At 51.1% G+C, this 144,179-nt stretch overlaps 1 protein-coding gene across 3 annotated transcripts; it reads right to left on the bottom strand.

Moving 5' to 3' along the window:
- Nucleotides 1-70,684: 70,684 nt before the first annotated feature.
- Nucleotides 70,685-136,270, bottom strand: chst6 (carbohydrate sulfotransferase 6). Of its 3 annotated transcripts, none has more exons than XM_072517975.1 (2): nucleotides 136,137-136,270; nucleotides 70,685-73,198 (listed from the first exon to the last, which is right to left on the bottom strand). In XM_072517975.1, exon 2 carries the CDS (start codon nucleotides 73,169-73,171, stop codon nucleotides 71,978-71,980), a length of 1,194 nt encoding a protein of 397 aa, XP_072374076.1. In that variant the 5' UTR covers nucleotides 73,172-73,198; nucleotides 136,137-136,270; the 3' UTR covers nucleotides 70,685-71,977. The 3 variants fall into 3 exon arrangements, with proteins under 3 accessions (XP_072374076.1, XP_072374074.1, XP_072374075.1); XM_072517973.1 differs by lacking the exon at nucleotides 136,137-136,270 and adding an exon at nucleotides 135,573-136,102; XM_072517974.1 differs by lacking the exon at nucleotides 136,137-136,270 and adding an exon at nucleotides 99,365-99,677.
- Nucleotides 136,271-144,179: the final 7,909 nt, after the last annotated feature.

Here is a 144,179-nt window from a genome sequence, read left to right as displayed (position 1 = left end):
TAATTCCACTGAATGTCAAGGGGTAATGGTTAGATCCTCTCTTGTAGGAGATGGTTATTGCCTGGCACTTGTGTGGTGCAAATGTAACTTATCACAGAATTGAATCAGAACCGTACAGTGCAGAAGGAGGCCTTTTGGCCCATCGAGTCTGCACCGACACTCTGACAGAGCACCTTACCTAGGCCTATGCCCCACCCTACTCCTGTAACCCAGTAGCTCCACCTAACCTTTTTTTGGATACTATGGGGCAATTTAGCGTGGCCAATCCACGTAATCTGCACAATTTTGGACTGTGGGAGGAAACTGCAGCACTCGGAGGAAATCCACGCAGACATGGGGAGAACATACAAGCTCCACACAGACAGTCACCCAAGGCTGGAATTGAATCCAGGTCCCTGGCACAGTGAGGCAGCAGTGCTAACCACTGTGCCACCGTGCTGCCCACTTGTCACCTGTCAGCCCAGGACTGGATATTGTACATTTGGACATGCACTGCTTCATTATCTGAGGAGTCGCAAATAGTGCTGAACATTGTGCAGTCATCTGCAAACATCCCCACTTCTGACCTTATGGTGGAAGGGAGGTCATTAATGAAGCAGCTGAAGGTGGTTGGGCCCTGGACACTACCCTGAGGAACTCCTGCAGTGAGATGATTGACCTCCAAACACCACAACCAGCTTCCTTTGTGCCAGGTATGACTCCAATCAGGGGAGAGTTTTCCCCGATTCCCATTGACTCCAGTTTTGATGCAATGCTCAGTCAAATGCTGCCTTGATGTCAAGGGCTGTCACTCTCACATCACCTCTGGCATTCAGCTCTTTTGTCCATGTTTGAACCAAGGTTGTAATGGGGTCAGGAGCTGAGTGACCCTGGCAGAACCCAAACTGAGCATCTTTGAGCAGGTTATTGCTGAGTAAGAGCCGCTTGATAGCACTGTTGGTAATTCCTTCCATCACTTTGTTAATGATGGAGAGTAGACTGATAGGGTAATTGGCTTGGCTGGATTTGTCCTGTTTCTTATGTATACCTGGGCAATATTCCACATTGCCGGGTAGTTGCCAGTGCTGTAGCTGTACTGGAACAGCTTGGCTAGGGGTGCGGGAAGTTCTGGAGCACAAGTCTTCAGTACTATTGCTGGGATATTGTCAGGGTCCGTAGCCTTTGCAGTATCCAGTGCCTTCAGCCGTTTCTTGATATCACGTGGAGTGAATCGTATTGGCGGAAGACTGTCAATCTGTGATGCTGGGGACCTCTGGAGGAGACTGAGATGGATCATCCACTTGGCACTTCTGGCTGAAGATTGTTGTAAATGCCTCAGCCTTGTCTTTTGCACATACATGCTGGGCTCCTCCAACATTGAGGATGGGGATATTTGTGGAGCCTCCTTGTCCAGTGAGTTGTTTAATTGTCCATCACCATTCACTGCTGGATGTGACAGGACTTTAGAGCTTATGCGTTCATTGTGGAATTGCCTATTACTTGCTGCTAATGCTGTTTGGCACACACGTAGTCCTGTGCTGTAGCTTCACCAGGTTGACACCTCATTTTTAGGTATGCCTGCTGTTACTCCTGGCATGTTGTCCTGCGCTCTTCATTGAACCAGGGTTGATCCCCTGGCTTGGTGGAAATAGTAGAGTGGGGGATATACTGGGCCATGTGGTTGCAGATTGTGGTTGAGTACAATTCTGCTGCTGCTGATGGCCCACAGCGCCTCATTGATGCCCAGTCTTGAGTTGCCAGACCTGTTCGAAGTCTATCCCATTTAGCACGGTGGTGGTGCCACACAAGACGATGGAAGGTATCCTCAATGTGAAGACGGGACTTTGTCTCCACAAGAACTGTACGGTGGTCACTTCTACCGATACTGTCATGCACAGATGTACCTGCAGCAGGCAGGGTAGTGAGGATGAGGTCAAGTACGTTTTTCCCTCTTGTTGGTTCCCCCACCACCTGCTGCAGTCCCAGTCTAGCAGCTCTGTCCTTTAGGACCCGGCCAGCCCAGTCTGTGGTGGTACTACTGAGCCACTCTTGGTGATGAACATAGAGTATATTCTGAGCCCTTGCCACCCTCAGTGCCATGATTAGCCAATAATTTAAAGTATGCAGCCTTGAAAGGAGTAACTATTGGGCAGCATGGTGGTGCAGTCGTTAGCCTGCTGGCTCACGGAACCGAGAACCCGGGTTCGATCCCGGCCCTGGGTCACTGTCCGTGTGGAATTTGCACATTCTCTCCGTGTCTGCATGGATCCCCCCCCCCCCCTCCCCCCCCCCCCCCCGACAACCCAAAGATGTGCAGGGTAGGTGGATTGGCCACGCTAAATTGCCCCTTAATTGGAAAAAAGAAACTATATTTTAAAAATGGTTTTAAATAAATAAAAAGAATTTTAAAAAAGAAAGATGTAACTATTATCAGAAGTATGGCATTTCATCCCAAAATGTGTCCAGCACTTTTGCTTTGTGCAGTGTAAGCTGGAAGACATGAAAAGTTTGAAAGAAACCAGTTTACCTTAAACAGCAACCTGTGTAATCCAAACCAGTTCATGCAACATAATCAATTCGAAACTAACCTAACCCTGAATAACATACTATCAAAGGGGAAGGTCATGAGATTGGCATTCTGATAACTTCTCGATTTACACAACTTTTATTCTGTTGAAATATTAGAAGGATTAGGAGTCTGTGCATGTTGATGTAATATTGGTATGCCAAATATTTTGGTTGTACCCAGTGCCCTCCTGAACTGGTACCAATGCTTCGCTATTGCTGAAAAGAGAAACATGTTGTCAAAGCTCTTCAACTTGCATTCATCAGGACAAAGACAAGAATATCACACTTTCAATGATCACAACAGTTTATATTACAGAAGGAAAGGGTGCTGATTATATGTCAAGTCAATAACAGGGAGGGTATGCCTGGCCAGGAGGGGGGGCCGGGTTGGGGGGGAGGGGTGGGGGGGAACTAGAAAATGGAGGGAAACGGGGGAAAGACCAGAGGTGGGCAAAAGGGGGGGTGGCCATAGGGGTAAGGAGAGGGGAATACAAGAGGGCATGACAAACCCAAGAATGGTTAGGGCAGCACGGTAGCACAAGTAGCTAGCATTATGGCTTCACAGCGCCAGGGTGCCAGGTTCGATTCTCCGCTGGGTCACTGTCTGTGCGGAGTTTGCACGTTCTCCCCGTACCTGCGTGGGTTTCCTCCGGGTGCTCCGGTTTCTTCCCACAGTCCAAAGACCTGCAGGTTGGGTGGATTGGCCATGATAAATTGCCCTTAGTGTCCAAAAAGAGTAGGGGAGGGTTGTTGGGTTACGGGGATAGGGTGGAAATGAGCGTTTAGGTGGGTCGGTGCAGACTCGATGGGTCAAATGTCCTCCTCCTGCACTGTATATTCTATGTTCTAATTGTAACCAGGGGGAGGGGGAGGGGGGGTGGGTTAAATTCTGGCTACAACATGGTGTACATGGTGGCAGAGAAAACAGCGACACCAAGACCTCCAGAGGTGGAGCTCACTCCCACTCTCCCTTTCAGGGAGAATGCAGACAATCACAATCGTGCTGCCCAGGTTCCTCTTCCTGTTTAGATCCCTCCAATCAACATCCCCAAGGCCTTTAGCAACACAGTCGACAAACTGATCATGGCGTTTGTGTGTGGGATGAGGTGGGATGGGGGGAGTGCCTGAGGATTCAAACAAAGGTTCTGCAAAGGAGGATAAATGTGGGAGGCCTGGCCCTCCCGAACCTCCAGTTCTACGTGGGCAGCCACCGCAGAAAGAGTACGTGGATGGGTCAAGGAACTGGGAGCGGAGTGGGTAAGGATGGAGAAGAGTTGCTGCACTGGGACATCCCTCTAGTCACATCCCCCCACCAGCCAAAAACCTTGAGGTGCCCAGCGGTAATAGCCACGCTCTGAACGTGGTGCCAATTGAGGCAACACTTTGGCCTAACCGAAATATCCACCATAGCCCCCATCTGCAACAACCATTGCTTCATTCCCGCAATAATGGACACCATCTTCAAAAAGATGAGACAGGACATGGGGATTCTGATGGTTAGGGACAGGTACATGGACAATAGAGTACTGACCTTGGGTAACTCATGGAGAGGTTTCAGTTACCAAAAGGGAATGATCGGAGATACATTCAAGTGAAACACTTCTTCCGCAAAGAAACAACGACGTGCCCCCACATACCAGGACACTCACTAGTAGAAAGACTGCTGAACATGGGTGATCCAGGGGAGGGGAACTGTGGGGACATGTATGGGCGACTGCTGGAAGAGGTACACTCCTCCCCTGAATGAGACAAGGAAAAAAATGTGAGAAGGAAGGAGGCATGGAGATAGGGGAGGACTCTGGGTTGAAGGACTGCAGAGGGCGAACTTCACCTCCAAGTGCACAGGGCTTCCTATTAATCAGAGACACGGCCTCATACGAAGAGGCGGTTGCACTGTTGAAAGGACAGTTCATGAGGCCGGTGAATGAGGTGTTCGCTCGACATCTTCTTACCACACGGCGTCAGCGTCCTGGTGAATCGCGCGCAGAATTCATGCGTGACCTCAGGGTACGCGCCAGGAATTGTAACTGCCAGGCAGTTACGGCAGTGCAACACACGGAACTCATGATCCGGGACACCAACGTGGCCGGAGTCCGGTCCAGTTATATCCGGCAACGATGCTCCAAAGGGGTGCCCTCGGCCTCAAGGACACGGTACCGCTATCTACCTCGTTAGAGGTAGCATTCCAGAGTTTGGATGCCTTCACGCCTGACCACGGGGCATCCTCGTGGACGTTGGAGGCGCGGCCATCACCCGACCCAGGCGTGTCCCATGCCTGTGCCGTGCGGCTGCCCACCAACACCGGGGGGCTGTTCTGCTACTTCTGTGGCCAGGACCAGCACCCCAGGCAGCGTTGTCCAGCTTGGAACGCGACCTGCAACGAGTGCAGTAAGAAGGGGCATTTTGCCAAAGTCTGCCTGGCCCGACCTAAAGTTCCCAAATCGAAAGCCTGCCGGGCCCGACCTGAAGCTCACAGATCCCGCAGTGTGGCATCGTGCCTGCCGATACCGCCCCCTTCTGATGCGTCACCCCCTTGTGCAGTCCTTGGGGGCCGCCATTTTGTCCACCATCTTTAACGCCGCCCGCCACGTGCGACCCATGGGGGCCGCCATCTTGGCCGCCATCTTCGACGCCGCCCATCACGTGCAACTCATGGAGGCTGCCATTTTGGGACCATCCCGCTACCGCCGACCGGACCAGTCATCCACAGCTCGGCTCTGTTACACTCGACCAGTCCTGGCCCCATCACCTCAAGAAATCTATGATGGCGGTCCGGGTCAATGGGCATGAGACGTCCTGCCTCTCCGACTCCGGGAGCGCGGATACCTTCGTCCATCCGGATACGGTAAGGCGCTGCCGCCTCCTGATTTTCCTGTGTCCCAAACAATCTCTCTTGCTTGCGGATCTCATTCCGTGCTGATCCGGGGGTACTGTGTCGCAAACCTTGTGATACAGGGCGTTGAGTACGCCAACTTTAAACTTTACGCCTCCCCATCTCTGCGCTCCCCTCTTATTAGGACTGGATTTCCTGTGTAACCTCCAAAGCCTGACCTTGAAGTTCGGTGGACCCCTGCCCCCTCTCACCGCCTGTAGCCTCACGACCCTTAAGGTCGCCGCTCCCTCGCTCTTTGCGAACCTCACCCCCCGACTGTAAGCCCGTCGCCACCAGGAGCAGACGATACAGTGCTCAGGACAAGGCCTTTATCAGGTCGGAGGTCCAGCGACTCTTGCGGGAAGGGATCATTGAGGCCAGTAGTAGCCCCTGGAGATCCCAAGTGGTGGTCGTCAGGACCGGGGAGCAGAACCGGATGGTCGTGCATACGTGGCACACCACGACGGACGGCAGGACACAGTCTCCCTCCGGGATTTGGCACCATCACTCGAACGCGGCAGGACTTGGCACCAGCAGCCCTCCCTGGGGCCGTTACCCCCGCCCCTACACCGTCTCCCTCCCCGTCAACACATCGCAATGAAGCTGCAGATGACACGCTCCCGGAGTCGAAGGTCCCGACACCCGTGCCCACACCGCAGCCGGGGCTGAGGCGATCACCGCGGAAGATCAAGGCTCCCGTCAGACTCAACCTGTGAGTCCACTTCACCCCCACTGGACTTTGTTTAACTGGGGGTGAATGTGGTGACCATGTATTGCCACTATATATATATTTACTGTTATTCGTCCTACTGTTATCCACAATTGTATATATGTTCACTGTTGTTCTTATTCACTGTTACTTACTGTTGTTGTGTTGAAGCTTCTGTTGACTCCGCCTGTGGCTCCGCCCCTCGGGGGAGGTATATAATTGGCAGACCTGTGCCAGCTCTCATTGCGGGAGCAGCAGCAGACTGGCATACTTCTTAGCTTATTAAAACCACTGTTCTCTTCTACAATTCGACTCATGTGAATTGATGGTCCATCAATCGGGTCTTGGACATTCTTCTTCGAGGCCATGTCCAGGGTTGTGGGAGTGAGGGTGGAGCCATGCCCAAAAGTGGTGGTCTTCGGGGTTTCAGATCAGCCAGAGCTCTTCATCGGGAGGGGGGCTAATGCCCGAGCCTGTTCGGCTGGCGATCGACAGCACCACACAAGGCTGCAGACTGGATGTCCGACCTGGCGGAATTTGTCAGGCTGGAGAAAATAAAATTTGCCATCGTCTTCCATAGGACGTGGAAGCGGTCATCAACTTGTTTCAAGACCTGTTCGCAGCCAGCAACCAGTAGAGCAAGGGGGAGGGGGGGGCAGACACTGGCGAGCCACAGGCAGAGAGGAAAAAGAAAAGGGGAATGGGAGCAGCGTGGTTTGGGGCTGAAGGCAAACAAAAAGGAACACGAGGTGCGAGCAGGAGGGGCAAAACCACAAGGGACCGGTCCGATGGCAAGTTAAGGACCAAACCAAATTCAATGTTGAACCCTCGGACTCGCAGAAGCTCCAAGTCCTCTATTCACGGGTGAGCCCTGACATTTTTCCCCTCATCCGGGATGCGCCCACATACTCCGAAGCGATGGAGCTCCTGAAGGGAAATTACGTTCGACCAGTCAATCAAGTATACGCCAGACACCTCCTGGCCACGAGACAGCAACTCCCCGGGGAGTCTCTGGACGATTTCTGGTGTGCCCTGCACATCCTAGGTAGGAACTGTGACTGCCAGGCAGTTTCGGCAGTCCAGCGCACCGAACCTTTAATTTGAGACGCTTACGTTACGGGCATGAAGTCTGTGTACGTCCGCCAGCGGTTACTGGAAGGTGGCAGGTTTGATCTTGCGGGAACTAGCCAGCTCGCTAATTCATTAGAAGTGGCCTCCCGTAACGTTCAATCCTACGCCCTCGACCGCGCGGCACCCTCGTGGGCATCGTGGGCCCCACCAGCTGCCGACTCCAGCTCACCGCAAGCCTGCGCCATGCGGCAGCCAGCCAACTCTGGGGGGCCCAAGTACTATTTTTGCGGGCAAAACAAATACCCCAGGCAGCGCTGCCCGGCGTGGAGCGCGACCTGCAATGGGTGTGGGAAGAAGGGACACTTTGTTTCTGTTTGCCAGGCCCGGTTGGTTGCCGCTGTTTCCAGGCCCGGGGTTCCTACACCCCCCACGTGCGAACCAGGGGCGCCGCCATTTTCCCCTTCGCAAGACACGTGCGGCTCGTGGGCGCCACCATCTTTGATGCTGCCCACCATGTGCGCCCCGTGGGTGCCGCCATCTTCGGCGGCATTTTGGACGACGCCTCAGGACCCCTGATCGTCTGGCCGTTCATCGCCTGCTGCTACCTCCACCAGCGCTGACCAGCCCGGGACCTCCCAGCATCTGCCGCAGCTCGCCTCTATCACCCTGGATCAGTTCCAACCCTGCGACCGCGACACCGACAGTGAAGGTCGATGGGCACGAGACGACCTGCCTTTTTGACTCTAGGAGCACGGAGAGCTTCATCCACCCCACTACGGTAAGGCACTGCTCCCTCCCGGTACACCCCGTCACCCAGAAAATCTCCCTGGCTTCCGGATCCCATTCCGTGAAAATCCGGGGGTACTGCATCGCGACCCTCCCCGTCCAAGGTGTAGAGTTCAGCAACCTCCGGCTCTACGTCCTCCCCCACCTTTGCGCTGCCCTGTTACTCGGCCTGGACTTTCAGTGCCATCTCCAAAGCCTAACCTTAACATTTGGTGGTCCCTTACCCCCCCTCACCGTCTGTGGCCTCAAGACCCTTAAGGTCGATCCACCTTCCCTGTTTGCGAACCTCACCCCGAATTGCAAACACGTCGCCACTAGGAGCAGACGGTACAGTGCCCAGAACAGGACCTTCATCAGGTCGGAGGTCCAACGGCTTCTGCGGGAGGGGGTCATCAAGGCCAGCAACAGCCCCTGGAGACCTCAAGTGGTAGTAGTGAAGACTGGAGAGAAGCACAGGATGGTCATTGACTACAGCCAGACCATCAATCGGTACACGCAGCTCGATGCGTACCCGCTCCCACACATATCTGACATAGTCAATCAGATTGCACAGTATCGTGTCTTTTCCACAGTGGACCTGAAGTCCGCCTACCACCAGCTCCCCATCCGCCCGGAGGACCGGCAATACACTGCTTTTGAAGCAGATGGCCGCCTCGATCACTTCCTTAGGGTTCCCTTCGGTGTCACTAATGGGGTGTCGGTCTTCCAGCGAGAGATGGACTGAATGGTTGACCGGTACGGGCTGCGGGCCACCTTCCCGTATCTAAATAACGTCACCATCTGCGGCCACGATCAGCAGGGCCACGACGCAAACCTCCAAAAATTCCTCCAGACCGCCAAACTCCTTAACCTCACATACAATAAGGAGAAATGCGTGTTCCGCAGCAACCGCTTAGCCATTCTTGGAAAATGGAGTCCTAGGGCCCGATCCTGACAGCATGTGCCCCCTCGTGGAACTCCCACTCCCCCACTGCCCCAAGGTCCTGATACGATGCCTGGGGTTTTTCTTCTATTACGCCCAGTGGGTCCCTAATTATGTGGACAAGGCCCGCCCACTCATTAAGTCCACAGTTTTCCCCCTTGCGGCTGAGGATCACCAGGTCTTCAACCGCATCAAGGCGGACATCGCCAAGGCCACGATGCACGCGGTCGACGAGTCCCTCCCTTTCCAGGTGGAGAGCGTTGCATCGGACGTATCTCTGGCCGCCACCCTCAACCAGGCGGACAGGCCCGTGGCCTTCTTTTCCCGCACCCTCCATGCCTCCGAAATTCGGCACTCTTCTGTCGAAAAGGAGACCCAAGCCATTGTGGAAGCTGTGAGACATTGGAGGCATTACCTGGCCGGCAGGAGGTTCACTCTCCTCACTGACCAACGGTCGGTTGCCTTCATGTTTAATAATACACAGCGGGGCAAGGTCAAAAATGACAAGATCTTGAGGTGGAGGATCGAGCTCTTCACCTATAATTACGAGATGTTGTATCGCTTGGGGAAGCTCAACGAGCCCCCTGATGCCCTATCCCGAGGTACATGTGCCAGCGCACAAGTGGACCGACTCCGGGCTCTCCACTATGACCTCTGCCACCCGGGGGTCACACGGTTCTTCCATTTCATCAAGGCCCGCAACCTGCCCTACTCCATTGAGGAGGTCAGGATCGTCACCAGAGACTGCCAGGTCTGCGCAGAGTGCAAGCTGCACTTCTACCGGCCAGATCGAGCGCACCTGATGAAGGCCTTCCGCCCTTTTGAACGCCTCAGTGTGGACTTCAAAGGGCCCCTCCCCTCCACCGACCGCAACACGTACTTCCTCAGCATAATTGACGAGTACTCCCGATTCCCTTTCGCCATCCCATGCCCCGATATGACTTCTGCCACAGTAATCAAAGCCCTGCACAGCATCTTCACCCTGTTCGGTTTCCCCACCTACATCCACAGCGATCGGGGATCCGCTTTTATGAGCGATGAGCTGCGTCAGTTCCTGCTCAGCAAGGGCATCGCCTCGAGCAGGACGACCAGCTACAACCCCCGGGGAAACGGGCAGGTGGAGAGGGAGAAGACCGTCTGGAAGACCGTCCTGCTGGCCCTACGGTCTAAAAATCTCCCGATCTCCCGCTGGCAGGAGGTCCTCCCCGACGCGCTCCACTCCATCCGATTGCTCCTCTGCACCGCAACTAACGAGGCCCCTCATGAACGGGTGTTTGCCTTCGCCAGGAGGTCCACCTCCGGGGTCTCGCTCCCAACGTGGCTGACAGTTCCTGGACCCGTCCTCCTTCGGAAGCATGGGCGAACCCATAAGTCGGACACCTTGGTCAAAAAAGTCCACCTCTTACATGCTAACCCGCAGTACGCCTACGTGGCACACCCCGACAGGCGCCAGGACACAGTCTCCCTCCGGGACCTTGCAGCCGCTGGATTCCCCCCCCACAACCCCCGATCTGACACCGCTCCCCCCTCCCTCTGGTTGCTTCTTTCACCCCTGCTCCACTCACCCTCCCTCCAGCGAACCTCACCGCAGCCCCCACCCCAGCAGGATCCGTCCTCCCACTGGTTCCACTCAGGGGCGACGAAGACGAGGACAACACGGTCCCGGAGTCGTAGGTGTCCAAGTCGGCGCCCACATCACCACCAGGACTGAGGCGATCGCAAAGGAGGGTCAAGGCCCCCGACAGACTTAACTTGTAATATTTTCCACCATTCCCGCCGGACTCTTTTTTTAACAGGGGGTGAATGTGGTAGTCTCCACCAGTAGTATATTACATGGATTACGGCACTGCCCGTATATTAGAGGTACAAGGGTAAATCTCTGCCTGCTGGCTCCGCCCAGTAGGCGGCGTATAAATATGTGTGCTCTCCTGTGCTGCAGCCATTCTGGTTCCAGCTACAGGAGTGATGCACGATCAACTTCACAGAGACGACAGTTGAATACAACTGAGGCTTTATTACTCTAAGATGTGTGGCCTCCTACAGCAGCTGGCAAAATAGCTGCTGTATAGGGAGCACACATATTTATATTCTGCCTACTGGGTGGAGCCAGCCTGTAGTACAGGGCCTTACCACGCATCTCCTAATATATACAACAGTGGTGATTACCACAGGGAGGCACAACATCTTTGCTCAATAAAGCCTCGATTCTTCCACTACTCTCGTCTTTGTGGTAATTGATAGTGCATCAATGTAAATGCCTGTAAAGATGTATCTCGGCCATATTGGGGAATGTGAAATATGTATGCTGGTTAAAGGGGGGGGGGGGGTCACAGCCACAGTTGTTGTTATGAAGATGCTCACTTATAAATATACGTATTGGTTTTTGCATGTTTTTTCTGATAATGTATAATTTATCATTTGTTGGATATAAAATATGAAAACTCATTTTAAAAAATTTCCCCCCAAATTTCATGATTTGGACAAGGGAACAAAATGTATTATCTCCAAATTTGCAGATGATACAAAGTTGGGTGGGAGGGTGAGCTGTGAGGAGGATGCAGAGATGCTTCAGCAGGATTTGGGCAGGCTGAGTGAGTGGGCCTAGACATAGCAGATGCAGTATAATGTGGATAAATGTGATTTTATCTGCTTTGATAGCAAAAATGGGAAGGCAAATTATTATTTGAATAGATGTAAATTGAGAGAGGTGGATACTCAGCAAGACCTTGGTGTCAAACAAAGAACAAAGAAAAGTACAGCACAGGAACAGGCCCTTCGGCCCTCCAAGCCTGTGCCGATCATACTGCCTGTCTAAAGTACAATCTTCTACACTTCCTGGGTCCGTATCTCTCTATTCCCATCCTATTCATGTATTTGTCAAGATGTCCCTTAAATGTCACTATCGCCCTGCTTCCACACCTCCTCCGGTAGCGAGTTCCAGGCACCCACTACCCTCTGTGTAAAAAAACTTGCCTCGTACATCTCCTCTAAACCTTGCCCCTCGCACCTTAAACCTATGCCCCCTAGTAATTGCCCCCTCTACCTTGGGAAAAAGCCTCTGACTATCCACTCTGTCTATGCCCCTCATAATTTTGTAGACCTCTATCAGGTCGCCCCTCAACCTCCGTCGTTCCAGTGAGAACAAAGCGAGTTTATTCAACCGCTCCTCATAGCTCATGCCCTCCATACCAGGCAACACCCTGGTAAATCTCTTCTGCACCCTCTCTAAAGCCTCCACATCCTTCTGGTAGTGTGGCGACCAGAATTGAACATATACTCCAAGTGTGGCCTAACTAAGGTTCGATACAGCTGCAACATATACAGTGTCCTCGTGCATCAGTCACTGAAAGTTAGAAATTAACAAAGGAGAATAGGCTGGAAGGCAGGATGAACTTAAATGACAGTAGGGATGATGGGATGAGGCCAAAGTGGATGGGAACAGGGCAAGTTAAGTAACAAAAAGGGCTGGATTCTCCATCGGCGGAATCCTCCACTTCACCGGCAGCGCATTGACACCCGTGGATTTCCCATCGGCGCGGGGGTGCCCACAATGGGAAACCCCATTAGCTGCCTGCCGAGAAGGAGGATCCCGCTGCCGGCGGGGGCACACCAACACCAGAAAGCGGGAGCAGCGGGACAGAGAATCCCGTCCCAGGTGTGTCGAGAAGAGCTGTAAATCACAACAGCAGAATCAATAGCAGCTCCTGCTGCAGGAAAAAATGGGAGCAGCGGTTACAATTTTAATTTGGTGGCGTGTGTGTGTGGAAGACTGCACAGCACCTAAAATAATAGCGAGATGCTGTTCATCCAATTTAATCCCAGCTTCGTTGGAACAATGTATGAAGCCAAGGATAGAGAGGTTAGAGTCGGACTGAGACTGAAAATGACAGTCAAATAGAAGGTTAGGGTCATAATTGTAGATTGGGCAAAGCGATTGTCTAATCTACATTTGGTCTCTTCCATGTTGCATAAGCAGAAAATACGGTAATACTAAACTGAAAGACTTACAAGCAAATTGCTATGTCAGATTTATACTGTAGTGGGACGGCGCGTGGAGCGGTGGGGCTGGATAGGGGGCCAGCGATACGCAGAGATTGACAAGGATGTCATGGACAGAAAGACAAAGGGAATGTAAACGGGGTGATTAAAGCTAAGAAGGATGCTGATAGTGGCACATAAAGAGATTAAAATGTGTGACTGGCAGAACAAAGGTGAGCAATGTGTCAAAGAGCAACTAGGAACAGGGAACAGGAGGAAGTGGTATAGGGGAGGGGGGGAATCGTGGTAAACCACTGTATTGTATTGTACTGTTGTATTGTTACATGCCTGGGCTTGTCCCTGCTGGCTCCGAACCACTGTAGTTTATAATATGTGTATTGTGGTAAACTGCCCCTGTATTATATGTAATGTGGTAAACCACTGCCTGCTGGCTCCGCCTCCCCTCGGGCTCGGTATAAAGGTGGCTATAGTCCGCCGCTGCCCCAGTTCGGGATCAGAGGCCAGGAGGCTTTCTGTTTAGTTTATTAAAGCCTCAGTTACGTTCACTACTCGTCTCGTGTTCGTTGATGGCACATCAATTTAATAAACTAAACATCTAAGATGAATTCATCGCTCAAGCCGGATCGCCTGGTGCTGGACCCACAGGCAGCCGATGCCACTGCAGCATTCGAGCACTGGCTAAGCTGCTTCGAAGTGTACCTCGGATCCTCCACCGAAGACTTCACCGACCTCCAAAAGCAGCAGATCCTCAACGCACAGGTGAGCCTGCAAGTTTTCCTTCCCATCAGGGACGCCCCCTCGTATATGGAGGCAATAATGCTGCTGAAGGGACAGTATATAAAGTCTGTAAATGAGGTGTATGCTAGGCACCTTCATGCCACGAGGCGACAACGCCCTGGAGAATCACTAGCCGAATTCCTGCATGCCTTGCGGGTACTGTGCTTTCCAGGCGGTATCGGCAACCCAACACACAGAGCTGTTGATCAGGGACGCCTATGTCGCAGGCATGAAATCGAATTACATCCACCAGCGATTGCTAGAAGGGGGTACACTCGGCCTCCCAGAAACAGTACAGCTCTCAAACCCGCTGGAGGTGGCCTTCCAGAACATGGAGGCCTACACATCCGACCACGCGGCACCCTCATGGACCTCGTGGGCGCCGCCATCATCCGACTCGAGTGTGGCGCAGGCCTGTGCTGCGCAGCAGCCCGCCAACGCCAGAGGCCCGCAGTACTACTTTTGCGGCCAGGGTAAGCATCCCAGACAACGCTGCCCTGCACAGAACGCGACTTGCAACAGATGTGGGAGGAAGGGCCACTTTGCAAAAGCCTGCCAGGCCTGATCTCTCCCTAAAACTCCTACGCCCAGCAGCGCTGCCTGCTGCCTGTCGGGGCTGCCCCCAGCTGCTGCGCCATCCGCCACGTGTGACCCGTGGGCGCCGCCATCTTCGCCACCATCTTCGATTTTGCCTGCCACGCGCGAGCCATGGGGGCCACCATCTTTGACGCCATCTTGTACTCCACCCGCCACGTGTGACCCATGGGGGCCGCCATCTTTGCCGCCATCTCCGATGCCATCCGCCACACGCGACCCATGGGGGCCACTATCTTGGGACCACTCTGCAGCCTCCCGGGAGCCCTGCTCACCCGGTCGTACGCTGGCCGCCGCTACCTCCGACCGGCCCACCCATCACCTTCCGAAGCTCGCCTCCATTACGCTCGACCAGTCCCGGCCTCATCACCTCTCAAAATCTACGATGACCGTCTGGATCAACGGGCACGAGACAGCCTGCCTTTTCAACTCCGGGAGCACAGACAGCTTCATAAACCCAGATATGGTAAGGCGCTACTCCCTCCCAATTTTACCCGCGACCCAGGAAATCTCCCTGGCTTCCAGAGCACATTCAGTAGAAATCCGGGGGTACTGTGTCGTGAACCTTACTGTTCAAGGCGTAGGGTACACTAACTTCAAGCTCTACGTCCTTCCCCATCTCTGCGCTGCTCTATTACTGGGGCTCGACTTCCAGTGTCACCTCCAAAGCCTTAATTTAAAGTTCGGTGGATCCCTGCCCCCCCCTCACCGTCTGTAGCCTCGCGACCCTTAAGGTCGCCCCACCCTCGCTCTTCGCTAACCTCCTCCCGGACTGTAAGCACGTCGCCACTAGGAGCAGACAATACAGTGCCCGGGACAGTGCCTTTATCAGGTCGGAGGTCCAGCGACTCCTACGAGAGGGGATCATTGAGGCTAGTACCAGCCCCTGGAGAGCCCAAGTGGTGCTCGTCAAGACTGGGGAGACGCACCAGATGGTCATAGACTACAGTCAGACCATCAACCGGTACACGCAGCTCGATGCGTACCCCCTCCCCCGCATATCTGACATGGTCAACCAGATTGCGCAGTATCGAGTCTTCTCCACAGTTGACTCGAAGTCCGCGTACCACCAGCTCCCTATCCGCCCGGAGGGCCGCCAATACACTGCCTTCGAGGCAGACGGCTGCCTCTACCACTTCCTCAGGGTTCCCTTCGGCGTCATCAATGGGGTCTTGGTCTTCCAACGAGAAATGGACCGAATGGTCGACCAGTACGAGCTGCGGGCCACATTCCCGTACCTCGACAACGTCACCATCTGCGGCCATGACCAGCAGGACCATGACGAAAACCCCCGGCACTTCCTCCACACCGCTAAACTCCTGAACCTCGCCTACAATAAGGAAAAATGTGTTTTCTGCACAACCCGCCTAGCCATCCTTGGCTACGTTGTGGAAAATGGAGTCCTAGAGCCCGACCCCGACAGCATGCGCTCCCTCCTGGAACTCCCCCTCCCCCACTGCCCCAAAGCCCTGAAGAGATGCCTGGGGTTCTTCTATTACTGTGCCCAGTGTGTCCCCAATTATGCGGACAAGGCCCGTCCACTTATTAAATCCACCCTTTTCCCCTGACGGCTGAGGCCCGCCTGGCCTTCAACCGCATCAAGGCAGATATTGCCAAAGCCACGATGCCGCTGTGGACGAGTCCATTCTGTTCCAGGTGGAGAGCGATGCGCCAGACTTTGCTCTGGCCGCTAACCTCAACCAGACGGGCAGGCCCGTGGCTTTCTTCCCCGTACCCTCCATGCCTCCGAAATTCGATACTCCTCCGTCAAAAAGGAAGCCCAAGCCATAATAGAAGCTGTACGACATTGGAGACATTACCTGGCCGGCAGGCGATTCACTCTCCTCACTGACCAACGGTCAGTTGCCTTCATGTTCAATAACACACAGCGGGGCAAAATCAAGAACGACAAGATTCTGAGGTGGAGGAACGAGCTCTCCACCTACAACTACGAGATCTTGTAGCGTTCCAGAGCCTTAACGCGTTCCCGGCTGACCACGCGACCCCCTCGTGGACCAAAGACAACCCCAGGCCTGTGCCGCGCGGCCGCCCGCCCACCATGGGGGGCAACCCTGCTATTTCTGCGGCCAGTCCCAACACTCCCGGCAGCACTGCCCGGCCCGTAACGCGAACTGCAGCAGCTGCGGGAGAAAAGGACATTTAGCCAAAGTTTGCCTGGCCAGGTCCAAGAACTCTAACTCACAGGCCCAATCCTCAGACTCACAGGCCCGCAGACCCCGCAGGGTGGCAGCGTGTCTGCCGACTCCGCTCCCTGTAGACGCGTCATCAGCCTTGTGCTATCCGTGGGGGCAGCCATCTTCCAGCCCGCACAGCACGTGCGACTCACGGGGGCCGCCATCTTGACCATCCTCCCCCGCGCGGCCGGCCACGTGCGATCCATGGGGGCCACCACCTTGGACGCCATCTTCCTCACCGCCCGCCACGCTCAACCAACGGGGGCCGCCATCTTGGCCGTCATCTGCTATGCCGCCCGACGCGTACGATCAACAAGGACAGCCATTGTGGAACCGCCTCAGCACCTCCGACCACGCCGGCTACCCGCAACTCAGCGCGGTCACCCTGGACCAGTCGCGGCCCAAGCACCTCCGGTGCTCCATGAAGACCGTCCGGGTAAACGGGCACGAGACGCCTTGCCTTTTCGACTCCGGGAGCACAGAGAGCTTCATTCACCCGGACATGGTAAGATGCTGCTCGCTCCCAATTTTCCCAGCGCACCAAACCGTCTCCCTCGCCTCTGGGTCGCACTCGGTGCAAATCCGAGACTGCACTACCGCAACCCTAGCGATACAGGGTGCTGAGTACGCGTACTCCCAGACCTCTGCGCTCCTCTCCTATTGGGACTAGATTTCCAATGCAATCTCAGGAGCCTAACCCTGACATTTGGTGGGCCCCTACCCCTACTCACCATATGCAGCCTCGCGACCCTAAAAGTCGACCCTCCCCCACTCTTCGCAAATCTCACCGCCGACTGCAAACCAGTCGCCACCAGAAGCAGGCGATATAGCAAACAGGACAGGACCTTCATCAGGTCCGAGGTCCAGCGACTCTTGCGGGAGGGAGTCATCGAGGCCAGCAATAGCCCCTGGAGAGCTCAGGTGGTGGTCGTCAAGACCGGGGAAAAGAACCGGATGGTTGTAGATTACAGCCAAACCATAAACCGGTCCACGCAACTCGATGCGTACCCCCTTCCCCAGATCGCACACTACCGGGTGTTCTCCACGGTGGATCTGAAGTCTGCATACCACCAGCTCCCAATCCGCCCGGAGGACCACCACTACACGGCTTTTGAGGCAGACGGCCGCCTTTTCCACTTCCTCCGGGTCCCCTTTGGCGTCACGAACGGAGTTTTGGTGTTCCAAAGAACAATGGACCGAATGGTGGACCGGTACGGGCTGCGGGCCACATTTCCGTACTTGGACAATGTCACCATCTGCGGCCATTATAAGCAATGATGTGGAGATGCTGGCGTTGGACTGGGGTGAGCACAGTAAGAAGTCTTACAACACCAGGTTAAAGTCCAACAGGTTTGTTTCGATGTCACTCGCTTTCAGAGCGCTGCTCCTTCCTCAGGTGAATGAAGAGGTATGTTCCAGAAACACATATATAGACAAATTCAAAGATGCCAAACAATGCTAGGAATGCGACCATTAGCAGGTGATTAAATCTTTACAGATCCAGAGATGGGGTAACCCCAGGTTAAAGAGGTGTGAATTGTATCAAGCCAGGACAGTTGGTAGGATTTTGCACACCATCTGTTCTAATTTGCCACATGGGCTGATTTTTGTTGAATGCGTTAAAATATTGATACTTTGACTGGTGTTACAAATCTCAGATCTGGGAAAGATTTGGCAGCTTTATCAAAGTGGAATTTGGCTTTCTGTTATTTTACATTGATCATGACACTCACGTCTGTTATCACTTCTGGCTTTGGTAATTTTACAGCTTTTGGTAGAGTAGTCTGTGTGTGACGTGACATTAGTTGCTGGTCTGCATTACTTTTCATGCCAGCAGTAAGTGTATTGCTTCCCTATAAGTTTGTCTTGAATGCATCTGTGCTGGATCTCATCAATTTTCTGATGATCCCTTAGACAATTTTCACTGCTACCTCAGCCTTTCAATTTGACTGTGGACAGTTTGGGATGATGTATAGTGCTGATTTTCCGAAACTGAATTTACAAAGGTCTGAATTCTTTACTCATGAACTGAGGGCCATTGTCGCTCATCACAATGTTTGGAATGCCATGACGACTGACTATGCATCTAGGCATTCTACAGTCTTACTGGTAGTCATTGACGTCAGATGGTCTAATCCCAGTCGTTTCAATAGTAGTTGACTGTGACAGGTTGATTGTTTTGGATGGTCTCCTGATCTGTGGACTCCTGGCGAAGGTCTTGGTTCTTGGGTACATGTGACCTGTCTTCTCTTGGACGGTAGTCATACTCTGGTACTTGCTTAACACTTGTTTATTATTACTACATCTAAACAGATTATACGGTAGGCATGTTGTTCTTCAGTATATTGTTCCAACTGCCTTCTCAAGGGCCTAACGGAGGCTTGCATAACCTTTTTGCTCAAGGACTGTGTTTGCATTTTTTCTCACTCAAGGGACCAGTGAGCAAATTTCAGACCGATAAGGGACGGGATTCTCTGATGCCGGAATCGGGAATCGGTTTTGACACCAAAATTGTGACGGGCGCTGGTTTCACGCCAAATCGCAATTCTCTGGTGTCAATGCATTCCACTCCGCACGTACAGTAAAACCTATTTGCATATCATTCGCGGGCCTGACCCGGCATTCTGTGATTCTCTGCTTCCACCGGGGCAAATTCCCGACGGAGAGGTTTACTTGTGATTTTAAAAATCAGGAAGTAATTGCCCTGGCTGATGAGGGAGAGAGAGGAGGTAGGACACGGAGAGGCACGACCGTGGGCTGCTGGTCCTGACACGGATCAGGCTGGCTGTTGGAGGGGGGGAGGGCCGTGGAGCCGGGGTGACCCCCCCACATGACGACAGGCATGGCCTACCATTGCCGTGGTCTGCAAGGCAGCCATCTTACTGTGCACTCCACTGACCACCCACCATGGCCCATGGCTCTGTAGAGTGCCACTGGCCGTATAGGTGCTCCCACCCGTGCACCCCATCCCCTTCTTCCACTCCACCACCCGCGTACCCTACCCTCCGCTATAGCCCCCCAGCCGGCTGCCGCCTGAGAGCGGGGCATCATGCGGCCCGCCCAAGAGCAACACCCACAGTATTCCCAACAGGGTGGCGCCGGACAGGGGGCATGGCGCCGGTGCTGATGCCAGTTTTGCTGTCAACATGGTGAAGTCCACGAATCCTGTCCCGGAGTCAACACTTTGGGTGGGATTCTGCGGCCGCGCCCGTCCGGCAACCGGAAATCACTGCCCGAGGTCAATGGACCTTCACAGGGTCCGTGTCATTTAGCCTTACCCAGCAGGTGTGGGTGTGCGCGTATGATTGGGTGGTGGGAAAATGAGTGAGAAAACTAAGACTAGGAGTGAGATAGGCAGACACTCACACTCCCCCCACACACTCCTCGCTTTCCCCCACACATTCCCTCACTCGCCCCCCCTACACTTTCACCTATTCTTGCCCACAATCTCCCACACTTTCTCCGCACTGGCACGCACACATACTCTCACCTCTCAAACATACACACACTCTCCTCACAGACACACACACTCTCTCCCGGCACACACACTCCCCCCACACACACACTCTCTCCACACACATATACACACACCCTCCCCCAGACACAAACACTTCCTCCCATACACACACTTCCCCCTCGCATACGCACTCTCTTCCCACACAGACACACTCCCCCCCCCGCCCCCCCCCCCCATACACACACACACACACTCACTCCCCTCAGACATAAACACTTTCTCCCTGAGGCATGATCAATTTGACTGGAGACGAAGTTGAATCCAAACTGAGGCTTTATTAGTATCAGATGTGTGGCCTCCCACAGCAACTGGCGAAATGGCTGCGAGCTGGAGGCCACGCATATTTATACCCCGCCTCCTGGGCGGAGCTAGCATGCAGGGGCCACATGTGAACCTGTAGTGCAGGTTCTACCGTACAACCTCTAATATCAGAACACAGTGGTTTACCACACTCCCATACAGACACTCTCTTCCCCAAGCACACACACTGTCTCCCCACACGTCCCCACACATATACACACACACTCCACCCACGCACACACACTCCCCCAGACACAAACACTTTCTACCATTCACACACCAATTGTGTGACCACAATTCAGTAAGTTTTAAAGTGCTGGTGGACAAGGATAAGAGTGGTCCTAGGATGAATGTGCTAAATTGGGGGAAGGCTAATTATAACAATATTAGGCGGGAACTGAAGAACATAGATTGGGGGCGGATGTTTGAGGGCAAATCAACATCTGACATGTGGGAGGCTTTCAAGTGGCAGTTGAAAGGGATTCAGGACCGGCATGTTCCTGTGAGGAAGAAGGATAAATACGGCAATTTTCGGGAACCTTGGATGACGAGAGATATTGTAGGCCTCGTCAAAAAGAAAAAGGAGGCATTTGACAGGGCTAAAAGGCTGGGAACAGACGAAGCCTGTGTGGAATATAAGGAAAGTAGGAAGGAACTTAAGCAAGGAGTCAGGAGGGCTAGAAGGGGTCATGAAAAGTCATTGGCAAATAGGGTTAAGGAAAATCCCAAGGCTTTTTACACGTACATAAAAAGCAAAAGGGTAGCCAGGGAAAGGATTGGCCCACTGAAGGATAGGCAAGGGAATCTATGTGTGGAGCTAGAGGAAATGGGCGAGGTACTAAATGAATACTTTGCATCAGTATTCACCAAAGAGAAGGAATTGGTAGATGTTGAGTCTGGAGAAGGGTGTGTAGATAGCCTGGGTCACATTGAGATCCAAAAAGAAGAGGTGTTGGGTGTCTTAAAAAATATTAAGGTAGATAAGTCCCCAGGGCCTGATGGGATCTACCCCAGAATACTGAAGGAGGCTGGAGAGGAAATTGCTGAGGCCTTGACGGAAATCTTTGGATCCTCGCTGTCTTCGGGGGATGTCCCGGAGGACTGGAGAATAGCCAATGTTGTTCCTCTGTTTAAGAAGGGTAGCAAGGATAATCCCGGGAACTACAGGCCGGTGAGCCTTACTTCAGTGGTAGGGAAATTACTGGAGAGAATTCTTCGAGACAGGATCTACTCCCATTTGGAAGCAAATGGACGTATTAGTGAGAGGCAGCACGGTTTTGTGAAGGGGAGGTCGTGTCTCACTAACTTGATAGAGTTTTTCGAGGAGGTCACTAAGATGATTGATGCAGGTAGGGCAGTAGATGTTGTCTATATGGACTTCAGTAAGGCCTTTGACAAAGTCCCTCATGGTAGACTAGTACAAAAGGTGAAGTCACACGGGATCAGGGGTGAGCTGGCAAGGTGGATACAGAACTGGCTAGGCCATAGAAGGCAGAGAGTAGCAATGGAAGGATGCTTTTCTAATTGGAGGGCTGTGACCAGTGGTGTTCCACAGGGATCAGTGCTGGGGCCTTTGCTCTTTGTAGTATATATAAATGATTTGGAGGAAAATGTAACTGGTCTGATTAGTAAGTTTGCAGACGACACAAAGGTTGGTGGAATTGCGGATAGCGATGAGGACTGTCGGAGGATACAGCAGGATTTAGATTGTTTGGAGACTTGGGCGGAGAGATGGCAGATGGCGTTTAATCCGGACAAATGTGAGGTAATGCATTTTGGAAGGTCTAATGCAGGTAGGGAATATACGGTGAATGGTAGAACCCTCAAGAGTATTGAAAGTCAAAGAGATCTAGGAGTACAGGTCCACAGGTCACTGAAAGGGGCAACACAGGTGGAGAAGGTAGTCAAGAAGGCATATGGCATGCTTGCCTTCATTGGCCGGGGCATTGAGTATAAGAATTGGCAAGTCATGTTGCAGCTGTAAAGAACCTTAGTTAGGCCACACTTGGAGTATAGTGTTCAATTCTGGTCGCCACACTACCAGAAGGATGTGGAGGCTTTAGAGAGGGTGCAGAAGAGATTTACCAGAATGTTGCCTGGTATGGAGGGCATTAGCTATGAGGAGCGGTTGAATAAACTCGGTTTGTTCTCACTGGAACGAAGGAGGTTGAGGGGAGACCTGATAGAGGTATACAAAATTATGAGGGGCATAGACAGAGTGGATAGTCAGAGGCTTTTCTCCAGGGTAGAGGGGTCAATTACTAGGGGGCATAGGTTTAAGGTGAGAGAGGCAAGGTTTAGAGTAGATGTACGAGGCAAGTTTTTTACGCAGAGGGTAGTGGGTGCCTGGAACTCGCTACCGGACGAGGTGGTGGAAGCAGGGACGATAGTGACATTTAAGGGGCATCTTGACAAATACATGAATAGGATGGGAATAGAGGGATACGGACCCAGGAAGTGTAGAAGATTGTAGTTTAGTCGGGCAGCATGGTCGGCACGGGCTTGGAGGGCCGAAGGGCCTGTTCCTGTGCTGTACATTTCTTTGTTCTTTGTTCACACTCCCCACGCACATATGCACTCTCTCCCCACAGACTCCTACACTCATTCCCATACACACACACACTCCCCCCAGACACACTCTCCCCACACATACACACACACACTCCCCCCAGACACAAACTCCTTCTCCCATACAGACACTCTTGCCCCACGCGCACACACTTTCTCCCCACACGTATGCACACACCCCCTCATACACACACTCCCCCCACGCACACACACTTTCTCCCCACACGTATGCACGCACCCCCTCATACACACACTCCCCCCACGCACACACACTATCTCCCCACACATACACACATACTTCCCCAGGCACACTCTCCACATACTCACACAAACTTCCCCCCCACCTCACACAGTCTCCCCCATGCACACACTTTCTCCCCACATACGCACACACTTTCTCCCCACATACGCACACACACTCCCCCAGACACACTCTCCCCACACACACACTCCCCCCAGACACAATCACTCTGCATATGCACACAAATTTCCCCAGACACACGCTCCCCACATAGGCACCTACACTTAGCCCCCCCCGCCCCCACACACACACACAGTCTCCCCACACATACACAGATGCTCCCCCTCGCCCCACAAGCTTTTCTTCTTTATGCCTCTTTTGAATGTCTGAAGCACCCTTTCAGCCAGGTCGTTAGATGAGGGACAGTATGGGGCGGTCCTGATGTGACAGATCCCATTCAGCTTAGTCAATGCAGCAAACTCCTGGCTCATGAACGCCATTCCGTTGTCCGTCACTAGGATTTCAGGGATCCCGTGACTACTGAACAAGGACCTCAGCTTCTCGGCGGTGACTCTTGACGTCGTCGAGGTCTTTTTATAAATATCAAGCCATTTTGAATGGCCGTCCACGATGATGAGGAACATGGACCCCATGAAAGGCTCAGCGAAAGCGGCATGCAACTTCACCCAGGGACATCCTGGCCATTCCCAGGAATGAAGGTAGGCCACCGGCAGGAGCTTGTGGTGCTCCTGACAAGCCGGCAACTACGTACTATTTGCTCCATGTCCCCATCAACACCAGGCCACCAGACATAGTTCCAATCCAACATCTTCATTTTTGAGGCGCCCGGGTGATCACTGTGTAGATTCTTCAGGAGTCCTGACCTGCGGTGGGATGAGTTTCCAGAAATTTCTGGACCGCCGCCACTTCATCCGCCTCTGATGGCGACGGGGAACTCGTGGGCAGCGGGAAACAACAGTGTGGGTTATCTGTGTACCAGGACGGTGTTAGAACAAGTACTCATATGCAGCGGGGAGAGGCGCCTAATGCTGAATCTGGGCCGATGCAATGGGAAGAATCCCCTTGTCCTCTTTAAAGAGGATCGGCAGAACCTTGTGATCGAACACAATGGAGATGTGCCGCCCGTAGACGTACTGACGGAACTTCTTGACCCCAAATATCACCGCAAGCCTTCCTTCTCTATTTGGGCATAGCATAGTTCCACGCCTGCCATAGGGTGTTCCGTGCTGTCGTCCCACCTGTGGACCAACACCACACTGATGCCATAGGGGGAGGCATCGCACGTTAGGATTAGCAGTCGAGCAGGATCATAATCGGTGAGGAGCTGCAAGGACGACAGACATTTCTTCACCCAGGTGAATGCTTCTTCCTGTAAGGCCCTCCAAACCCACTGCTGGTCCTTCTTTAGCAGTCTGTGGAACGGTGCCAACAGGGTGGCCAAATGTGAGATGAATTTCCCATAATAAATCACCAGGCCCAAAAATGACCATAGTTCAGTGGCATGCCTCGGATTTGGGGCCTCTTTTCTGGTCTGAACTTTCTCCTCCACAGGGTGTAGGCCATCTGTCTACCCTGCACCACAAGTACATCACTGCCTTTGCTCTGCATTCTCTCCTCATCAGCCGGGCGCCAACTTGGGAGAACCATCTGAGCACCTCCCTCGGGATGTCCATGTGCTCCTTATCAGTAGTACCTGTGATGAGCACACCATCCAAGTATATAGCTATATTTGGCACCCCGTCCATCACTGTTTGGAAGTTTGCCAGAGATGACAAGACCCCAAAGGGAAGGTGAGTGTGTTCACATAACCCTCTATTAGTGTTTATTGTTGCATATTTCCTGAATATGGAATTCAGTACCACCTGTAATAGGCATGGCTCATATCGGGTTTTGGAGGAACACCCTTGTGGTAGTCTGTGTAGAGGTATGACGGTATCTGGTAATGCTGGAACGCCATTGGTAGATATTGTATGTTTCCTATTGGTCAAGCTGTATGGTAGCTCTGCCCTGCAAGGCGGGGTATAAGAACCCGTGCCACCCCAGCAGCCCTCATTCTGTACCTGAGCTGCTGGGGAAACATTTAGCTTATTAAAGCCTTCAGTTGGACTACAACCTCGCTTTAGTGGTCATTGATCGTGCATCATCCTTCCAGCTAGTTTCATGTACAAATCTTGCACCCTGGACACAACAGTCCAGGCACAAAGCCCTGGTCACTGTGAGTTCGTAATCTCTTTTTTTTTTAAAGTATGTTTATTCAAAGTTTTTCCAACAAAAAGTTTCAACCAATTAACCCCCCCCCCCCCCCGCCCCCGTAACAGAAAAGAAAAAGAGAAGGAACAGAGCAAAACATAAACATATCAATCCAACATAATACAGAACTTGTACAATGGGTTCCTCCCGCACATATTGACTTTCCCATATGTTTATGTTTTTCCTTTTTCAAGTGCCCCTAGGAAAACCCCCTTCCCCGCCCACCCATATACCCCCCCCCCGAAAGAGACACCCCCCTCCCCTCCCCTCCCCGCACCCCCTCTCCCCCCCCCCCTCTCCCTGGGTTGCTGCTGCTGCTGACCGACCTCCTCCTAACGCTCCGCGAGATAGTCTAGGAACGGTTGCCACCGCCTGAGGAAACCCTGCGCAGACCCTCTCAAGGCAAACTCAATCCTCTCCAGCTTTATGAACCCTGCCATGTCATTTATCCAGGCTTCCACATTGGGGGGCTTCGCGTCTTTCCATAATAGCAAGATCCTCCGCCGGGCTACCAGGGACGCAAAGGCCAGAATACCGGCCTCTTTCGCCTCCTGCTCTCCCGGCTCGTCCGATACCCCAAATAATGCTAATCCCCAGCTCGGCTTGACCCGGGTGTTAACCACCTGAGACACAGTCCTCGCAAAGCCCCTCCAGAACCCATCCAGTGCCGGGCATGACCAGAACATGTGGGCGTGATTCGCCGGGCTTCCTGAGCACCTCCCACATCTGTCCTCCACCCCAAAGAACCTACTCAGCCTCGCCCCTGTCATATGCGCTCTGTATCAGGCTAAGCCTGGCACATGAGGAAGAGGAATTAACCCTACTCAGGGCATCAGCCCACAGACCCTCTTCAATCTCCTCCCCCAACTCCAGCTCCCATTTGCCCTTCAGCTCCTCTACCGCGGCCTCCTCCTCTTCTTTCATCTCCTGATATATCGCCGAAACCTTGCCTTCTCCGACCCATACACCCGAAATCACCCTGTCCTGAGTCCCTGTGCCGGGAGCAGCGGGAATTCCCTCACCTGCCGCCTCACAAACGCCCTCACCTGCATGTACCTGAAAGCATTTCCCGGGGGTATCCCAAACTCCTCCTCCAGCGCCCCTAGGCTCGCAAACGTCCCATCTATAAACAGGTCCCACATCATTCTAATCCCTGCCCGATGCCAGCTCTGAAACCCCCCGTCCATCCTTCCTGGGACAAACCAATGGTTATTTCTGATCGGGGACCACATCGAGGCTCCCATCTCACCCCTGTGTCGTCTCCACTGCCCCCAGATCTTTAGCGTTGCCGCCACCACCGGACCTTGTCGGCGAGAGCGGCAGCGGTGCCGTCACCAGCGCCCTCAGGCTCGTTCCTTTGCAGGACGCCATCTCCAATCTCTTCCATGCCGCCCCCTCTCCCTCTATTACCCACTTACGGATCATCACCACGTTGGCTGACCAATAGTAGCCACCCAGATTCGGCAACGCCAGCCCTCCTCTGTCCCTACTATGCTCCAGAAACCCCCTCCTTACCCTCGGAGTCTTGTTTGCCCACACAAAACCCATGATGCTCCTACCTACCTGCTTAAAAAAGGCCTTGGTGATCATAATAGGAAGGCACTGGAACACAAAAAGAAACCTCAGGAGGACCAACATTTTAATCGACTGTACCCTGCCCGCTACCGAGAGTGGCAACACATCCCATCGTTTGAAGTCCTCCTCCATCTGCTCCACCAGCCGCGTCAAATTAAGTTTGTGCAGGGCCCCCCAACTCCTAGCTACCTGGATCCCCAAGTACCGAAAGCTCCTTTCCGCCCTCCTCAACGGTAGGTCGTCTATCCCTCTTCCCTGGTCCCCTGGATGCACCACGAAGAGCTCACTTTTCCCTACATTGAGCTTATAGCCCGAGAAGTCCCCAAACTCCCTTAGGATCTGCATGACCTCCACCATCCCCTCCACTGGATCTGCCACATACAGCAACAGGTCGTCCGCATACAGCGACACCCGATGTTCCTCTCCCTCTCGGACCAACTTCCTCCATTTCCTGGACTCCCTTAGTGCCATGGCCAAAGGCTCGATTGCCAATGCAAACAACAAGGGGAACAGGGGGCACCCCTGCCTCGTCCCTCGGTACAGCCGAAAGTACTCCGACCTCCGCCGATTCGTAGTCACACTCGCCACCGGGGCTCTATATAGGAGCCTGACCCACCTAATAAACCCCTCCCCGAACCCAAATCTTCGCAACACTTCCCAAAGATACTCCCACTCCACCCGGTCGAAGGCCTTCTCCGCGTCCATAGCTGCCACTACCTCCGCCTCTCCCTCCACCGATGGCATCATAATCACGTTGAGGAGCCTCCGCACATTGGTGTTTAGCTGCCTGCCCTTTACAAATCCCGTCTGGTCCTCGTGAACCACCCCCGGGACACAGTCCTCAATCCTCGTAGCCAGCACTTTTGCCAGCAACTTAGCATCCACATTAAGGAGCAAAATCGGCCTATACGACCCACATTGCAGTCCCGCTTCAGGACCAGAGAGATCAGCGCCCCGGACATTGTCGGGGGCAGGGTCCCCCCCTCCCTTGCCTCATTGAAAGTCCTCACTGGCAACGGGGCTAACAGGTCCGCATGCTTCCTGTAAAACTCAACCGGGAACCCATCTGGCCCCGGGGCCTTCCCTGCCTGCATGCTCCCCAGTCCTTTAATCAGCTCCTCCAACCCAATTGGCGCCCCCAAACCAGCCACCTCCTGCTCCTCCACCCTCGGGAACCTCAGTTGATCCAGAAATCGTCGCATCCCCTCTTCCCCCGCGGGGGGCTGAGATCTGTACAGCTCCTCATAAAAGGCCTTAAATGCCTCATTTACTTTCACCGCACTCCGCACAGTAGTGCCCTTGCCATCCTTGACTCCACCTATCTCCCTCGCTGCCATCCTCTTACGGAGCTGATGTGCCAGCATCCGGTTCGCCTTCTCCTCATACTCGTACGTCGCCCCCTGTGCTTTCCTCCACTGTGCCTCTGCCTTCCCTGTGGTCAACAGGTCAAATTCCGTCTGGAGACTTCGCCGCTCCCTAAGTAGTCCCTCTTCAGGGGCCTCTGCCTATCTCCTGTCCACCCTCAGGATCTCCCTCACTAACCTCTCCCTTTCCCTGCCCTCTCTTTTCTCCCTATGAGCCCTAATGGAGATTAACTCTCCCCTGACCACCGCCTTCAGCGCCTCCCATACTACCCCCACCTGCACCTCCCCGTTGTCGTTGGCCTCCAAATACCTTTCAATGCACCCCCGTACCCTCCCGCACACCTCCTCATCCACCAGTAATCCCACATCCAGACGCCACAGCGGCCGCTGGTCCCTCTCCTCTCCCAACTCCAGCTCCACCCAGTGCGGGGCGTGGTCTGAGATGGCTATGGCCGAGTACTCCATTCCCTCCACTTTCGGGATCAGCGCCCTGCTCAAAACAAAAAAATCTATCCGGGAGTAGGCTTTGTGTACATGGGGAAAAAAAAGAAAATTCCCTGGCCAGGGGCCTAGCAAATCTCCATGGATCTACTCCCCCCATCTGGTCCATAAACCCCCTAAGCACCTTGGCCGCGGCCGGCCTCTTTCCCGTCCTAGATCTGGAACGATCTAATGCTGGGTCCAACACCGTGTTAAATCCCCCCCCATTATCAAGCTTCCTACCTCCAGGTCTGGAATGCGCCCCAACATACGCTTCATAAATCCAGCATCGTCCCAGTTCGGGGCGTATACGTTTACCAATGCCACCCATGCCCCCTGCAGCCTACCGCTCACCATCACATATCGACCTCCATTGTCCACTACAATATTCTTGGCCTCAAACGACACCCGCTTCCCCACCAGTATTGCCACCCCTCTATTCTTCGCATCCAGCCCCGAATGGAATACCTGTCCTACCCATCCCTTTCTTAACCTGACCTGGTCTGCCACCTTCAAATGTGTCTCCTGAAGCATGACCACGTCTGCATTCAGTCCCTTTAGGTGCGCGAACACTCGGGCCCTCTTAACCGGCACATTCAGGCCCCTCACATTCCACGTTATCAGCCGGATTCAGGGGCTTGCCACCCCCCCCCCCCCCCCCCAGCCCCCCCGCCACCCCCGCCAACTAGCCATCTCCTTTTCTAGGCCAGTCCCATGCCCGCACCTCCCGCACCCTCCAGCCCCCCAGACGGGGGACCCCCGCCCCGACCACCTCGTCTGTTTCCAGTTCCCTCTCGGCCAATGCAGCCGCAACCCTATTTCCCCCCCCCTCCCCCTTCCCCCTCCCCCCCGCTAGATCCATATCTAGCTCTTTTGCTCCCCCCATAACACTCCCGTAAGTCAGCTGACACCTGCTGACCCCGGCCTCCCCCGCCATCCCATTGCCCCCCCCCCGTGTGGGAATCCCCCCATCTCCTCTCCCCAGCAATCAGTGTGCGCTCCTCCATTCCCCCCCCCCTCCGTCCTTCCCTAGCGTGGGAAAAAGCCCGCACTTTCCTGAGCCAGCCCCGCCCCCTCTGGCGCATCTCCTGTTGCGGCCTTATCCCAATTCCCCCATCCCCGGGCCTCCCCACCCTCCAGCACTGGCGCCCACATTCTCTCACAGTCTCCCCATCAGATCTCTTCCCCCATCCCCATCAATCACCCAACTCGTGGAACATTCCCTACGCATAGTTAAAACCCTGTATACAACCGACAACCCCCCCACAACCACAGACCCTCAGTTTGAGTCCAACTTTTCAGTTTGTATAATGGTCCAAACCTCTTCAGACGTTTCAAAGTAGTGGTGTCGATTCTGATATGTGACCCACAGTCACGCTGGCTGCAGCATTCCGAATCTCACCCTCTTTATATGCAGCACCGCCTTGGCCCGATTAAAACCAGCTCTCTTCTTTGCCACCTCCGCACTCCAGCCCTGATAGATTCGGATCTCCGTATTCTCCCACCTGCTGCTTCGCTCTTTCTTGGCCCATCTCAAGACACACTCTCTGTCCACGAAACGGTGAAACCTCACCACTACCGCCCTTGGCGGCTCGTTGGCCTTCGGTCTCCTCGCCAGGACCCAATGAGCCCCATCTAGCTCAAGGGGACTCGGAGAGGCCCCCGCACCCATCAGGGAATTGAGCATCGTGCTCACATATGCCCCGGCATCAGCCCACTCCACCCCTTCAGGGAGCCCCAGAATCCGAAGATTCTTCCTCCTCGACCTGTTCTCCAGGTCCTCAAATCTTTCCGCCCACCTCGTGTGCAGCGCCTCGTGCGCCTCCATCTTCACCGCCAGGCCCAAGATCTCGTCCTCGTTCTCTACGGCTTTTTCCCGCACCTCCCGGACCTCCACCCAGTGGGCCTTCTGGGTCTCCTTTAGCCCCTCAATCGTCGTCAGCAGTGGTGCCAGCACCTCTTTCTTAAGCTCCTCCACGCAGCGCCTGAGAAACTCCTGCTGCTCCGGCCCCCATGTCGCTCGATCTCCGCCCTCCGCCATTTTGTTTTTTCTCCCTCGCTTCTTTCGCTGCTCCAAAACCGCTTTTTTGACCGCTCCACTTCTGGTCCACTCCATATACTATGGAGGGGGGACCTTGCTCTCACCTTCCCTCACGGGAAGTCGTCGAAAAATTGCCGTTGGGGCTCCTCTGGAGAGCCCAAAAGTCCGTTCTAGCGGGAGCCGCCAAAATGTGCAGCTTAGCTCCGCATTGCCGCAACCGGAAGTCGTGAGTTTGTAATCTCTGCAGAGTCAGACAGACTTGTCTAGTTTCAGAACAAGTATGGGTGTGGCCAATCTGAACACTAATGGGTGTATGATTTTAGACACTGCAGTTCTGCACCAACTTTGGTGGCAAGGCATAGGGAACAGTCCTTGCCCTAAAATATTTGTACTAAGTCTTACAACACCAGATTAAAGTCCAACAGGTTTGTTTCGATGTCACTAGCTTTCGGAGCGCTGCTCCTTCCTCAGGTGAATGAAGAGGTATGTTCCAGAAACATATAGACAAATTCAAAGATGCCAAACAATGCTTGGAATGCGAGCATTAGCAGGTGATTAAATCTTTACAGATCCAGAGGTGGGGTAACCCCAGGTTAAAGAGGTGTGAATTGTGTCAAGCCAGGACAGTTGGTAGGATTTCGCAGGCCAGATGGTGGGGGATGAATGTAATGCGACATGAATCCCAGGTCCCGGTTGAGGCCGCACTCATGTGTGCGGAACTTGGCTATAAGTTTCTGCTCGGCGATTCTGCGTTGTCGCGGGTCCTGAAGGCCGCCTTGGAGAACGCTTACCCGGAGATCAGAGGCTGAATGCCCTTGACTGCTGAAGTGTTCCCCGACTGGAAGGGAACATTCCTGCCTGGTGATTGTTGCGCGATGTCCGTTCATTCGTTGTCGCAGCGTCTGCATGGTCTCGCCAATGTACCGCGCTTCGGGACATCCTTTCCTGCAGCGTATGAGGTAGACAACGTTGGTCGAGTCGCACGAGTATGTACCGCGTACCTGGTGGGTGGTGATCTCACGTGTAATAGTGGTATCCATGTCGATGATCGGGCACGTCTTGCAGAGATTGCCATGGCAGGGTTGTGTGGTGCCGTGGTCACTGTTCTGAAGACTGGGTAGTTTGCTGCAAACAATGGTTTGTTTGAGGTTGCGCGGTTGTTTGAAGGCAAGTAGTGGGGGTGTGGGGATGACCTTGGCAAGATGTTCATCGTCATCAATGACGTGTTGAAGGCTGTGAAGAAGATGACGTAGTTTCTCCGCTCCGGGGAAGTACTGGACGACGAAGGGTATTCTGTCGGTTGTGTCCCATGTTTGTCTTCTGAGGAGGTCAGTGCGGTTTTTCGCTGTGGCGCGTTGGAACTGTCGATCGATGAATCCAGAGATGGGGTAACCCCAGGTTAAAGAGGTGTGAATTGTACCAAGCCAGGACAGTTGGTAGGATTTCGTCTACCTCCTCGTCTGAGCAGATCCTGTGTGTACGGAGAGCTTGTCCATAGGGGATGGCTTCTTTAATGTGTTTAGGGTGGAAGCTGGAGAAGTGGAGCATCGTGAGGTTATCCGTGGGTTTGCGGTAAAGCAAAGTGCTGAGGTGACCGTCCTTGATGGAGACGAGCGTGTCCAAGAATGCAACTGATTTGGAGAGTAGTCCATGGTGAGTCTGATGGTTGGATGGAACTTATTAATGTCATCGTGTAGTCGTTTCAGTGATTCTTCGCCGTGGGTCCAAAGGAAAAAAATGTCATCGATGTATCAGGTGTATAACGTCGGTTGAAGGTCCTGTGCGGTGAGTAGGTCCTGTTCAAACTTGTGCATGAAGATGTTGGCGTATTGGGGTGCGAATTTGGTCCCCATGGCTGATCCGTATCTGTAAAGATTTAATCACCTGCTAATGGTCGCATTCCAAGCACTGTTTGGCATCTTTGAATTTGTCTATATATATGTTTCTGGAACATACCTCTTCATTCACCTGAGGAAGGAGCAGCGCTCCGAAAGCTAGTGATTCGAAACAAACCTGTTGGACTTTAACCTGGTGTTGTAAGACTTTGTCCTGTGCTCACCCCAGTCCAACGCCTGCATCTCCACATCTAAAATATCTGGGTTGAGCTGCTGAGTCCATGTAAAAACGAGCCTTGGCCCCCTGTATTCTGCCCAGACCATCCTGAAATATTTCTTCAGGGTACTTGCCCAGGACTTCATATAAGATTCCGGTGCCCATCTGGAAAATTTGTTGCCAATCAAAACGGAGGATTCGTAACCAGTCACGCCCCAGCAGATTGGGTCCCTGTACCACGACCAAGGGTAGCCTGATTGATTGTTGGTTGCGTGTCACCGGGGTTACTGTGGTCCTACCACAATGCTCAGCGGTTCGTCTGAAAAGGTTGTCAACCTGGCCTTGGAGTCTCGCAGTGAAACCAGTGAAAGGTCTGTTGGCCCACAATGGAGACATCGGCTCCCATGTCCATCTCCATCACCTGAGGATGCCCGTTCACTTGCCATGTGACCCGGATCAGCACCACCTTCAGCTCAGCTGCATCATACATTCACCTTCAGGTGGGGCCACGTGCAAGACCCTGTTTCGTGGTGACCTCATTGGCTGCCCTGGGCAGCTTTTTCTCCACCGGTTCTGGCAGCTCTGACCACTGCATGTTCTCCACCCACACATCTGGCAATGTGGGCGGCCCTCCCCTTTGTCTTGCGGGAGGTATCCCGCAGATCTGCAATGGCTCCTGAGTACTGGGCCCATCTGCGGAATTGCGCTGCATATTGCCTCTTAGGAGATGATCTGACTGCTTTGGCACTACCCTGTGATGTTGCGGGAGTCCAATAGAGAGGGCACATCAAACAAGGATTGCATCGCCCATGGACCCCTGAAGCTCCTGTAGCCCTTTCTCTGCATTTCTGCGGGATAGTGACAACTCAATGACCCATTTCAGGTCTAACATGGGATCCACCAGCAGCTTCCTTTGCGTGGCTGGATTATTTATTCCTGTGATAAACGGTTACTGCCTTATCATCATGTAAGGTGATGCCCCCTTTAAGACCGGGCTTGGAACCCTGGGGACTCCGCCTCTGGCTCCGCCCATCTGTGAGCCATATATAAAGGGCTGCCTCATGGGCTGTGCAGCAGTCAGCACATGTCTCAGCTCGAGCATAGTTCTTAGTCTAATAAAGCCTTCTTTACCGTTTACACTCTAAGCGTCGTTATTGAGGGTACCGAGTACCTCAATTTTTTAGACTAAACTAGATTCAGGATGGACGCAGGCCTAAAACCAGAGAAGCTCAATCTGGAAGCACGGACACCGGAGGCGAAGGAAATTTTTAAATACTGGCTGCGGTGCTTCGAGGCCTACCTGGACTCCGCAGAGATTCCCATCCTGGGGCCACGCAAGCTGTGCCTACTCCACGCCCGGGTGAGTCACAGAATCTCCGCCACGCTCGAAAAGGCAACAACTTATGAAGAGGCGGTCGAGTTACTCCGCAAGCGGTTTGTCAAACCCATCAACGAGGTACACGCCAGGCATTTGCTCTCTACCTGCCGGCAGCGCTCGGGGCAATCGCTAGACGAATTCGTCGAGAAACTCACCGCGCTTGCCAGGGACTGTGACCATCAGGATGTGACAGGGGAAGTCCATATGAACCTGCACATCAGAGACGCTTTCGTGTCCGGCATCCGCTCGACCTACATCCGGCAGCGGCTGCTCGAAAATGGGGCAAAAGACCTCCAGGACACGCTAACGCTCGCCTCCTCGCTGGAGGTGGCCCGACATAACTTGGGTACGTACCCCGCGGACTCTGCGAGCCCCCCCCCGGACTTCCTCAGACTCAGCCGTATTACAGGCCTGCACCACACGGCGACCCGCTCAGCATGGGGGCACACCATGCTACTTCTGTGGGCAGGGCCAGCACCCACGCCCACGCTGCCCAGCCCGCTCCGCGATCTGCAGCGAGTGCGGGAAGAAAGGGCATTTTGCGAGGGTCTGCCTGGCCAGACCCAGGGGCCAGGAAAACAAAGAACAGCCGGCCCAAAAATCAGGCTCTCAGGCCCGCAGGCCTCGCAATGCTGCTGCGCACCGACCCGACACGCCCCCTTCTGACGCGTCATCAGCCTCGTGCGAATCATGGGAGCGGCCATCTTGTCGGTGGCCATCTTCTCAACCCGACATGTGCGACCGACGGTGGCGGCCATTTTACGAGTCCGACTCGGCTGAGGACTCCGATACCCGCAAGTGGGTGCGATCACCCTCGACCAAACTCGGCCAAAACACCTGCAGAACTCTATGATGCAGGTCCAGGTCAACGGGCACGACACAGCATGCCTCTTCGACTCCGGGAGTACGGAGAGCTTCATCCATCCCGAAACGGTAAGGCGCTGCTCCCTACGCACCCATCCCGCATCCCAATCCATAGCCCTCGCACCCGGGTCCCACTCGGTACAAATCAAGGGGTACTGTATTGCGGATCTCTCGATCCAGGGCGCCAAATCCACCCGTTTCAAATTTTATATCTGTAGCGCACAAAGACTCCGAGAGACGAATAGAGTGAAGTCGATGAGGCTTTATTAAGCGTGACTGTTCCCCCGCAGTTCAGTAGTAGACTGGCCTGCGGGGGAGGACTCCTGGTTCTTATACTCCGCCTTCAGGGCGGAGCTAGAGGTCAACGGCCAACCAGGACCCGGGATCTGTCAGCCAATTACATCACGGCTTCACAGTCCCACATGACCCCTAATGCATACTACCACAATATCCTCCCTCACCTCTGTGCCCCCATGCTGCTCGGACTGGATTTCTAGTGCGGACCACCAAAACCTGACACTGAAGTTCGGCGGACCCTTGTCCCCCCTCACGGTATGCAGCCTTGCGTCAATGAAAGGCGCACCCCCCTCGCTATTCGCGAACCTCACTCCCGACTGTGAGCCCGTCGCCACCAGGAGCCGGCGGTACAGTGCCCAAAATATGGCTTTTATCAAGTCAGAGGTCCAGCGTTTACTGGGAGAGGGGGTCATCGAGGCTAGCAACAGCCCCTGGAGAGCACAAGTGGTGGTAGTCCGGTCCGGGGAGAAGAAACGGATGGTCGTGGATTATAGCCAGACCATAAACCGATTCACGCAGCTTGATGCGTACCCCCTTCCTCGCATCGCGGAAATGGTAAATCGGATCGTCCAATACCGAGTCTTTTCCACGGTCGACCTCAAATCCGCCTACCACCAGCTCCCCATCCGACCAAAAGACTGCCCCTATACTGCCTTCGAAGCAGCCGGCCGGCTCTTCCACTTCCTCAGGGTCCGCTTCGGTGTCACAAATGGGGTCTCCGTCTTTCAAAGGGCGATGGACCAAATGGTGGACTTGTACGTTTGCGGGCTACATACCCGTACTTGGACAATGTCACCATCTGCGGCCATGACCAGCAGGACCATGACGTTAACCTCGAAAAGTTCCTCCAGACCGCTCGAGACCTTAACCTGACCTATAACGAGGGCAAATGCGTTTTCCACACCACCCAGCTAGCCATCCTCGGCTATGCCATGGAAGACGGGGTCCTAGGTCCCGACCCCGACCGCATGCGCCCCCTTAAGGAACTCCCTCTCCCCCACAGCCTCAAGGCCCTCAAACGGTGCTTGGGGCTTTTCTCTCATTACGCCCAGAGGGTCCCCAAGTATGCGGACAAAGCCCGCCCACTCAGAAAGACCACCATTTTTCCACTCTCGGCTGAGGCTCAATTGGCCTTCAACTGCATCAAGGCCGACATCATCAAGGCCGCTATGCACGCGGTGGACGAAACCATCCCTTTCCAGGCAGAGAGCGATGCATCAGACATCGCCCTGGCTGCTACCCTCAATCAGGAAGGCAGACCAGTAGCGTTCTTCTCCCGAACCCTCACCGCCTCCGAGGTTCGACACTCTGCAGTTGAAAAGGATGCACAAGCCATTGTGGAGGCTGTGCGGCGCTGGAGACACTACCTCGCCAGTAGGACGTTTACCCTCGTCACCGACCAACGGTCAGTCGCCTATATGTTCGATAACATGCAACGGGGCAAAATAAAAAACGATAAAATTTTGAGGTGGAGGATCGAACTCTCCACCTACTCGTACGATATCAAGTATCGTCCAGGGGAGCTCAACGAGCCCCCAGATGCACTGTCCCGCGGCACATGGGCCAACGCGCAGGAGGACCGCCTGCAAGCCATCCACAATGACCTCTGCCACCCAGGGGTTACCCGACTCGTCCATTTTATCATGTCCCGCAACCTACTTTACTCAACCAAGGAGGTCAAGGCCATGGTCAGGGCCTGCCAAGTCTGTGCGGAGTGCAAACCGCACTTCTACCGGCCAGACAAGGTTCGGCTCGTGAAGGCCTCGGGTCCCTTTGAGCGACTGAGCGTGGACTTCAAGGGGCCCCTCCCGTCCACCAATCGTTATGCCTATTTCCTCACCGTGATCGATGAGTTCTCCCGTTTCCCATTCGCCATTCCCTGCCCCGACATGACCTCAGCCACTGTGATTAAGGCCCTGCACAGCATCTTCACCCTGTTCGGTTTCCCCACTTATATCCACAGCGACCGGGGTGCATCGTTCATGAGCGATGAACTGCGTCAGTATCTGCTCAGCAAAGGCATCGCCTCGAGCAGAACGACCAGTTATAACCCGCGGGCAAACAGGCAGGTGGAGAGGGAGAACACGACAGTGTGGAAGGCTGTCCTTCTGGCCCTGCGGTCGAGAAGTCTCCCAACCACCCGCTGGCAGGAGGTCCTACCCGATGCCCTACACTCCATTAGGTCACTCCTCTGCACGGCCACGAATGAGACCCCTCACAACCGATTGTTTGTCTTCCCCAGGAAGTCTACCTCCGGGGTCTCGCTTCCACCTTGGCTGATGGCTCCGGGACCTGTTCTTCTCCGGAGGCATGCGAGGAGCCATAAAACGGACCCCCTGGTCGAAAAGGTCCGACTGCTCCATGCCAACCCCAGTTACGCCTACGTTGAGTACCCCGACGGCAGGCAAGATACGGTTTCCCTCCGGGATCTGGTACCCACTGGATCCCCCACCACAGACGCCCCTTCCCGCGCCGCTCCCCTGCAGGACCCGGTGCCCCCTACAACACACCCACTTCCGGCCCCACCACCCCTTGGTGAGCATCTACCACACGCCCCCCCTTGCGCCCCCCCTTTACACACCCCGCCGGCGCCGGCACCGCTATCCCCGGCCCTGCCTAGTTCCTCTGCCCCGACCCGGACCGAAGCTCCGACCGCTGTGCTCCCGGATGTGCCCTCAACCGGGATGTCCGTGCCCGCCGCACCACCGCCCGAATTGAGGAGGTCGATGAGGATGATCCGGCCACCGAGACGGATGGACCTATGATGGCACTTCACCCCCGCCGGACTCTTTTTAAACAGGGGGTGAATGTGATGAACGGTTACTGCCTTATCATCATGTAAGGTGATGTCCCCTTTAAGACTGGGCTTGGAACCCTGGGGACTCCGCCTCTGGCTCCGCCCATCTGTGAGCCATATAAAGGGCTGCCTCATGGGCTGTGCAGCAGTCAGCACATGTCTCAGCTCTAGCATAGTTCTTAGTCTAATAAAGCCTTCTTTACCGTTTACACTCTAAGCGTCGTTATTGAGCGTACCTCAATTCCACAAACAAGCCTATCCCTCAAAGTCTCCGAGAGGGGCAACCCAAACTCGCAGTGCTCCATCTGCCGCCTAAGACGGGTCAATAAGTCAGTTACCGACTCACCTGGAGACCACACAGCCTTGTTGAACCTATAATGTTGCATCATGATGGAAGGTTTTGGATCATAATGTTCAGCCACTAGTGCAACCAACTCACTGAACGATTTGGAGTTCGGTGCAGCTGGGTAAGTAAGATTCCAATTCCAAAATTCCAACCCGCAGGTTGCCAAGAGGATTATGTTTTGACGGTCTTCCCCCAATATACCATTGGCCTGAAAGAAGTACTTCATAAGTTCTGTGCATTGGTCCCAATCTTCCAGGCCCACATCGAAGGCCTCTAACTTACCAAACTTTATATCCTCACGTTTCTGTACAGTAGCTGTCTGGTGTGGCTGGATGTTTTAAAAAGCAAATCTGGAGTCTCTTTTTTTCCTCATTGCCAGTTTAATGACCAAGGAAGCCATTGGTAGGAAGGAAAAGATTTATTTTACTTTTAACAATACTCTGCTCACTGCAGTAACTACCTACAACCATAATCCACGTTGGGAAAATCAACATGCCAGTCCCTGCTCGGGCCGGCTTTAATGCTCGGTTCTAACGAGCCCCAGCTGGGTGGTTTCTGCCCCCTACCAGGGAAGCTCGTACTCCACGGGGAGATCAAGAATGGTTTCCCCACAGCCAGCCCCGATTTCTGCGCGGAAATCCATTCTCCGCTCAATCGCCGAATACGATTTTGACGTCGGGCTAAGGTGAATCCAGCCCACAATCTCACTCTCTCTCTCCTCTCTCTCACTCTCTCGCTCTATCTCCTTCCCTCTCTCTCTCTCGCCCTCTCACATGTACATAGAGTCACTAGTGAAACTATGCAAGCAAATGCAGAACAGGGAAGGGCTGCGATTGGAGAAACAATCGCTTGCCAATATTATTCTTTATGCCTGACTCCAAAAGAACAAAGAAAATTCAAAATATTTTCTCATGAAAAGTAACAGGAATTGCTGGGAAAGCTCAACAGGTTTGGCAACAGTTGTGCCGGCACCGCGCTCGCCAGCCCTCGGTTAGTGCACTTGCTCAGCCAACCCCAGCCAGCTCGCAACAATGTCGCCCAGGAGTCCAGCCCCAAGATTCGGGGATGCTGACCTGGGGAGGCTCATAGAAGCAGTGTAGGCCAGGCGAGATGCCTGTACCCCCGAGGGTCCAGGAGAGACAGCCACAGGGCAGCCAGTGATGCCTTGGACAAGGTGGCTGTAAGCTCGAGGAATGTGACCAAGAGGACTGGCCTCTAGTGCCATAAAAAGGTCAATGACCTACACCGGGCAGAATGAGTGAGTGACACCCCCCCCCCACCCCCCCCCCCCCCCAGACCCACGCAAGCATCCACCCCACCCAACTCTCCATGCGACCCCATCCCTCCCTTCAACCTTCCCTTCATCCCCCTCGCTTCAACCCCCAAACCCTTCCTTCACCCCCCCCCCCCGCCGCCCCCCCCACCACCACTGTGAAGCACGCATGTGGTTAACGATGCCCTCTCTGTGTCTCCTCAGGAAAAGCTCTCCCAAAATCGCCCAGAGTGGCGGTGGGATGCCAGATTTAAGAATCCTCACCACCTTCGAGGAGCGGGCCCTGAAGGTGACTGGGGTGGCCGAGGACAGGGCGGTCACCCACACAGTGGTTGGTGGATGCCACAGAGGTTAGAAGCCACCGGGCTCCACCTGGAGGGCCTATCAATCGTGAGTTGTTGCTGCCTTACAGACTGACCCATTCCTCCCACTGGACACATGGTCATTCTCCCGCAGGTCCTCCAGCCGACGGCACCGGCCCATCCTGGGTGGCCCCCTCTCCTGACTCCCAGAAGACCACCTCAGAGGAGAGTTCCAAGGAAGACGCGACCGAGGCGTCACAGCTGCCAATCCCACCCTCCACCAGCGCACATAAACGCATCTTGGTGGGAAATGTTAATGATCAGGCTTCTGGGGTACAATCTGGTGAGCACCACCCTGATGCTGATGTACATCAGGTGGAGGCAGAAAGCCCAGGCGAGACAGCAGTCAGAGCTGATGGAGACATTAGGGTGTGGTCAGGACATTCAGAGGGAGATGTCCGCGTCACTCCAGCAAATCCATGGCCGATTGGAGGAGTCCCAGAGGCTACGGGCACAGGAGACGTCGCTGGCAATGCGTGGCACCGAGGCCAACACTGCTAGGGTGGCAACCGCAGTGGACAACCTGGTGCATGACGTCAGCATCATTAGTGGAGGTGTTCAGGGCACTGGACAGTCGGTGACAGCCATGGCTGAAGGTCTCGGCAGAATGTCCACCTCGCTGGGGGATATCACCCAGTGCCAGGCTGACCTTGATGAGATTCTGCGGGACATGTCAGATGGGAATGGCTGAGGCGTGGCAGAGCATGTCCCAGTCCCTGAGGAGCATCGCTGAGGGAGTTGGAGCAGGCAGGGTTGGCAGAGCCACATGATGAAGGCACGGCCGGGGCTCGAACTAGCTGCCCCTCCGTCCCAAGGTGAACCCCAGGCCCCATGGGCACCGACTGGGAGGAGGCGGTGCTGGGTGCCAAACCAAACGCGTCCTGGGTTCCACCCCCTAATGAGGCTGCGTCTCATAGTCAGCATCCGGAACAGGCTGGCACGAATGTGCATGTGCCGCCGACAAGTGCTCCAGGGCCCCGTGACCCCAGAGCCCCCAGAGGATGCCCGTCAGGGGCATCAAAGACCACGGGACAAGGTAAGCAGCTGGCTGCCTCCACCTCTGATGTGCCTCCTGGGGACACACCTGGACACACCTTGAGCTAAGAAAGCACCTCGAGGATCACTGAGGACACTGGGGAGGGGGAGGGGGGGGAGGTGCGGGGCGAGTGGACGGGGGGTGGAGGGGGGGGGGGCACCATCAGGAGAATGGGGAATTGTATTGCACATTAAACACCCTCATGCCAGTATGATGCCTCTCACTTTCTTCCACCATGCGGGCCGACCTCCGAACCCTAGGCCCATCTATCCCTCACCCCGGGCACACCGCGTGCTGGTGATGGGTGTCAGCGAGCATTCAGCAGACGGGCAGGGGTCAGATTAAGGCATAGACACCCCTCGATAGTGGCCCGCTGACGGTGCGACACAGTCCCGGCAACCTGGAGTGATGTTACACATACCCTGGGAGGGTGGGAGATGGGAATGAGGGGGGATGGGAATGAGGGGTGATGGACCAGGCCACGTCCTAAATGAATCCAGTGAGTATGAGGGGCACCCTGGCTCTCCGGGCTTGCCGGGCCCTCACCGCTGCCGCCTGCCCTGCAGCCTCCAGCTGGTCCTCCAGTTCCTTCCTGCGCTCGTCGTCTCACCCCTGCTGGGCCGGCGCCATCTCATCATCCTCATCCTCATTCTGCTGCTCATCCTCCTCCTCCTCCTCAGAGGTGGCCACATGTTCCTCATCCCTAACCTCCAGCTCATCGCCCCGCTGCTGAGCCAGGTTGTGGAGGACACAGCAAACCACCACAAAGCAATGAATGAAATGAAATGAAAATTGCTTATTGTCACAAGTAGGCTTCAACGAAGTTACTGTGAAAAGCCCCTAGTCGCCACATTCCGGCGCCTGTTCGAGCAGGTGACCCTCTGGGGGGGTGTACTGGAGGGCACCCCCGTAGCAGTCGAGGCACCAGAACTGCATCTTGAGGACTCCGTTGCACCGCTCAATGACAGCCCGGGTGGCTGCATGGGCCTCGTTGTACTGTCTCTCTGGTTTGGTCCCTAGCCTCCGTATTGGCGCCATTAGCCAGGTCCTCAGCGGATACCCCTTATCCCCCAAGAGCCAGCCACCCATCCTGGGGTGGTCTGTGAAGAGGCTGGGGATAACCGACTGCTCCAGGATGTAGCTGTCGTGCACACTCCCTGGGAAGCGTGCACACACGTGCATTAGCTTCATGTGGTGATCGCATACGAGCTGGATGTTCAGGGAGTGGATCCCCTTTCTGTTAATGTAGGGCACTCCCAGATGGGCCGGTGAGCGCAGGGCAACGTGCACACCATTCACTACCCAATGAACCTGCGGCATCGCGGCAATGGCAGAGATCCTGCTGCCCGGGCAGCCTGCTGGGCTTGGTCCATGGCAAATTTGATGTCATCTTCTGCCCGGGCAAACAGGGCGCCATGGCCTGTTGGATGCACCTGTGGGCTGTGGCACGTGAGAGACACAGGTCCCAGTTCGAGCCCTGGAATGATCCTGAGGTGTAAAGGTTCAGGGCTGCAGAGTAGTAAGGGCGTGGAATGCCCCGTCTGCAACAGTAGTGGACTCGCCAACACTAAGGGCATTCAAATGGTCATTGGATAGACATATGGACGATAAGGGAATAGTGTAGATGGGCTTTAGAGTGGTTTCACAGGTCGGCGCAACATCGAGGGCCGAAGGGCCTGTACTGCGCTGTAATGTTCTATGTTCTGTGTTCTATGTTCTATGTTCCATGGTTTATGTTCTATGATCTTAACGGCCACCAGGAGTGGGTGTCCTCCTCCTCCATGTGGTGCCAGGTCCACGAGGACATGGCACAGGTGCCGCACCGTCTCCGTGTTGAGGCGGGGTCTCCTGTGGCACGTGCTGTCCATCATCTATTCGAATGACCAGCGATCACTGTACACCTTGGGCCGTCGCAGGACTCCCCCTCTGGGTCCCTCCCTGGCTTGATGAGTGGCCGGGACCTCAGGGTGTGGGGCGGGGTCCGGCACCTAGGCCGCCGCCTCGAACATCTGCAGACGCTTTGCTGCCGCCGTCTCCGCCTCCAACCACCACAACCATCTTCCTTTGTGCCGGGTATGGGCTGAGTGATCATGACGGAACCCAAACTGAGCGTCCATCAGCAGGTCATTGCTGAGTAAGTGCCACTTGATAGTACTGTTAATGACTCCTTTCATCACTTTGATTATGATTGATAGTACACTGATAGGGCAGTAACTGAGCAGGTCAGATTTGTCCTGTTTCTTGTGTACTGGACACACCTAGGCAAATTGCCACTGTCGGGTAGATGCCAGTGCTGTAGCTGTTCTGGAACAGCTATAGTGCCTTCAGCAGTTTCTTGATATCACGTGGAGTGAATCAAATTGACTAAAGACTGACACCTGTGATGCTGGGGACCTCTGGAGGAGACCGAGATGGATCAGCCACTCGGCACTTCTGGCTGAAGATTGTTGCGAATGCTTCAGCCTTGTCTTTTGCACTGATGTGCTGGGCTCCTCCATCATTGAGGATGGGATATTTGTGGAGCCTCCTCCTCCAGTGAGTTGTTTAATTGTCCACCGCCTTTAACAGCTGGATGTGGTTTAATTCCCCGTGTCTGCATGAGTTTCCTCCGGGTGTTCCGGTTTCGTGTCACAGTCCAAAGATGGATTGGCCATGATAAAATTCCCCTTTAGTGTTCAAAGGTGTGCAGGTTATGTGGATTGGCCATGCTAAATTGACCCTCTATGTTGAAAGGTTGGGTGGGGTTACGGGGCTAGAATGGGAGAATGGATCTGGTTGGGGTATTCTTTCAGAGGGTCTGTGCAGACCCGCTGGGCCGAATGGCCTCTATCCGCACTGGAGGGATTCTATGACTGCAGAATTTAGATGTGATGATGATTTTAGATGACCCAGATGATTTGGAGTTGGGGACCAAGAGCAATGTGTCCAAGTTTGCAGATGACACTAAGATAAGTGGTAAAGCAAAAGGTGCAGAGGACACTGGAAGTCTGCAGAGGGATTTGGATAGGTTAAGTGAATGGGCAGATGGCAGATGGCAGATGGAATTCAATGTTGACAAATATGAGGTTATCCATTTTGGTAGGAATAGCAGCAAAAGGGATTATTATTTAAATGATAAAATATTAAAACATGCTGCTGTGCAGAGAGACCTGGGTGTGATAGTGCATGAGTCACAAAAAGTTGATTTACAGGTGCAACAGGTGATTAAGAAGGCGAATGGAATGTTGTCCTTCGTTGCTAGAGGGATGGAGTTTAAGACTAGGGAGGTTATGCTGCAATTGTATAAGGTGTTAGTGAGTATTGTGTTCAGTTTTGGTCTCCTTACTTGAGAAAGGACGTACTGGCACTGGAGGGTGTGCAGAGGAGATTCACTAGGTTAATCCCAGAGCTGAAGGGGTTGGATTATGAGGAGAGGTTGAGTAGACTGGGACTGTACTCGTTGGAATTTAGGAGGATGAGGGGGGGTATCTTATAGAAACATATAAGATTATGAAGGGAATAGATAGGATAGATGCGGGCAGGTTGTTTCCACTGGCGGGTGAAAGCAGAACTAGGGGGCATAGCCTCAAAATAAGGGGAAGTAGATTTAGGATTGAGTTTAGAAGGAACTTCTTCACCCAAAGGGTTGTGAATCTATGGAATTCCTTGCCCAGTGAAGCAGTAGAGGCTCCTTCATTAAATATTTTTAAGATAAAGATAGTTTTTTGAAGAATAAAGGGATTAAGGGTTATGGTGTTCGGGCCGGAAGGTGGAGCTGAGTCCACAAAAGATCAGCCATGATCTCACTGAATGGTGGAGCAGGCTCGAGGGGCCAGATGGCCTACTCCTGCTCCTAGTTCTTAAGTTCTTATGTGATCCGTTGGTTGTGGGATCGTTTAACTGTCTATTACTTGCTGCTTATACTGTTTGGCACACAAGTAGTCCTGTTTTGTACCTTCACCAGGTTGACACCTCATTTTTAGTTATGCCTGGTGTTGCTCCTGGCATGTCGTCCTTTGAACCAGTGTTGATCCCCTAGGTTGGTGGAGATTGGGAGATACCCAGGCCATGAGGTTACAGATTGTGGTTGAACACAATTCTGCTGTTGCTGATGGTTCACAGCGCCTCATGGATGCCCAGTTCTGAGTTGCTAGATCTGTTTGAAGTCTATCCCATTTAGCACGGTGGTAGTGCCACACAACACAATGGAGGCTGTTCTCAATGTGAAGACGTGACTTCATCTCCACAAGGGCTGTGAGGTGGTCAGCTCCACCGATATTATCATGGACAGGAGCATCTGCAGCAGGCAGGTTGGTGAGGATGAGGTCAAGATGAGGACAGCACGGTAGCATTGTGGATAGCACAATTGCTTCACAGCTCCAGGGTCCCAGGTTCGATTCCGGCTTGGGTCACTGTCTGTGCGGAGTCTGCACATCCTCCCCGTGTGTGCGTGGGTTTCCTCCGGGTGCTCCCACAGTCCAAAGATGTGCAGGTTAGGTGGATTGGCCATGATAAATTGCCCTTAGTGTCCAAAATTGTCCTTAGTGTTGGGTGGGGTTACTGGGTTATGATGGAGATGTTGACCTTGGGTAGGGTGCTCTTTCCAAGAGCTGGTGCAGACTCGATGGGCCGAATGCTACCGTGCTGCCCTAATAAGGAGGTAAGAAGGTAAGAATGGCACGTTTCCTTCCCTAAAGGGCATTAATAATAATATAATTATCTTTACTAGTGTCACAAGTAGGCTGACATTAACACTGCAATGAAGTTACTGTGTGTTAGTGAATCAATTGGTTTCATGTCCATTATTAGGATTTTAATTCCAGATATTTTATTGAGATTTCTAAATTCCACCATCTGCCATGGTGGGATTCGAACCCTGGACTTCCGGTTACTAGTTAGGCAACAATACTACTGTGCCGCCACCACCCCTGATTCCTCCCATTTTGTTTGTAACTACTGTCCAAAAGGAAAAAGCATTGTGACAGCATATTATCCAGAATCTAACTCAACTCATAATTTCCTGGGTGCCAGAAGCTAAAACAGTACATAACAATCAGGTTAAAAGTGAGGATGGATGTGCATCTATTTGTTTTTACCATGTAATGAAACTTCCCTTACAAGTTGCATTTCATTATGTGCAGTGGCCAGTGTGCGGGTGTATTAATGTCAAATATTTAAATTCAGTTTCATCTGCTGGACTCACCTATGGAACTTTTTTTTAAGAAGGCAAAAACAAACAAAGGCACGGACTTAAGATGGCCGGCACAGGTCACCTGACATTGGAGGCTGCAAATTGGTCAAGCTTCTGGAGGTTTCACAAAGATGGATTACAATGAACAAGCCTAGACCATATTTTTGTGGAATGGCACACCTAACTTTGTTAAGACTTGCCCAAAACAGCAAGGACAATAAAGCCTCAGACTTTCTGTCTCCAGGACTACCAGGTAACAAAGGAGAACTAACAAAACCAATTGTGCTAATGACCCCTATCTGACTCTATTGTATTTCAATGATTTTGAGCATGGGATGTGGAAACTCCTTCATTAACATGAATAGACTATTGATTATTTTCCATCACATATCAATGGTCAGTCATCACATGACCAAAAAACAAGTGTCTTATTACAAAAACCCTGCTGTTCTTGCAGCAGTCTGGAGAAAGAATTTCTGAAGGTAGCAAAATAGCGGCTTGCCTCTCTCTCCCTCAAGTAAAGTGAGCCTCACTTGCTTATAAAATACTTTGGACAGCAGACAGAGAAACTTTGAAGAAGATTTCAAACTCCAAAGCAGCATTTCCAGAAGGAAAAAACAAGACCCGCACCTTTAAGAACTATCTCAGTCATGAAGAATATCAGAGGATTCATAATGTGGAGATGCCGGCGTTGGACTGGGGTGAGCACAGTACAAAGTCTTACAACACCAGGTTAAAGTCCAACAGGTTTGTTTCGATGTCACTAGCTTTCGGAGCGCTGCTCCTTCCTCAGGTGAATGAAGAGGTCTGTTCATGGGTGGACACACATCACGAGTGGACACACTCGTCTCCATCAAGGACGGTCACCTCAGCACTTCGCTTTACCGCAAACCCACGAAGCGTGGTACATTGGCGAGACCATGCAGACGCTGCAACAACGAATGAACGGACATCGCGCAACAATCACCAGGCAGGAATGTTCCCTTCCAGTCGGGGAACACTTCAGCAGTCAAGGGCATTCAGCCTCTGATCTCCGGGTAAGCGTTCTCCAAGGCGGCCTTCAGGACCCGCGACAACGCAGAATCGCCGAGCAGAAACTTATAGCCAAGTTCCGCACACATGAGTGCGGCCTCAACCGGGACCTGGGATTCATGTCGCATTACATTCATCCCCCACCATCTGGCCTGCGAAATCCTACCAACTGTCCTGGCTTGGTACAATTCACACCTCTTTAACCTGGGGTTACCCCATCTCTGGATCTGTAAAGATTTAATCACCTGCTAATGCTCGCATTCCAAGCATTGTTTGGCATCTTTGAATTTGTCTATATATGTGTTTCTGGAACAGACCTCTTCATTCACCTGAGGAAGGAGCAGCGCTCCGAAAGCTAGTGACATCGAAACAAACCTGTTGGACTTTAACCTAGAGGATTCATAATCAGCGAACTCTTTATATCTTTGCCTTTTATCGTGTAATCTTAATTTGGCCAAATGTTAACCTTCTCTGATTTGTAACTTGTATTTTTGCGAGTATGTGTATGTTGCAACAGTCTGGACTTTTGTGTTTATTATTTTAAATATTTTCATATCTTTACCTGGGTGTTTTTTCAGCAAATTAAAACTAACCCCCTTCTCATTTGAACTCAAGAAAACCTGCGAGATTGAGGTCTTGCAATCAGCAAATAAATATTTAAGTACATACACTGAATTGGTACATTCATCCTTGGGGGAAAAAAAATCCTTATACTTGCCCTTGTAGTAGTAGGGTCTGGTACATGCAGGATTAATGCGGGACTCAATACAGTACCACTCGCACAGTGATGTAAGAAGACACATGAGACAGAGCATGGACAGAGGTGCATTAATATCTAATATGCTGTCAGGTCCACTTGTACCCTCTACTGTATATAGTTATGAGTTGCTAATAAGGACTTGCTGATAATATACTTAAAACTATGAATCCGACTTCACGGTGCCTGAAGCAGGGTTCTACATCCTCATCTTGTCATAACAAGCTGCAGAAGCAAAATAAATGACTGGCAACATTACTTTCTGTTGTATCCATTCTGTCTTGGGCTGCTCGCTGGCACTGCCAATGCTATCAGCCACTCTGATCTGATAATCATCCTTTATTGTGAGTGCAGCCTTTCAGGCAAGGCCGCAGAGATGTTTCTCTATGTCCCTCGCTGGCACTGCCAATGCTATCAGCCACTCTGATCTGATAATCATCCTTTATGTGAGTACATCCTTTCAGACAGGGCACCGCAGAGATGTCCCTCGATGAATATGGTTGCACAATGACTCAAAGCTTCACCCAAGCACAATACACTGTATTGGAAATCTAGGATGTGCCAAGTTATTCACAACTCCATCGTTGATCACTGTGCCGTTCTAAGCCCCATGCTATGTAACTAGTGAACCTCAAGTTGGAGGATTTCAATTCCAAGACTCATAAGGAAATTATGTTAAGCACGTGTAAAATACTGGTCCGTCCTCAACGAGGGTATTGAATACAGTTCTGGGAACTACTTTGAAGGAAGGTTGTGAAGGCATTAGAGAGGCGCGCGATTCAACCAAAACAGTTCTATGTCTGGTTTTGGGTGTGGGGTGCTTCTCATTGCCTGTGGCGCTAAGAAAGAGCCGGCTATCCAACAACGACTTTGCCATTCTTTTTGGCCCTGGCGAGGAATGCCCCACTTATGTCGCTGCAGGAAGACTACCCACAAATCAGGGCGGATCTTTTGACCCCACCACGGTCTCCGTACTCCCACTTCACCCAACTTACCTCCTCTGGGGTCCTCGAGCCTCCCCTCACCCTACCTCTAATGGGCAAGGCACCCCAGGTACTGACCCCTGGCATGGGCAACCTGACACCTGGGCACCTTGGCACTGCTACCCTGGCACCTTGACTCTGCCAGGCTGGCAGTGCCAATATGTCCAGGTGCCAGCGGGAGTGCCAGGGTACCATCCTGCCCAATACCTGACCACCCTGGGGTCTCCAGTGGCCTGAGAGACCCCCCAGGTGCTGTTACGACTAGTCCATGTGGACCAGTATTAAATGGCGCCCAAGTGAGGTCTCCGAGGTGTGGCTGGTGAATCCCAGACACCAAGAGAATCTGGCAAATGCCTAATGGATCATTTAAATATGCATATCTGGATCTCGCCCAGTGAGAGCGAGATCCAAATTACGACATATCACGAGACTCCGCTAAATCTCATTAGACGTTTCGAGCATCATGAATCTCGCGAGAGGCTCCTTGCGAGATTCAACGGCCTTGTCCCGACACCAAGTCACGCGCGATGGGGCCATTGAAACACGCCAGGGTTTGGAAAGATTCGCGAGAATGGTTCTAGTGATGAAGAAGTTCAGTTACGTAAGTAGACTGGTTTCCTGGGTGAAGAGAAGATTGGGAGGAAATTTGGTCGAGATGTTGAAAGTCATGGGGGATCCAGACAGAATTGCTGGGAAGAAACTATTCCCATTAGTGGAAGGATCAAGAACCAGAGGGTACGGATTTAAGGTAATCGACAAAAGAAGCAACGGCAGCATGAGAAGAAGCCTTTTCATGCAGTGAGTGCTTCGGATCTGGAATGCACTGCCTGAGAATGTGGTGGATGCAGGGTCAATGGGACATTCAAGAGGGAATGGGATAATTATCTGATAAGGAAAAATGTGCAGGACTACGGGGAGAAGGCAGAGGATTGGAACTAGGTGAATTGCTCCTTCAGAGAACCAGCACTGACACTAGGAGCTGAAGGGCCCTCCTTATTTACTGTAACCAATGATTCTATTCAATATAGCATGCCACGTTCTATGACATAACATTGACGACACTCTAATGTACACTAGCTAGTCAAAAACCTTTCATAGAAGACCCTCCCGAGTGATAAGAAGACGTTGAATTTCCTCAACATCAGCTATTTCCTGGTTTTCTTCTTTTAAACTGGAAAATTGCATTATTCATTAGTAACTCTGGTGCAACGTGAGTGCAGAATATGTTGCTAAGCGACCCCATGGAAACATCTGTTCAACAACTGTTAAGGGATTCCGCAGAATCTCAAGAGTAGCAGAACGTTGTCCAAGGGTAAAGTATAAGCAGCTGGCAATTGGTTTCACAAGCAATTTCCACCGAATCAGGCCTATAATTGCCCCTTCAAGTTTAGTGATCAAATACCTGGCAATCAATCATCGACCTGTGTACTGCTGTGACCCAGACGTACACCACTGACAATGCGTGGCCTTGTCCTCTAGCACCATCATTCTGTGACTGAGGACTGAGCCCTGATATCTGGGGCTCCTAAAAATTTACCGTTTTGTACACTGGGGTCTGACTTTATGCAGGAGGGACAGGGGAGGGGGGGGGGGGGTGACACACAAAAGCTGCCACCAAATTTATCCATTTATATATTTTTTGAATTTTCACTTTGCTGTCTGTGGCACAGTAAGGATATTTCTGAGTAGGACAAAATCATAAATATGACAGGTCTCTCAAAGGCAAAGCTCAAAATACCTGGACATTAATCAAACAGAAGGGACTTCCATGGATCGGGTATGTATGCTGTATGAAAGATGGTCACATTCCCAAAGACATAACCAGAGATAACCAGAGCCAGACGACCAGTGGGGTGCCTAATGCTCCATTTGAAGGATGTTTACAAAGGGGCAGCACGGTGACACAGTGGTTAGCACTGCTACCTCACAGCACCAGGGATCTGGGTTTGATTCCGACCTCGGGTGACTGTCTGTGTGGAGTCTGCACATTCTCCCCGTGTCTGTGTGGGTTTCCTCTGGGTGCTGCGGTTTCCTCCCACAGTCCAAAGATGTGCAGGTTAGCTGGATTGGCCATTATAAATTGTCCCTTAGTGCCTAAAGGCTGGGGGAGGACACAGGGCTAGAATGGGGTTTGCGCCTAGGTCGGGAGCTCTTTTGAAGAGCCGGAGCAGACTCGATGGGCCAAATGGCCTCCTTCTACACTGCAGGGATTCTATGATGTGAAAGACCTAGACATCAACTCTTGCATCTGGAATTCACTAGCTGGTGAAAGAGGGAAATAATGATGCCTCCTGTGGACTGGGATGTACCAGCGCCCTGGTCCCCGCCAGCGCCCTGGACCCCGCCAGACGCAACCACCTACCTTCCACAAGAGCTGACATCTGCCATCGGATCCCAGGATCATCCAGCAGCAGCCGCCGACCGAGGAAGCGAGGGAAACGCGGCGGTCTGCAGGTTAGACTGAAACAACGTGTTTCAAGGCCCCTCTCCCCAGAATACTCCTGGCAAACGTCCAAGCGATCGAAAACAAGCTGGATGAACTTAACGCTAGACTTACACAGAGTTTCAAAGAGACATGGCTCACACCCACCTCACCGGACTGTGCCATACAACCTGAAGGCTTCTCAATTCACCGGGCAGACCGCACGGCATCATCAGGCAAAGCGAAGGGTGGAGGGGCGTGCCTCCTCATCAACTCCTCCTGGTGCTTGGATGTAGTGACCCTGGCGATCTACTGCTCCCCAGAGCTGGAATACCTGACCATGAAGTGCCGCCCATACTATCTTTCACGTGAGTTCACTTCAGCCATTATCACAGCGGTCTACATCTCACCCTAGGCAGAAGTGAGGAAGGCGCTGGACGAACTATACACAGCTATAAACAACGAAACAGAACACCTGGAGGCCTTGTTCATCGTGGCCGGAGACTTCAACAAGGCCAACCTCAAGAGTGTACTGCCAAAATTCCACCAGCACATCTCCTGTCCCACCAGGGGCGACAACACTCTTGACCACTGCTACTCAAAAATCAAAGGCGCCTACCGTTCCATCCCCCGACCGCACTTTGGGAAATCAGACCTTTTCCCGGCATACAAGCAGAAACTCAAGCGGGAGAATCCAGCTAAGAAGGTTGTGCAGTGCTGGTTCGAGGAGACAGAAGAGCTCTTATGTGACTGCTTAGAGACAGTGGACTGGTCCATATTTAAGAACTCAGCGACCAACTTAAATGAGTATGCCACCACCGTCACAGACTTCATCAGCAAATGTGTGGACGACTGCGTGCCAAAGAAAGCAGTACGTACGTTCCCCAACCGGAAACCATGGCTCAATCGTGAGATTGACTCCCTACTGCAGAACAGATCTGAGGCGTTCAAGACAGACGATCCTGACCTATACAAGAAATCCAGGTACGACCTCCGCAAAGCCATCCGAGATGCCAAGAGAGAATATCAAACCAATCTAGAGTCACAGACAAACTCTCGGCGGTTGTGGCAAGGACTAAACAACATAACGGGCTACAAAGCGAAGTCAAACAGTATCTCTGGCAGCAGTGCACCCCTCCCCGATGAACTCAATTCATTCTATGCTCGGTTCGAGAAGGTAACCAACAATCTGCTGGCGAGTGCCCCAGCAGCCCATAATTCACCCATACCCACCATCACAGCTTCTGAAGTCAGAATGGCCTTCCTGAAAGTGAACCCTCGGAAGGCGACGGGCCCAGACGGGATCCCTGGTCGTGCACTCAGAGCCTGCGCGGACCAGCTGGCAGAGGTATTCGCGGCCATCTTTAACCTGTCCCTACTCCACTCCGAGGTCCCCAGCTGCTTCAAGAAGACCACCATCTTACTGGTACCAAAGAAGAACCAGGCAACGTGCCTCAATGACTACCGTCCAGTGGCCCTGACTTCAGTCGTAATGAAGTGCTTCGAGAGGTTTATCATGAAGCGCATCACCTCCATACTCCCAGAACGCCTTGATCCACTGCAATTCGCATACCGCTGCAACCGGTCCACATCAGACGTCATTTCCCTGGCCCTACACTCATCCCTAGAGCATCTCGAAAACAAGGACTCCTACATCAGACTACTATTTATTGCCTGCAGCTCCGCCTTCAACACCATAATCCCAGCCAAGCTCATATCAAAGCTCCAAAACCTAGGACTTGGCTCCCCACTCTGCAACTGGATCCTCGATTTTCTGACCAACAGACCACAATCAGTAAGAATGAACAACAACACCTCCTCAACACCGGGGCCCCGCAAGGCTGCGTACGTAGCCCCCTACTCTACTCCCTGTTGTAGCCACCAGGGTTGGCCAACTCCCGATGTAAAATGGAGAACAGCAAAGGCTGCAGGGAAATTCAGCCAACACAGGCAGAAACCAGCAAGTGCAAGTTTACTGTGTATTAAACTCTGCAAAAGCTCAGACAGCATCGATACAAGCAGCCATCTGCATAATAATGTAGCAGCCATCTACATACTAATAAGCAATCCCCGGGAACAATCGCAACATTTGGGACAAACAAAGCTAAGCCAGCAGGAGCCAACACAAAAGAGGTTAACGGACACCTCAAGACCACCCATCGATCAGGGAACCGTTCCAGTATTGGAGAAATGGAACCAAGCGATTGGAACGAAGTCCAATCACTTGGAACCAGGTACGGGGTCCGTCCCGAAAGGCGGGAAGCCCCTGGTGACTATAAAGTTAAGCCCCCCAAGCTCAAATCGTTCTTCTTGACCGGGTCACACAGCAACGCGAACCAACCTTGACCGTGACCGGTTCAACTGCCGCCGAGATCCAGTAAGTCTTAAGTCAACGCTCGCTACGAGATAGGCGCTCCTAGCTACCAATCCGTACCAACTTCGAATCTCGCAGACTCAGAACCCGAACGAAAGGCCATTTGTTCCCCTGATCTGGTGGGCCAGTCCGAAGCTAAGTATAGGCCTATTAGTTGTAGAAGTAGCTTAGAAGTAGAATTTGTGCATGAGTAGCGATTACTGTGTATAATAAATGTGCTTTGATTTGAATCTTACTAATCGGTGTATTGAGTTATTGATCATTACTTGGACTTGAACCTCGTGGTGGTATCATAAAGATACCTGGCGACTCAAGAGCAACAGTTATAAAACAGAGCCAATTGAACCAACCAAAAGTTAGCAACATATTACTGGCGACATTCTGACGGGACTCGAACTAGCAGTGGCTTCACCACTCCGGGAGAACCCAAAAATTTGAATTAGAGATCCAATTGGGAACGGAAAACCACAAGTGTTCAAGCAGTTCTGATCAATCCTCATAATTCGGAAGTGTGTTAAATGCATGCGTAACTAACAGGGCTATAAGGTAAACTGATAGATTTTTTTGTTGCGACAAAACTGTCGGGAGTTTGTACTTCGGAAATTAGTGAAAGCCGTACCCGTAACTAGAGCACCGCCTTAATCCCCTGTTCCAAATTTAAAAGAAGCATTCGGACAAGAAAGATGGCAATGCAGCACCTCAGGAACCGAGAGGAATTTGCGGTCGCAGCGACCAGCAGCAGTAGAGTAGGACAATGTCCCGTATGGGAGGAAGAAATTAGGAAGTACCTCAAAGGGAAAGGATGGCCCCTTTGGAGCGAATTCTGTAGCAATGAAGAACCAGGTCCCGGGAGTACAGGACATACTTGGTGGGAGAACCAGAGCGAGATTCACAAGAAGAGCTTAGGGAAAGCTCGCATGCCGATGGCAATCATGTCCTGCTTGGCACAGTTGCGAGGCACAGAGGAGGTCGTTAGGACGCTCCGGAACGAGGTAGAAGGCATACATCGAATGAGCAAAGTCGATGTAAGTGAGGTAGAACGAGAGAACTTAGAGTTAAGGAGGAATTTGGCAGCAAAAGACGGAGAGGTGGATGATGCCAAGTGGACTCACCAGTCTTGTCTGGCGCACTTAAGCAGCTTCCAGTCCCAGTATGAAAAGGCCTATCAGGACACGCAATGTGCAGTCCCGGTACGTGAAGAAACCGAGAAGCAGGTAGAAGCATTGCAGAGGCAGTGTAGTGACCTGAAGGCAGCATTAAGAGCACTCCATGCTGCCACCACGGAGCAAAGACAAAGCTCATTAGATCACGCAAAGTGCCGGAAGCAGATTGCAGAGCTGCAATCGCTACTTTCAGTCCAAAGAGGATTCCAGGAAACTTTTGGAGCAAAATTACTGAGGAAGACGGCCCTGATTGGGAAGAGTTAAATTAAACAGCGCAGAGATATGTTCAGGAAACATGTGCACAGGGAAAGCCCCAAAAGAGAAAAGTGCCCGACCTCCCACAGAGCAGATAGTTCAGGCTCCAATGAACCCAGTAACCACCCACCGCACAGCCACATCGGCGACACAGAGTTTTTGTATACCACCCCCTTAACAGTGACCCAATTACGGGACGCGTGCGATAAAATCAAACCGTTCCTCCCCACCTCAGACCCCCACCATTTCTTTGCCATAGTAAAGCAGCAGGCGACCATGTACGGCTTGGATGAGTGAGAGCATGTAAAGCTCACAGTTTTGAGTTTGGACTCTTCGATTGTAGCAGCCCTTCCCGACCCACAGAATGTAGGAGGAGGCACCCTTGCAGAAATGCATACCGCGGTCCTAGACGCGATCGGGTATAACCGGGGTGACCCCGTAGATGGCCTCAATAAATGCAGGCAAAAGAAAACCGAGCACCCCACAGCGTTTGCTGGACGCCTGTGGATCCACTTTGCAGCAGTTTTTGGAGACTTAGACCGCGCCCATTTGTCCCCAGACAATATGGCCAAATGGACCCGCACCCTTATCTCCCATGTCACAGAAACAGGACAAAAAGCTTGCGCGAATTATGATCCCTCAGAGGAGGCTCAGAATGAGAAATGGGTAGTAAAAAGATTGTCCCGCGCCTGGGAGCAGTCTGTACAAAACAAACCCGCAGTTAAAAATCCCGAAGAAAAGCTGGCCGACACAGATATACAGGCAGTTAATACACACCAGAACCCCGCATGGGTAAATGAAGGAAAGAACAACCCCCACAAAAGTCACAGGAGTGTTACAACTGTGGACAGTTGGGACACTTTGCAAGGGAATGCAATGCCCCACGAAAGCCACAGAGAGCCCAGCAGACGGGCACTCTAAGTAAGAATAAGACAGAGCCCATACATAGTGTGAGCACCCGTTCAGATCAGACGGACTGGAACAGAACGGACTGACGGTGTTCGGGCTCCCCCAGTTGGGTCTGCGACATCCTTTGGGATAGGTCCGGACAACCGGTAGTTGCAGCGAAAATACGGGGACAGCCCATTGAGTTTCTCTGGGACACAGGAGGGTCCCGCACCACAGTAAATTCCTCCACCATGTTCCAAAAGGACATGTGGCCCACTACAGCCACTATCACCCTCAGCGGCTTTACAGGCCACTCACAGCAGGGACACATCACAGCCCCTGTACCCATTCAAATCGGCACCATCATCACCAAGCACCCCGTGGTTTTAGTTGACCTGCCCCACACAGCAGAACACATTCTGGGAATAGACTTCATGAATTCCCACAACCTATCATTTGATCCAGTCAACCAGTGTGTCTGGAAAATGGCAAAGTCCACAAGAGCCCCCGCAACGGTCAACATAGGTGAATACGCCAACAAAATTAGCGCAGTAGGCAAATTTTGGTTTAACCCGACCACGCTTAGCACAGACAAGCAGGTTAGGGCAGTTTTACAGAAAAACAGGACAGCATTCGCGACCCACAAACACGACTGTGGCCGGATGACTGGCTCCGTACAAATCACAGGACCTGACCCTAGACCCCAAAAGCAATATGGATTCCCCCAAGAGGCAGAGGGCGAAATCGCAAAAGTAATCAAAAGCTTATTAGAGCAGGGCGTACTTAGATCAGTAGCCTCAACTAATAATGCCCCGATTTGGCCAGTGAGAAAGCCCGATGGATCATGGCGACTGACCATCGATTACCGGGAACTCAACAAAGTCACCCCCGCAGCAGCCCCCACGGTAGCCACAAGTCCCGAGACCATGCTCAAGCAGGGACTCAGTTCCCGATTCTTTACGGTTTTGGGCATCAGTAATGGATTCTGGTCCATTCCATTGGCAAAGGCGTGCCAGTACAAATTTGCCTTCACCTTTAAAAACCAACAGTACACGTGGACATGCCTTCCACAAGGATTCCACAACTCCCCCTCCATTTTCCACCGACAGCTGGCAAATGGTTTAGCCAAATTCTCTCGCCCCGAATGTCTGGTCCAGTATGTAGACGACCTACTACTGCAGACAGACACCAAGGAAGAGCACATTGAGCTTCTGTCCAAACTCCTGGAACTCTTACATTCAATCGGTTGTAAAGTTAACCCCAAAAAGGCCCAGATTTTGGAAGATAAGGTGATATATTTGGGTACAATTATCACACATGGTAAACGTGAGATCGAGCATAAAAGGATTGACTCGTTTGCTAAATTGCCCCTTCCCCAGAACGTTTCAGCCCTCCGGTCGTTTTTAGGACTGGTTGGCTACTGCCGAAACCACATTGACGGTTTTGCCAGCAAGGCAGCATCCCTCTCAGACCTCCTAAAGAAAGGAGCCCCCTGGGAATGGCTTCCACAGCATACGGATGCTGTGGATGTGTTGAAGCAAGCACTCATAGCAGCCCCCGCACTCCAGGTTCCAGACCCGCTTTCCCCTTACGCGATAGAGGTAGCAGGCACAGACCGCACCCTTTTGGCCGTGCTCCTTCAGGAACGACACAAACAGTTTAGGCCCATGGCTTATGCCTCCAGAGTTTTAGATGCTGTGGAGCAGGGATTTTCAGCCTGTGAGAGGCACCTGCTCACAGTATTCTGGGCAGTCCAGTATTTTTTGTACATTACCGGACTGAACCCCATCACCATCCTCACGGAACACACCCCCACCCAACTTTTACTGGACAGACGACTCAAGGACGGTACAGTTAGTCAGATAAGAGCAGCCAGATGGACCTTTCTTTTGCAGGGACGGGACATCACTGTTAAAAGGACAAAGACCCACACTTTTTTAGCTGACAACTTACAGTACCCCAGAACTCCCCATGAATGTGAAATTATATCTCCACACCACAACACAGGCCCCTTTACTGCTAAAACACCCCCCAGAAAGATAGGTAGTTCACCCCAGAGCCCCAAGCACACAGACACGTGCGAACCCATAAAGATATATGTGGATGGATCTTCCACAATACTAGAAGGGAAGCGCATAACAGGATGCGGTATTTAAGTCGAGGACGCGCAGGGACGCGCCCTAGAAGAAATCGCAATAAAACTTCCAGGACACTTAGGCGCAGAACTCGTGGCCATCGCACACATAGTGGAACACCCAGATTCCTTCCCCAGCCCAGCAGACATGTACTCGGACAGCCTCCATGTCTGCAACAGCCTTACGGAATTCATACCGCTGTGGAAAGCAAGAGGATTTGTTTCCGCAGACGGAAAACCCCTCCCTTCAGCCCCATTGCTCTGTCACATTTTAGAGCAAGCACAGAACAGGACTTTTGGGATAGTCAAAGCCCGCAGCCACCATCGTTCCTCCCCCCCTGGAAATGTGAAAGCCGACGCACTGGCTAAAGCAGGTTCCAGACATGGATATTTTTGGACACCCCCCGAAAACGCACCAGTGAGTGCAGTTCAGGTCTCGCAGACTAATATCGAGGATTTAGTGCAGGCCCAGAAGCAGGATAGGAATCTCAGGGAGATTTTAAAAGGAAACTATCCAGCACCCTATGAGAGGTTTAAAAATGCTCTGACCACACATGACGGTGTGGTGTTAAAAGACACCCTTTATGTGGTTCCTGAACAGGACAGGAATCAACTGATTTGTTTGTTCCATGACGATCATGGACATCAGGGAATCGATCCCACTACAGCCCACCTCAGGCAGCTCTGTTGCTGGCCGAGTTTAAAGGACGATGTAAATCACTACATTGAGAATTGCCTTATCTGTGCCCAGAACAACCCGGACAGATACACCAAGAAAGCTCAGCTCAGTCACACCCAACCCGTTAATGGCCCCTGGACTAACCTCCAGATTGATTATATAGGACCATTGCCCCCTTTGCAGGAATGGTTATAAATATGTACTCGTGGTGATAGACACGTTTACAAAATGGGTGGAAGCATTCCCATCCAGAACAAACACGGCAATGACCACAGCCAAGATCCTCACCCACCACATCTTAACGAGATGGGGACTCCCCCACAGCATTGAATCCGATCAAGGCTCCCATTTTACGGGACGTGTCATGAAGAACGTCCTCACGATATTTGGCATTACCCAAAAATTCCACATTGCATACCACCCCCAGTCAAGTGGTATCGTGGAGCGCATGAATCGGACCCTAAAATCAACGCTCAGAAAAATGGTCCAGCAAAACAACACCACTTGGGACTCGGTCCTCCCTTTTGCGCTGATGTTTTTGCGAAATACGGTTTCCACATCCACAGGTTGCACCCCACACACCCTCATGACCAGACACCCCATGAAAGGCGCAGAATTTTTATTTGGAATAGATTTGACCAGCCCCGAAGTGACGGCCCTCACACACGAGAACGCAGTCAAACAATTAGTGGAAAAGGTAAAAACTGCTCAGTTAGCAGCCACAGTGAAATTGGGCCCAAGAAAGAAACAGAGCAAGGCCTGTTTCGATAAGACAGTGCATGCGACTGAGGTCAGTGTAGGACAGCAAGTCATGCTCTCCGTATACAACCCCAGCACATTCCTGTCACCAAAGTATTCGGGTCCGTACTCCATTGCGGACAAAGTCAGCCCTTCCGTCTACAAAATAAAGTATCCCAACGGAAAGACTGCGTGGTTCCATATCAACCAGCTGAAGGCATATGGAACACAGTCTAACCACGCACACCACGTCATGCTTGACGCAGCAGACCACGCCCCGCCCACAGCCAACGTAACCCTCCCCTCCCCCAACACGTCCAGCCCAGCCACGGACTCAACCTCGACTCCACCCCCGAAATGTACACTCCGCCCCGGAACGGCCACAGACAGCAGCAGCAGAGACAGCGACTGTGACTCGGACAATAACCACAGACAATCTCCCTACTATCCCCATGCAACAGGACCCACACCCAGCGAATACGACCACGATTCGAGTGATCTCTTCACGATCACTTTCCCAAACAAACCCCACCACCGGCCACCGACCTACAATGACCACCCCGATTCCGTCCCCACAGAACTAGACACCACCACCTTACACTCGAGTGTTTGGCATCCGGGAGAAGATGACGACTTGAAGTCTGACTCCCAAAACGAGAACCCCTTTGCGACCCTGTTCGCAACTGATAACTGAGGTGTCCAGATGATGTTTTAAAGGGAACCGCTTGGGAGAAAACGGTGTCCTTTCTGATGGAACCTGCAGCATGTTTGATGTTGTTTGTACTTGTACTGTTAAATGTTGTATGTCAGACCGGAAAAAAAAATTTCCACGGCACCACCCTTCTGACGCCCACTGGCAGTCAGAGAAACTAGTTTGGCCAGACGCTAGTTCAGACTTGTTAATGTCCCAGACGCCAGTTCAGAGGAACTCGTCTGTCGACTGAAACACAGACTCCCGTTCGTAACTGCTCTTCTGGTTCGAAGGTAGAACCAATACGGCAGCCCCCCACGATGACTACATTTCTTGCCCGTTCTTGTCGGTTGCTCAGGCAGTGGAGAAACGGCATTAGACCCGCCCTGCCTGAGAACCCCCCCTCTGGTCAGCTACGCTCGGGTCGAGCACACACGGCATTGGTCGCCGTCCTACCCGGGGACTCCATCCAAATCGTACCCGTCGCGGCCCATACGCACCTCATTTCGGCAAAGTTTTGTTCAAAAAGTTTTCTTTTGTTTTCAGGTGACCCTTAGGTTGCCAGCCCTCTGCTATTTACATCCTCAAACATTTGGATGATAAATCGCACAGTCTGCGAGACGGCTCGCACTGGTTCAGTATTTGTAAGTGTGTCTTGTCCTGAAATTCGGTTTTTGGAAAAAAATGAGGGCATCACACATAGTGACCAATTATAAAGGGAGTAATTGGCACTAAAGGACAGACAGGCTATCATACGAGATATTAAACCAAGATAGTAACAGACACTGTGCCTGATCCCACAGAACTCCAGAAGCTCCAGGACCAGAGAAGAGAAGAGAAGAAAAGAAAGAGAGAAGAAGAACCATGAGGACATCCTCCGCATTGCTCATAACCCTAATGGACATTTTGTTGCGTGCGAACGCGAACCCCCTGACCTCAACTCCCCCAGCCGTTAATGATTCACTTCCCCACAGTACCCAGAGCCCAGTCACAAGCGACACCACACCATCTTGGTGCGACAGGTTTATTATCTGGTACTCCCTGTCCTACGTGATAGAATCCCTACTGGTATTGGCGATACTCTGCTGCATCGTGCAGACTATTCGTCTGAGAAAATGGAGAAGGAGAGCCTACCGCGCTCGCACCCCGGTATATAGGATAAGATCCCCTATTTTCAGATACGACCAGACCCCCCACACCCGCGATCTATAATAAAGAGCATTCGTTGAGATTTGTTGTAAATAAAGAAATGTTCATGAGCAATTGTACAATCCTGAGCTTGACTGCCAAGCCAGAAAATGTGTATAAAACTGCTATGATTTTGTTTGTATGGTTTAGGAAGTTAGTGTGATGAAATGTTTGAGTAAGTGTAGTATATTAAGGATAGTTAGAGGATCCCATTTTCTTGTTTTGTAATGCATGTCCCTGTTTGACATAGTGCCCCTCAGAATTGTCAGTTAACAATTTTTTTGCATAGTTATGGTCAGTGTCGAGGCCATAGAAGAGTGCTCGCCGGGTCAGGGAATGAAAACCAACACAGTTATGTGATCCTTCATGCTTCGCGTTAGGATCACAAGGAGGGATGGTAGCCACCTGGGTTGGCCAACTCCCGATGTAAAATGGAGAACAGCAAAGGCTGCAGGGAAATTCAGCCAACACAGGCCGAAACCAGCGGCTGCAAGTTTACTGTGTATTAAACTCTACAAAAGCTCAGACCGCATAGATACAAGCAGCCATCTGCATAATAAAATGTAGCAGCCATCTACATACTAATAAGCAATCCCCGGAACAATCGCAACATTTGGGACATACAAAGCTAAGCCAGACTCCCTGGCGCCAGCAGGAGCCAACACAAAAGAGGTTAACGGACACCTCAAGACCGCCCATCGATCAGGGAACCGTTCCAGTATTGGAGAAATCGAACCAAGCGATTGGAACGAAGTCCAATCACTTGGAACCAGGTACAGGGTCCGCCCCGAAAGGCGGGAAGCCCCTGGTGACTATAAAGTTAAGCCCCCAAGCTTAAATCGTTCTTCTTGACCGGGTCACCCAGCAACGCGAACCAACCTTGACCGTGACCGGTTCAACTGCCGCCGAGATCCAGTAAGTCTTAAGTCAATGCTCACTACGAGATAGTTGCTCCTAGCTACCAATCCGTACCAACTTCGAATCCCGCAGACTCCGAACCCGAACGAAAGGCCATTTGTTCCCCTGACCTGGTGAGCCAGTCCGAAGCTAAGTATAGGCCTGTTAGTTGTAGAAGTAGCTTAGAAGTAGAATTTGTGCATGAGTAGCGATTACTGTGTATAATAAATGTGCTTTGATTTGAATCTTACTAATCGGTGTATTGAGTTATTGATCATTACTTGGACTTGAACCTCGTGGCGGTATCATAAAGATGCCTGGCGACTTGTGAGCAACGGTTATAAAACAGAGCCAATTGAACCAACCAAAAGTTAGCAACGCTGTACACACACAACTGCGTGGCAAAATTTGGTTCCAACTCCATCTACAAGTTTGCTGACGATACGACAATAGTGGGCCAGATCTCAAATAACGATGAGTCAGATTACAGGCGGGAGATAGAGAATCTAGTGGAGTGTTGTAGCGACAACAATCTCTCCCTCGGACTTCCGGGTGCGGCGATGACCAGCTAAGTCGCACGTTACGGCAGCTCCCGGTGGAACGGACTTTTGAGCTCTTAATAGGAGCCCCAACGGTAATTTAAACGGCCAAAAACACTGTGCGGTAAACCAGAAGGGAATCCCCCCGGACATGTATGGATAAGGGAGAGGATAGCGGCCGGATTGCGGAGGATCCTCTGGAGCAGCGGCAAGGAAGGCAAGCACAAAGCAAGGTGGCGTCGGAAGGTGGCCGTTTGTTATGGGGCCCGGACCAACAAGAGTTCCTGCGGCGCTGTGTGGAAGAACTGAAAAAGGAGTTGAAGAAGGAGCTGTTGGCCCCGATATTACAGGCGATTGATGGGCTAAAGGAGGAGCAGAAGACCCAAGAGCAGGAGCTTCGGGTTGTGAAGGCAAAGGCTGTTGAAAATTAAGACGAAATACAGGGCCTGGTGGTGAAGACAGAGACGCACGGGGCACAGCACAAAAGGTGTGTGGAAAGGCTGGAAGTACTGGAGAATAATTCGAGGAGGAAGAATTTAAGGGTTCTGGGTCTTCCCGAAGGTGCAGAAGGGGCGGACGTCGGGACATATGTGAGCACGATGCTTCACTCGCTAATGGGATCGGAGGCCCCGACGGGCCCTTTGGAGGTGGAGGGAGCTTATCGAGTTTTGGCGCGAAGACCGAGGGCTGGAGAAATACCTCGAGCTATAGTGGTGAGGTTTCTCCGCTATAATGACAGAGAGACGGTCCTCAGATGGGCGAAGAAAACTCGGAGCTGTAGGTGGGAGAACGCGGTGATCCGCGTATACCAGGATTGGAGTGCGGAGGTGGCGAGAAGGAGGGCAAGTTTTAATCGGGCTAAGGCGGTGCTTCACAAAAAGAAGATCCAGTTTGGAATGTTACAACCGGCGAGATTGTGGGTCACACACCAAGGGAAGCACCACTACTTTGAGACGGCAGAAGAGGCGTGGACATTCATTGTGGATGAGAAGCTGGAATAGTCTGGCGAGGGAAAGAGCTTCTGGGACAAAGTGGTGGGGTGATTATGTGGGACGAGAAAAGGGGGGGGATGATTTTTCAATTTGTTAATCTTGCGATCCTGTAACTTTTCTCTCTTCCCCATGTTGGGGGGGGGGGGGAGTATGAGGAACTGTGGGCGCCGGTCATTAGGGGCGGGGCCGAGTGGGAAACGCGGGCTTTGTTCCCGCGCTATGGTAATTATGGCGGGAACAGGGACGCAGGAAGGAGGGGGCCTCGCACAGTGGGGGCCGAGGACAAGGGGGGAAGCCGAGGTCAGCCAGAGTTCGCTGACTTCTGGGAGCAACATGGGGGGTGCAACTACGCTAGAAAGGGATCTAGCGGAGGGGGGGGAGGGGGGCGAGGGGGGGTTAACTGGGTTGCTGCTGCTAAGGAGAAGGGGGAGCTGTTATGGGATGGGGTGGTCGAGGCGGGAGGGCGCCGTCGGGGGGATACACGGGTGCGTGGGAACCGGGTGAGGAGCTGGGTTAACTAAGGGGATGGCTAGTCGACAAGGGGGGGGGGTAAAGAGCCCCTCAACCCGGCTGATCACGTGGAACGTGAGAGGGCTGAACGGGCCGATTAAAAGGGCACGGGTACTCGCACACCTAAAGAAATTAAAGGCAGATGTGGTTATCTTGCAGGAGACGCATCTGAAACTGATAGACCAGGTCAGACTACGTAAAGGATGGGTGGGGCAGGTGTTTCATTCGGGTTTGGATGCGAGGAACAGGGGGGTGGCTATCTTAGTGGGGAAACGGGTACTGTTTGAGGCAAAGACCATAGTGGCGGATAGTGGGGGTAGATATGTGATGGTGAGTGGCAGATTGCAAGGGGAGGCGGTGGTTCTGGTGAACGTATATGCCCCGAACTGGGATGATGCAAATTTTATGAGGTGTATGTTGGGACGTATCCCGGACCTGGAGGCGGGAAAGTTGGTAATGGGGGGAGACTTCAATACGGTGCTTGATCCAGGGCTGGACCGATCGAGGTTCAGGACCAGGAGGAGGCCGGCAGCGGCCAGGGTGCTCAAGGACTTCATGGAGCAGATGGGAGGGGTAGACCCCTGAAGATTTAGTAGGCCTAGGAGTAAGGAGTTCTCATTTTTCTCCCATGTCCACAAAGTATACTCACGGATAGACTTTTTTGTCTTGGGAAGGGCACTGATTCCGAAGGTGACAGGGACGGAATATACGGCCATAGCTATTTCGGACCACGCTCCACATTGGGTGGACCTGGAGGTAGGAGAGGAAAAAGAACAGCACCCACTTTGGAGAATGGATATGGGCTTATTGGCGGATGAGGGGGTATGTTTAAGGGTGAGGGGGTGCATCGAAAGGTACTTGGAGCTTAATGACAATGGAGAGGTTCAGGTGGGAGTGGTCTGGGAGGCGTTGAAGGCGGTGGTTAGAGGGGAACTGATATCCATAAGGGCACATAAAGGGAAGCAAGAGGGTAAAGAAAGGGAGCGATTGCTGAAAGAACTTTTGAGGGTGGACAGGCAATATGCGGAGGCACCGGAGGAGGGACTGTACAGGGAAAGACAAAGGCTACATGTGGAATTTGACCTGCTGACCACGGGTAAGGCAGAGGCACAGTGGAGGAGGGCACATGTGTACAGTATGAGTATGGAGAGAAGGCGAGTCGGCTACTGGCCCACCAATTGAGGAAGAGGGGAGCAGCGAGGGAGATAGGTGGGGTGAGAGATGAGGAGTGCGAGATGGAACGGGGAGCGGAGAGAGTGAACGGGGTGTTCAAGGCATTTTATGAGAGGTTATATAAGGCTCAGCCCCCCGGAAGGGAAGGAGGGAATGATGTGTTTCTTGGATCAGCTGGAATTCCCTAAGGTGGAGGAGCAGGAGAGGGCGGGACTGGGAGCACAGATTGAGATGGAGGAGGTGGTAAAAGGGATTGGGAGCATGCAGGCGGGGAAGGCCCTGGGACCGGACGGATTCCCGGTGGAGTTTTATAGGAAGTATATGGACTTACTGGCCCCGCTTTTGACGAGAACCTTTAATGAGGCTAGGGAAAGAGGGCAGCTGCCCCCGACTATGTCGGAGGCAACGATATCGCTCCTTTTGAAGAAGCAAAAAGACCCGCTGCAGTGTGGGTCCTACAGGCCCATTTCCCTTATAAATGTAGATGCTAAGCTCCTGGCCAAGGTGATGGCGACGAGGATAGAGGACTGTGTCCCGGGGGTGGTCCACGAGGATCAAACTGGGTTCGTTAAGGGGAGACAGCTGAACACGAACATACGGAGGTTGCTAGGGGTAATGATGATGCCCCCACCAGAGGGGGAGGCGGAGATAGTGGTGGCGATGGACGCCGAGAAAGCATTCAACAGAGTGGAGTGGGATTATCTGTGGGAGGTGCTGAGGAGATTTGGTTTTGGAGACGGGTATATCGGATGGGTACAGCTGCTGTATAGGGCCCCGGTGGCGAGCGTGGTCACGAACAGACAGAGGTCTGATTACTTCCGTCTTCATAGAGGGACGAGGCAGGGGTGTCCCCTGTCTCCGTTACTGTTTGCATTGGCGATTGAGCCCCTGGCCATAGCACTGAGGGGCTCCAGGAAGTGGAGGGGTGTGCTCAGGGGAGGAGAAGAACACGGGGTATCCTTGTATGCAGATGATTTATTGTTGTATGTTGCGGACCCAGTGGAGGGGATGCCTGAGATAATGCAGACACTCAGTGAGTTTGGGGAATTTTCGGGGGTACAAATTGAATATGGGTAAGAGTGAGTTGTTTGTGGTGCATCCGGGGGAGCAGAGCAGGGGAATAGATGACTTACCGCTGAGGAAGGTAACAAGAGATTTCCGGTACTTAGGGATTCAGATAGCCAGGAGTTGGGGAACCTTACACCGGCTTAATTTAACAAGATTGGTGGAACAGATGGAGGAGGATTTCAAGAGATGGGACATGGTGCCCCTGTCACTGGTGGGTAGGGTGCAGGCGGTCAAAATGGTAGTCCTCCCGAGATTCCTCTTTGTGTTTCAGTGCCTTCCGGTGATGGTCACGAAGGCTTTTTTCAAGAGAATTGAGAAAAGTGTCATGAGTTTTGTGTGGGCCAGGAAGACCCCGAGAGTGAGGAGGGGGTTCTTGCAGCATAGCAGGGATGGGGGGGGGCTGGCACTACCGAGCCTAAGTGAATACTACTGGGCCGCCAATATCTCAATGGTGTGTAAGTGGATGGGAGAAGGGGAGGGAGCGGCGTGGAAGAGATTGGAGATGGCATCCTGCAAGGGAACCAGCCTACAAGGAATGGTGACGGCGCCGTTGCCGTTCTCCCCGAGGAACTACACCACAAGTCCAGTGGTGGTGGCAACACTAAAAATTTGGGGGCAGTGGAGACGACATAGGGGAAGGACGGGAGCCTCGGTGCGGTCCCCGATAAGAAATAACCATAGGTTTGTCCCGGGGAGAATGGATGGGGGATTTGGAGCATGGCAGAGAGCTGGGGTAGTACAATTGAGAGATCTGTTCGTAGACGGGACGTTTGCGAGTCTGGGAGCGCTGACGGAAAAATATGGGTTGCCCCAAGGGAATGCATTTCGGTACATGCAACTGAGGGCTTTTGCGAGGCAACAGGTGAGGGAATTCCCGCAGCTCCCGACGCAGGAGGTTCAGGATAGAGTGATCTCAGGGACATGGGTGGGGGATGGTAGGGTGTCGGATATATACAGGGAAATGAGGGACGAGGGGGAGATCATGGTGGATGAGCTGAAGGGGAAATGGGAAGAAGAGCTGGGGGAAGAGATTGAGGAGGGGCTGTGGGCTGATGCCCTACGTAGGGTAAACTCGTCGTCCTCGTGCGCCAGGCTAAGCCTGATACAATTCGAGGTTTTACACAGGGCGCATATGACCGGAGCATGGCTCAGTAAATTTTTCGGGGTAGAGGATAGGTGTGGGAGATGCTCGAGAAGCCCAGCAAACCACACCCACATGTTCTAGTCATGTCCGGCACTACAGGGGTTCTGGGTGGGGGTGGCAAAGGTGCTTTCGAAGGTGGTGGGGGTCCGGGTCGAGCCAGGCTGGGGGTTGGCTATATTCGGGGTTGCAGAAGAGCCGGGAGTGCAGGAGGCAAAAGAGGCTGATGTCTTGGCCTTTGCGTCCCTAGTAGCCCGGCGAAGGATATTGCTTATGTGGAAGGAAGCCAAACCCCCGGGCGTGGAGACCTGGATAAATGACATGGCAGGGTTTATAAAACTAGAACGGATAAAGTTCGCACTAAGGGGTTCGGCTCAAGGGTTCACCAGGCGGTGGCAACCGTTCATTGACTACCTCGCAGAACGATAAAGGAAATGGGAAGGTAACAGCAGCAACCCAGGGGGGAGGGGGGGGTAGGGTGGGGGGGTGGGGGGGGGGGGGAGGGCCCGGGCGGGTCCTCAGGGGTGTTTTTGTATAGATATTTGTATTAGGCTATGTATATTGGATTGTTTGATTTTATTTTTGGAGAGTTATTATTTTTGATATGACAGTTGCCATTTAGTTTATATATTATTTATTTATTTGTTAAAAACGGCCACTGTTATTTATACTGCTTTACTGTTGTAAAAAGGAAAACCTTTGTATTGTTTTGTTTGGCCAAAAAATTTGAATAAAATATATATTTTTTTTAAAAAACAATCTCTCCCTCAATGCCAGCAAAACTAAAGAGCTGGTCATTGACTTCAGGAAGCAAAGTACTGTACACACCCCTGTCAGCATCAACGGGGCCGAGGTGGAGATGGTTAGCAGTTTCAAATTCCTCGGGGTGCACATCTCCAAAAATCTGTCCTGGTCCACCCACGTCGACGCTACCACCAAGAAAGCACAACAGCGCCTATACTTCCTCAGGAAATTTGGCATGTCCACATGAACCCTTACCAACTTTTACAGACGCACCATAGAAAGCATCCTATCGGGCTGCATCACAGCCTGGTATGGCAACTGCTCGGCCCAGGACCGCAAGAAACTTCAGAGTCATGAACACCGCCCAGTCCATCACACAAACCTGCCTCCCATCCATTGACTCCATCTACACCTCCCGCTGCCTGGGGAAAGCGGGCAGTATAATCAAAGATCCCCCCCCACGCGGCTTACTCACTCTTCCAACTTCTTCCATCGGGCAGGAGATACAGAAGTCTGAGAACACGCACGAACAGATTCAAAAACAGCTTCTTCCCCACTGTCACCAGACTCCTAAATGACCCTCTTATGGACTGACCTCATTAACACTACACCCTGTATGCTCCATCCGATGCCAGTGCTTATGTAGTTACATTGTGTATGTTGTGTTGCCCTATTGTGTATTTTCTTTTATTTCCGTTTCATGTATTTAATGATCTGTTGAGCTGCTCGCAGAACAATACTTTTCACTGTACCTCGGTACACGTGACAATAAACAAATCCAATCCAATGCTTTCTGCAGATCTCTGCTGACTACAACAGCTTGACAATATGCTCCATTGTTGAAAGTAGCTTGACAGCTTCATGTGCAGAGCCTGTGGTAGAACCTGCCTCGCAAGAATTGGCTTTCACAGCCATCAGCAAATGAAGACATTCCACCTGAATCGATTGAACATAGAACATAGAACATAGAGTGCAGAAGGAGGCCATTCGGCCCATCAAGTCTGCACCGACCCACTTAAGCCTTCACTTCCTCCCTAAACCCTCCTAACCTTTTTGGACACTAAGGGGCAATTTATCATGGCCAATCCATCTAACCTGCACGTCTTTGGACTGTGGGAAGAAACCTAAGCACCCGGAGGAAACCCAGATATCACGGGGAGAACGTGCAGACTCCACACAGACAGTGACCCAGCGGGGAATCAAACCTGTGACCCTGGAGCTGTGAGGCAACTGTGCTAACCACTATTCTACCGTGCTGCCCTAACTTGCTTGCTATGTGTGTCATCTCTCACAGATAAAATGTAAATGTCGCCACAGTCTGTTCTCCTCTTTGAGAGCTGGCTGGTGGCAATTTAACCTGAGGGTCACCTCATCAAAGGCAAGGGGCAAGGTTACAAAAGTGGGGTCTTCATGAATAACCTCAGCCAGTACGGGAATTGAACCTGCACTGTTGGCATTGCCCCACATCTCAAACCAGCCATCCAGCCTTCTGAGTCAATGGTGTCCCAATCTCTCGCTACAATGGGGAGTGCCAGCTCCCCACAAAGTGGGGCTATGATCGGCCTCAGCCACGCATTCCCCGTTCAGGCCCTTTATTCAATGCGAGTTGCGTTGAAAAGCCACGTGTTTCTCGCCACTGCGAGCGCCGGGAAACATGCGGCTAAACGCGCTCACTCGGGGATTTGGTTCCCTTTTGAGAGAATCACGCCCAAGATTTCAAAAACAGATGAGCTAAGGCAGAGTGGAGACAGGTGATATTACAGACGTGAAAATAAGAGGATTTAACAAGTTTTATGCACATTATGGTTCGTTGCTGCAATTCATAACAGAGTCAGAGGAATAATGCATATTGTGTCGGACAGAATGTCCACTGTCTTGCCCACAAACAACATCACATACAAACACACAAAAATTAGTTTTCCCAACTTTTTTAATAACCCATAATTTATGTCTGAATAACAAATCAAAAGGAATTGATAGCCTTGGAATTCTGATTGTGTACATTGGAAAAACACCTGGTGCCAAATGACTACAATAGTCATAAATCAAGAACTCAACAATTTGCCCATTGTGTGAGTGAGCGTTCCTGTGTAAGGGTGTGTGACTTGGGGGGGGGGGGGGTCAATTGGTTGAAGAATTTGCACTAATTAGGTCTGAACTAATTTGCCAAGTGTAGCCAAGGGAGAGGAAGGTCCCCAAACTTTCTGTTGTGTTTAATTTGGATAGCCAACAAGTATGACTGGTATGGAAAAGAGAAATAAAAACCATAAAGGCATTGGTGTAGTACGAGATTTTCTTCCTAAACTGGATTAAAGCACATTTTTGGGCAGAGTAGAGAGAGCCTTACTCTCTCTGTGGCTATGTTGTGGTGATGTGGAAGCCTATTCTATGAGCATTGGGTACCCAAGGTATAAATTACCCTATTGTTCTAAACTCAGTACTTTGCTGTGATTAGAACAAAAAGAAAATCATCAAATAATAACTTAACAATGGTTTTTTCCCCCGGAACTGTTACCCTGCAATCCTTCTGACGATTCGGCAAACACACTCTTCAGAGTGAAACTCTTTTAATTGTACATTTTCAATTGAAGCAGATAATTAACTGAATGACCTTTGCCAGCTGCAGGTGAACAATGGGAACCCACTCGTGCATTTCTCACAATGTTATGCCCATTCATTTTATGCATAGAGCATTCCGGCAAAGTTCCAGTGATTTGCAAGTATGAGTTCTTTTCAGAAATGCGATTATGTAAAGTCAGTTCTAAGCAGTCCACGCAAGTGCAGTGGACATTCTTTCTGCCTCACATCAAGGTCCAAATTCACCGATATTGAACTGAAATAAAAATTGAATTAACAGAGAATTTATCATAGAGCCACAGTCCTCCCAAAAATGAAATATTCCAACTGCAAAATTAACTGCTAAATATAGCATAAATGACATCTTTCAATGTGCATATCTTGTAATTGTAGTGCTATGTCTGAAACCACTGTAATATATCACAAGTGACAACATCAGGGAAACATTTGGCTTATTTTTGAAGCCAGTGACAACTTTTGCAATGTGACAGCTCAATAGTGTTTGTGCAAGGATCTTGCAATCCTTCTGCACTTCATACACATTTCAGAAGACTTTATTAAATCAAAAAAACAGCAGATGAACAAAATATGAAATAAGTTCCTGTACGTCCAAAAAGACATTCATGATTTAAACTGGATTCTCATCCGGACTCAACCAGCTGAACTTGTATTTTCTCCGCGGTACGACAAGATCCAGGGATAATAGTTTCTGCTCACGTTCAGACTCGACGAGTCGATATCCAAGTATATTCATGGCTCCCATACAGGCTTCCTGTATTTTTAAAATCTTTGCAAATGGCACCTCAGTCCTCCATGCCTGAGATATGGTTCTAGCATTCCTAGATGTTATTTTGAAAGCTGATCCAGTTCCTTCTCCATGTGTGATGTTATATATCCAAGACTTAAGTTTTGGAGTCAAAGTTAAATCAGCAAATTTATACATTGCTGATATTTCATGAAGTGGATCTCTTACTACATCTTCATACCGCACCATCATGTAGTGTCGTTTCAGAAGATCTGGAGCATGCTTGGTTGCTGTCTCATGGATCTGGACGTGACTTCTGCAAACCTCTTTCATGACTTCAAGGTTTGATGTTTCAGCTTTCTCTCTTTCAATAGTTTTACCATGAGAATCCAAAACAATGCCACTGTCTCGCATTAGTGCCTGGAAGGATTTACTACGAGACTTCACGACAGCCCGAGGGTCTCTAACGAGGTGGATGATTTTGAGGTTGAGTGAGGGATCAGTGAGGAGAGGAAACAATGACATTAACTCAAAGAATCTCACTTCTTTTATCACAATATGATTGTATGTTTTGCATGCTTCCTCCATTTTAAAAAATTTGGACGTGTTGCAATGTTTCTTGCATGTTTCTTCATTGCTGAGGTCCGTTCTTTCATAATAATCACACGTGGGTGGTGAGCAGAGGGCTCTGCTGACCTCCCATTGGAACAGGTCAGACACCAGTCTGTTTTCATGCATGTAGGCATCAAATACTGACATGTCACACATGAATGTAGATCGTATAAGGTCTCTCACAGCCATTTGCAAGACCTTCGCACTGTTTTGATACATGCTGACCCACACATGCCAGGCAGGTTCCATTAAGTAAAATACATCAGGGTGTTGACTGAACATTTGTCCCACAAAGGAAGAACCTGATCTCCAGGATGAAAGAATAAGGATGTGTACCTTCTTATTCTGTTCTTCAGATATATCAGATATATCAATCTTTTGTCTAGAATAGATGACGATCAAAGCAAAACTTTGAATAGCCACAAATACAGCAATGCTTGTAGCTACAAAGGTTAGCCTCACCATAGCGATGGTTACTAATGTGGTAATGATCTGTAAAATAAAACACAGACATTAGAGATTGCTTCAAAACTATACGGCCACACATCTAACCAATGATTTGCAATTGGCAAGATATAAAAACGGAGGGCTGGATTCTCCGGTCGCCGACGCCTGAATCACGTTCGGTGATTGCCAAAGAATCAAATGTTCCTGACAAAATCGGGGGCTGCACCGCTTTCACGATGCTCCGCCCCCCTCCAAAGCAGCATACTCGGAGACTACGCCGCGCGACGTATCGACGGCCTCAGGACATTGCCTGAGGCCTGTTCCCCGATGCTCCGTCCCTGACCGGCCGAGATCACTGCGGTGTCGGTCGCGTGTGGTCTCACCCATCGGGAACTTAGCGTGGCAGCTACGGACTCAGTCCAGCGCCGCCATAGTCAGGGGAGGGCCGATCCGTGGGCAAGGGGGGGAGACTTTATTAGGGGCTGGGGCATTGTGGGAGGGGGTGGTTTGAGGCACGCGAGGCGGCCAAAGGATAGGACTATTTCGCCGGCCGGGTCCGCGAGCGGCCGGCATCATGGAGCACGGCGCGGCCACTGATCCGGCAATTCTCCGGGCTGTATCGGCAGCTAGTGCCGGGTGCTCTACGCTGCCAACATGCTAGCCACTGGTCAAACGGAGGATCGGTAGCTGTTTTACGCCATTTTGTCTGTTGTAACACGCCACCGTTCCCATTCCAGCATGGGGACTTAGCCTCAAAGTCGGAAAATCCAGCCCAGGAAGTTTCACAAAATAAAACAGTCAAATATTATATTCAGAATCTTCTCCTTGGTGTCACATTGTTGAATTTGCATCCAGCTGGGCTGGAAATTCTAAGCTAGAGTTGGAAGTGGATGGAAATCCTGGATGCAAACCGTGGAAGTTTAACTCTGAAGCGAGCATGCCTTTTTCCTCAGCAGGGTTCCTGCCTGGAAGCCAGCAGGTTTGACTCTGTCAGACAAAGAATGCTGTAGCAGGGGCTACGTGGGGAATGAGGCAAGTAATAGGCAGAGCTAAGCTATTTCACAACCAATGCATCAGACCTAAGCTCTGCAGTCCTGCCACACTTTTTAAAAATTAATTTACGGGATGTGGGCATCACTGTCTTGGCCAGCATTTATTGCCCATCCCTAGTTGCCTTCCAGAGGGTGGTGGTGATCTGCCTTCTTAAATCGTTGCAGTCCCTGAGGTGTAGGTCCATCCACAGTGTGAGCTAGGGTGGGAGTTCCAGGATTATTACAGTGGGAAATTTTGAGACTAGTCAAAAAGAAAAATGAAGCATACATAAGCCCACTCAAAGACAAAGGAGGGAAGTTATGCGTGGAGTCAAAGGAAGTGGGTGAGGTCTTTAATGAGAACTTTGCATCGGTATTCACCAAGGAGAGAGACATGATAGATATTGAGGTTAGGGATGGATGTGTGAATACTCTAGGACATGTCAGTATAATGAAGGAGTGCTGGATATCTTAAATTGCATTACAGTAGACAAGTCCCCTGAGCTGGATGGGATATATCCCAGGTGACTGTGAGAGGCAAGAGAGAAAATAGCTGGGGCCTTAACAGATATCTTTGCATCATCTTTGCCACAGACGAGGGACGGGATTCTCCCAACCCCCGCCGGGTCGGAGAATCGGCGGGGGGGGTGGGGGGGCGGCGGGAATCCCGCCTAGCCGCCCCGACGCCGGCTGCCGAATTCTCCAGCGCCAGTGTTTTGGCGGGGGTGGAAATCGCGCCGCGCCAGTCGGGGGCCGTTGGCAGCGGCCCTCCCAGCGATTCTCCGCGATGGGCCGAGCGGCTGCCCGTTTTTGGCCAGTCCCACCGGTGTAAATTACACAAGGTTCTTACCGGCAGGACGTGACTCAGGGGGGCGTGGGGGAATCTGGCCCTGGGGGGCCCCCCATGGTGGCCTGGCCCACGATCGGGGCCCACCGATCTGCGGGCGGGCCTGTGCCGTGGGGGCACTCTTTCCCTCTGCGCCAGCCTCTGTAAAGCTCCGCCATGGCCGGCGTGGAGAAGAAACCCCCTGCACATGCACTGGGATCACGCCAGCGGTTCTGCGCATGCGCTGACTCGCGCCAGCCGGCGGAGGCCCTTCGCCCAACCCCGCCGGCGCTGGCCGAGCCCCCGAAGGTGCAGAGGATTCCGCACCTTCTGGGCGGCCTGACGCCGGAGTGATTCTCGCCACACCTCGGCACCGGTCCAGGCCGCCCGCCGGTTACCGGAGAACCCCGGCCAAGGTTCCAGAGGACTGGAGAATAGCCAATGTCATCCCTTTGTTTAAGAAGGAAAGCAGGGATAATCCAGGTAATTATAGGCCGGTGAGCCTGACATCAGTGGTGGGGAAGCTATTGAAGAAGATCCTGTGGGACAGAATTTATACACATTTGGAAGCTAATGGACTAGTGATAGGCCACATGGTTTTGGGCGGGGAAGGTCATGTCTTACCAACTGAATTTTTTGAGGAGGTGACAAAATGCCAGGAAAGGCCTTTGGCGCCATGCCAGCCGGGGCCGAAGGGATTCCGCCGGCCAGCGGAAGTCGGCGCATGCATGGGAGCGTCAGCGGCTGCTGACGTCCTCCCCGCGCATGCGCGGGGGGGGGGTCACTTCTGCATCGGCCATCGCGGAGGCTAAGGCCGAGGCGGAGGGAAATGTGTGCCCCCACGGCACAGGCCCGCCCGCAGATCGGTGGGCCCCGATCACGGGCCAAGCCACCGTGGGGCCACCCCCCGGGGCCAGATTGCCCCGCGCCCCCCCAGGATCCCGGAGCCCACCCGCACCTCCAGTCTCGCCGGTAAGGTAGGTGGTTTAATCTACGCCGGCGGGACAAGCATTTTAGCGGCGGGACTTTGGCCCATTCGGGCCGGAGAACCGCCGGGGGGGGGGGGTGCCGGAGACTTCGGCAACCGGCGGGGACGGGATTCACGCCAGCCCCCGGCGATTCTCCGACCCGGCGGGGGGTCGGAGAATCTCGCCCCTGATTCACATCGTCGCCAAAAAACTAATCAGTTCTTGTTGCCTGGGATGAAACAATTAAGTTACGAAGAGAGCTTGGATAGGCAAGGATTGTTTTCACTGGAGCAGAGAAGACTGAGGGATGACCCTGAGGTGAGGGGAATGGGCATGGTGGATAGGGAACAGCTGTTCCCCCTTGTTGAAGGGTCAGTCACAAGGGGACACAAGTTCAAGGTGAGGGGCAGGAGGTTTAGGGGGGATTTGAGGAAAATCTTTTTTACCCAGAGGGTGGTACCAGTCTGGAATGCACTGCCTGGGAGAGTCGGGTTGCCTCACATCCTTCAAAAAGTACTTGGATGAGCACTTGGCACATCATACATTCAAGGCTATGGGCCAAGTGCTGGGAAATGGGGTTAGGTAGGTAGGTCAGGTGTTTTTCCTGTGGTGTTGCAGACTTCTGCACTGTATTTTACTGTGATACTTCCTCCAGCCATACCCTAGCCACGTCCCACGTTTTGTTCAAATTCATCCAATAGTTTTTGAGATATATTGGCCGGGACTCTCTGTTGTGAGTTGGCCTCGCTACCGCTACTAGCGAGAATGAAGAATTTGGGTGCTCAGCCAAATCTCCATTCACTGCAGTAGCACCAGAGAATCCCGCCGGTGAGTAGGGACGGAGAATCCCGCCGGAGTGAAGGGACAGAGAATCCCACTGGTGTGAAGGGACGGAGAATCCCGCTGGTGTGAAGGGACGGAGAATCCCGCTGGTGTGAAGGGACGGAGAATCCCGCTGGTGTGAAGGGACGGAGAATCCCGCCGGTGTGAAGGGACGGAGAATCCCGCTGGTGTGAAGGGACGGAGAATCCCGCCGGTGTGAAGGGACGGAGAATCCCGCTGGTGTGAAGGGACGGAGAATCCCGCCGGTGTGAAGGGTCGGAGAATCCCGCTGGTGTGAAGGGACGGAGAATCTCGCCGGTGTGAAGGGACGGAGAATCCCGCCGGTGTGAAGGGACGGAGAATCCCGCCGGTGTGAAGGGACAGAGAATCCCGCTGGTGTGAAGGGACGGAGAATCCCGCTGGTGTGAAGGGACGGAGAATCCCGCCCATTGTTAATGGACAAACAGATAAACAAATAGGAGCACTCACCTTCAGTGACAAAGGAATAAGGATAAAATGCATTATGTTATATGGGGACTAAATTATGTCTTTACACCCTCGGCTAATTAATCTTTGCTCTGTGTCTCCACTTCACCCGACAGCTACACTTTACTTCCGATGTGCAACTTCATGAGCAATCAAGCAGTAAAACACATGCAGATGCATATACACACACAAGGAAGCTGGTGTTCATCCTCATGACTCAGAGGAAATGCTGTTTTAACTCATGTAACATTCAATATGTTAGCAAACCATGGATTTAAGATTTTTGAATATGTCAAATTTCTGACTACTTTTATATTTCCTTTCAGCGAATGGCAAAGTAACACTGGTTATGCAGCACTAATCCTTTGTTTGAATGCGTTTTTATCGTGGTGGGTTTCCATTGCATGCTTATCTGAGCAGCAGCCACACAACAATCGGGAATGGGCAGCACAGAGGACAAGCAGACAGGGGTCCCCTAATGTTGCAGGCAGTACAACAAACAGGCCACACACATCAAAGAGAAATTGGACGGACCTTTGCTAATACCATGCACCACATTAGAGTCCGAAGCCTCAGAAAGTGGTAGAATGGGTATTACTAGAAAAGACAATGCTTGCTGAAGATTGGTATGATGGACCTTTTACTAGTGTGGAGTTCAAAAAAGTACACGTTGTCGTAAAAGCTTTAACACAAAACACAAGATATCACTGCAAAAGATTTAGTTCTCAGTCAGACACCTTGGTGACATTTTATGAACAACATAATTTTTTTGCAGACTCACTTTCTTCAGTAAATATGAGCTTTGTGAGGTTCACAATATGCATCAACAAGAGCACAATAGTGAAGGGGGGTTGATACCTTATCTTGGCCAATCCTTTTAGCTAGGTGGTAAGTCAATTGGTTTTTTTTCCAGTTGGAAGCACAATAATCCAACCCTTCAATGCCTCTCCTCTGATATCCATGGAAGACTGCCCTTGCGGTGTTCCATTCTTACTGATTGCAATCATTGCATCTCTAGAAGTGGCTTCGTTCCCCTGTTTTGCACACCATTACGGCTAGAGTTCCCCAAGGATCTGTCCTTGACCCTCATCTACGATCTGCCTCTGCAGATACATGGGGCAGAATTTTACGGCCCTGTCATGTCTGTAAAATATGCCAAGTCATTCAAAGCTCCATTGACTTTGGTGAGAATGGAAGATCCTGGCAGCCTGAGAGGATGTAAATCTCCACCCATTGCCAGTTTCATATATGCTAACTGCATTCAGCTCTACCCAATTACCATCTGGTTTGACCTCTCTCCTACCTCTGTGTTGTTCAGCATTCACTCCTGCAATTCCCTCAAGTCAAACATTGAAAAGACTGGATGCGTTGTCTGTGGCCCACTTACAAACTCCATTCCCTTTACATTGATTCCATCGTCCTCTCTGACCACTATCCCAGATTGAATTGAACTGTTTACAGCCTTGAAGCCCTATCTGACCCACAACTAAACTTCTGACGCTACAGACTCTACCCACCATGAAGACTGCTTACTTCCAACCTTGTAACTTCACTCTGCCACTTGTTACTGAAACCCTCACCCATTCTTTGTCACCTCTGGGTCCAACTATCCGAGTGCTCTTGAGAGAAACCTCCAATTCTTTACATTCAGTAAATCTTAATTCACCCAAAAACCTGCCTTTAACTTATTCCATTCAACCAAAATAGCCCTGAACTACACTGACAATGCTTCAAATGAAAGTTATCATCTTATTCTTTAAATACTTCCATGGTTTCATCTACCCTGACCTCTAACTCGCCGATCACTTTGCAGTTCTCCAACTCTGGATTCTTCTGCACCCGATTCCCTTTCCCCACCTGTGATGAATGGGTAATGTAATGTGCCTTTAAGATCATGCATGTAATGTCCCTTTAAGACCGGGTTTGGAACCCTGGGGAACTCCGCCTCCGGCTCCACCTCCCAGGGGCTGGATATAAGGTGACGTTCTGTGGGCGGCGCTCAGTGAGCACTCATCTCTCCGGCTGGCGAAGTTCTCTGTTTATTAAAGCCTTTGTTTTACGAGTACACTCTCTCGTGTCATAATTGAGGGTATATCAATTTAATAAACAGATTACGATAGGATGGATAGCGGTCTCAAGCCAGAAAAACTCGACCTGGACGCACGCACGCCGCAAGTCAAAGAAATTTTTGAAGACTGGCTTTGGTGTTTTAAGGCCTACCTGGACTCCTCGGCAGACCCTGTCGCCAAGCCTCGCAAGCTGCGCCTACTCCACACCCGGCAGGCCACAGAATCTCCGGCCTGATCGAGAAGGCGGCCAACTACAGCGCGGCGATCGAGATTGTGAGGAAGCGTTTCGTAAAACCCATCAATGAGGTACATGCACGGCATCTGCTCTCTACTCGCCGGCAGCGCTCAGGGGAATCGCTGGACGAGTACTTGGAAAAGCTCACCATTCTCGCTAGAAACTGTAACCATCAAGATGTGACCACGGAGGTCCACATGAAACTACACGGGCGGGATTCTCTGCAATCGGCGCGATGTCCACCGACCGGCGCCAAAAATGGCGTGAATCAGTCCAGCATTGCGCCGTCCCAAAGGTGCGGAATTCTCCGCATCTTGAGGGGCCGAGCCCTCACCTTGGGCGAAATTCTCCGGAAACGGCGCGATGTCCGCCGACTGGCGCCCAAAACGGCGCATATCAGTCGGGCATCGCGCCGCCCAAAGGTGCGGAATGCTCCGCATTTTGGGGGCCGAGCCCCAACCTTAAGGGGCTAGGTCGGCGCCGGACGAATTTCCGCCACGCCAGCTGGCGGAAAAGGCCTTTGGTGCCCCGCCAGCTGGCGCAGAAATGACATCTCCGGGCGGCGCATGCACGGGAGCGTCAGCGGCCGTTCACAGCATCCCCACGCATGCGCATTGGAGGGAGTCTCTTCCGCCTCCGCCATGGTGGAGACCGTGGCGAAGGTGGAAGGGAAAGAGTGCCCTCACGGCACAGGCCCGCCTGCGGATCGGTGGGCCCCCATCACGGGCCAGGCCACCGTGGGGGCACCCCCCCAGGGGCCAGATCGCCCCGCGCCCCCCCCCCCCAGGACCCCGGAGCCAGCCCGCGCCGCCTTGTTCCGCCGTTCGAAAGGTGGTTCAATCCACGCCAGCTGGCGTGGGTTGACAACGGCGGAACTTCGGCCCATCGCGGACTGGAGAATCGCCGGGGCTGGGCCCGCCGACCGGCGCGATTTCCGCCGACCGGCGCGGCGCGATTCCCGCCCCCGCCGAATCTCCGGTGGCGGCGGATTTGGGACACGGCGGGGGCGGGATTCACGCTGGCCCCCGGCGATTCTCCGACCCGGTGGGGGGTCGGAGATTCGCGCCCCACATCCGCGACGCCTATGTGTCTGGAATCCAAACGAACTATATTAGGCAGCGACTCCTGGAAAACGGGGCGAAAGGTCTGCAGGAAACGATAACGCTCGTCTCCTCTCTGGAGGTGGCCTACCAGAACCTCGGCATGTATCCCACGGATCCTGCGAGCCCCTCTCAGCCTTCCCAAGACTCGGCCACGCCACGGGCCTGCGCCGCGCCGCGACCGAGACCGCCGACACAATGTGCTTTTTCTGTGGGCAGGGCCAGCATCCACGACAGCGCTGCCCAGCCCGTTCCACGACCTGTAGCGACTGCGGAAAGAAGATGCATTTCGTGAAGGTCTGCCTGACCAGGCCCAAGGCACAGAAACAAATAGCCCAACAGGCCCAAAAATCGAGCTCACAGGCCCGCAGGCCCCGCAACGCGGCTGCGCGCTGGCCGGACACGCCCCTTTCTGATGCGTCATCGGCCTCGTGTGAGTCATGGGGGCGGCCATCTTCTAAACCTGACACGTGCGACCGATGGGGGTGGCCATTTTGTGACTCCGACTCAGCAGAAGACTCAGGCTACCCACAGCTGGGAGCAATCACCCTCGACCAGTCGCGGCCAAACCACCTGCGAAACTCCATGATGCTCGTCCAGATCAACGGGTTCGACACTCCCTGCCTTTTCGACTCCGGGAGCATGGAGAGTTTCGTACACACAGAAACGGTAAGGCGCTGCTCCCTGCACACCTATCCCGCATCCCAAACCATCGCGCTTGCCTCTGGGTCCCATTCGGTCCATATCAAGGGGTACTGTATTGCGAATCACGTGATCCAGGGCGCCGAAGGTTTGCACTGAGTGCTGAATTTGGTGCTTTTTGAGTGCGATAGTGAGAGTTTGGTGACCGAGGGAGTATAAGGCTTCATTTTTATCTAAAGTTTAGTCTTTCTTTTATTTAGTTAATTAACTTAAAAGTTGCCGTTTGGTTTAGAAGAAGGTGAATTTTCAATCAGCTTTAAACAGGCTTCTACTTCTAGGCACTTGCAGCTGGAGCTTGTTAATTAGTTAATTGGATTAGGCCAGTTTTTCAGAGGCTAGATTCACAGTATAAAAGTGATCCCCTACAGTGCAGACTTTGTTTGCACTGAGTGCTGAATTTGGTGCTTTTTGAGTGCAATAGTGAGAGTTTGGTGACCGAGGGAGTGCTGAATTTGGTGCATTTGAGTGCGATAGTGAGAGTTTGGTGACCGAGGGAGTGCTGAATTTGGTGCTTTTTGAGTGCGATAGTGAGAGTTTGGTGACCGAGGGAGTTAGGTGAAGAGGGAGTAAGGTGCTCCTTTCATTTTGTTTCCGACATTTCCGCAAAGAGTGCGAAGAGAGCCAGGAGTTTACAGGAAGTGTAGCTGACTGGGAGCAGAGTCGAAGGGCGGAGATCTAGTTAGTCCATACAGCAGCTATATTCTTTAAGGTAAGAGGGGATGGAGGCTAGGCCAGTTACATGCTCCTCCTGTAGGATGTGGGTGGTGAGGGATACCACCGGTGTCCCCACTGACTATACCTGCGGGAAGTGCACCCAACTTCAGCTCCTCAAAGACCGTGTTAGGGAACTGGAGCTGAAGCTGGATGAACTTCGGATCATCCGGGAGGCAGAGGGGGTGATTGAGAAGAGTTACAGGGAGGTAACCACACCCAAGGTACAGGACAAGAATAGCTGGGTTACAGTCAGGGGGAAAAAAACAAACAGGCAGACAGTGCAGGGATCCCTCGTGGCCGTTCCCCTTCAAAACAAGTATACCGTTTTGGATGCTGTTGGGGGGGATGACCTACCGGGGGAAGGCCCTAGCGGTCAGGTCTCTGGCGCGGAGTCTGGCTCTGGGGCTCAGAAGGGAAGGGGGGAGAATAGAAAAGCAATAGTTGTAGGAGATTCAATGGTTAGGGGAATAGATAGGAGATTCTGTGGTCGCGAGCGAGACTCCCGGAAGGTATGTTGCCTCCCGGGTGCCAGGGCCAGGGATGTCTCGGATCGTGTCTTCAGGATCCTTAAGGGGGAGGGTGAGCAGCCAGAAGTCGTGGTGCACATTGGTACCAACGACATAGGTAGGAAAAGGGGTGTGGAGGTAATAAACAAGTTTAGGGAGTTAGGCTGGAAGTTGAAAGCCAGGACAGACAGAGTTGTCATCTCTGGTTTGTTGCCGGTGCCACGTGATAGCGAGGCTAGGAATAGGGAGAGAGTGCAGTTGAACACGTGGCTGCAGGAATGGTGTAGGAGGGAGGGCTTCAGGCATTTGGATAATTGGAGCGCATTCTGGGGAAGGTGGGACCTGTACAAGCAGGACGGGTTGCATCTGAACCAGAGGGGCACCAATATCCTGGGAGGGAGGTTTGCTAGTACTCTTCGGGAGGGTTTAAACTAATTTGGCAGGGGAATGGGAACCGGATTTGTAGTCCAGCAACTAAGGTAGCCGATATTCAGGACGCCAAAGCATGTAATGAGGCAGTGGGGAAGGGAACACTGACAAAGGAGAGTATTTGCAGGCACGGAGATGGGTTGAAGTGTGTATACTTCAACGCAAGAAGCATCAGGAATAAGGTGGGTGAACTTAAGGCATGGATCGGTACTTGGGACTACGATGTGGTGGCCATCACGGAAACTTGGATAGAAGAGGGGCAGAAATGGTTGTTGCAGGTCCCTGGTTATAGATGTTTCAATAAGATTAGGGAGGGTGGTAAAAGAGGTGGGGGGGTGGCATTATTAATTAGAGATAGTATAACAGCTGCAGAAAGGCAGTTCGAGGAGTATCACCCTATTGAGGTAGTATGGGTTGAAGTCAGAAATAGGAAAGGAGCAGTCACCTTGTTAGGAGTTTTCTATAGGCCCCCCAATAGTAACAGAGATGTGGAGGAACAGATTGGGAAACAGATTTTGGAAAGGTGCAGAAGTCATAGGGTAGTAGTCATGGGCGACTTTAACTTCCCAAATATTGAGTGGAAACTCTTTAGATCAAATAGTTTGGATGGGGTGGTGTTTGTGCAGTGTGTCCAGGAAGCTTTTCTAACACAGTATGTAGATTGTCCGACCAGAGGAGGGGCAATATTGGATTTAGTACTGGGTAATGAACCAGGGCAAGTGATAGATTTGTTAGTGGAGGAGCATTTTGGAGATAGTGACCACAATTCTGTGACTTTCACTTTAGTAATGGAGAGGGATAGGTACGTGCAACAGGGCAAGGTTTACAATTGGGGGAAGGGTAAATATGATGTTGTCAGACAAGAATTGAAGTGCATAAGTTGGGAACATAGGCTGGCAGGGAAGGACACAAGTGAAATGTGGAACTTGTTCAAGGAACAGGTGCTACGTGTCCTTGATATGTATGTCCCTGTCAGGCAGGGAAGAGATGGTCGAGTGAGGGAACCATGGTTGACAAGAGAGGTTGAATGTCTTGTTAAGAGGAAAAAGGTGACTTATGTGAGGCTGAGGAAACAAGGTTCAGACAGGGCATTGGAGGGATACAAGATAGCCAGGAGGGAACTGAAGAAAGGGATTAGGAGAGCTAAGAGAGGGCATGAACAATCTTTGGCGGGTAGGATCAAGGAAAACCCCAAGGCCTTTTACACATATGTGAGAAATATGAGAATGACTAGAGCGAGGGTAGGTCCGATCAAGGACAGTAGCGGGAGATTGTGTATTGAGTCTGAAGAGATAGGAGAGGTCTTGAATGAGTATTTTTCTTCTGTATTTACAAATGAGAGGGGCGATATTGTTGGAGAGGACAGTGTGAAACAGATTGGTAAGCTCGAGGAAATACTTGTCAGGAAGGAAGATGTGTTGGGCATTTTGAAAAACTTGAGGATAGACAAGTCCCCCGGGCCTGACGGGATATATCCAAGGATTCTATGGGAAGCAAGAGATGAAATTGCAGAGCCGTTGGCAATGATCTTTTCGTCCTCACTGTCAACAGGGGTGGTACCAGGGGATTGGAGAGTGGCGAATGTCGTGCCCCTGTTCAAAAAAGGAACTAGGGATAACCCTGGGAATTACAGGCCAGTTAGTCTTACTTCGGTGGTAGGCAAAGTAATGGAAAGGGTACTGAAGGATAGGATTTCTGAGCATCTGGAAAGACACTGCTTGATTAGGGATAGTCAGCACGGATTTGTGAGGGGTAGGTCTTGCCTTACAAATCTTATTGAATTCTTTGAGGAGGTGACCAAGCATGTGGATGAAGGTAAAGCAGTGGATGTAGTGTACATGGATTTTAGTAAGGCATTTGATAAAGTTCCCCATGGTAGGCTTATGCAGAAAGTAAGGAGGCATGGGATAGTGGGAAATTTGGCCAGTTGGATAACGAACTGGCTAACCGATAGAAGTCAGAGAGTGGTGGTGGATGGCAAATATTCAGCCTGGATCCCAGTTACCAGTGGCGTACCGCAGGGATCAGTTCTGGGTCCTCTGCTGTTTGTGATTTTCATTAATGACTTGGATGAGGGAGTTGAAGGGTGGGTCAGTAAATTTGCAGACGATACGAAGATTGGTGGAGTTGTGGATAGTAAGGAGGGCTGTTGTCGGCTGCAAAGAGACATAGATAGGATGCAGAGCTGGGCTGAGAAGTGGCAGATGGAGTTTAACCCTGAAAAGTGTGAGGTTGTCCATTTTGGAAGGACAAATATGAATGCGGAATATAGGGTTAACGGTAGAGTTCTTGGCAATGTGGAGGAGCAGAGAGATCTTGGGGTCTATGTTCATACATCTTTGAAAGTTGCCACTCAAGTGGATAGAGCTGTGAAGAAGACCTATGGTGTGCTCGCGTTCATTAACAGAGGGATTGAATTTAAGAGCCGTGAGGTTATGATGCAGCTGTACAAAACTTTGGTAAGGCCACATTTGGAGTACTGTGTACAGTTCTGGTCGCCTCATTTTAGTAAGGATGTGGAAGCTCTGGAAAAGGTGCAAAGAAGATTTATCAGGATGTTGCCTGGAATGGAGAGTAGGTCTTACGAGGAAAGGTTGAGGGTACTAGGCCTTTTCTCATTAGAGCGGAGAAGGATGAGGGGCGACTTGATAGAGGTTTATAAGATGATCAGGGGAATAGATAGAGTAGACAGTCAGAGACTTTTTCCCCGGGTGGAACACACCATTACAAGGGGACATAAATTTAAGGTGAAAGGTGGAAGATATAGGAGGGATATCAGAGGTAGGTTCTTTACCCAGAGAGTAGTGGGGGCATGGAATGCACTGCCTGTGGAAGTAGTTGAGTCGGAAACATTAGGGACCTTCAAGCAGCTATTGGATAGGTACATGGATGATGGTAAAATGATATAGTGTAGATTTATTTGTTCTTAAGGGCAGCACGGTAGCATTGTGGATAGCGCAATTGCTTCACAGCTCCATGGTCCCAGGTTCGATTCCGGCTTGGGTCATTGTCTGTGCGGAGTCTGCACGTCCTCCCTGTGTCTGCGTGGGTTTCCTCTGGGTGCTCCGGTTTCCTCCCACAGTCCAAAGATGTGCGGGTTAGGTGAATTGGCCAATGATAAATTGCCCTTAATGTCCAAATTGCCCTTGGTGTTGGGTGGAGGTGTTGAGTTTGGGTATGGGGCTCTTTCCAAGAGCCGGTGCAGACTCAAAGGGCCGAATGGCCTCCTTCTGCACTGTAAATTCAATGATAATCTATGATTAATCTAGGACAAAGGTTCGGCACAACATCGTGGGCCGAAGGGCCTGTTCTGTGCTGTATTTTCTATGTTCTATGAATACGCACGTTTTAAGCTGTACATCCTCCCTCACCTCTGCGCCCCCCTGCTGCTCGGCCTGGATTTCTAATGTAGCCACCGAAGCCTGACCCTGAAGTTCAGCGGACCCTTGCCCCCCCCTTACGGTATGCAGCCTCGCAACACTGAAAGTTGCACCCCCCTCACTATTCGCGAACCTCACCCCCGACTGCAAGCCCGTCACCACCAGGAGCCGGCGGTACAGTGCCCAAGATATGACTTTCATCAAATCAGAGGTCCAGCGTTTACTGAAAGAGGGGGTCATCGAGGCCATCAACAGCCCCTGGAGGGCACAAGTGGTGGTAGTCCGGTCCGGGGAAAAGAAACGGATGGTCCTGGACTACAGCCAGACCATAAACTGCTTCATGCAGCTCGATGCGTACCCCCTCCCCCGCATAACAGAGATGGTCAACCGGATCGCGCAATAACGGATATTCTCCACGGCCGACTTGAAATCTGCCTACCACCAGCTCCCTATCCGCCCGGAATACCTCCTCTATACTGCTTTTGAAGCAGCCGGCCGGCTTTTCCACTTCCTTAGGGTCCCCTTCGGCGTTACTAATGGGGTCTCCGTCTTCCAGAGGACGATGGACCAAATGGTGGACCAGTACGGGCTGCGGGGTACTTACCCGTACTTGGACAATGTCACCATCTGCGGCCACGATCAGCAGGACCATGACGCAAACCTTGAAAAATGTCTCCAGACCGCCCGGGCCCTCAACCTGACCTACAACAAAGAAAAATGCGTTTTCCACACAACCCGACTAGCCATCCTCGGCTACGTCGTGGACACTGACCAACGGTCAGTCGCCTTCATGTTCGATTATGCGCAGCGGGGCAAGATCAAAATTGACAAGATCTTGAGGTGGAGAATCGAGCTCTCCACCTACACGTATGATATTAAGTATCGTGCAGGGGAGCTCAACAAAAGCCCTGACCACCGCGCTCCCGGATGTACCCTCATCGAAGACGTCTGTGTCCGCCGCACCACCGCCCGAGCTGAGAAGGTCGACAAGGACGATCAGGCCTCCAAAGTGAATGGACATGTAATTCCACTTCACCCCTGACGGACTCTGTGTTTTTCTTAAACAGGGGGTGAATGTGATGAATGGGTAATGTGCCTTTATTAAGATCATGCATGTAATGTCTCTTTAAGACCGGGCTTGGAACCCCGGGGGACTCCGCCTCCGGCTCCACCTCCCAGGGACTGGATATAAGGTGACGTTCTGTGGGCGGCGCTCAGTGAGCACTCATCTCTCCGGCTGGCGAAGTTCTCTGTTTATTAAAGCCTTTGTTTTACGAGTACACTCTCTCGTGTCATAATTGAGGGTATATCACCACCACTGACAATCATGGCTTAAGCCCAACTCTGGACACTACATTCTGGAATTCCGTCCCGAAGTCCCTCTGCCTCTCCAGTTACCTCTATTCCATCAATACATTCCTTAAAACCTGTCCCAGGGCTTGGGACGGGGGTTTCGGTGATATCTGGGGCCTAAGGGTTCTGGAGCTCCTTGCTCCAAACGGAGTTCCTTCTTGTCCCCAGTCTGAGCAGACAGAGAAAAAGGTGAAGACCTAAAAAAGCTGCTTTTAAAAAAATCAGAGCATTCATGATGAGAGTTAAAATTTTTAAGAAGTCTGTATTTCATGACAATTTCACCAGTTGCTGTGCTGCTGGAGGGGTGGGGAAGGCTGGAGGTATTGGAGGGGGAGGGGAGGTTGGGGGTTGTTGGTGGAGTGGGTGGTTGGGGTGATAGAGGGATGGAGAGATGTTAGGGGTATTGGTAGGAGTTTGTGGGTGTTGGAGGGGTGGGGGGGAGTTTGGGGGATGTTGGATTCTGGGGAGAAGTTGGGTTGGAGGGTTGGGAGTGAAGGGTAGCAAGGGTCACATGGGGGAAAGTGGGGATGGCATGAAGTGGGGGTGTCATTCTTTTTTGTTGTTGAACTTTATTTATGAATTACATGTTTCCAATTTAAGCTGTAAATTCACACCATCCAGTTTTGCTTGTGCTCCTTGATAACATATTTGAACAATTTCTGCCTTGATGTCAAGAGCATTCACTCTCATCTCACCTCTGGAGTTCAGTTTTTTTTGTCCATGTTTGAACCAAGTCCGTAATGAGGTCAGGATCTGAGAGACCCTGTGGAGCTCAAACTGAGTGTCAGTGAGCAGGTTATTGCTAAGTAAGTGCTGCTTGATAGCACTGTTGAAGATCCCTTCCATCACTGTAATGATGGTTGAGAGTAGACTGATAGGGTGGTAATTGGCTAGGTATGATTTGTCCTGCTTTTTGTGCACAGGGCATACCTGAGCAATTTCCCACATTGCTGGGTAGATGCCCATGTTATAGCTGTAATAGAACAGCTTGACTTGGGGTGTGGCAAGTTCTGGATCACTAGTGCTGGAATATTGTCAGGGCGCTGTCATGTGAGAGTACCTTTAAGAAATGGGTGTTTATCAAATAACTGCAGTGATGTCAGAGTGTGGGTGGAGCTGGGCTGTCTGACTTTCACTTTTGTTTTTGAGCAGGCAACTACAGTGTGTTTTAGTTTTGTTTTCAGAGCTGGATAGCGGCAGGCAAAGCAAGCAGCTGTATATTGATTTCTCTCTGCAATCTAAAGACTATCTCCAGATCATTTGAGGATTTCAAAGTAATACCTGTTTCTGTGGAGAATTTAAACCTGCTGTCTTTCTGTAAAATGGGTCTTTTGTCTTATGGATGTTGTTAGGAAAGTTATGAAGGGTTACTTATAGAATATTGTATCTGTGGGGATTATTGGTGTTGATAGTTGTTGAGATGTTTACTGTGGGTTTATAAAGTGTTAACTGGATTCATAAATAAACATGGTTTTGTTTTAAAAGTACTTTAGATCTCTGTTGCATCACACCTGTAGAGTGGGCCAGTGTGCTCCCCATAACCACAATCTAGTAAAAGTTGTGGGTCAGGTGAACTCCATGATACACTTTGGTGTTCTCTAAACCCTGGCCCAAAACAGCGCATACCCTTTACAGTATCCAGTGCCTTCAGCCATTTCTTGATATCACATGAAGTGAATCGTATTGGCTTAAGGCTGGCATCTGTGATGCTGGGGACCTCTGGAGGAGACTGAGTTGGATCATCTACTCGGCACTTCTGGCTGAAGATTATTATGAATGCTTCAGTGTTGTCTTTTGCACTGATGTGCTGGGCTCCATTTGAAATTAAATATCATGATAAAGTTGCGTTGCAGAGCAGATTTTGAAAATATACTGTGGTGAGAAGCACCAATCAGCAGAGTCTTCAGACTTGCTGATGAAGAAAACATAGATACAGGGGCAGCACGGTAGCATTGTCGATAGCACAATTGCTTCACAGCTCCAGGGTCCCAGGTTCGATTCCGGCTTGGGACACTGTCTGTGCGGAGTCTGCACATCCTCCCCGTGTGTGCGTGGGTTTCCTCCGGGTGCTCCGGTTTCCTCCCACAGTCCAAAGATGTGCAGGTTAGGTGGATTGGCCATGATAAATTGCCCTTAGTGTCCAAAATTGCCCTTAGTGTTGGGTGGGGTTGGGTGAGGTTACTGGGTTATGGGGATAGGGTGGAGGTGTTGACCTTGGGTAGGGTGCTCTTTCCAAGAGCCGGTGCAGACTCGATGGGCCGAATGGCCTCCTTCTGCACTGTAAATTCTATGTAAAAATATGTTTTTAAAAAATTGTGAACCAGCCATTGTCCACTGGCCTCTTCCAGATTATGTCGCACAGAGGACACTAATGCTTCTCACTGGCAGTGAAAACCCATGTTGTTCAATTATTCTACATTTTTCCTCACGAGTCATTTGATCTTCCTATCCAGTGAGATTACTGCCAAAATAGAATTTAATTACTCCCCATATTGAACAATATCTTGCACTTAAACTGGACAAAGTCTTATAATTCTTAAAATCCTGTGCAGATATCTAGGTTGCAAATATTGAATCTTTCCACCAATTATGAATTTACTATCACCATGTCCATATGGTGCAATGTGCAGTACAAGTTAATGAGGGCTGAGGCAATCGCCAAAGATACGTATTGTCTGCACAGTGCTATAAATAAGTACTGGGAGATTTTTCCCTCAAATTAACGATATTGCACAATGCTAATAAAGTAAAATCTGCGGCAGCACGTGGCGCAGTGGTTAGCACTGCTGCTTCACGGCGCCGAGGTCCTAGGTTCGATCCCGACCTTGGGTCACTGACCGTGTGAAGCTTGCACATCCTCCCCGTGTCTGCGTGCGGTTCACCCCCACAACCCAAAAATGTGCATGGTAGGTGAATTGGCCATGCTAAATTGCCCTTAATTGGAAAATAAATAATTGGATACTCTAAATTTATATTTAAAAAAATAAAGTAAAATTTTTTCTGTCTGGTTTGTTAAATAGGGCACACACAAACTAGCACTCTACTATATCATTGCTGCTCTTAACATGAATGACCCATGCTACATATACGGCAGATGATATTTTGAACCTGATGCCAACAATGAACTAATGTCACCAGGACTTCTCTGTGATTAGTGAATTGATAGGTGAATGTTGAAAGGGAGAAAAATATCATAAACTATTGAGGGGGAGTTAAGTGGGGGGAAAGGAGGCTGGAGAAAGAAGCACTGGGCCCTTGATTTCTCTCCCCAGTCCCTTCTTTGTGCCATTAGTTCAAATTTTCCATCTTTAATTTGGCATAATGGTTTTTATTATTATTATTTAACAGGGTGTGGCCATTGCTGGCTAGATGAGCATATTGCTTATCCATAATTACCCTGGAGTAAGTGGTGGTGCTCCATCTCCTGGAGCTGGTGCATTCCTTGTTGTGTGGATCCATTTACACTTATTTAGGAATGTGATGATGCTGCTGTGAAGCCCTGCAGCAGATATATACACAGAACAGCACAGTACAGGCCCTTCGGCCCACGATATTGTGCCAACCATTTATCCTAATCTAAGATCAACCTAACCTACAGCCCTTCAATTTACTGCTGTCCATGTGCCTGTCTAAGGGTCACTTAAATGTCCCTAATGGCTCTGACTCCACCACCTCTGCTGGCAGTGCATTCCATGCAACCATCACTCTGGTAAAGAACCTACCTCTGACATCTCCCCTATACCTTCCTCCAATCGCCTTAAAATTATGTCCCCTCGTGACAGCCATTTCTGCCCTGGGGAAAAGTCACTGACTATCCACTCTATCCATGCCTCTAATCACCGTGTACACCTCTATCAAGTCACTTCTCTTCCTTCTTTGGATGTTTTACAATAAAAACAACCTTTTATTGTCACAAGTATGAAGCTACTGTGAAAAGCCCCTAGTCGCCACATTCCGGCGCCTTTTCGGGTAAGCTGGTATGGGAATTGAACCCGCGCTGCTGGCCTTGTTCTGCATCACAAACCTGGGGTGAGATTCGCCGACCCCCCGCCGGGTCGGAGAATCGCCGGGGGCTGGCGTGAATCCCGCCCCCGCTGGTTGCCAAATTCTCCGGCACCGGAGATTCGGCGGGGGCGGGAATCGGGCCGCGCCGGTTGGCGGGCCCCCCCCCCGGCGATTCTCCGGCCCGGATGGGCCGAAGTCCCGCTGCTAGAATGCCTGTCCCGCCGGCGTGGATTAAACCGCCTCGCTTACCGGCGGGACAAGGCGGCGTGGGCGGGCTCCGGGGTCCTGGGGGGGGGGCGCGGGGCAATCTAGCCCCAGGGGGTGCCCCCACGGTGGCCTGGCCCGCGATCGGGGCCCACCGATCTGCGGGCGAGCCTGTGCCGTGGGGGCACGCTTTTCCTTCCGACTTCGCCATGGTCTCCACCATGGCGGAGGCGGAAGAGACCCCCTCCACTGCGCATGCGTGGGGATGCTGTGAGCGGCCGCTGACGCTCCCACGCATGCGCCGCCCGGCAATGTCATTTCCGCGCCAGCTGGCGGGGCACCAAAGGCCTTTCCCGCCAGCTGGCGGGGCGGAAATCAGTCCGGCTCGGGCCTAGCCCCTCAAGGTTAGGGCTCGGCCACTCAAGATGCGGAGGATTCCTCACCTTTGGGGCGGCGCGATGCCGGACTGATTTGCACCGTTTTGGGCGCCGGTCGGCGGACATCGCGCCGAGTATGGAGAATTTCGCCCCTGCTGTCTAGCCCACTGAGCTAAACCAGCCCTGAGCTAAACCAGCCCTTGGGCATTTCTTGTGTAGCTTTGAGTTGCTTTGAGCGAAAGGGCAGCGCTGAGATATAACTGCAAGCTCTTGATCGAAAAAGCACTGATATTATTAGCATGTGTGTCATTACCAGTCAGTATTGTCAAATATTTTGCACTTCATGTCAAAAGTACTGATCTTCCAGCAATATGTCGAGAAGTGAAATTTCATGAGAGCAAACTTGGAATGTATTCACTGGATGTAAAAGTTCCGAACAGATTATTATTTTAATTAGCTGTGCTTTACAGATTTATTTTCACCCCTTAGATGTTTATGTGTGTGACATACTCAGTAAAATTAATTTTGCTATCAGGGTCCTAAAAATTCTCATTAACTTTACCAGTCTTGACCAAGGGTTCACACCCTAAGTGTTAATCCTGTGAACAGTTAGATCTTACTTGATTGCATTTTGGAAGGTCTAATTCAGGTGGGAAATATACAGTAAATGCAGAGCCCTTAAGAGTATTGACAGGCAAAGGGATCTGGGTGTACAGGTCCACAGGTCACTGAAAGTGGCAATGCACGGTAGCATAGTGGTTAGCACCGTGGCTTCACAGCGCCAGGGTCCCAGGTTCTATTCCCTGCTGGGTCACTGTCTGTGCGGAGTCTGCACATTCTCCCCGTGTCTGTGTTGGTTTCCTCCGGGTGCTCTGGTTTCCTCCCACAGTCCAAAGATGTGCAGGTTAGGTGGATAGGTAGATTCGGCCATGCTAAATTACCCTCAGTGTCCAAAAAGGTTAGGAGGGGTTATTGGGATAGGTTGGAAGTGAGGGCTTAAATGGGTTGGTGCAGACTCGATGGGCCGAATGGCCTCCTTCTGCACTGTATGTTCTATGTCTAGGTGGAGAAGGTAATCAGGAAGGCATACGGCATGCATGCCTTCATCAGCCAGTGCATCAAGTATAAAATTTGGCAAGTCATGCTGCAGCTGTATAGAATCTTAGTTAGGCCACACTTGGAGTATAGTGTTCAATTCTGGTCACCACACTACCAGAAGGATGTGGAGGCTTTGGAGAGTGTACAGAAGAGGTTTCCAGGATGTTGCCTGGTATGGAGGATATTAACTATGAGGAGAGGTTGGATAAAATCGGTTTGTTCTCACTGGAATGACAGAGCTTGAGGGGCGACCTGATAGAAGTCTACAAAATTATGAATGACAGAGTAGATAGTCAGAAGCTTTTTCCCAGGGTGAAAGAGTCAATTACTAGGGGACATAGGTTTAAAGTGCGAGGGGCAAAGTTTAAAGGAGTTGTGGGAGGGAAGTATTTTTACACAGTGGGTAGTGGGTGTCTGGAATACGCTGCCGGAGGAGGTGGCGATGGAAGCAGGTACATTTCAGGGACATCTTGACAAATACGTGAATAGGATGGGAACAGAGGGATACGGGCCTTGGAAGTGTAGAAGGTTTCAGGTTACACGGGTAGCATGGTCGACGCAGGCTTGGAGGGCCGAAGGGTCTGTTCCTGTGCTGTACTGTTCTTTGTTCCTCACATTTTCTCTTTTTGTCCTGGTCATTAATTGTGTTTCTCAACATTTTTGAATATTTAACCTAAAACATTAGGTGCAGATAGAATTCAGAGAACCAATTTCAAAAAATTTTTTTCAATTCAATGCAAATACATATAAATAAAAAAATCTTTCTCCTTCCCTTTTTCTTGAAAGGCATTTCAAACAATTGTGTTATGTTCCCATGGTGACAGCTGTCCTGGTACCTCATCCAGTTGTTAATTATTCAAGTTTAACTGTGACTGTGAGTGTCATTCAAATGCTCAACCATCAGGGAGAACAAATCTAGCTAAGTCCAGTCTCGTCTTTAACTAATTTGTGTATGCTTCGTAAACACAATACAATTTCCACATGTATGCTGATGAAATCCAGCTCCACCACAACCACAATTTTATTAAACGCATTTTATTACAAACTTGTATCGAAGTAGGTTACACCAAATAAACACCCCGGGAAACATACTTCCCAACAATCAGCTACACAGTTTGTACAGATTTTTCTCCTCTTTCACCCCCCTCCCCTCTCCCCATCACCCACGCTCTCTCTCCCCCCCCCCCCCCCACCCCCACCCCACCCCCACCCCGCCTAACCCCCTGCGACGAACAGCTCCTCAAACATGGTCACAGACATCTCCCACCTTTTCTCAAACTCCCTTGCTGGGCCCCTTAACTCATACTTTATCTTCTATAACCGCTGGAAGTCGTACAGGTCACCCAACCATGCTGCTACCCCTGGTGGCGATGCCGACCGCCACTCCAGCAAAATTTGTCGCTGTGCAATCAGAGAGGCGAAGGCCAAGACATCGGCCTTCCTCCTCTCCATGAGCTCCGGCTTCTCTGAAACCTGAAATATCGCCACCAAAGGGTCCGGGTCCACCTCCTCCTCCACTGTCCTGACTAAGACCGCAAACGCTCCCGCCCAGAATCTTCCCAATTTATCGCAACCCCAAAACATGTGCGCGTGATTTGCTGGTCCCCGCCCACACCTCTCACACTCATCTGCTACCCCCTGAAAGAACCCACTCATTCTCACCATGTGCACCATCTTAAATTGTATCAGGCTCATCCTTGCACAAGAGGAGGTCCCGTTTACCCTACACAGTGCCTCACTCCATACTCCCCAATTGATCTCCATTCCCAACTCCGCTTCCCATTTCTCCTTGATCTTCACCACCCGCTCACCTCCCTGCTCTCCCAGACACTTCTATATATCCCCAATTCTTCCCACCCTTCCACATCCAGAAGTAGCAGTTGCTCCAGCAGGATGTATTCTGGCAATCTAGGGAACCACTTCCAGACCTTTCGTGCAAAGTCCCTAACTTGTAGATACCTGAACTCACTACCCCTCGGCAGCTCAACCCTCTCCCTGATCTCCTCCAGACTGGCGAACCCTTCCTCCAAATACAAATCCCTCACCTTGACCAGCCCCACTTCCCTCCACCTCCTGTTTACACTATCCATCTCCCCCGGCTCAAACCCATGATTCTCACACAGCGGCATTAACACCGACATCCCTTCCACCCTAAAATGCCTCCTCAGCTGATTCCATATCTTCACTGTGGACTGCACCCCTGGGCTCCCTGAATACCTACTCGGAGCCATTGGCAATGCTGCCATCACTATAGCCCTCAAACTAGATGGCTTACAAGATTCCTCCTCCATCCTAACCCACTCTCACCCTTCTCCTTCCCACCACTGCGCACCCTTAACCACTACCACTTTTACCGACCCCTCGCTACCTCTGATTTGTCACACTGCTTGGATAGGTGAGCAGATACTTCCTTCAAGTAAATATTGGGAAAACTTTGGTCTCTGCCACAACCTCCATTCCCTAGCTATTGACTCCGCCCCTTTCCCTGGTATCCTTTCCATGCCTTCACCAAGCTAGCTGCTTCCACCTCTGTGAGATTGCTCATTTCTGTCCCCGCATTAGCTCATCTGCTGCTGAAACCCTTCATTACTTCATAAAGTATATGCCCTCTAGACCTGCTATTCAAATGCTCTCCTGGCCCATGTCCCAAACTACACAAATTTGAGCTCATCCAAAACTCTTGATCAGCCATGTTTGCATCAATGGTGCCGAGCTGGAGGTGGTTAACAGCTTGAAATTCCTAGGTGTGCACATCACCAACAATCTGTCCTGGTCCACCCATGTTGACGCTACCACCCAGAATGCACAACAGCGCATTCTGGAACCTCAGGAAATTCGGCATGTCCACCTAGATTTTTACCAATTTTTACAGATACACCATAGAAAGTATCCTATCTGGTTGCATCATAGCCTGGTATGGCAGCTGCTCGGCCCAAGACTGTAAGAAACTACAGAGAGTCGTGAACACAGCCCAGTCCATCATGCAAACCTGCCTCCCATCCATTGACTCTGTCTACACCTCCCGCTGCCTTGAGAAAGCGGGCAGCATAATCAAAGATCCCTCCCACCTGAGTTATTCTCTCATCCAACCTCTTCCATCGGGCAGAAGATACAAAGGTCTAAGAACGCCCACTAACAGATTCAAAAACAGCTTCTTTCCTGCTGTTACCAGGTTCCTGAATGGCCCTCTTATGGACTAAACTGATTCTCTATGCATATTCTGTCCTGAGTAGTATTACACTCCGCATACTTCATCCAATGCCTGTGTCTATGTATTTACATTGTGTATTTATCATACGTCCTATGTTTTCATGTGTGGAACAATCTGCCTGGACTGTACGCAAAACAATGCTTTTCACTGTACATCGGTACACATGACAATAAATCTAAATCTTAACACACACCAACTCCTGTTCACAGAACACCCATGTGCTTGCTGGCTCCCAGTTCAATAAAGCTTTGATTCTAAAATTCTCATCTTTGTTTTCAAATCCCTCCTTGCCTCACCCCATCCTATCTCTGTAATCTCCTCCAGCTCTGCAACTTCTGAGATCGCAGCCCTCTTCCAATTCTGGCCTCTTGCACACCCCCAATTTAAATTGCTCTATCATTGGTGGCTGTAACCCTCAACAGCCGAGTTCTTAATTTCTGGAATTCCCTCCTTAAACCTTTCTGCCTCCCTCTCTCTTCTTTAGGATTCTCCTTCAAACCTATTTCTTCAACAAGGTTTTTGATCATCTATCTTAATAGGTCCTTATGTGGCGCAACCTCATACTGTACTTCACCCCTGTAAAGTTTCTTGGGGTGTTTTATTACATTAAAAGGTGCCATATAAATAAATTTGCCGTAGTCCCAGATGACCATAGGCTGCTTTCCCCTGTAAGGGGGAGAGCACTCAGGCAAGGAGCAAGGCGAGGCCTTCAAGAATTACTTCAGATGGTACAGGAATTGAACCCACACTATTGACCTCTGCATCACAAACCAGCTATCCAACCAACTGAGCTAGACTAGCCCCTACCATATAAACATAGATTCACCGAATGGAGATCAGGGCAGGACCTCAGGCTATTTCAAGTAACCAACTGTCGTAGCTATACCAAAACCCAATTCACAATCAGCTAAGTTAAGAACGTCTAGTAGTTACTCTCAGGTCTTTCCAACATCTCTGGGTAAGTTATATATAAACTGAGCCACTAGAAATGCTGTAGTTTCAAGTAGCTGTGTTCCATTTCGAAACAGTGACAAATTCATTACTGACACCTCCTTGTTCCTGTTTGTTTTATTATTCTTCCATGGAATGTGGGTGTCGCTGGCAACACCAGCACTTGTTCTTCATCCCTAATTGCCCTTGAAGTGAATGGCTGGCTCGGCCATTGCAGAAGGCAACTATGGGTCAACCACATTACTGTGGGTCTGGAGTCACATGCAGGCCAAAACAGATAAAGGTGGCTTCCATTAGTCCCTTTTTCGACCAACCTGCATTGCAATCATCTGGAAAAATTGACAAATCTGGTAATGAATGTTAAGGAAACAAGAACGAAGCGACAGTCTTGATTTTTATTTTGGAACGAACAGTCGATAGTGTCTGTAAAGTGAATTTGCACTGCAAGTTACTCTGACCCACAGTCAGGTATTGAGGTGGGTTTCACACAAATCAACACTGCTGAATGCTTCCTGAATTTCAGTCTGTTTACCCAGCTGCCCCACTTAATTCAAAGTTCCTTAATTCTAATTCTTTTCTTGAGGTTCGAATGCCCATTCAGCTGTATCATTTTTAAAGTTCAAATTGCAGGATCATTCAAATTTTGCAGCCTGACCTTGAAATATCAAGGGCAGGCTGTAAATTGCATTCTGAAAGGGCTCTGGATTCAACAAACTAGCAGATAAATCCAGCAATATTTCAGAATAATAAACATAGGAGTACAGAGCCCAGCTGTGTGAAGTTGAATTCCAACACCACTCCTTATAAAACCAGAGCTCCTGGCACAGCTGCCCACTCCCTCTCACTCTGTCAGATTAGGCTGCTGGGTTTACCGTTTTCCTTCCCAAATTAAAATTAAACCGACACAATATAAGATTTCTAACATTTCTAACAGTTTAACTTTTAAAAAAAATACATGAAAGAAGAAATCGTGTTGTTTGAAAAGTTTAAGAACAGTTCAATGTCCGCCATGTAACTTCCAGGAACAGCTATTTAATACCCCCGCTGACTGTCAAGTGACTGATAGCACAAGTTATCGTTCTAGCCCAGTGCCAACATTGATAGCATTGTCTCCAAACATCTTAGCTGCCGTAGCAGAGTGAATGGTCAACCAGGCCAAGTCTTCAAATGCTGCACCCAATACTGCATTGTAGTAACGATTTACCACAATCTCAACTAAAGTTTACACTAAATAGCATCAAATGCATTGAAAAATAATCACTGAAGGTCACTAGTGAGTTTAGTTTATCCATTTAATCATTGGAACTCCCCCCCCCCCCCCCCCCCCCCCAAGCCCCAAACAGTGGGGATGTCATTCCAGTTACAAATGACAGGAAACGCCTAATAGTTTGGAAAGCCCAGTTGGCTTCAGATTTCCAACCTCACTAATATTCCCCAATCACATATTATGACAGATTAAAGGCGGCTAGGAATTGGGTCAACAGGATGTCTCTGGACCTTCAAACGGTCTTTTGACGAGGTCGCGCCAGAGCCGCTGCTGCCGGCTGAAGGAGATGTCAGTCAGTCTAACGCTGCTCCCCCTCACCCGCTTGTCTGCACCAAACTGGGATTCAACTCGTTCATTCTCGTCAAACTACGACATCGAGCGAATTGGTAGGATTATCAAACAGGCGGAAGTAATGTGTGCGATTTGAGTATTTGTTTTTGAAAAGTTGCCGATTTCCCACTGAACTGTACTACTTACCTCTCAGGCAGAAACGTGTCCCAGCTCTGTGAATGTGACAGGTCTGGTTAAGTTTAGCTTCTTTGGAGCGAGGAGCGTTCTTTTTACTGTCCACAGGTCTCCCCCCTCCGCGCTTGTCTCCAGTGCACTGACTATCTGGGCTCTGTCTGTGTAAACACGTGCAGCACCTTCGCTGCCCTGCCTCTGAGCAGGCTGGCTCCCTCTGTCAGCGTGAGGCGCAAGCCGAGGACGTGGGGAAGGAAAGTTACTGAGAGAGATAGTGGGCGGCTCCTCTGTATAGTTACAGGATCCTTGGTTTCATTGAACGAAATCCTCTTGAGTGAGGGTTCGGTTTTGGCATTGCTAACCGTACACTCGTCATTAATGGGGCGATTGGTGAGTGAGCTGGCACCTTGGCCCCCCTCACCTGTGGATGCTCACTGCCAGTTCCCGCCCCCCCGCCTCCTTGTGCCCCCGCTGCCCCCGGCCTGGGCCAGCCCTCACACCAGCTGGCCATGCACACACTCGCCTCACATCCTCCCACTCACGCTCTGTGCCAGCCCGGGGGAATTCACAATCTGCAGCTGATCAATAAATGCAGCCACGTTTCGGAATAGTAATTGTCACATTCCTGGGCTGTTGATTTTGTTTCTCTGTGCGGGCTCGAGTTCTGTTTTAATCTGTCACTGTGGTTCTGCTGCAGCTGGGGGTGGGGGTGAGCTTCTCACCTCCTCCCAGTCGACAGGCACCGTTGCCCCCAGAATCAGAGACTGGAATAGAGCAAGGAGGCCTCCTTCCCCTTTGACGGAGCTGAATTCTGATTCCCTAATTTTCCCCTGCAGGCTGGATAAATGTTTCCCTTCAAGTATTTATCCAGTTCCTAAAGTTACTGTTGAATCTGTTTACGCCCTGCAGGCCGTTCCAGATCTGAATAACCTCACCATGTAAAAAAAAACCATGATGTGGAGATGCCGGCGTTGGACTGGGGTGAGCACAGTACGAAGTCTTACAACACCAAGTTAAAGTCCAACAGTGACTGATTCACCTGAGGAAGGAGCAGCGCTCCGAAAGCTAGTGACATGGAAACAAACCTGTTGGACTTTAACCTGGTGTTGTAAGACTTCGTACTAAAAAATAAACGTCCATGGACCCCCCATAGTGCAGAAGGAGGGCATTGAGCCCATGGAGTCTGCAGCCTACCTTGGCCCACTCCCCCACCCTATCTCCAACAGCCCGAGCATTGCTCATGGCCAAGTCACTTAAACTGCACATCTTTGGACTGTGGGCGTCATGCAGACTCCGCACAGTGACCCAAGCTGGGAATCGAACCAGGAACCCTGGAGCTGTGAAGCAACTGTGCTAACCACTGTGCCACTGCCTCAGGCTCTTTTGCCAATCACGTTCAATCTGTCCTTTTGGGTTACTGACCCTTCTGCTACTGGAAACAGTTTCCTTAGGTACTCTATATTTGAACATCTCTATCAAATCCCCACGTATATTCAGGCTTAACCAGTGTTTTATAAAGGTTCAGCTTACAAGGGAGGGGCACAATTCTAGATTTAGGGCACGATTTAGCAGCCTTGTCGTGCCCGACTTGATGTTGGGATAAGTCCGATCAATCGCGCGAGAGGCCACTCACCCTCACTGGGCATGATCCAGATCTGCATATTTGAATGGTTCATTAGGCAAATTTAAATATGTGTTCACAAGATTCTCCCAGCGCCCAGGACCTAACAGGAGATCTCTCCAAGGCGCCGTTTGTACAGGTTTCCACAAACATGGACCAGTCATAATGGCTATTAGAGACCCCCAGGTGGTCGGGGGCAGGGCAGGGTGGCACCATGGCACTCCCTCTGGCACCTTGGCACTGGCACCCTGGTAGTGCCACCCTGTGGCAAAAGTGGCAAATGGAATTCAATCTGGAAAAGTAATGCATTTGGGGAAGGGAAACAGAGCAAGGAATACTCAATAAACCGGAGGATATTGTGAGGGGTAGAGGAAGTGAGGGACCTTGGAGTGTCCCTGAAGGTGGCAGGACACGTGGATAAGGTGGCTAAAATAAACATGTGGAATGCTTTCCTTTATTGGATGAGGTATTGAATACAAAAGCTCTGATGTAAAGCTGGAACTGGTTAAGCCATAGCTGGGGTTTTGGTCACCACATTACAGGAAGGACATAATTGCTCCAGTGAGAGTACAGAGGAGATTTACAAGAATGTTGCCAGAGCTTGAAAATTGCAGCAATGAGGAAAGACTTTCAGCTAGGACTGTTTCACTTGGAACAGAGGACTCTAAGGTGTGACCTATTTGAGGTGTACAAAATTATGAGGGGCTATATAGGGTAGACATACGGACCTGTTTCCCCTAGCTGAGAGGTCAATTACAAGGGAGCATAGATTTAAGATGACTTGTAGAATGATCAGAAGGCACACACGGAATATCCCTTTCACCCAGAGTGTGGTAGGCATCAGGATTTCGCTGCCTGGATTAGTGGGTGAGGCTGAAATGCTCAACTCATTTAAAATATGTCAGGATCTGCATCTGAAGTGCTGTATCCTGCAAGGCTACCGACCAGGTGCCGGAAAGTGGGATTCAAATAAACAGCTAGTTTCTTTTTCCTTTATTTGGCCAGTGCAGACGTGATGGACTGACTGTCCTGTGCTGCAACCTTTCTATGGTTCTATAAACCTTTTGCTTTTGTATTCTATTCCTCGATTCATTATGTCAAATACCAAATTGGTTTTTAATAGCCACCTTGTACCTTCAAAAATTTGTGTAAATGTATCCCCAAGTCACATTTAATTCACATTACTTCTCCTTATATTCCTACCAAAATGTATCACTTCACACTTTCCTGCCTTAGATTTCATCTTCCATGTCCTCCTATAGCCTGTTACTATTATCCTCATTGTTCACTGCATTTCAGAGTTTGTACTGTCAGCAAATTTTAAACTGATGCTCTGGATACCAAAGTCCAGGTCTCCAATATACATCAAAATGAGCAGTGATCTTAATATCTACCTTGGGGAACATCCCGTTAAATCTTTTCTTGTTTGAAAAACAATCCTTTACCACTACTCTGCTTTCTGGCCCTTATCCAATTTTGTGTCCATGGTGTCACTGTCCCATGAATCTCTCGGGCTTTAAAATTGTTAACAATGTATTACGTGGTACTTTCTCAAATACCTTTTGAAAGTTCATACCCACATATTAACTGCTCTATCCTCATCATCTATCTTCATTGTTACACCAAAGAACTCAAGTCAATTAGTCAAACACAATTTGCTGACTTCCATTTATTAGTCCAATCTTAGCCCTGTGCCAATTAATTTTGTCTTGAACTATTGTCTCCAAAAGTTTCCCACCAGTGATATTAGGCTGACCTGCAGTTACTGGGTTTAACCCTCTCTCTTTTTTCCAGTTTGCAATCTTCCAGTTCTCTGGCACCACACTCATGCTAAGGACGATTGGAAAATTGTGGTCAGATCCTCCATAATTCCCAACCTTACTTCTTTACTCATTCACCTCAGATGCATCCCATCGGACTGAGCGACTTTCTCACTTTCAGGGCTAATATCCTGAGTACCTCATCTTTATTTTTAGCCTATCCAATACTGTTACTGCCTTTTCCTTTACTGCTCTACAGACAGCTTCAACTTTTCTCGTGATGATACATGTAAAGTACTGATTTAGTACCTGAGTGCTACCTCCACAGATATTGGTTAGCTCAGTTGGCTGGATGGCTAGTTTGTGATGCAGAGCCACAACATGGGTTCAATTCCCATATTCTCAACCTTGTCCCTTGCCTGTGGAGACCCTCAGGCTAAATCACCACCACTCAGCTCTCTCTCTCAAAGTGGAGAACAGCCTCCAGTGATTTTCATTTCATTTGTTAAGCCCCACTCTTTCTTTGACTATCCTTTTACTATTTAAATGTTTATAAAAGTCCTACAAATTTGTTTGTTATGTTAACTGGTAATCTATTTTTATTCTATTTAATGCTCTTTTGAGATTTCCTCTGTACTTCCTATGCATCCTAGTTCTCAACTGTATTATGAACCCTCTAATTGTCAAACACCTCCTTTAGGTATCACATTTTAACTTGGACATCTTTAGTCAGCCTGTGAGCTCTAGTTTTGGATGTCCTTCCTTCGCCCTGATACCACTCTGTACCCAAACTATCTCCTTTTTGAGCATCTCCCATTGTCATCTATCAGATTCTAATCCCCTGGAACAAATCCCTTTCCAACTCATTGACGTTAGCCCTCCTCCAGTTAAGTATTTTTATTTTTGATTGCATCTTGTCTTTTTCCAAATAATTCCCCACTGAAACATTTTCCACTTGCCCAACCTCATTCCCCATTGGAAGATTCGGCGCTGTCCGACCCCATTTGGTTGGAAATACACTGATCAAGAAAGTTCTCTTGTACACATTACAGGAACTCCACCCCCTCTTCACATTGCTCTTGTCCCATGTGTTAATCATGGTTCAATAGTTATATTCTTTGGAGTCAGAAGGTTGGAGGTGAAAGTCTCCTATAAAGCACAACAATTTAAGCTGACTCTCCAGCGTGAGTCCCTAAGGACTGCTGTCCCCTTTTTGGGATAGAGCTGACAGGTGATTTAACTTAAGGGTCCCAAACCTCAGGTGAGGGGTAAAGTTGAGATGGCGAGGCCTTCATGGTAACCTCAGCTAGTCCGGGATTTGAACCCACACTGTTGGCGTCACTCTGCATCACAAACTAATCACCTAGCCAATTAGTACTGTCTTTCCAATGAGACCGCAAGAAACTTCAGAGAATCATGAACACAGCCCAGTCCATCACACAAACCTGCCTCCCATCTATTGACTCTGTCTACTCCTCCCGCTGCCTGGGGAAAGCGGGCAACACAATCAAAGACCCTTCCCACCCAGCTTACTCACTCTTCCAACTTCTTCCATCGAAAAGAAGATACAAATGTCTGAGAACACGCACAGATTCAAAAACAGCTTCTTCCCTGCTGTTACCAGACTTCTAAGCGACCCTCTTATGGACTGACCTGATTAATACTACACTCCTTTATGCTTCACCCGATGCCAGTGTCTATGTATTTACATTGTGGACCTTGTGTTGCCCTATTATGTATTTTCTTTTTATCTTCTTTTCTTTTCATGTACTAAATGATCTGTTTGAGCTGCTCGCAGAAAATACGTTTCACTGTACCTTGGTACATGTAACAATAAACCAATCCAGTCTAATAGATCCCAAGACACAATTTCACAAAAGAGCAAGGAAATTATCCTTGATGTCTTGGTCAATATCAATCAACATCTCAAAAAAGAGAAATTACCTGTTTATTATAGAACTGTTGGTTGTGAGAGTTAGCTGTGTGCAAAATTGATTGTTTCCTAAATTGCAACAGTGACTACACTTCAATAAAATAGTTAATTGCCTGTAAAGCACTCTGGGACATCTGGTGGTTGTGAAAGATGCTAATTAAATGCGCACCTTTTTTTCTTTCAATCTATATGAGGATAATTGATGTCTCTTATTATCAATGTTATGTTATTAGCCTGAAAAGCCTGCTTCTTTATTGCCTTCCCACTATTTAATGCCCAAAAGTGCACACCAAGGAGTGTAGTAGCTGCTCTATTGTTCCTTAAGTCTCACCGTATAAATTCTGTCCGTATAAACTCTAACCGTATAACCTCTCTATTACACCATCCCTATCCAGTATGATATTATTTTCTTTGATCTATCCCTCCACTCCCCATCCCCTCCTTCTATTCCTTCCATATCTTTCTTTGTACCTTTAGTGACCACAAACAAGTTCAAGATGAGTGGATAAGAGAAACTAGTTTTATTACAAAGTTATAGTCTGTACAATACTCTTCGGATCCAGCCGGGCCTGAGGTATCGGTTCCAAACTGGCGAACCTCTATATTCCAGGTTATTAGAGTGTCAATGGGCTCCTGCCCCTCAGCCGGGGAGCTCGTACTCAACGAGGCTCATGGGGAGGCTAATTGCTTCTAACCGTAGGTCTCATGCGGATTATAACATCCCCCCTTCCCCCCCAAAATTCCGAACATCCAATGATGGTGGAGTAGGAGGATGTCTGCGCCTCTTCACTCCTGACTGCGCCGGCTGGGCCGGACATGCCGGCGTATACCTGGACGGTGAATGTTGTTTCCGCTGCAGTGGAGGTACTGTTGGAGGCTGCTGAACAGCTTGCTCCCCGTCGGAGATTTCTGACACCTGGGTCTCCATGTTGGAATCCGAATCAACGACCTCTCACATCTCTGTATCCTCTCCCCCTTGGGGCAACACTCTTGAGTCTCAAAGAGTTGGAGTAGGTTAGTTAGTAATTGGCTGCTCTTGAGACGGTCTGTGCACTATTGATCTGTTTCTGATATGCTTGACGTGTTTTTTTCATGATGCGACCTTGAACTTGGTATGACACTGGCCTGATCTGGCGAAGAACCGTTCCTGAGATCCACCGGGTGCCGTCTGCGAATTTCCAAACATAGACTGCGTCACCTAGTACAAACAGTCTGGTCCGCTTCTGTCCATCTGGCCGATGCCCTTGTTGCACTTGGCTGTGGCGTACATTCCCGCCAATATATGGGAATGTAAGATGGAGACAGGCCCTTGGTTGCTGGCCCATCAATAATTCCATCGGTAGTACCCCAGTTGCTGCGTGTGGTGTGCCTTGGTAACAGAACAGAAATCTGGATAACCGGATGTCCATCAATTCAGAGGTTTACTTTTTCAGCCCCCATTTAAATCTTTGCATCACCCTTTCCGCTAGCCCATTCGTATCTGGATGATATGGGGCCCTATGGGTATGCCGCACCCCGTTTGCCTTCATAAACCCTGTGAATGCCTCGCTGGTAAAGGGTGTCCCATTGTCAGTGACCAACACATCTGGGATACCGGTTGCGTGCTGAATGAGAGCAGTAATTTTCAATGATCGTCCTCGAGGTAGACGGCGCTATCTTATGGACTTCAAGACATTTCGAATGGGCATCCACAAAAATAAAGAACATAGATCCGAGGGAAGGGCCAGCAAAATAGCCATGTGCCACACACAAGCCTGCCCCAGCCATTCTCCAGGATGGAGCAGTGCTGCGGGCGGGAGCTTCTGCTGCTCCTGACAAACCCTGCATTGTTGAGCCATTCTTTCTATCTCTGCGTACAGGCTCAGCCACAACATAGCTGAAAGTGAGCATCTTCATTTACAACACCCCTGGATGTCTTATGCAAGTCCCGCAAGATGGAGTCCTGGCCCGTGCTCGGATATTTAGTTTGAAAATGCTTGTAGGTCCTCGGGTAATCTTCCATGCTGGCCCTCGTACAGGATTATGCGGCGGACTTAGGGCAGTCTGGGATTCGTCTGCTTCCATTCCCATATCTGGGATGCAACGCCTCCAGAAAGTTTAGCGTGGCTATCACTTCATCAGACCTAGGAAGAGATGGAGGATGCATTGGCAATGGCAGTCTGCTTAAAGTATCTGTATTTGCGGTTTGGGTACCTGGTCGATGCTCAAACAGATATTGGTATGCCGCCTGTAGAAAGGCCCATCTCTGTATTCTAGCGGAGGTGATGGGCGGGATTGCTTTGTCTTCTATAAAAAGGCCCAATAGCAGCTTGTGGTCTGTGAGGATCATGAACGATGGTCATGCACGGACTGAAGGAACTTTTTTACAGCAAACACGACAGCCAACCACTCTGTCTCGACCTGCGTATAGTGGGACTCTGCCGCGGTCAACGTCCTGGAGGCAAACGCGATCGGCTGCTCCCTGCCATCGTCCATGGGATGGGACAAAACGGCTCCAATGCTGTACAGTGAGGCATCACACGTGACCGTGAGCGGTTGACGGGGTCGTAATGCGGGAGCAAGCCTGGTGAGATCAACTGCTTCTTGACTTCTTCCTGGTGAGCTCTCCACGCCCACTCCTGACTTGCTTTGAGCAAGAGGTGTCAGGGGAGGCCACCATAGTTGTGAGACCGGGGATGAACTTTTCATAGTAGTTTACTAACCCGAGGAAGGAATGCAGTTCGGCCATGTTCTCAGGTGTAGGGGCATTTTGCTTGGCCCTTACTTTTTCCGTGACAGAGAGCAGGCCATCCCGGTCCAGATAAACCCAATTGATGAACCGTACCAGCTGAATAATATTAAAGCCCTCTAGCCGGCTTAACTCAGCATCTACCTTTTCTACTGCGCATAAGGGACCGAATATTTTGGCTGCGCATACGGATCCATCTGAATCTTCACCATGGCTCCCTTGATTTTTCTTAACCCTGGCCGGTAAACCTCAGGGTACTTCCCCGGTACCTCGTAGAAGCCTCCAGTCCCCATCTGGAAAATGTGTTACATCTTAAGGTGCAGTCTGTGTGACCAGTCGTGGCCTAACAGGCTGGGGCCATGTCCCTTCACCACAATCAGTGGGAGTCTTCCCAACTATTGCCCGTAAATCACTGTGGGCCCCGCCTCCATGCCTTGCAAATTTGATTGTTGAATCCCAGATTGCATGCTACCGAACATTTGCCACTCGGTGACCGAAATGGCAGTACCTGTATCAAGTTCCATCTCTAAAGAGTGACCGTTGACTCGCACGGTGATCCGAATGGGGGCCGCGATGCAATTTAACGGCATCCGATCCTCATCATGTCGGTCAATGTGGAAGGTACGGCCCGTACTGGCCCCGGCCTCTGTTGGGGTGGCAGGGCTGCTGATTACTTTGAAATTTGCATCCCCTGCGGTTCCTGCATCCCACATTGCCTGGCTTCCACTTCTACTGTCTCCTGGGAGGTGTCACACCTGGCTGCCTCAGTCCTAGACCATCGGACCAGGCCCCTATGGTTATCAAACCAAGGTGGGGTCTCCGTCCTGGGGGGTGCTGCATGCCGGGAGGCGGTACACCCAATAATGTTCACCTCCATACCCTGAAGTTTCTGCACCGCCTTTTCAGCACTCTCCCTTGGTAGCAAAATCTGCACAGCCTATTGTAAGCCCAAAGTTGGTTCGGCCACCAATTTCCTTTGCGTTGCCACATTATTGGCGCCACAGACCAAGCGGTCTCGTACCATCTCCGAGAGATAAGTGCATACTCACAAAACCCGGCTAATTTTCTCAACCCTGTTAGGAACTCAGTCACCGACTCTCCTGGGGCCCTCTCCGCTGTGTTAAAATGGTATCTCCGCACAATGACTGACACCCTGGGGTGATAATGTTGTGCGACCAGGGTCACCAGGTCTTCAAAAGTCTTGGTGTCTGGGGCTGCGGAATATATCAGGCTTTTGATCACCCCATAAGTGTGGGTCCCACAGGCAGTTAAACGGATTACCATCTTTCGGTCTTCACTGGTTATAGCATTCGCCCCCAAAAAGTAACACATACGTTCAGCATAATGCATCCAATCATCAATGCCGGCAGCAAATGTATCCAATTTTCCAAATAACAGCATCTTGGAAAAATAAATTCCAACCTCAGTATTGTAGTGCAGAGGAGGGGGTTGTTCGTTTGACAGTCAGCTGCATCGACAGTAGCTCCACTTTTATTCTCATCACCAGTTTAGTGATCTCAGATGAGTCCAAGACGAGTGGATAAGAGAAACTAATTTTATTACTGAGGCACGATCGATTGGACTAAAGACGATAGTTGAATCCAAACTGAGGCTTTATTGCTATCAGATGTGTGGCGAAATGGCTGCTAGCTGGAGGCCACGCATATTTATACCCCGCCTCCTGGGCGGAGCCAGCAGGCAGGGAGCTCGTACTCAATGAGGCTCACAGGGAGGCTAATTGTTCTACCCCGTAGGTCTTGCGTGGGTTATAATAGTACCTTGTAGGAATATTAATCATCCAGTCCCGTCCCTTTCTTTGTTATTGCTCTATATCATAGTCCCATGTGTTGACTTGTGCCCGAACCCACCAACATACGAAGGAAATTAACTCCACAATCACTACCAGACATCTAGGGTGCTTCTCAGAATCTCAAATAACTGCAAAATAATTGAATGCTTTGACAGCAGCTTTCTTCTACATGCCAGCCCCAAGGGACATTAATCCCTGCATTTGGTAGCTGAGTTTCTGAACTGGCCCTCCAGCCATCAAAGCTCCTGTTCCCCTAACTGCCAGTGCCACTGACTTGCTAAATCCTCCAAGGTGGATTTATTTGTGATGGTGCCTGTGCTTGGCGGAGTGAGTAAGTGATAGTGGGTATTGCAAGGTGTTAGCTTCTTTTCTGTCACTGGCAGCCAGCTCACCTCTGCAGACATTGGAGAAGGAGCAAAAGATTAACACGATGATATCAGAACTGAGAAGTTATGACTATCAGAGAAGACTGAACAGGTAAAGTTATGTTCGGGTGTCTGGGGAACAGGTTCTGGGGTCCAGTGATCTGCGGCTGGGGGTGCATGGGTTAGGCGTGAAGTATGGCAGGGGGTGGGTGGAAGAGGGGAGGAGGAAGGGTGGGGGAAATGGTGGAAAGGAGAGTCCTGGGGTGGAAGACACCGCTGGCTATCAGTCACACACCCTTCTGATCCTTACAGATATTACACGGAATGGATATCTTGGATCCTGGGGAGGCTGCCATTGCAGTGCTGCTGGCAGGCCAGGCAGCCAGACGCCAGAGAAGACGGCGACAGGAGCATCGACAGAGACTCGAGGCGGCAGCGCATGTGCAGGGCACCGCCCAGCACCATGAGGACCCGGCCTCCCATCAGGCCAGGGAGGGACCCAGAGGGGGAGGCCGGTGACGGCCCCGGGTGTACCGGTGTCACTGGTCATTCGAACAGATAATGGACAGTGTGTGCCGCAAGAGGCTCCACCACAACAAGGGCACAGTGCAGCGCCTGTGCCATATCCTCGCGGACTTGGCACCATGTGGAGGAGGAGGATACCCGTTCCCGGTGGCCGTCAAGGTTACTGCAGCCCTGCACTGCCTCAGGATCATTCCAGGGCTCGAGCAGGGACTTGTGTGGCATCTCACAAGCTACAGCCCACAAGTGTATCCTTGGGGTCACGGATGCCCTGTTTGCTCGGGCAGTAAACAAGATAAAGTTTGACGTGGACCAGGTCCAACAAGATGCCCGAGCAGCAGGATTCTCCGCAATCGCCGGGATGACCCAGGTCCAGGGGCTACAAAATGGCACGCATGTCGGCTTGCCCTCACCGGGCCTTCTGGGAGTGCACTACATCAACAGGAAGGGGTTCCACTCCCTGAATGTCCAGCTCATGTGCGACCACCACATGAAGATCATGCATGTGTGTGCCGCTTCCCAGGGAGTGTGCATGACAGCTACATCCTGGGGCAGTTGGACATCCCCGGCCTCTTCTAGGACCACCATGGCTGGTTGGCTCTTGGTGGACCCGCTGAGGACCTGGCTAATGCCAGTATGGAGGCCAGTGACCGATGCTGAGACTTGATACAACGAGGCCTATGTGGCCACCTGGGCTGTCATTGAGTTGAACATCGGACTCCTCAAAATGCTTTTCCAATGCCTTGACCGCTCTGGTGATGCTCTGCAGTACACCCCCCCCAGAGGGTCGCCGGCTTTGTGGCGGTCTTCTGTACCTCCACAACCAGGCACAGCAGCAGGGCGATGAGCTGGGGGTGGAGGAACATCTGGCCACCTCCGAGGAAGAGGAGGAGGACGAGGAGGCACTGAACCAGGAGGGGCTGGAGGACGAGCCCAGAGAAGACCCGCAGGATGTCGGAGGCTGGAGGACAGATGGCAGCGGCACGGTTCCGGCAAGCCCTGAGGACCAAGGAGGCTCTCATCCTCGCCCGTTTCACAAAGAACGTGGCCACGTCCATCATTGCACTCTTCCCTCATATGCCCCTCGTTGATCCTCGACCTGTTTAGCCTTCCGTGTTCTACTGCTGCGCCTAGGTGTGTCCCCAGGATGCACATCAGAGGTGGAGGTAGCCAGCTGCCTACCACATCCCTTGGTCTTTGCAGCCCCTAGTGGGAGTCCTTTGGGGGCCCTGGGGCCGGAGGCACATGCATCGCGTGCCACCCTGCACCAGGTGATGGCTCCGAGATATACCGTTGTCAAGAGTGTGGAATTCAGGGGAGCTGGTGGCCTCCATTGCCTCGGGTTGGCATCCAGTGCCCCCTCCTCCCGGACAATGCCCATATGGCCTCGGGATTCACCTTGGGATGGAGGGGCAGCCGGATCGAGCCCCAAATGCCTCTCCGTCACCTGGCTCTGCCAGCCCTGGCAGCTCCCCAATGTCTGCAGCATGGTGTTGATGCCCTCGGCAATGATCCTCAGAGATTAGGACATGCACTGGAGCGCCCGGGCAATGCCTACCGGAGACTGGCACATGGTCTGCTGCGCCTCATCGAGGTCCACGTGTGACTGGATCACATCCCCAAGTGAGCCAGACATTCTATCGGGGCGCTCAGCCATGGCTGTCACTGACTGAGCCATGCCTTTGATGCCTCCACTAATGCTGCTGACATCGTGCACCAGGCTCTCCACTGCGGTCATCACCCTTGCAGCATTGACATCGGTGCTATGCATTGCCAGCGCTATCTCCTGTGCCCGTAGCCTCTGTAGTGTTCCAGAGGCTGAGCATCTGACTGGGACCCCAACCTACGACTGCTGTCTCACCTGGGCATTCCTACCTCCACCTGATGTACATCAGTAACTGTGTGGTGCTCACCAGAATGTACCCCAGAAGCCTGCCCACCACTGTCGGCCACCAAGGTGTGTGTCTCTGCGCTGGTGGAGGGTGGGGATGTGCTGCGAATATGGTTGTCTCCACGGAGCTCCCCTCCGAGATGTTTTTATGGGAGGTGGGGACGACAAACGACCATCGGATGAGGATCCTGTAGAAGAATGGACATGTGGTCAGTGGGAGGGATGGGCCATTCTCGTATGGTCTTAACAACTCGCGTGTGACAGGTTATCTGGGTGAGGCCTGGTGGAAGCTCACCTCTGCACCGTACGTCAATCTCTACATTGGCGACAGATCTGTCCTCGACCACCCCGCGACCTCTCCTCATAGGGGGCGAAGACTGATGTCTGGCCTTCTGGGCCTTCTCATCTGTTGTGTGCCAACTTCTCCTGCGGGGACACAATGTGGGCATCGTGGGGGTGGGGGAGGAGATGGTGAGTTTGGGCGGGGAGGGAGTATGGAGGGGATGGGGTGTGGGAGTATGGGGCATATGGGGGGATGGGGAGTCTGGGTGGGAAGGAGAGTTTGGTTAGGATGGGGAGTATGGGGGGGGGGAAGGGATGTTGGGGGAGGGGAGGCGTGGGTGGCACTTCTGGACATGTGTGGGCTGGGTCACAGAACGGCCATGGGCAGGTGCGGTACCAAGCACATGTGGGCTGGTGCCATGTGCTTGGTACCGCACCTCTGCGGCCCGGTGGAGGTCGTTGATCTTCTTGCGACACTGGGTGCCGGTCCTTCTGGTAACGCTCCCCAAGCTGACGGCCGCTGCCAGTTCCTCCCATGCGGCACTGGCTGCCCTGTGGCTGACCTTCTGAGTCCCTCGGGGGAGCAGGGCATCCCCTCTGGTCTTGACCACATCCAACAATCTGGCCAGGTCAGCATCCCCGAATCGTTGGATTTGCCTCCTCGGTGGCATGGCAGCGAGCTGTGTGGGGTTCGCTCTGCGGATGGGTTTAAGTGCTGCTTCCCCTTGTTAGTGGGGGGCTGGCAAGTGCGATCCCGGAAAATCAGCTGGCGGAACGGTCATTTGCGGCATGAAGCCCGTGGGGCCTCGTTAAGTGGACCAATTAAGGTTGTATAGAGGTGACGGCCTCGTCAGGCCGAGCGTCGGGAAGCTCACGGCAGTTCCCGCTCGCTACCACACTTAGAAACCTTTCCATCAGATCGCAGCCTAGTGTTCAATTCCTGAATTAGTCATTGAAATGAAATTCCGCCAGCTGCGGTGGGCCTCTGGACTACTAGAGCAATGACATCACCACTATGCCACGGACACTTCTGAGGCTGTGTGCTACTTTAAATTGGAGGAGTGGGAGAAAGAAAAACAAACAAATAATCCAACTGTGAGTTTCGGTGAAAGCTTCAGGATGTTTGTCTTTTGCATCCAGGATCTCGGGTATACATTATTCAAATCTGTTTATTGTCTGCAATTGCAGGGCCTTATCTGCTAAACTTGTATTCTTTCTTGTTGTGCACAGCCTTTATCTGAAAACAAAAAGGTAGAATCTCGCGGAATCTCACAGGAGACTCGGCCACTGGTGGGAGAGCTGGTGAGACGTTTATGTTGCCTCTTTCCGAGCAGGCCTGTCGCTTCTTCTGCCACTTCAGTATTTAACAGGTGTGCGAGGGCTCACCCATGTGACGTACACATGGTTGGCGGCCATGTTGGGTGGCCCCTGGACAAAGGCAAACCCCGGAACGCAGGGGCCAGGCCTCAAGGTGAGAACGGTGACCGTAGCCATTTTGGATGGCCTCCTAACAAAGGGAAACCCCAGAGTGCAGGGGAGCATCCACAAGGTAAGTATGGTTGATCCCACAATAAAGGGGGGTGGAACAGAAGCCCCCCCACCAGGATAGTCACCTGGAACGTTAGCGGACTTAACGGCCCAGTCAAAAGATCCAGAGTCTTCGCTCATCTGAGAAGTTTGAAAGCTGACATAGTCTTCCTCCAAGCCGCTGAGGGAGAAGCATAGAATTTACAGGGCATAAGGAGGCCATTTGGCCCATTGAGTCTGCACCGGTCCTTGGAAAGAGCACCCTACTTAAGCCCACACCTCCACCCTATCCCCGTAACTCAGTAACCCCACCTATCCTTTTTGGACACTAAGGGCAATTTAGCATGGCCAATCCATCTAACCTGCACATCTTTGGACTATGGGAGGAAACCGGAGCACCCGGAGGAAACCCACGCAGACACAGGGGGAACGTGCAGATTCTGCACAGACAGTGACCCATGCCGGGAATCGAACCTGGGACCCTGGAGCTCTGAAGCAACTGTGCTACCGTGCTGCCCTGTGGGACTTACTGTGGGTAAGGAAAGGCTGGGTGAGAGAGCCCTACAATTCCTGCTACAGGATGAGGCTTTTAAATGAGCATTAATTGTTCATTTAGGGCCTCAATTGATGATAGGATGAGAATGCTGTCCACGGGTCTTCGCACCTCAAACCTAATCAGAGTGGAGGTGGAAATGTGGCAGGATTTCCATCCCCCACCCTCCGGCCTGATTAAATTGCGTCCCCCCCACACCCCAACCCAACATTCAAACCTGCCATGATGTTGTCCAAAGCGTTGAGACTTTGGATTTTTGAGGAACACTGGCATTGACACGTGCCCTGAAAGCTGCATGCTAATTTGTGTCTAAGTCCATCAGCATACATCTACATCTGCTGTGCTTGGTGGCCACAACTTTCCAGATACATTTGTACAAAAACTCAGAGGGAAGCTGTAGTTAATGAAAATGAATTTATTTCCATATTTACAACAGTCTGTGTAATACAGCACTTCACTCCAAGTGCAATCCTAGCTGGGAGGGTTTCTTACTGCAGGCCCTGAGTACGTTGCCCATAACGAGACCCAGGTGGTTAACTGGGGAGCTTGCCCTCCATGTGTCCCACAGTGGGATCAATGATTGTTTCGCCATGATCCTCGTGGGGGCTATGACATCCCCCCCCCCTCCCCCCCCCTCCCCGAAGGCCCTCCATCAGCTATCCGTGGCGGATGTCTCCTCCGCTGCTCAGCCCACGGCTGTGCATCCACTTGCAGTGGGCCAGGTGGAGTATAACAGGTCGCTGACCACCAAAGAAGAACCGTCGGGACCTCGGTTCTGGACACACTGTCGTCTGCCGGCGCGGATACCTCCACGTCATATCTGAACCCGAGTCATAGCACTCTAGCTGGGCCGAATGTGGATGGCTGGGCCCTCAACCCAAGGGGTGGCTCATGCTGCACCGGTGGAACGCCAAGGTCAGCAGGTCTCGCAAGATGCTTCTCGCCAGATTTACCGGTTTCGTCACGGCTCGCGGATTCTAATGAGATTTCATGAGGCGTCGCAATCTGGATCTGGCCCGCAAACTGGCTGGGGCCTAAATTTGCATATTTAGGTCTGCAATCAGGCTCACTTAAATATGGTCTAGCCTGAGTTACCCAAGGCACTGTATCTAACCCCCGGGCCTTGGAGATCCCGAGCAAGTACTGCTCTCCACCATGTGGACCAGGCGTGGTGGCACTTGTAAGGATTTCCCAGGTGATCGGGAACCCAGCTGGTCAGGCTCCCGGCAGAGTGGTGCCCTGGCTCCCCCGATGCCAGCCGGCACCGTGGCACTACCAGGGTGGCGGTGCCGGGTAGCATTCGGCACGCACCAGGGATCGGACCCGGGAGTGCCTTGCCCTTATGAGGTGGGGTGCAGGAGGCTCAAGGACCCCCTCAGTGGTAAGTTGGGGGAGAACAGAGGCCATGGGGGGGGAGGTGTTCATGCAGCATGCACCATTTTTAAATGACGCCCTGATCTCTTCCTGCACTGGCGAATGGAGCTTGTTAGTGCAGGAAATGGGACTAAGTGAGGCCTCGGTGGGGCGTCCCTCACCGTGGCCCGGAAATGAAGAAAAATCCCATTTAAAAGCAGGGTTGTTCTCAATTCTGCAAATGCAGGGAAACACCAGCTAAATGCACCCTAATGGGACTCTGTTTCATTTCCATAAATCACACCCATGGAATCCCAATGAAAGGAAGGCCCAAGCAATGTACACGATAATCAACAGACGCTTGCTATTCCTGTATACCCTTCTCCGCCTATTCGCAAGAGAGCAAAAGTTCAATAGCTCGCTTTAAATCCAGCATAGTTTCCACTAACAGCTTCTGATGAGTGGGCGAATTATCCAGCCCCACATCAAAGGCATCCAATTTACTGAAAACGGCATTTAATTGATATGACGTACCGTACGCAATACGCAATTCCGGCGGATAGGCAAATTGACTGGCAAGTCTGGAGTGTCCGTAAATCCTTATCGCCAATATAACTCAGAAGGAAGCTGTCGTTAACAAAAATGAATTCATTTACGTATTTACGATAGTCTGCGTACTGCAGCATCGCACTCCCAGTTCAATCTTAGCTGGGAGGGTTTGTTACAACAGGCACCTTGCTCATATCAAACCCCAGGTGGTTGGTCTCCGCCCCCTACCTGGGGAGCTCGTATTCCATAAGTGCCACAGGGAGATCAATGATTGTTTACCCATGGTCCTCATGGGTGTTATTGTTTTAAATTCATTTACGGGATGTGGGGGCCTGGCACTTGTGGGGTGCGTGTGACACCTTGCAATGATATTTCCATATTTCAGTGCGACTAGAAAGATTTCCCCACATAAACCTGACGTCTATATGTATAAGTGTAAGACGTATAAATCTTCCTGGGTGCTTTGCATGTCATCTCAATCAAATGGCCTGATGTTCACAGGAACCTCTATGGGAAGATTACAATGTCCATAATCTTTGCAATTATTGGGTTTCTTCACAATGACAATCTTCCAGAGCTTTACAAGTTTCTTTCTCATTTGTTCTCATGTATAGTTCACATGGACATCGCTTTGCCCCCTTCAGTCATCCTCTTCCATGCCACATAGACAGCTGTGTAGTCACTCAGTACAGTCATAAAAGTGTGAGGCAATGCACTTTGGGAGGACCAAAAAGGCAAGGGAATAGACAATGGCTGATTGGAAGTATATAGGACCAGAGGGACCTTGGGTTGCATGTCCAAAAATCCCTGAAGTCAGCAGGACAGGTAGATAATATGGTTAAAAAAGCATATGGGATACTTGCCTTTATTAACCAAAGCATAGAATATAAGAGAGTGGCGATGACGGAGCTATATAAAACACTCGATAGGCCACAGCTGCAGCTCCAGTCTCCACAATGTAGAAAGGATGTGATTGCACTAGAAAGGGTGCAGCGGAGATTCATCAGGATGTTGTCTGGGCTGGAGCGTTTCAGCTATGAAGAGAGGCTGGTTCGGCTGGGGTTGTTCTCCTTAGAGTAGAGAAGGCCGAGGAGGGATCTGATCGAGGTGTACAAAATTACGAGGGACATTGATTGGGTAGATAGGGGGAAACTATTTCCCTTAGAATAGGATCAAAACCAGGGGGGCATACATTTAAGGTACTGGCCAGGAGAGTTAAAGGGGATTTGAGGAAAAATCTTTTCACCTGAAGAGTGGTGGGAATCTGCAACTCGCTGCCTGAAAGGGAGGTAGAGGCAAGAACCCTCACAGCATTTAGGAAGCATTTAGGCGAGCTCTTGAAATGCCATAGCATACAAGACTATGGACCAAGTGCTGGAAAATGGGATTAGAATAGATAGGTGCTTGATGGCCAGTGCAGACACGATGAGCCGAAGGGCCTCTTTCTGTATTGTAAAACTCTATGACTCCATGACTATGTCTCTATGACTCACTTCACACTGTCCAAAAGAGGACAACTTTCCTTTGACATACTTGCAACAAGAAGCGCTCCAAGTCCAGCATTATCTGAAGGACGGTGCCAATGCAAAGTCTTCTTTCTTGAGTAACCAGACCTCCATCAGATTCAAACCGCAACGCACAATGTCACAAGCTGTTTCCTTTCCAGCAGCAACAGCAATAGCTACTGCCGTGTGGAATTTTCCACTTGAGCAGTCAGTGAGGCTTTTGCCCGAGGTCTAATTAGAGCAGGAAGCCTACAGATCATGTGGAAATGTGCTGACCTTGCAAAGTCACACATTTGATTAACAAGGATGACAGGAGCAATGGCATGAAGACACAGATGTTCTAAGTTTCGCTCCAAGTCACACAAGGTCTAGAATTAGATATATATTGCCATTCTTTCATCCATCACTGGGACAATATCCTGCGATTCCGTCCCTAATCAACACTGTTGTGGGAGCACTATTACCCATAGAGACTGAAGTAGTTCAAGGAGAAGATTCAGTCCCACATTGTCAGGGCACTTGGGGATGAGCAGTAAAATACAGCCATGCTAGAAATGCAGAGCCCAAGAAAAAAAATATTGTTAAAAACTCTGCACAGCCAATCCACACTGCAGGTTCTGAGCACAACTGAGCTGAGACCACACATTCAACATTTTGATCAATTTGAAAAACACACAATTAGGTTCTTTCCTGTTAGTGTTAAAAAAAATCAGTGACTAATGATTTGGCCTTTGTTGAGCACAAAAATGTGAATAGCATAAAGCAGAAGAATTAATCCTTTTAAAATCAAGCTTCTATATTTTAAAAAAATGAGGCCCTGAAGTTATGCTGCGGGATACAAACATGTGAACACTCATTTGTTCATCTGAAATTTCTATCTTCTTTTAGTTAATGTCCCACTGCAAAATTTCATGACCAGAATTAAAATAAATCTCCCTTGGCCTGGAAACATTCATGTTCCACCTAGTGCTGTGTATGTATACCAGATGTACTGATTCAATCTATGATGTGACTAACTTTAAGCAAAGATACAATTCAGTAGACTTGAGTTAAAGTCTGCTGAACGGCACGTTTACCGGAATGTTTCCCGGCGCTGCAGCACTATTCAACTGCACTTTGCCGCTTTTTTTGGTCTTGAGGAGATTCTCTCCGCCAAGGAAGTTCGCCAGCAGGAAAGACTCTCGCAGCTCGGAGCGCCATTTTGCAAGACTGCCTTGATCTTCCCCACCCCCCAGCCTTTCAGCACCCCCCCTTCCCCGTTTTTGAACCCCACACCCTCAACCTTGGAGAGACCCTGGGATCCCCCCTTATCCCTCCATCTACCTGCCAATGCCCCGCCCCCCAACCGGTCCGACCCTTGGCAGTCCCAACCTGACACCATGGCAGAGCCATGCGAGCCTGGCAGTGCCACCTGGGAGGCCTGTTCTGTTCCCGACCACCCAAGGGTCTCCAATGGCCTGGGAGACCCCCCCCCCCAAGTGCCAGTACGACTGGTCCACATAAATGACACCCTGGCGAAGTGTCCCAGGCACAGCTAGTCCAGTTCAGTGTCTGATCAATGGTAACCCCCAGGAAGTTGATTGTGGGGACATCAACGATGGTAATGCCATTGAATGTGAAGGGGTGATGGTTAGATCCTCTCTTGTAGGAGATGGTCATTGCCTGGCACTTGTATGGTACGGATGTTAGTTCCCACTTGTCAGCCTAAGCCTGGATTTGGACATGGATTCCTTCATTATCTGAGGAGTCGCAAATGGTGCTGAACATCTGCAGTCATCTGCGAACATCCCCACTTCTGACCTTATGATGGAACGGAGTTCATTGATGAAGCAGGTGATGCTGGTTGGACCTAGGACACCACCCTGAGGAACTCCTGAACTCCTGGAACTGAGATGACTGACCTCCAACCACACGAGCCATCTTCCTTTGTGCCATGTATGATGCGAACCAGCGGAGAGTTTTCCCTCTGATTCACATTGACTCCAGTTTTGCTAGGGCTCATTGATGCCATACTCGGTCAAATGCTGCCTTGATGTAAAAGGCAGTCACTCTCACCTCACCTCTGGCATTCAGCTCTTTTGTCCATGTTTGAACAAAGGCTGTAATGAGTTCAGAAGCTGAGTGACCCTGACGAAACCCACACTGAGCGTCCGTGAGCAGGTTATTGTTGAGTAAGTGCCGCTTGATAGCTTTGTTGATGACACTTTTCATCACTTTGCTGAAGATGGAGAGTAGACAGATATGGCGGTAATTGGCTGGGTTGGATTTGTCCTGTTTCTTGTGTACGGGACGCACCTGAGAAATTTTCCACATTGCTCCGTAGATGCCGGTGTTGTAGCTGTACCGGAACAGCTTGGCTAGGGGTGCGGCAAGTTCTGGAGCACAAGTCCTCAGTACTATTGCTGGAATATTGTCAGGTCCATAACCTTTGCAGTATCCAGTGCCTCCAGCCGCTTCTTTTTTTTTTCTTTCTTTATTTTAAATTTAGAGTATCCAATTCATTTTTTCCAATTAAGGGGCAATTTAGCGTGGCCAATCCACCTATCCTGCACTTCTTTGGGTTGTGGGGGCTAAACCCACACAAACATGGGAGAATGTGCAAACTCCACACGGACAGTGGCCCAGAGCCAGGTTAGAACCTGGGACCTCGGCGCCGTGAGGCAACCGTGCTAACTACTTGCGCCACCGTGCTGCCCAGCCATTTCTTGATATCACGTGGAGTGAATAGTATTGGCTGAAGACTGACATCTGTGATGCTGTGAACCTCCGGAGGAGACTGAGATGGATCATCCACTTGGCACTTCTGGCTGAAGATTGTTGCGAATGCCTCAGCCTTGTCTTTTGTACATATGTGCTGGGCTCCTCCATCATTGATATTTGCGGAACCTCCTCTTGCAGTGAGTTGTTTAATTGTCCATCACCATTCATGGCAGGACTGCAGAGCTGCTGGGCGGGATTCTCTGACCCCCCCGCCGGGTGGGAGAATCGGCGGGGGGCGGATTCTCCAGCGCTGGGGTTTTGGCGGGGGCGGGAATCGTGCCGCACCGGTCAGGGGCCGTTGGCAGCGGCCCCCCTCGGCAATCCACCAGTCCGCGATGGGCCGAGTGGCCGCCCGTTTTAGGCCGGTCCCGCCGGCGTAAATCACAACAGGTCCTTACCAGCGGGACCTGGCTCCATGGGCGGCCTGCAGAGTCCTCGGGGGGGTGTGGGGGGGATCTGGCCCATGGGGTGCCCCAACGGTGGCCTGGCCCGCGATCGGGGCCCACCGATCCGCGGGCGGGCCTGTGCCGCGGGGGCACTGTTTCTCTCCGCAATGGCCGCTGTCAACCTCCGCCATGGCCGGTGCGGAGAAGAACACCCCTGCGCCTGCGCTGGGATGACGCCAGCACACGCTGGCCCTCCCGCGCATGCACCAACTTGCGCCGGCCGGCGGAGGCCCTTCGGCGTCGGTTGACATGGCGCCAAGCCCTCCCGCGCTGGCTGGTGCGGCGCCAAACACTCCGGCGCCAGCCTAGGCCCTCCTCCGCACCTTCGGGGCGGCCCAGCGCCGGAGTGGTTCACGCCACTCCTCGGCGCCGGAGCGGCCTGTCCCGCCAGTTCACGGAGAATCCCGCCCGAAATCTTTTGTTGTGGAATCCCTTAGCTCTGTCGTTTGTTTGCTGCTTATGCTGTTTGCACACAAGAATTCCTGGCGTCACCTGGCTGACACCTCATTTCTTCTCTTCCAGCTCCACCATGCTCTGAGATCCGGGATAATGGCAGTCCTTCAGGTCGAACCTCTTGTTCATCCCCAATTACAATTTCTCCAGCACTGGTGGCCTTGCCTTCAGTTGCCTCGGCCCCAAGCTCACAAGTTCCCATTTCCACCTCTCAATTTCTCTATTTCCCTTTTCTCCTGTGGGACATTCCATAAAACCTACCTCTTAAGAATTTGGTCACTGATCCAATGGCTGGAATTCTGCGGTCATTTGCTGGTGGCTGGATTCTCTGGTCCCGCAGGCACAAACCAGAAGATCATAATTTCACATTGTTATACAGAGAGGACCATCAGATATAGATCTAGGTCAGTGCTGTCTGCGCCTCCCATCAACCAAATTGAAACAGGGTTTAAAAAAAAGAACTACCAGGAGCAGAAGGTCACAGGATAAAAGAGGACCAGGGCACAGACAAGAGTCCGTATTCCTCCAGTGAATGTCCACCAACTATTAACAAAGAAAAGAAAAAACTTCTCATTCAGACAAGGAGGCGTCCCAACCACAAGTGGTGACAAGAGGATATCACCAATAATACAGGACTCGGCTCAACCCCAGGCCCCTGTGCACAAAGGAGTCCGTGAACCAAGGATATCTAAACGCATCAAAAGAAATATCCAGCCTCTCAGGCTGCCCCTTCGAGAAGGGATGACCCAAGCATGAGGGAGCAACAGGATACCAAACACAATGCCAAACCGGGCCTAGTCCTGCACACTCTGGCACACAGGAGCCAATACCCGCAGGACACCAAGCGAACACCAAGACCTTCCACTCAGCTGTCCCTGCACCTCACTGGCCACATCCAGAGCACCAACCCCACGAACACTAGAAAAATCACACCAGCCTCAACCAGGGAGGCCCCACCACTGAAGAGAAGAAGAATCATCAAGACACCTGATTTCCTTCCCACTCAGACCCCCTGCCGGGTTGGAGAATCGCCGGGGACTGCCGTGAATCCCGCCCCCGCCGGTTGCCGAAGTCTCCGGCACCGGATATTCGGCGGGGGCGGGAATCGGGCCACGCCGGTTGGCGGGCCCCCCCGCTTGATTCTCCGGCCCAGATGGGCCGAAGACCCGCCGATAAATTGCCTGTCCCGCCGGCGTGGATTAAACCACCTTTTGAACGGCGGGACAAGGCGGTGCGGGCGGGCTCCGGTGTCCTGGGGAGGGCGCGGGGCGATCTGGCCCCGGGGGGTGCCCCCACGGTGGCCTGGCCCGCGATCGGGCCCACCGATCCGCAGGCGGGCCTGTGCCGTGGGGGCACTCTTTCCTTTCCGCCTCCGCCACGGTCTCCACCATGGCGGAGGCGGAAGAGACTCCCTCCACCACGCATGCATGGGAAAATGTCAGCGGCCGCTGACGCTCCCGCGCATGCGCTGCCCGGAGATGTCATTTCCGCGCCAGCTGGCGGGGCAACAAAGGCCGTTTCCGCCAGCTGGCGGGGCGGAAATTCCTCCGGCGTCGGCCTAGCCCCTCAATGTTGGGGCTCGGCCCCCAAAGATGCGGAGCATTCCGCACCTTTGGGGCGGCGCGATGCCCGTCTGATTGGCGCCATTTTGGGCACCAGTCGGCGGACATCACGCCATTTCGGGAGAATTTTGCCCCTGAGCCTTTTATGCGGGCCTCTGGTGCAATGTTAAAGTAGGAGCAGAGTTGCAATCCGACAACGGTGTTTGCCACCTCTTTTGGTCCTGTGCTAAAGGCATCATATGAATTATTGGTTTCGTTGTGGAATTTTACATTGAGTTTGAGAGTGATTTAAACTAAAGTGCAGTTTATTAAAGCAATTTTTTACTAGGTTGTAAAATTATTGCCAAACATTTCAAGCATTAATTCAAAATTTGCAATGATTGTTCATTCCCTGAAGCATTATAAAGCCCTACAGGAAAACAAGTTCAACAATGGCTAACTCAAGAAGTTAAGTGTTATATTAAAGGCAAAGGCTTACATAGTTGCCAAAAAGAGCAGTAGGCCCAAGAATTGAAACATTTCAAAATTCAAACAAAGGTGACACAAAAGCCGATAAAGGAAGAGAAAGTAAACATGAGAGTAAACTATCAAGAAGAATGAAAAATATGATCACATCAGCCTCTAAAGTATGTAAAGAGAAAGAGATTAATGAGATAAACATGGGCCTTAGAGATAGAGGCAAGACAATAGTGAGACATTGACCAAATAGTTTGTATTTGTGGTAAAATATTCTGAAAATAATGGGAACCAAGTGAAATGTAGGGATCTAGGGATATTGTTGTCCGGTAGATTGTCTTAAAACTGGAAACCTCAGGACTGAGCCCATTCCAAATTTCGTATCTTATTGATTTTCAGATAAAATATCAAAAGCTTAATTCAATGAATAGGGGGCACGTGAAACTAAGAGAATAAGTTCCCTTCGAATGGGCGGCACGGTAACACAGTGGTTAGTACAGTTGCTTCACAGCTCCAGGGTCCCAGGTTCGAATCCGGCTTAGGTCACGCACCCTCACCACTCACTCCCAGTCAACACTCAAGCATGGCAGCGCGCAGACCTGCTCCTCGCTTTGGGGATGCCGACCTGGCCAGGCTTCTCCACGCTGTGGGTGAGAGGCAGGACATCCTATTCCCCCAGGGGGTCGGAGGACCAGCAGCAGGGTCAGCAATGCCACCTGGGAGGCAGTGGCAGCAGCTGTCAATTCGGGCAGCACGACCAGGAGGACCATCATCCAATGTCAAATGAAGAACAGCAACCTCCACCGAGCTACTAGGGCAAGTTACCACCTCTCTCCTGCCATCAGTTCCACTTGCCACCTCTCAAATTCCCAAACACCACCCCCCAAAAATCACTGGCTGACACCTCGCACCAGTACGTGAAACCGTCTCCAATCCATTAACTGTTTCTACACCTCCCGCTGCCTTGAAAAAGCAAGCAGCATAACCACAGACCCTTCCCACCCGGGTTATTCTCTCTTCCATCGGGCAGAAGATACAAAAGCCTGAGAACAGCACTGACAGATTCAAAAACAGCTTCGTCCCCGCTGTTACCAGACTCCTGAATGACTCTCTTATGGATTGAACTGATCTCTTCACACATGTTCTCTACTGACTAGAATTACACTCCTGTATGCTTCACCCGATGTCTGTGTCTATGTACTAACATTGTGTATTTATTGTATGTCCTATGTTTTTTCCATGCATGGAACGATCTGTCTGGACTGTACGCAGAACAATACTTTTCGCTGTAACTCAGTGCATGTGGGACGGCACGGTAGCACAGTGGTTAGCACTGTGGCTTCATAGCTCCAGGGTCCCAGGTTCGAATCTGACTTGGGTCACTGTCTGTGCGGAGTCTGCAAATTCTCCCCGTGTCTGCGTGGGTTTGTCCGGGTGCGCCGGTTTCCTCCCACAGTCCAAAGATGTGCAGGTTTGGTTGATTGGCCATGGTAAATTGCCCTTAGTGTTCAAAAAGGTTCGGTGGGATTACTGGGTTACAGGGGATAGGGTTGAGGTGTGGGCTTGGGTAGGGTGCTCTTTCCAAGGGCCGGTGCAGACTCGATGGGCCGAATGGCCTTCTTCTGCACTGTAAATTCTATGATTCTATGATGATTCTGTGTGACAATAAATCAAATCAAATTTAAAAAAAGATACCAACTGGGAGGAGAGCTCGAGGAGACTACCATTGAAGCATCACAGTTATCACTTGTACCTTCCGCCAGTGCAGAGACACACACCTCAGTGAGCGACGCTAGTGGACAGGCTTGTGGAGCACAACCTGGTGATCACCAGTTGCTGATGCACATCAGGTGGAGTCAGGAATATCCAAGGAAGTCAGCAGTCAGAGGTCTGCTAGATCCCAGGACCCAGCTGAGTCCCTGTCAGATGCCTAGCTTCTAGACAATGTTATCCCAGAGCTGATACAGATGCTAAGATAGTGGCTGTGAGATTCAGGAGCTGATGTTAGCGACATTCCAGCGAGTGCATAGCTGATTGGAGGAATTCCAAATGCTACAGCTGACAATGAGTGGCACTGAGGCCAACACTGCTAGAGTGACAACTGCAGTGGAAAATCTGAAGCACGAGGTCAGCATCTTGAGTGGGGGTTGCCAAAGCATGGCTCAGTCCGTGATGACCATGGCTGAGAGCCTCAACATCATGTCCCAGTCGCTGAGGGACATGTCCCGTACCAGGTGGATATTGCCGAGGCACTGCAAAGCATGTCCCAGTTGCTGAGGGACATGCCCCAGATACAGATGGACATTGCCAGGCTATTGCAGAACGTGGCCCTGTCACTGAGGAGCAACGCAGAGGGCGTCGACACCATGGTGTAGACAATGGGGAGGCGCCAGGACTAGCAGAGCCAGATGACGCAGAGGCCTCTGGAGCTCACTCCAGCTGCTCCTCTATCCCATGGAGTCCCCCCACTGCCAGCAAGAGTGAGCAGCAAGTGAAGCCTGCAGCTACCTGCAGATTCACATGAAGTACAACCAAGTAATCATAAGTACAGGAAAGAAGGGACAAAGCAAAAGGGGCCGCCCCAATAGGAGGACAAAGATCAACAGAGGCTTAAAAAACTCAAACCAAAATGTGGTCAAAAGGGCCTATAAAGCATCCCAGACCCTGAGGAGGGCCAGTGGACACCACATGGTCCCTCTCCAGGGACACCCGGCATGAAGCCACAGAAGAGGAGCAGGCTGTGTCGGACTGGACAGACCATAGAAATGATCCGTCCATCAATGGGTGACTTGTTCCACGTATCAGTGCCATTCTCTATCCAGGAGCCATGGCTGTGCAGGCCCCTCCCACACGGCCCAATCTCACCAGGACCAAATCCTGGCATCCACATATTCCGCTGCTGCTCAAGGTGCAGATGAACATCCTTTACTCCCAACATGTTTAACCGCGGTGACGTGCCAGTTACATGCAGCACTCACCACACCAGCAACAATAACATCAGCAGCATGCAAAAGCATTTCTTCAACAGCGTTCGCAAGTGGCCCATTTGGAACAATGTCACGCACCAGGTCCGCCAGCCTCTTCTTGCTTCAAACCAGATTACCTTCTGCATTCATACCTCCCCCTGAACCCAATTTTCCAGGACCCAGATTGTAAGAAACAATTATTTCTGGCTACAGAAAAGGAAGGAAACAGCAAAAGCAGCCTCCAGGCATCTGCAGCCACCAGCAGGAGCAAGCAGTAAACATAATCTGCAGCTGTGAAGTGCTCTCACAACTAACATGGCCAATTAATATTAGCAATAGCCTTCAGCTGTGAAGCTTGAGGCTGCTCACAGTCAAAGGGAGTTGACATGACCGTCAGCATATAACCAAGAACAGGGCTGTGTCCTGGGAGTGTTTAGTAAGACAGACAAGGTAGCAGCTGTCAATGCCCCTGTTGTAGGAATCCACAATATTTAAAGATGACTTCAAGGCCTCACAGATGGAAAAACCCTCATCCCCCCCCCCCCTCCCACCAGCCCAGAGGTCACCCCCGATCTGGAACGCCTCAACCCCCCCCCCCCAACCAAGCCCGACCCCCCCTGAGGGGTTCTCTCCCCCCCGCCACCCCAACGCTGGGGCAATGGCTCCAGTGCCCTTGAACTGCATGTCCAAAAATGGAAATGGCTGCTCACCTCCTCAGTTCCCCTCAGCAGCCATTGTGCCAGCTTCACATTTTTAGAAAGCAGTACTAAACTACGCCCGCGTGACCTCTCGCTGGGGAGCCAGTTAATTCCCAGAAGGCCATTACATTCGACTTCAATCTCAGAAAGAGATGGAAATTAATGCAAACTGCGGTTAATGATAGGATTGCATGGTGGCGCAGTGGTTAGCACTGCCGCCTCACAGCGCCGAGATCAAGGGTTCGATCCTGGCCCTGGGTCACTGTCCATGTGGAGTTTGCACATTCTCCTCGCGTTTGCGTGCGTTTCTTCCCCACAACCCAATAAAGTTGTGCAGGGTAGGTGGATTGGCCACACTAAATTGCCTCTTAATTGGAAAAATGAACTGGGTACTCTAAATTTAAAAAAATAAATACATAATTGGGGTTAATGATAAGCTCGCCATATTTGGGTGAGATCTGGAACTCACCATCGGGAGCGGCCAGTTGGATAGCAAACTGAACCACGACCGACGCGAATGCTACTCCCGCTATTTAACCAGCGCGATCCCAGATCTGTCTGGGGGCAACGCGGTGGTCATATCACATCCGCAATCTTGATATTCAAAAAAGAGGATAAGATAAAATGGGGAACTAACTATTTGCACAAAAATGATGATGCCTCTGTCACTTTCTTCCGCAATGCGGGCTGACCCCCGGACCCTTTACCTGTCTCTCCAGCCAACCCCCCCCCCCCCCACTCCCCCCAGTGGCAGCCACCCAGCTTCTGGCCGTGGACATGTCCTGGGAGCTGTGTCCCATTTCCTGGGCGTTCGGATGTTAGCTGGTGCGTGTGTGGTGTTGACTCCCACACTGTGTCCAGGTATCAAGGTGTGATTGGGATGCTAGGCAATGACTCCCGCATGCTACATGGCCCGCCTACACACGGGAACCCACTTGGCATGTGTGAAGTGCTCACTTAACCACGATTGCCAATTTCCTATTCGCGATTGCCTTCAGCCGCTCGACCAGAGGCCTCAGCAGTCGGTAGGGGTTATGGGTGATCGGTGGGGCAGACGGACAAGTGTTGCCCCTGGAATGGGGTTGGGATCCAAGGGTTGGCATGGTGGTGCCGTGGGCAATTGCCCCCCAGAGCCTCCCACCCCTACCCTCCCATGGCGGCTCACCCCTGCGGAGGACCCCCACCCCCTGCCAAGCACTGGGGTAGTAAGCCCAGCACACTCGGGCTCTTTGCCTGTGAGCAAAAATTGCTACTTCCCTCTTCGACTCCCCAAGGAAGCCCTTCTGCCAGGTGCACGTTTTTCAAAAGGTGTGCTAACCTGTGTAGTGTGACCACTTGCTGGGGAGGCTGGTGAATGAAGTGTAGCTCTCGTTAATTGTGTGGAAATGGGGCTTCAGTGGTGATAATTGGTTTCTCGCCATGCTACAGCGAGATTCCGAATTCGCCTGCGGAAGCGGGACGGTTGCTTCGGAAACTGTTTGGCTCCTGGCGTGATTCCCGTTTTGGCCTCTCCCGCTATTCACCGGCATCGTTACGCTTGAGCACGAGTGTACCGAGGCCGGAAGATCGCGCCCTTTGTATTGGCAGGCTGTAACTTCTGAAGTACTGCACGAATCAGTGTTTGGGTCACAGCTATTTACATTCTAGAGCAATTAGAGGGCTGGTTAACTCTGTTGGCTATATGTTTAGCATGGTTTCAGAATAACGGCAATCGTGTGCATTTGATTCTGCATTCCAGCTGAGGTAGACTTTGGGACAAGCTTCCTCTCTCTGCCCCTGAGAGTGGAAGGCACCACTGACAAAAATTGCCAAGAGAACGATCCAGCCTGAAGCAACAGCAGACAATGGGCTATGGACCTCCCTTAGGGCAGAATGTTTGTATCAGATGGTGATAGCAATGATTTTAGATCAGGAGATTTAATATTATCAGCGGGATTTTCCAATCCCCCACAGGGTCGGAGAATCCCCGGGGCGCGGCGCGAATCCTGCCCCACTGCCCCGCCGCTGGCTGCCGTATTCTCCGGCGCCGTTTTTCGGGCGGGGGCAGGGTTCACGCCAAGCCAGCCGGGGGCCGTTGGCAGCGGCCCACCCGGCAATTCTCCGGGCTTTGATGGGCCGAGTGGCCGTCCGTTTTTGGCCAGTCCCGCCGCCGTGACTCACTCAACTCACGTACCAGTGGGACCTGGCAGGTACGTCGGCTGGTGCGTTCTCCGTGGGGCGCGGGGGGGATCCGATCCCGGGGGTGACCCCCATGGTGGCCTGGCCCACGATCGGGGCCCACCGATCTGCGGGCGGGCCTGCGCCGTGGGGGCACTCCTTCCTTCCGCGCTGGTCCCTGTAGGGCTCCACCATGGCCGGCGCGGAGAAGAGAACCCCCCCCCCGCGCATGCGCCAAAACATGCCGGCGGTTCCGCGCATGCATGAGATCACGCCGGCCCTTTGGCGCATACGTGAACTCACGCAGTCGCTTCGGCACCGGTTGGAGCGGTGCCAATCCCTCCGCCGTCCACCTATCCCCCGGAAGTGCGGAGAATTCCACATTTTCAGGGGGCTGTTGACGCCGGAGTGGTTGGCGCCGGTTTTCCTGCCAGCGTGGGGACTGAGTCCCCGGAAGGTAGAATCCCAGCCTATATGTCCAAGCTCACTGATGATAGGAACTTATCATCATAGGAAGGTATGCTGTGAGGTGGATGCAAAGGGACGACAAAAGGATTAGGTTAAGTGAGGGGACAAGAACATGGCAGGTCAAATTATAATGTGGAAAAATTTGAAGTTTTCCTGTCTGGTTAGAACAGTAGAAAAGTAGAATATTTTTAAAAGGGAAAAGTTGATAGTTAACCAATTGTATTTGCTGCATATTTCATTATAGTTCCAGTTATAAAAACAATTTAATTGCGTTTAAACTTACAAACCTGGTGACTGTAATTATTGGGCCGCCAAAGGCAAAAGACTTTGTGTGTTTTTCTATGAATTATTGGTTAATTCAATTGTGTTGTGACTCTGGCTCAAGAGGGGCTGGAATTGACCACTTCCTAACCAAAGGTGACGTAACATAATTTGGGGGCTTGGGTCTGGGATCTTTGGAAGGGTAGACGGCAAAGTTTGAGTTACAGTATAAATTAAAAAGAGACACCAGGTTTGTTGCAATAAAACAGGATGGATCTGGAAGCTGCTAAAAAGTTTCTTCAGGTGGGTGGCTTATCTTTGGTTTATTTAAAAGGGATTTGAAAAACCAAGCTAGTTGAATGGGCAGACAAGTTAAAAATAGAGGACTCTCAAAGCCTTCAGGCACAGGCGATGGTGCCGGCAATGCCTGGCACCGAGGCTAACACTGCTAGGGGGCCAACCACAGTGGAAAACCTCGCGCACGACACGCGCTCTTGAGTGGAGGTGTCTAAGGCATGACTCAGTTGTGATCACCATGCCTGAGGGCCTCGACATCATGCCCCAGTCACTAAGGTACATGTTGCAGATGCAGGTGAACATTGCCGAGGCACTCCAAAGCAGCAGGCTACCGCCACCTCTGATGTGCAGTCACTGAGGTGCATCACTCAGGGCGTCGACACCATGTACAGACAATGCGGACCCTGCAGGACTGGCAGAGCCAGATGTCTCAGTCACCGCACATCACAAGGGCAGAGGGCAGGGGGCAGAGACATTGTAGCAGCTGAGGTGGGCAAACGCTGAAGACAGCTGCAATGCCAACACAGGCTGCAGGCGGCACCACATCTGCTGGGGGGGGCTGCAAACCCTGAAGACCCGGCCACCCATCAGGCTGAGGACAGGGCCAGAGGGGAGGGGAGTGTTAGCCTGTGACATTGATAAGTCGGCCGGGGCCCTCCGGCTCCAGGCCCTCCAGAGGACGTCCGTTAAAGGCATCAGGGCACTACCGCCACCTCTGATGTGCATCCTGGGGACACACCTAGATTTAGCAATAGACCACAGAAGATCAAGTAGAATGAGGAACACTGAGTGCGCACTGGTGAGGTCACCCGGGAAGAATGGAAATCTGTCAAAGTGAAATGTTCACTATTAAAACATTACACACCTGATACATGTGATGCATCTGTCGCGTTCATCTTCACCAAGGGCCTGCACACACCCCCACCCCCTGTTCCCCCCCACACGGTGGTTCGGGATTAAAGCTCCCGGTGCAGATTCCAGCAGGACAGGAGTCAGACATAATCCGATGCTGAGGAGCACCAGAGTTTTCCTCACAGCAAGTGGCCATCACTCTCCTGCCTTGTATGGTGACCCTCTGACTGTGCCAACGCAGGCCCGTAACCCTAGAGTAATGTTACATAGGCCCTTCGAGGAGGAAACAGGGTGGTCGGGAGGGGGCGGTGTGATTGGGGGGGGTGGGGGTGGAGGGGTGAGGAGGGGGCTGCTGAGCTGAAGGACACAGCCTTGTCCTAAGAGAATCTGGAGACATTGAGAGCCTCCCTGGTCCTCCTAGCATTTCAGACCCTCATCACAGCCTGTCCTCCATCCTCTGGGTATTCTTCGGTCACATCCTCAGCCCCTCCTGGTCCACCTCCACCTCCTCCTTCTCAGAAGAGGCCACAGGTCATTCCACCTCCTTCTCCTGTAAATATAGAGCACTGCCCGATGTCCCGGTGCTCACACGGCGACATGCATGCCATCAATTGCCTCCTGGACCTGGGGCATCCCGGCAATGGCGGCAGATCCGCAGCCCAGACATCTTAGTGGGCCTGGTCCAGGTCAAAGGCGATATAGTCTGATGCCTGGGCATACAGAGCATCCGTCGCCTCCCGGAGGCACTGTAGGCTGGGGAAATGCCACACAGGTCCCCGATCGAGCCCTGGAATGATCCAGTGGCAGAGAGGTTTAGGGCTGCAGTGACCCTCGCATCCACCGGGAGCAGATGTCCTCCTCCTCCATGGGGTGTTAAGTCCGCGAGGACGTGGCACAGATGCCACTCCCTGTTAGAGACGGAGTCTTCTGCAGCACACGCTGTCCGTCGGCTCATGGAAGGACCAATGATGTATGTACAACTTGGGCCATCACTGTCCTCCCCTCTGGCCCTGTCCTCAGTCTGATGGGTGGCCGGGTCTTCAGGGTTTGCAGCCCCCCCAGCAGATGTGGTGCCACCTGCAGCCTGTGTTGGCATTGCAGCTGTCTTCAGCGTTTGCCCACCTCAGCTGCTACAAACAGAGCGAGGACAGCCTCCACGGGATCCACACTAGCAAACATAATTGTTTCTGGGAGGAATTGGAGGAGAAAGACCGACAATCAATTTGGGCTTTTTACAACACCCTGGGCTAGTGCGCGGTCAATGCCAGCCCCACTTGACCCAGAGTCACTACACAAGTGACTTAACCAATAATTCTCCAATAATACCTAAAGTTTTAGGCCCTTGGTTGCCCAATAATTACAGTCACCAGGTTTGTAAATGTAAACACAGTTACTTTTTATTAATAACAAGATCTGTAATGAAATAAGCAGCAAATAAAACAGGTTAACTATTATCTAATTCCTAATTCCATGCTTAACTTGCCTCCCCTCCCTCTCTACACACACACACACACACACACACACAAGAAAGACAAACACAGAGGGAAAGAAAGGGGTAAAAAATCATAAGTAAAATACCCGCCGGGTATGGGAGAATCCCGCCCCAGTTGTTCCATTCTTCTTTGGGCCTCGACACCATAGTTGTATAACAGATTTTGGCCATAACACTCCCAATTAACTCCCTGAAATATGTTCTAATTTTTCACCACTGGAGAAAAATGATCTAAGAGAATTTATTACCTTGTCACCGTTGCAGCAAATTCCAATCCATTCTCTCATTCCTGCCTCGCTATCCAGGATGTCAGGGATAATAAAGGATTTTGTCAGCTTGTCTAAATTTGTTAAAAACAGTTTTCTTGGGATTTGGGGGTGTTAGCATAGCAACATCTATTGTCCAATCCTTGTTCTCTTAGAGCATCGACCATTAAGCACGCAGTGTGACTGGGGCCACGGACAAACCAGACCAGGTAGAGATCACAGATTCCTTTCCCTGAAGGACATTAGTGACTCAGATGGGCTTTTATAACAACACAGATGCTTTCTTGGTCATTTTCTGATGTTAAAGCACAAACTATTACTGAATTTAATTTCACACCTTGTGATGATGGGATATGGACCCACAACCTCTGGGTTGTTAGCCCAATTACTTGGTCATTGTACCTTCAAATATTCACACTGATAGACTTGAGGCCAATTCTATTTACAAAAGTGCTGTCAGTGGAATTTGCTTTGATGTCCACTTGCTGTGAAAAAAGCAATGTAACAATTTATATGTGGAGTTGACTGATCAAAGTTTATTTGGCCCATCTTCAAAAGGATCGCAGGAGTGCATGTGGGAACACAGGCAAAAGACATGTGGGGTAGAATTTCGGTAAAAGTTCTCCCAAATTCCCACAAAGCTTTGGTGTAAGATTGACAGAAACATGGGTGTAGACAGCAACCAAACTATTTGTCCAGAGTTCCGACTGATCTATCAAAGTTACAGTGAAAAATAAGTAGAACCCGCATAGAAATTACTGGTGGTGAGATTTGATTCGGATCACTCTGTTATCTTACTGCCTCAACCTTGAATTAAGTTATGTGTAATTAGATATTAACAATTTAGGCACGCTCCAGAACATATGACAATCAATGGTAATTAGAGGGATGACCACCACAGATCCAACACCTGTAACACAGGTCATACTATGAAAGAGATCTCAGCCACTGGTAACCTTTTCCCCTTTCCTCCAAGAACTATTGAGAAATTCAGTCAAGTACAGCTCTTGTTTAACCAAACAGCATGTAACATCTCTCCTCATGTGGGAGCATATTACTTGTTTAAACCCAGAGAGCCTCGGAACAGATTGGTAAAAGCCAAGGCTCTGAGGGGTCATGACTAACCAGCTTACCAGCATAAGTCCCTGGAAGCTTCCTGTTAACTTTAAGAAGTTCATTCTTGCAATGTGGACATGACTGGCAAGTCCAGCATTTATTGACTATCCCTAGTTGCCCTTGAAAAGATGGCAGTGGCCATTTTAAGCGTGAAGCCAAGTGGGAAGAATGCCATCCCCAATGATAGGTCTGTTCATCATGGTCTTTCCTAATCATATCAATTATCAAATATTATTATCAACAGCTGCCAGGAATTCTGTGGAGCTGCCTGATGGCATTGGATTACTAGCTCAGCTCCAATGTCCTAAAGCTGAGGGGGCGGGGGAAGTACTCCTGCATCCAATTTAACATCAAAGGCCCCATTTCTCCTCCTCATCTCACTCTCGAACCCACACTGAGGGAAATAGTCATTCAGGAGTTTTGATACAACTAAGAGGCAAGAATTGAGCCCTCACTTGCACCAAAAACTCCTTCTAAGTGGCATTATGGATGGCCCAACTCATCACAGGAAGTGAGTTTGGCAAGACATTTCTCATGATCGTGGTACAGGCACACACCACAATCCACTGAACCAGTTAAGATGTGGAATGCCAGGATTAATAATTGCTCGTTCCTCTGCAATCCAAACATGTTGACCACCAAAACATTGCATCAGTGAGTAAGAGCAGAATACTGAGGATGTTGGAAATCTGAAATAAAAACAGAAAAATGCTGGGAAAACCCAGCAGGACTGGCAGCATCTGTGGAAAGAGAGAGACGGGCTTGAAGAATTAAACTCTGTTCCTCTCTCCACAGATGCCTCCAGACCGACTGGATATATGAGTGCTTGTTGATGTACTGATCCCATTTTCCAGCAGTTACTGTCTCAAGCCTCACTGATATTGGGCCTTTTGACTAGCGACAGGCATACACAGAACATTTTGTGACAAGCTTGCCAGCTTTGGTGCTCCATGTTTAATGGTGTCAGGCTCATTTACCAATGGCATTAATCTGGAACTTACAAACAAGCCAAAGGAATTTTTAAATTATGTATCTAGAATCTCTAACTGATGAAAGAGAGCTGTTTTGGAATTATGACTTACATTAACACTGCTTTTGGAATTTGACCTCAACAAATGACCATTTCGACCTTACAAAATGCCTTGCCCTCAAAAAGCCAGACCAATATATTAGATTATATACCAGAGGAATGTATTTACAATAGAGAAATGATAATAATAAGCTCCTATGTCTCTTCCATTGTAGCAACAAGAGAATAGAACGAAATATTGACAAGATGCATCGTAAGTCAGTGGAAAACAATTTATTTAGGTAAATGGGTGTTTCTGTCTGTGTGCAGACATGGAAGGTGTTTGAACATTTCTTACAATAGTTGTGTGCGAATCAAAGTATGTTTGTTTATTAAATATTGTTCAGCTTTGTGCGAGAAACAGAGCTCAGTAGAATGATTGCATTGCATCTTTGTGTCAACACAAAAAAAAACGCAAGGAAATTAGGAATCTCGGAGGGTCTGAATTATAAAAAGGCAGAACATTTTAAATTCATAGCTAATACGATCTTTCAAAAAGTCATACCTGTAAAATCTTTCTGAACTCAACTGTAGAAGTTTGCAGGCTGCGTAAATCTGTTTCCTTGAGGAGTCCAGCAGAGTTTAATTGAAACAATGAGGAGCTTTCAGACGTGGCTGTGCTACTCATGAGTCAGGGAAGTAGGGGGACGGACATCGGGTCTGAAAGGTTTTCAATTACCAAACGAGAGGAAAACACTGCAAAACATTGTTTTGGTGTTTGTGGAAGGCACAGCCTTCTGGCATTGGCTTTGGCTAACAGATAGTCATATTTTCAAATTCCGTGGAATCCAAATATCAAATAATGATATTGATAGTCTAACTTCTTCCGAGCTTCGTCTTTTCAAAATCCTCTCTCTCAAGCAGTAAATAAGAAGGGGGAGTTGCTGATAAATGCGAGGTTTTTTTTAAACGTTGTGCTAATCATTTAAAGAATGACAGTGCTCGGGAAAAGAGAATATTTTTTCTCTCACTTTTGATACCCAGTGCCAGCAGTGAAACCCTTCCACTTGAAGCAAAACAAGAACCAGGTACAAAAGAGGGCTCTGTATATTTTTCTCCAGAAACTTACCTTTACATCATAATTCTAACAGTCTCCTCCCACACTGTGCCCGTGTCACTTTCATTTCCAATTCCCATGCCACGCAGTCCTACCACCGACTGCAGTGAGATTCCCAATCATGTGCTCCAAGTAGGGAGTAGAGCTCGAAGGAATGGTTCCGAGGTGGAGCTTTAACAGTGCAGTTCCCATTCACTGACCCGCAATTGAACTTTTTGAAGGACTTTGAACTTACCCTCTGTTGGTGATTTGTATAATATTATATTGTGAACTCAAGGAACTAGGTTGAGGCTGTCTGATCTAATCCCACACAGAATGTATGCAGCCAGCGGACCAAGGGGCTTTCAACCATCACCAAGTTATTTTCCGAGGCTTTTAGGGGGAAAAGATTATGTCCACACTCAATGGTCTGATGAATGGAGAGCCCACACTTCTCCTAAACTGCTTTCTAAAATCTGCTCCTGTTAATTGAAAGCCACCTTTTGCACCAAAGAAAACAGTCATCCGGTAACTTGAGTCAAGAAATCCGTACTCAACTTTTATTTTTCAAAATTGAAACTTTGAATTGAAAGGGTAGGCTTTGTCAACAGTATGGTTGCGAGAAAGTTGGCTTACTCAACTGCAGTTAAGTGAGCTGCTTGGGGAGATCGAGTGATTGTCTGCCGAAGCTCTTCTTCATTCCTTCCGCCAAGACTGTAAGGATTCTACGAATGCTTCCAAGGGATTGGAATGCAGCAGTAGGTGACTATGCCATTTAGTGTTGTTCCCTGCTGGCGACCTCATTCATAATCACAGAGGCAGTGTCGTTTGAAAACTCTAGAAGGTTCTGGATTTTCTTTTATTCGTTCATGGGATGTGGGCGTTGCTGGCTGGGCCAGCATTTATTGCCTATCCTTGAGGGCATTTACCCTTGAGGCATTTAAGAGTCAACCACACTGCTGTGGATCTTCAGTTCAGACCAGAACAAGTCATTTATCCTGGTTTTCCTTCTCCCGGTGCCAAGGTACAAAAATGGAATAAGGCAAATGGAGAATCAACCTTTGTCTCAAGTGGATTGGAATGGGCAGGTGAGGAAGTGTTTCTTCAGTTGAGCAAAGTCTGGGTCAGACCCCATATGGAACAGTGCTCAGATTTGAGCATTTCACTTCATATATAGATTGATCAGAATGAACCAGGGCACCAAGGGTTAAGTTATAAGGGTGGGATGCATCAACTTGGCTGCAATTTCTTTGAGTTTAAACGGGTTTAGGGGACGATTTGATCCAGGTATTCAAAATGATTAAGAAATTTGATGGGTTGGTACAGGGCCATTGGGCAGAATTTGCCACCATTGTCCCTGCCAAAGCAACAAGACAATTCTGAGTAGGTAACCCAACTCACAGCTCAGCACTCGCTGAATAGCACTCGCTGCACAGCACTCGTTGCACAGCGTCCCAACAGATGCTCTTTACCAGAACAAACCCGTCTCTAGATTCCCCACCCAGTCAGAGAGGGTAGGTGGGATGGTGCGCCCATTCTGTCTGAGGAAGGATTTCTAATTAAAGGGACCATGGCATGTATCAGTAAAACTCTGCCGCATTTAGATTCAGGCTGCAATAATTACAGGAAAGGAGAGGAGTCCTAAGAAGGCTCTCCCTGGAACTCGCGCTTTTCCCTTTTCTAGGGGCTGCATGAGATAAGGGGCGAGATTCTCCGACCCCCCGCCGGGTCGGAGAATCGCTGGGGGCTGGCGTGAATCCCGCCCCTACCGGTTGCCGAATTCTCCACCACCGGATATTCGGCGGGGGCGGGAATCGCGCCGCGCCGGTTGGCGGGCCCCACCCCCGCGATTCTCCAGCCCGGATGGGCCGAAGTCCCGCCGCTAAATGCCTGCCCCGCCGGCGTAGATTACCTACCTTACCGGCGGGACAAGGCGGCGCGGGCGGGCTCCGGGGTCCTGGGGGGGGGGCGCGGGGCGATCTGGCCCCGGGGGGGTGCCCCCACGGTGGCCTCGCCCGCAATCGGGGCCCACCGATCCACGGATGGGCCTGTGCCGTGGGGGCACTCTTTCCCTTCCGCCTTCACCACAGTCTCCACCATGGCGGAGGCGGAAGAGACTCCCTCCACTGCGCATGCGCGGGAATGCCGTCAGCGGCCGCTAACGCTCCCGCGCATGCGCCGTCCAGAGATGTCATTTCCGCGCCAGCTGGCGGGGCACCAAAGGCCTTTTCCGCCAGCTGGCGGGGCGGAAATTCGTCCGCCGCCGGCCTAGCCCCTTAAGGTTGGGGCTCAGCCCCCAAAGATGCGGAGCATTCCGCACCTTTGGGGCGGCGCGATGCCCGACTGATTTGCGCCGTTTTGGGCGCCAGTCAGCGGACATCGCGCCGTTTCCGGAGAATTTCGCCCAAGGTCTACCAAGAACGGGAGGAAAGCATAAAAGCAAATTACAGCAGTTGCTGGAATCTGAAACCAAAGAGAAAATGCTGGAAAATCTCAGCAAGTCTGGCAGCATCTGTAGGGAGAGAAAAGAGCTAACGTTTCGAGTCCGATGACCCTTTGTCAAAGGAGGAAATTGACAACGTCCTGAACCAAGCAGGTATGGATGGAAGTGGGCAAGGAAGTCAGAAGCAGGAGTAAGCTCTCTCCATTCTGGAGACATTGCACCAAGTGGATCCAGGACCTCTGGAGGGCATGACAGCAGATTGCCACAACACATTCAGGTGCCAAGCCCAGCATTCTTCTATACAGCACTCAAGTCAACACACTCCACTCCTTCCTCCCCCCACAAGCTCTATTGTCCACACACACCCATGCATTAGGAGGTCTTGCGGTACAGTGGTAGCATCCCTACCTTTGGACCAGAAGCTCCAGGTTCAAGACCAACGGCAGTTCTTGGCCACAGAAAGAGTTTTCAGAATGTGATTCAATGGGCCGATGATCAGCTCGGTAATCCTTCCACCACTTCCCCAAAGGAGAAAAATGTGTGTGAAAATATGCTAAAGAAAAATGTTCCGCAGTCGGCCTCCACAATGATGTCCTTTCCTCACAAACACCTCTCAGCATTCTTACCTTGCAGGAGAAGAGAGCGCTCAGCTTGGCGATTGGCGGTTTGTCCCCCAGTGACAGGCATCCTGTTGGCCACTGGCAATGTGAGCTCAATTGGAAAGGAAATCTTGTTTCAGGAGGTTGTAGATATGAGCGGGAATCTGCCCTGATAGCCTCAGCCCCCTGAGGTACTGGTGCTGAGACATGTCGAAAGGGCTAACCCTCTGCCTCTAGACTCTGTGTGGTGTCTCGCCTCATGGTGAGGATTGAGCACAAGGGAGCCTAACATTTAAGAAAACAATTGGGACAAAGTCCCAGCAAACTGCCACGGGTCTTTACATGAGCCTGTCTCAGCATTCGGCAGTCCCTGTGGCTGCCTCCAATCTGCGCCTGAGAGCGGGAAGCCCAACTCCGTCTCCGTCCCCCCCCCAACCCTGAATGGAGATCCCACCACTTGGACCACTTCAGTGAAAATCCAGGCCCAAGTGAACCTTTGTTTTTTTAAAAAAATATTTTATTCAGGCATTTTCATAAAAACAAACCGAAGCAGAAGCAAAATGATACAACATTATAAATACCCCCCACCTCTCGCTCCTCACTCTTGCCCTCTCCTCCCGTCCTGCCTTCCCCATTTTAACCCCCTTACCCTCCCCCTCCCTCAGTCCCCCTTAAAGAAGTGAATAAACAGCTTCCACCTCCGGGTGAACCCATCAACCGACCCCCTCGAGATGAACCTGACCTTCTCCAGCCTCAGGAATTCCACCAGGTCACTCAACACCCCCCCCCCCCAACCCAACCCAGCCCCCTGCGTTCGGCGGCTCCGACCCCCCCCACCCCCCCACGCCCCGCCTGCTTTTGGCGGCTCTGAGTCCCCAAATGAATCTTTGTAACCTTGGTTTCCATATTTGCTTCTAACTACATGAAACTGTATTAGGCTGGTCAAAACTAGTATAAATTGTTCGGGTCTCGATGTCGGAGAATTCTTTTGTTTTTAGGAATTTTGTGGATTAGAAACTAAGGTCAGAAACCAAAGAGCAATTGAAAATCAATTACATGGCCCGGTAACTGGTCAATTAGCTCAAATGATTTGTAAAGGAGGGGTATAATTAGGGTATAAGAATTGTTCAGGGTATAAAAAAGGAGGTCGAAACCATCTTAATTGTAACAGAGAGAAAATGGATCCAGAAGCGAGAGGGACTACTTTTATTCAGGATGTTCCGAGAAGCACGAGAAGTCCAAACAGGGTCCAGAAGTCTACAAGAGTTTAAGACAAAGTCAGAGTTTGAGAAGTCCACGAGACAAATTCAGTCTGGGTTTTAGCGTGCTCCACTGCCCATAGCCGGAACGGGAAGTACAAGCTGTTATATAACAGTTATATGATGTGAGACTTCCGGGTGCGGCGATTACCAGCTAAGTCGCACGTTTCGGCAGCTCCCTGTGAAATGGACTTTTGGGCTCTTGATAGGAGCCCCAACGGCAATTTTAACGGCTAAAAACACCGTGCGGTAAACAGGAAGGGAATTCCCCCTGGACACGGATGGAAAAAGGAGAGGAAAGTGGCCGGATTGCAGCGGATCCTTTGGAACAGCGGCAAGGAAGGCAAGCAAAAACCAAGATGGCGTCGGAAGGTGGCAGTTTCACATGGGGCCCTGAACAACAAGAGTTCTTGAAATGCTGCGTGGAAGAGATAAAAAAGGAAATGAAGAAAGAGCTGTTGGCCCCGATACTACAGGCGATCGAAGGGCTAAAGGAGGAACAAAAGACCCAGGAGCGGGAGCTTCGGGTCGTGAAGGCGAAGGCAGCCGAGAATGAGGACGATATACAGGGCCTGGTGGTGAAGACGGAGATACAGGAGGCACATCAGAAACGATGTGTGGAGAGGTTGGAGGCACTGGAAAACAACGCAAGGAGGAACAACCTGAGGATTCTTGGTCTTCCTGAAGGTGTGGAGGGTGCGGACGTCGGGGCATATGTGAGCACGATGCTGCACTCGTTAATGGGAGCGGAGGCCCCGGCGGGTCCGTTGGAGGTGGAGGGAGCATACCGAATTATGGCGCGAGGACCGAGAGCAGGAGAAACTCCCAGAGCCATAGTGGTGAGATTCCTCCGTTTTAAGGATAGAGAAATGGTCCTTAGATGGGCGAAGAAAACTCGGAGCAGTAAATGGGAGAACGCGGTGATCCGCGTTTATCAAGACTGGAGTGCGGAGGTGGCGAGAAGGAGGGCGAGTTTTAATCGGGCCAAGGCGGTGCTTCATAAAAGGAAGATAAAATTTGGAATGCTGCAACCGGCAAGACTGTGGGTCACATATCAAGGGAGGCACCACTACTTTGAGACGGCGGATGAAGCGTGGACTTTTATTGTAGAAGAAAAACTGGAATGAGTGGATTATTAAAAAGAACGTTTGGACAAAGTGGTGGGGCGAATGTGGGGGGCGAAGAGGGGTTTTATGTACTAATCCTGCGGTGTGGTAACTTTTCTCTCTCCCACAGGGGGTGATGGGGGGAGGTGGGGAGGGAGAGGAGATGGGGCGTTGGCCATGGGGGGCGGGGCCAAGGGAGAAGCGCGGGCTTGGCTCCCGCGCTATGATAATTATGGCGGGAATAGAGAAGCAGGAAGGAGGGGGCGTCGCACGGTGCGAGCCGTGGTCACGGGGGGAAGCCGAGGTCAGCCAGAGTTTGCTGACTTCTGGGAGCAACATGGGGGGAGTAATTACGCTAGCGGGGGGTCTAGCGGGGGGGGTGGGAGGGGGGAATTACTGGGTTGCTGCTGCTGGGGAAAGGGGGGAGCGGGTACGGGAGAGGATGGGCGGGGGGGCACCGCCTGGGGGAGATACAGCTGCGTGGGAACTGGGTGAGAAGCTGGAAAAAGATGATGGCTAATCGGCAAGGGGGGGGGCGGTGGGAAGCCCCCCAACTCGGCTGATCACGTGGAACGTGAGAGGGCTCAACGGGCCGATAAAGAGGGCACGGGTACTCGCACACCTTAAGAAACTTAAAGCAGATGTGGTTATGTTACAGGAAACGCACCTGAAACTGATAGACCAGGTTAGGCTGCGCAAAGGATGGGTGGGGCAGGTGTTCCATTCGGGGCTAGATGCGAAAAACAGGGGGGTGGCTATATTAGTGGGGAAGCGGGTGATGTTCGAGGCAAAGACTATAGTGGCGGATAACGGGGGCAGATACGTGATGGTGAGTGGCAAACTACAGGGAGAGGCGGTGGTTTTGGTAAACGTGTATGCCCCGAACTGGGATGATGCCAATTTTATGAGGCGGATGCTAGGACGCATTCCGGACCTAGAGACGGGAAAGCTGATAATGGGGGGAGACTTCAACACGGTGTTGGAACCAGGGCTGGATAGGTCGAAGTCCAGGACTGGAAGGAGGCCGGCAGCAGCCAAGGTGCTTAAAGATTTTATGGAGCAGATGGGAGGTGTGGACCCGTGGAGATTCAGTAGACCTAGGAGTAAGGAGTTCTCGTTTTTCTCCTATGTCCATAAAGTCTATTCACGCATAGACTTTTTTGTGCTGGGTAGGGCATTGATCCCGAAGGTGAGGGGAACGGAGTATACGGCTATAGCCATTTCGGATCACGCCCCACACTGGGTGGACTTGGAGATAGGGGAGGAAACAGGAGGGCGCCCACCCTGGAGAATGGACATGGGACTAATGGCGGATGAGGGGGTGTGTCTAATGGTGAGGGGATGTATTGAAAAGTACTTGGAACTCAATGACAATGGGGAGGTCCAGGTGGGAGTGGTCTGGGAGGCGTTGAAGGCGGTGGTTAGGGGGGAGCTGATATCAATAAGGGCACATAAAGGGAAACAGGAGAGTAAGGAACGGGAGCGGTTGCTGCAAGAACTTTTGAGGGTGGACAGACAATATGCGGAAGCACCGGAGGAGGGATTGTACAGGGAAAGGCAAAGGCTGCATGTGGAATTTGACTTGCTGACTACAGGCACTGCAGAGGCACAATGGAGGAAGGCACAGGGTGTACAGTATGAATATGGAGAGAAGGCGAGCAGGTTGCTGGCACACCAATTGAGGAAAAGGGGAGCAGCGAGGGAAATAGGGGGAGTGAGGGATGAGGAAGGAGAGATGGAGCGGGGAGCGGAGAGAGTGAACGAAGTGTTCAAGACATTTTATAAAAAATTATATGAAGCTCAACCCCCGGATGGGAGGGAGAGAATGATGGACTTTTTGGATCGGCTGGAAATTCCCAAGGTGAAAGAGCAGGAAAGGGTGGGACTGGGAGTACAGATCGAGGTAGAAGAAGTGGTGAAAGGAATTAGGAGTATGCAGACGGGAAAGGCCCCGGGACCGGACGGATTCCCAGTCGAATTCTATAGAAAATATTTGGACTTGCTCGCCCCGGTACTGACGAGGACCTTTAATGAGGCAAAGGAAAGGGGACAACTGCCCCCGACTATGTCTGAAGCAACGATATCGCTTCTCTTAAAGAAGGAAAAGGACCCGCTACAATGCGGGTCCTACAGACCAATTTCCCTCCTAAATGTGGATGCCAAGGTCCTGGCCAAGGTAATGGCAATGAGAATAGAGGAATGTGTCCCGGGGGTGGTTCACGAGGACCAAACTGGGTTTGTGAAGGGGAGACAGCTGAACACGAATATACGGAGTCTGTTAGGGGTAATGATGATGGCCCCACCAGAGGGTGAAACAGAGATAGTAGTGGCGATGGATGCCGAGAAAGCATTTGATAGAGTGGAATGGGATTATTTGTGGGAGGTGTTGAGGAGATTTGGTTTTGGAGAGGGGTATGTTAGATGGGTGCAGCTATTGTATAGGGCCCCAGTGGCGAGTGTGGTCACGAATGGACGGGGATCGGCATATTTTCGGCTCAGTAGAGGGACAAGGCAGGGATGCCCTCTGTCCCCATTACTGTTTGCACTGGCGATTGAGCCCCTGGCGATAGCGCTGAGGGATTCCAAGAAGTGGAGGGGAGTACTTAGGGGAGGAGAAGAACACCGGGTATCTTTGTATGCGGACGATTTGCTACTATATGTGGCGGATC

The sequence above is a fragment of the Scyliorhinus torazame genome, chromosome 10 (assembly GCF_047496885.1).
Source record: "Scyliorhinus torazame isolate Kashiwa2021f chromosome 10, sScyTor2.1, whole genome shotgun sequence".
NCBI classification, from domain to species: Eukaryota; Metazoa; Chordata; class Chondrichthyes; order Carcharhiniformes; family Scyliorhinidae; genus Scyliorhinus; species Scyliorhinus torazame.
This window is presented reverse-complemented; position numbering and strand designations above follow the sequence as displayed.

Bases quoted from the DNA above. Each gene is read 5' to 3' on its own strand.
- chst6 (XM_072517973.1), bottom strand. From the start codon at position 135,695: ATGAGTAGCACAGCCACGTCTGAAAGCTCCTCATTGTTTCAATTAAAC. The intron at 73,199-135,572 runs GTATGACTTTTT...TTTATTTTACAG, and splicing joins AGTTCAGAAAGATTTTACAG to ATCATTACCACATTAGTAAC.